Here is a 119,794-nt window from a genome sequence, read left to right as displayed (position 1 = left end):
AAGCAGTGGTATCAACGCAGAGTACTAAATGCAGTGGTTAAACTAATCAGGACAAAGAAAAAAAAATACTATGAAAATATGATAGATCATAACAAGGGAAATCCGACATCTATGTGGAAAACCTTAAAAGAAATAATAAGGGGCGAACCAACGGGTACAAAAAAATAGAGAATATAGATTTTGAAATATTAGATAATACTGAAAGGTGCAATATAGCTGATAAATTTAATTTATATTATATACAGAGTATTGATAACATAGTAAAATCTATAAGTAGAGATAAGTTAGGAAGTCCAGGTAAAAGAATTATTTTTGTTATTGAAAGCGAGGGAATAATGGAAAACTTTGAGATGATTAGAATAGAGCATTTACAAAAAATTGTTATGGAACTACCAAAAAAGAAAGGTACGGAATAGGGATTAACTAGTGATATCCTTAAAGCAGTATTTTATGTAATAAAAGAGGAATTTATTGATATAATAAATAACTCTTTGAGGGAAGGTTGCTGTCCAGATGGTTGGAAAACGTCTACGATAATACCGATTCCAAAAATAGAAAAAGCCAGAAAAGCAAGTGAATTTAGGCCTATTAATATGAAGCAGTGGTATCAACGCAGAGTACTATTAGTAGTTAAAAAGCAAATTGAGGCGTATTTAGAAGATAACTGTATTATAACAGAACATCAGTCAGGTTTTAGAAAACAGTATTCGTGTGAAACAGCGATTCAAACAGTCATTGACGAATGGAAATTGATAGTTAGTGAGGCAAAAATGGTGGGGATAATTTTCATGGATCTCAAGCGAGCATTTGAAACGATAGATAGAGAAAGACTGTTAGAGAAATTATATCGATACGGAATTAGAGGAACAGCTTTAGAATGGTTAAGATCATATTTAAAGAATAGAACACAGCAGGTACGATTTAACAATGAATGGTCTACATTATTGGCCATAGAATATGGAGTACCACAAGAATCTGTATTAGAACCTTTGTTATTTATAATATATATAAACGATATAATTAAAGTCTGTCCGGAGGGATGTAGTATAAAAATGTTTGCAGACGATACGCTAGTGCATGTGACTGAAGGGAGTAGTGCGGAATTAGAAAGAAAAATGAATATGGCATTTGTTACAGTGGAAAGATGGATGAATACAAATAAGTTAAAAATGAACGCAGGGAAAACGAAATATATGATAGTTCGAAGTATAAGAAAAGAACTGAGAGGTAACATTACACTGAAATGTTTGGATGGAACGGAGATAGAGCGTGTGGAAAGAATAAGATATCTAGGCATAATTATTAACGATAGGTTAAGGTTTAAGGACCACTGTGATTATATGCTAAAGAAAATAGGGAAAATAGTGAGTTTTTTAAATAGAATAGGTAACTACATATCGGCATACACTAGATATATTATATATAAGTCAATCATAGCGCCTCACTTTGAGTATTGTGCGACGCTGTTAATTGATATAGGGAGAAACACAACTGAATGAATTGCAAAAAGCGCAAAACCGGGCCATGAGGGTCATATTGCAATGTGATAGATATACCAAAGTGGAGAGTATGCTGCAAGCGCTGCAGTTTATGTCCATAAGACAGAGGCTGAATTATAATGTGTGTATATTTATCTTTAAGATTTTAAAGAATATGTTACCGGATCAATCAAGAAATAAGTTAACAATAGTGGGAAATGAGAATGAAAGACAGACACGGCAAGCCGGGGACATTGTAGTACAGTTTCGTAGAACAATGAGTGCACAGAAGAGTATGTTTTATGAGGGAGTGAAAATGTACAATGCCTTACCAGCTGAAATAAGACGAATCGAAGAACTGGAAGCGTTTAAGCGAGAGTTAAAGGAGTATATTGTGATTAATGTAAATTAGACTTGTATTTTACAAATAGCTAAGAAAGCTAATAAATATCAATCAATCAATCTCTCTCTCTCCCCCCCCCTCACACACACACACGCGCGCGCGCGCCCACACACACACACTCACACAATTCTTAGAATTTTTCTCACTCTCAGCACTGTTCTTCTTCGATGTTTTTATCAAGGTTTTCACCGAGTTAGCTGATTCACTGAGATTCTCAACCATCATAAAGCCAAAGTCAGTATGTCTTCCGAGAGCACATGTCGGACTACAAATACAGTTGTACTACTTGTATAGCTACATACGCTCTCCAATAGTATAATAGTCAGTCAAATAAAACAAATATAAATTACAATTTATTATAATTTACGACGTATATTGCTTCCTTAAACTATTTATTTTCTGTTTTACATTAAAAACCGAAACAATTATATACAGACTGGCCCACCGAAAACGTAACAGACATATTTTTTGGCATTTAACTATTTGGTAAAAAAACGCTCGGACAGATCAACTTTGTTGTCAAGGGGGACATATTAATTGGCTATTTTCGTTCACCTAACTTCAACCCCAAAAAAGAGGTTAATTTCACCCTAAAAATTTCACCCTAAAAATATGTGTTTCGTTTTCGGTGGGCCACTTTATATATATGTATATATATGTATATACAGGGTGTCCCAGAATTCGCGGACACGGAATACACAGCGTGATTTTCCGTGCCAAAAGAAATAACATTTTCCTCTGACAAAATTGCGTCTGAACACTATTTTTTAAATGAGAGCAACTTAAAGCTAACGAATAAGCACTCCTGATTACGCATGAATCAGGAGCGGCGCGCACACGGCATGCGTGACGCGTGAACGTGTATGCTATTTTATTTCACTAAAGCTTTTATAAGAATTATGTATGATATTTAAATGTCGCTATCTTGAATAACTTACTTAATAATAGTTCTTATAAAATTTTTAGTAAAATAGCGTACACGTTCACACATGTCGTGGTGCGCCGCACCTGAATCATGCATAATCTGGAACGCTTATTCGTTAGCTTTAAGTTGCTCTCATTTAAAAAATTGTGTTCAGACACAATTTTGTCAGAGGAAAAAGTTGTTTCTTTTGGCACGGAAAATCACGCTGTGCATTCCGTGTCCGCGAATTCTGGGACACCCTGTATATATATATATATATTTAACGAGTGAAAGTTATTCTTCCAACCAGAGGAAAAGAGCACCCCGCGGCATTTATCGCAAATGAACTTTTCCGAATTGTTTTCTTGCGTGCGTCGCGGCAATTTTCCTGCTCTGTATTAAGTAAGCTAAGACTCATTCCAAAATAGAACATTTTGTAAAAGCATAGTAAAACGAACAAAACCGTGACGTGATGTCCAGTTCTTAAAACGACAGTACTCTAATGATTTAATGATATTATAGAATGAAAAATATACCATATACACATTCAAAATCAATTTTGCTGCCCAATCAAATAAGCCTCGTTACTTTAAATTAAGATAATAATTTCGATGCAAATTAATATGTTTACCTTACTGTATTAGACAGAATTAATTTAATAAACTTTTCTAAGTAAACAACTATGCGTTGAATTGTTTTATTTGGTCGAAATGATGGCTAATAAAGGTTGCAACACGCATTAATTGAATGATTCATTGGAACTGATTTTCATTAAAATTTTTTTCATTCGATTGAACATCAAACGGTTATAAAATGCCGGAGAAAAGGGGAGAAAAGGGACTCAAACGGGAAGTTCTTTGTGGAGAACGAACGTCAACGTCAACGTTTAACAAAAAGCAGCATGTCCGTTCGAGAGTAACGAGAGACCGAGAGAAATTAATTTCCCTTCCCGTTCTCTCGTGTGTTAACTAAATGGTTAAACACATAAAGCCATCATCTCTATGCTATCTTTTCCTGCACTTCTCTTTTTATAGATACAATTCACGATTAACAGTTATTGTCAAAGATGCGACACGTCCGTTAATCAACGTTTTGTCTTTTTCTTAACACACTGTGATCATCACAGGCATAGAATTGTATAGTATATATATATAATATAAAATACATTGATATATCTTTTAACTGAGTCTTTAAACAATCTCTTTAAAGTTCAATACAATGTGGATGCAAAACATTAATTATTTCAATATTTAAAATAATCCAGACTGTCTGGGGTATAAAAACTATCAATTTATCAGAACAAATATAGCCTAGTAAAACACTTCAGCTCTAAAAAACGGGACATTAAACTTGTCTCGATGAAGATTCGCCGTTAAGAACTACTTGCATCAAAAAAGACAATAGAGAAAGACGTGTATCGTTGGATCCACTCAACGATTGATCTCTATAAGAGCTACTTTAACAACGAAAGTGTCGGTGGATTCACATCCCGAACAACAAGAGGTTAAACAAGTCGAGATAATGCGAGCAACTATTTTCTTTTTTTCTTTTTTTTCTGTAATGTACTATTTTACGTTTTGCGAATAGCTTATTAAAATAAAAAACGGCTTGTCTTATCTTATAACACATTGTAATCCGAACGTTCAATAGAAAAATAAAATTCAAGCAAAATTCTCGATTATGTTTTTTTCAAATCATAATGCAAGTGTGTAATAAGAAATTGACTTTGCAGAGTGAGCTCATTAACGACAATTCCTACGAATTGTTATTCTGAACCCCTTAGATCAGGGTCATTCTGGACGTTTCATTGATGCCGAGCGGCGTACATGATAACCAGAGAGTCAACTGCTCTCATCGAGGTCGTGAGAAGATCAGGGAAGTTGACCTAGATAAACTGTGCCCGCGACCTGGTTCATTCCATCTTTGCGAAGCCGGTGAATGGATCCGACATGACGCGCACATCCCCCCCCCTCTCACTTCTCTTCGCTCCCTCTCTTTCTTTCTCTATCTTACACATATACATATGCACTTTCTCTTCTCTCTCAACTTATACCCTTATTTCCTTTACGTAACGACAAGAATCCACGTAAGAGACCTCTCCCAATGTAACTGCCATCGCTATTTCCCAATGTACCATCATCGATTCATGTTCTTGAACAATCACATGTATTTACACTCAATACTGCACTAGTATTAACTGTAACATTGCTGTAACGCAATGATTGACCAATGATTGACCAACGTCCCGTTGGTTTCGCCCATAAATCGACTATGAATCAATGAATAAAATTAGGGGAAAAATTTGTTTAAAAAAAATGACAAAATAATGATTCAAAGCTGATAAAATATATCTTAAACTATAACTTTTATAATATAACCAACTTTTTGCTTTTTAAATACTATAATATTAATTCGCAGTATTGCTAGCTGAATCGCATTCACTTTCTATTGTCGTCAAATTCGATTCTGTTCACTAAACAGCAACTATTTTGCATCATTCAAAGATTGAAACTTGCGGATTAATTATATCTGCCAATTTGTTTTCTGCTTGTCCAATCAATTAGGTTTTTGTTATTGAAAATTTTTAGCACGCATTACTTATCTGATCCTCCAATTCGCAAATCAACATTAAAAATATCAAGATTTCATATTATATGTTAAATATTTAAAGAGCAATAGACTTTCTCTCTCTCCTCTCTTCCCCACCTCTCTCTTTCTCACCTCCTTCCCCCCCCCTCTCTCTCTCTCTCTCTCTCTCTCTCTCTCTCTCTCTCTCTCTCTCGATAGACAATAGAAAGTCTAAGATAAGAAATGTCTTTTTATATTCCCCCACTCTTTAAAAAGACATATAAAATCGATTATTCAAGAGTATCGAAGTTCATTATTATCGCTTTTCCACAATGCTAATTAATTCTTTTGCTGTGCTAATTTCATCAGTAGCTGTCATCGCGAATATATTGACAGTTTGAAGAGAGTTATTTTTGAACATGTAATTTTTTCTTCAATGTGATTTTATTCATTTAATATATTTTTGAGAAAAATAAAAATTGTAATTCACACTTCTCAAGTTTATTCTCAAGAATATATTGAATAATAAGGAATGTATATTTTAATAGCTCGAATGTTCAGGATGCTCAATAATGTTTTTTTCTCAGTATTTTTATTCATTATAGCATACAAATTTTTTATCGGATATCTTTGAAGAATAAAAAAGATCGTAATATATTTGTTTTGAATAATTATACCTTAAACTATAATTCCATTGAATAACATGTGCTATATTCGTGAAAAGCAAAAGTATTTTTGTTTTGAAGTTTGAGATTTTTTCATTGGGATTTATTAAATAATATATAAGGAAGTAAACGACACGCACATATATAATGCGTATTTTATAATATTCTTTACATTTACAAAAAATACAATAAAAAAAAAGAAAAAATGAATTGTATTAAATAGCAGTTGGCGAATTTCATAATTTATATCATGCGGCCGCGTTTTATTTCCGGTAGATCTTATATGTCGAGCCGACTAATTAGCATGTATCAAATTACTGATGGTTCTCACGGTGGAGATCCGCTAATTCTTCTACAAGAACTGGAAGCCGGATGAGTTGATTAAATTACGCGTATGTTCTCTAAAAAAAACAAAAACAAAAAAACAATATGCTAATTTGTGCCAATTTATGCCAAATGGTCACACGCAAAGGGGTTCTTTGAAACAAAATTCTCTCTCTCTCTCTCTCTCTCTCTCTCTCTCTCTCTCTCTCTCTCTCTCTCTCTCTCTCTCTCTCTCTCTCCCCCCCCTCTCTCTCCTCTCTCTCCCCTCTCCCCTTCCCTCTCTCTCACATACATTGTCGAAAATTCCGGAATTGACTAAACAATTCAAAACCTACCGTAGATGAATCTTCAGAATGCATTCTATTTATAGCAGATAGTTCCATCCGCGCGCACAAACCAACACAATCTCATTCTCTTAGTAGAATAACCAGCTAGATCATTCATTAATAACATAGTACAAACGTTACATATCACTGATATATCCGTTGCGGAACGCAAATTTGCTTTTGCTATAAAACATATGCATGAGTATATTTCACGATCTTATATACAGGTACTCTACTATGTATATTACATATACTACATATACTCTGGAAACAAGCTCGATCTTAATGATTGTTTTTAATTCACTTCATGGCCGCGAAAATACGAGTAGGAGAGAGACAGAAATAGATTGTCAATCTTTTTCTAACAGCCTATGTCTTTTTCTAACATCTTGTGTCTTTTTCTAACCAATTGTACTTCCCTAGATTGTTGTGACTTTCGTGGCTATAAAGTAAATTAGAAACAACATCACTGAGAGGACCATCTCTCATCACCATCGTTTCCAGACCTGTACGTAAGACCGTGGTATATTTGTTTCCACGGAAGATCTATTTAAGAGGGCTTATTTTTTTATCGAGAAATGAACATTATCACAAAACAACCAATTAGAATGTAAGGTATTAATAAAAACAGTGAAAACAGTGAAATTTTATTTATAAATTACAAAAAAACGTACACACGCACACACACACCCACACGAAACAATGCGATTGAGAACAAAGAAACGAGAATCAGAATTTTAACACTAAAAAATAAGAACCTTCTACAAGATATATAGTTGCATATTGTTTCTACAAATTTTTTTCGATAAAATTAATAAAACAGATAAATGTTCAAAAAAGAAGATACTTCACCGATTTTGTTAACATTGATATATGTTATAAAGAATGAATTTCTGAGTAACTTTTATTTAACAACTATATGGGGGTCACGTTACATGTAGTTTCCGAGATATACCTATTAATTCAAAGTTTCAGTAAATTATAAATTTTCATAGTATAAAACAGCATAAAATTACATCAGTTTAAAATGTTTTTTGCTTAACTTTTACAAAAGAAAAATACATTTCCTATCTAATCTTGACTTTGACGTTAACAACGAACATCCTATTTTACCCAGACAGCACAGTGACGTTTTAAAAACGTATTAAAAATGTACATATTGGACGTTTTGTACGTATTTATAACATCCATATTAGAGCCTTCGACATCTTTAGGACATTTTAGAAATGTCCAGTGTTACTTTTCTGGACAACCGAAACATGTCCATTTTAAGGATTAAACGAACTAAAATTGGACCTGCTTCGAATATTGAACGTATATTTTATAGTAGATAGGTGTAGGTATATATGTAAATTTATATGTTAGAGTTTACTGAATATACCTATTTCAGTACACATACAGCATCAAAAAATTGCAGAAATCTTGTAAACATCCAAAAGAAACAAGAAAAAAAATTGTTGAAACTGTGCAAGTTCATTTTGTTTATCCGTAATACTTAGATATTCGCGTATTATATAATCTTAATATTCAATATTTGCAAGCTTTATATATAATTCTCATAACAAATCTTAAATACGGGAAAGATAGCGCCTCGTGCGTCACATAGCGGTAAATAAAAGAACTAATGATTAATGAATACTGTTTTTATAATATTTTTGGAATGTTACAGTAATATTTCGTTTAAAATATTACAGTTACATGTTCTTATAATGTCTCTCCAATATTACGTTGCAACTTGTAAGATTATAATATTGCTGCAATGTAAATGAAATGTTCTGTGCTGTACGTAAAATGAATGTTTTTAAAACGTCTAAATATAATATACTTTGAACGTCTAATAATGGATATTCTTAAAACATTCATATTATATCCATGGACATTTGGACTAAATAAAAACCAAAACTGGACGTCCATTGGATATGCTGTGCTGTTTGGGTACCATGACATAGGTTGGATACAGGAACAGGGACTCCGCTTCTCCCCTTGTTAGTATACATATACTAATTTCTACAAAGTAAAAACGGAGCCCCTCTCCTTACACTTCCACCCAAAAAAGTTCTAACCTAACCTAACCTAACCTAACCTAACCCAAACCTATATTTTAAATTGATATATTTCACAAACAATATGCAACTCTCATATAGTTGTTAAGTATTATAAAAGTTACTTCACCCTTTAATTACCCTTTAATTATCTTCAACATATATATCAATTTCAACAAAATCGGTGAGGTACTCCTTTTTCTAAATATTTACCATAAAACAAAAAGCTATTGTAGAAACGTTATTTATTTTATATATTTTTATATAGATTTTATATATACTACAAATTGTCCTAATCTTTTGATTCTTAGCAATTGCAATATTATTGTATTATTAGATTGTATATACAGTCGAATCTCGCTAATTCGAACCTCGCTAATTCGAAAACCTCTACAAATCGAAACAATGTTCGTTTCCCTTGAGAAAACCTCCGTAAGTCGAAAAAAATACGAAGTTAACTCGAAATTTTTGGAGCGGCGTTTGACCTCTGTAATTCGAATTTTTGAAAACGAAACCTCTATAATTTGAATCTTCAGAAACAAAGCCTCTGTAATTCGAATTTTAAAAGACAAAGCCTCTGTAATTTGAAACAAACTGTTAATGTTTTGCATATTAAATGTTTGTTTGAACTTATACACACTGTAAAAAATATTTTTAACTTTAATGTACTTTTAATATACATTTGCGATAATTTTCATAGATTAATTATTGTATGTTGTAGCTAAATAAACGAAATAGCTAAATCTCAATAATTCGAACTTTATTCTTATATATCTCGATAATTCGAAAAACTTTATAAGTCAAAACCTCTACAATTCGAAAAAATTTTCTCTTCCCTTCAATTTCGAATTAGTGAGGTTCGACTGTATATACATCTCTACATGTAAATATTTCAGGATAACAATATTTTAAGGCAATAAAATCTCGGCGTCCCTTCTTTACTTTGAAGATTATAATATTGTTATTGAGTTTTCACAATCACTTTTCTCTTTGACATCGCGTTCAAATTAATTTCGCATTCGTTCCGCAATTCGATCGATAGACCAACGCGAAGGTCTCAATAGCAGTAAATAGGAAGAGACGACAACGACGTAAACAAAGAGGCGAGGAACTTTTTCAGATCACGCCATTAAGCATTACTTGATTCGCCGTATTACTGTAAGATGGCGACAAATGCCAGTCAGGTCTCGCTACCCTTATCATATTGGCCAGATGGCGCGGTTAATGCCTTACTTCTCTTATACTAAATAAAAAAAAAGCTACCCTTATCGACTCCAATGCACCAAGTCATCCTGCGACTGGTCACATCAGCTGTTATTGTGCGCAAGTTGTTTCGGCAGTCTTCACACGTCAAGCAATCGACTAATCATCGTAATTCTCACTTATTGTTAGACTAGTAAACGTACAATGAGAGGTAAAGTTTTTGCAAAAAAATATAATTTCTGCACAGAGCTTCTTTTAAGTACTATTAAATTGACGTTATTTTTTAGAAGAAGCTCCAAAATTACAAAATTCAGAAATTTATATTTAAGTTTTAGAGATCAATTTATATTAATTCTTTTATTTAAGTAACTTACAGATTTTTCTATTAATTCTTTTGCACATATTTTATTTAGTCTAACATAAGTCCGGTGGTGAATAGAGGTAAATACCAAAACGAAATCAAACGTTAACAAAATTGAACGCTGATGTTAGCGATTTCCGGCAAATTTGTCGAGCAAACTTCAAGCGGATATTATCAGGAAGCTGAAGCGTGCCGAGCCACGTAAACATGAATCTGACGAATGCAAATAAGCGAATGTTATTTTTCCAAAACACGTAAAAGGAGAGAGAGAAAAAGAGAGAGAGATAAGAGAAAACGCATTCCGCCTTTCTAGCTGCAATTGAAGCTAAGACAGGGTGTCTAGCGGTCCTTGAAATCCTTGAAGTCCTTGAAATGTTCTGGAATTTTGTTTGTCCTTTAAAAATCCTGGAAATGTACTTGAATTTTTTGTAGATCCTTGATTTTTTTCGTTATTTGTAAATTTATTTAGTTTCTTCAAATTCTCTTCAAGAATGAAACAAAAGTTGTTCGAGCGCTGATCGTTGTTGACCATAGAGATATAAGAATTAAAAGATTCTTAGATTCTTATATCTCTATGTTGTTGACATAAGGCTGTGCTCGGAAAATACAACAGTTGTACAACGTTACTCATATATTATATTGTGCGCGAGGGAATGGAAAACGGCACGGATTCGAATTATTAATTGCACTGTTACGTTACAAAAAAAATGTATATATTTCACACAAGTAACAAAGAAATAATTATATTGAATTTCGTCTGGAATTCGATTCCAATCCGCAAGCTACGAGCAAGCGATACACACGAGACAGACAAGCAATCTGTTGGCGTGAGAAAAAAGGGGCCTTTTTGATTTTAATACTGACAAATCTTTTCACCGTGCGAGATAGTGAGAGCGACGGTCGTTCGAGAGGCGGTTTTAAGCCGTTTGTTTTCGAGAACAATCTAGAGTTTCTTGGAATATTGTTGTTAGCAAAAGGTCGAGATAGCTGCTTAAGTTCCGGTCGTTTTATATTATTGTTTGTCTCTCGAACGGCCGCAGCCCGTATCTCGCTCGATCGAGAATCGCGCTTCGCATGCGCGGCTAGAAACGCGTTCGGGAGGGCGCGGGGCGCAAGGAGGTCCCGCAGCCGCGCGCTTATCACGTCGATTTTTTCCCTTTCGTTATGAGCCAATTATTAAAGGGTAATGGCTATAATGGCTCGTTCTTGAACATATATGATGATATAATATAGATAAATTTAGTAAAGTTGCTCAATTATTGTGTTTTCTGAACACACCCATATATATATATATATATGGGTGTGTTCAGAAAACACAATAGTTGAGCAACGTTACTAAATTATATATATACCGGCGTCGCCGGTTTCATTATATACCGGTATCATTATTAAAAATATATGTATAGATTTTATATAGGCTGGGAATACCTAAAAACATTCAGCTAAAAGAGTCAACTAAAACTATTTATTTTAAAAAAATATTTAAGTCATATGTTACTTCGTATACAATGTACTAGAAGAATATATGTTAGCCTAATATAATCTATACATAAATATAATATCTATAAAAAAAAATTCTTGGTTCTTTGTACGTCTTGATCATACTAGAAAATCGTGTAAATGTTCTTGTAATGTCCTTGAAATGTCCTTAAATTTTATTTTCAAATTTTACTAGACACCCTGTAAGAATTGGACACATAAATCTTTGATAAAATAAATCTCAATTTTATAAGTTTATAATATTAAACAACTATCAAAATTGTAAAAATTAAAACCAATTAATTCATTTTGCTTAGTTTAATCGCAATTTTTACTTGTTCGTTTTTGATCAATCGAAAGATGAGTAATAATCATGTGTTTTTTAATTTTTAAAGTAGCAAAGCATAGAACGAGAAAATATCTATTCTGCTCGTGTTGTATTCAACTAAAAAGGAAATCTCCAAGAGACAGATAATCCTCCGAAAAATATCGCGATAAGAAGAATATGAAGAAGAAAGGAGACACTGGAATCGCAAATAACGCGATTATTTGTTTCATTATTCGTTTCTTATAAATGAGTAGAAGATGAAACTTTGAATGGCCAGGATAATGATTGTCGTTCCTAAATGAAAATACTCACGTCCTATTTTTATAATACTGCATGCGTGAGAATGCACTCGGGGTTAACAATGTACACAGTCATTCGTGACGTGTAGCTGCTGTTATGGTATGAGGAGAGGTGGAAACACACAAGTGAGAAAGAGAAGAAGAAAGAGAGAGAGAGAGAGAGAGAGAGAGAGAGAGAGAGAGAGAGAGAGAGAAAGAGAGAAAGAATAATGGAAAACGCGGAGGTGCACGCAGACGTGGAAAATATGTCGCGAATAATTGAGCCTCGCAACACGGATCGATGAGTACTCCAGTCACATACAAGGAACCCTGTTGTAAATCTTATACATGACCCGTCTCTACAGAACATTCCCAACGAATGTTTGCCGAAAAAGATTAGAAGACATTGTTTATCGCAGTACATATTAACTCCTTAACGCACAGTTTTCTTGCAACAAAATGGCAAAAAAATAATTTTTTTCATGATATAAAATAAAGCGCTGTCCGAGTTAACTAGGGCTTGCGCTATTTTTCCCCAGTACCGCTCGAGTTAACTCCGGCTTACACAGTTCTGCCAGTGCCGCTTGCTCGAGTTAACTCGGACTTGCATAGTTCTACCAGTGGACGGATCCAATAACCTACTATTAATTGGCCAGTTGAACACTAGGACTTACTGATTGATGAATCATGCTGGTTACCCTAGACATCGGTCTATGGCCGGTATTCATAGTCCGATCTTATATTTAAGATCGTCTTAAGTGTGGTCTGAGGTTGACTTAAGATCTCATTCAACCAATTAAATAGCCGCGTAGCATCTCAAGATCGAACTTAAGACGATCTTAAATATAAGATCGGACTATGAATACCGACCTATGTGTGCTAACGAGATGTGCTAATGAGACGCTCCCTTTGCCAGTAGTGCTTGCCCGAGTTAACTCGAACTTGTACAGTTCTGCTTCAATACCTCTTGCCCAAGTTAACTCGAGCTTGCACAGTTTTGCCAGTACCGCTTGGCCGAGTTAACTCAGGCTTGTATAATTTTCCTCCAGTACCGCTTATCTGAGTTAACTCGGGTTTGCACAGTTTTGCCCCAGTAACACTTATCTGATTATGAGTTAACTCAAGCTTGCCCGTTAAGAATTAATGAAATTCTAAGAAGTTAAAAATTCTCGAAATTCGAAAGAATTCATAAAACTTATTATTCGTAAATAAAAATATTTTTTTTTTTTTTTTAAGGTCTAATAAAGATAAAATGTGGTACTTTGTGTGTGTGTCGACTATGCGCTTACAATTTACGTATGTAGACAAATACGTGCAATGTAGAAACACGCACGTGCAGCTTTCTAGATATTCCTTTAAATGCGATGCATCGACCTACGGCGCACGTGTACGCTTACGTTACTCGTATAAATGTATATACGTATAAAGGTTCTTCCGTAAATGGATCGATTTCACGCAGAAAGAAAGCATCACGACAAAGATATTGTGCAAGTATGCATGTATTTACCAATCTACAACTTAAGTTATTCCTTATCTGTATATATTTTCTCTCATTTTTAATAATATTTAATCAAAACATACTAAACAATTAAAAATATAATGTATATAGCGCTTTATAATATGTATATATTGTCATATAAATGATTACAAACTGTTTGCAATAGATGATAGAATAAAAATATAATATAATCAAGGACAAATACGATGTTTTAAAAATACAATTAATCTCTATTATAATTAAACTAAAAATTGAGATACTGTATGTGAATATCCTTGGGCAATAATCCTTGATAAGCAAAGAAAAAACAGGGAATTCCTTTCTTAGAATGTCAAATGGAAGATGATTTAAATGCTGTTGATAAATGAATTAGCTTCTCTGAATTACTCGAGAAAATTAATGATTGAATTATATAAAAAAACTTTTTTATTTTTTCATGATAAATCATAATTTTATAGGAAGTTATAATATCTATTTTGTATTTTAAAAAATTTAATGTATTATTCTACAGTCTCGAAATAATTTTTATTCAAAAATTCTATATTAAACTACCGAAAGATGAAGAGAATTCGTGTCTTTGCTTTAGATATCTCCACAGACTTCTATATAACCTAGACTGCTAACACCTGTACAAAATAACTCGAAAAAGTGATGCAAGGTGCAAATAGTGGTGGGGATGGCAGCCATATTTCGAGTGGGCAAATTATACTGGATATTCAGTTCTCATTAAACAAAATACGTACGTATTGTCAAATGTCAATAGACGTGATAGCCTCAAAATACATTATAGACACCCTATATAATATGCCCACCCGAAATATGGCGTCGCGTGCACACCTGTGCATCATGTCCGCCTATATCTGTTAGCAGTCTAGGTTATATAAAAGTCTGTGGATCTCTAATGGATATTGAACAGTCGATAAAAGAGAAACCACTACTATTTGCTACGTCACTATATCTTGCAGAGATATCATTTTGCTGATGCAGTACAGCGCTCTCTAATCTGCATATCGTTATCGCGCGCGCACGCACGCACGCACGCACGCACGCACGCACGCACGCGCGCGCACACACACACACACACACACACACACACACACACACACACACACACACATATGTTTTATAATGAAATAAAAGAGTGGATGGAAGGAATGGGCTAATAAGAGACGGTGCGTCGGAAATAAGAACGCAAATATTCGTATACTTATTCTTTATTTCTTTAGAACATTTCGGTCCTTTCTAGAGAACCTCAAGGAGAGAGAAGCGACAACTGGTCACGTGACCAGCTATTCGTGATTGGCTGGCATAATATGTACTATTTGGACACTGCGACGCCAATGCAGTATAACCTCACAGTACGTCACACATTTGACATTTTTCGGTGTGCACTGCGTATACTGCATTGGCGTCGCAATGTCCAAATAGTACATATTATGCCAGCCAATCACGAATAGCTGGTCACGTGACCAGTTGTCGCTTCTCTCTTCTTGAGGTTCTCTAGTCCTTTCTGGACCATCTTCAGCTTAACGTGTGATACAAATGTGATACAAAATCATCATTTGTATCACACGTTGAAGATGGTCCAAAGAAAAGACCGAAACGTTCTAAAGAAATAAAGAATAAGTATACGAACATTTGCGTTCTTATTTCCGCACCGGCTCTTATTAGCCCATTCCTTCCATCCCCTTTTTTGAATATAGTAGAGCCTCATCTCCATTATAATTTAAATAAAAGAATGTTAGAGGATACACGCACACAACACGCAATATACGTATGTATTATATAGAAATAGTACTATCTATATATATATTATATGTTGTACAAACCATCTTTTTTTATTGATCTATAAACTGTGATTATCGCATAATGCACTAAGCATAGAGCCTCCCACAACGCATAATTAGTATTATGCGCTATTATATTTCATATTGTGCGATTGTCAGTATACAGACAAAATAATTAATCAATGTTGTGAATTATTAAACTAAAATTACATACTGAAGTGAAGTATAAATCGTTGAAAAATATCGCACGTATATCCCTTTTTTTAATTATTTATATAAAAGAAGAGAGAGAGAGAGAGAGAGAGAGAGAGAGAGATCTACGCAGAATCAAGGAACTATTTCTTAAGCGCGGCATAGGGCGAGTTTTTAATTCATCGATTGATCAATCGCATGATGCGCAAATACAGCAAAGTGCTGCATTTACGCATCATGCGATTGATCAATCCATCGACATATAGTGTGGACTACGCGATCCCACATAAAAACCTGTCGAAAAGTGTCCGGCAGAATTAAACAAAGAGGGAACGAGGTAGAGGTCAATTGCTCTCTCTTTCTAATGCTCCTATTGGTTGCTTTTGTTATCGCCCAGAAGATATTAGGGATGTATTGACAGACGAGAAACCCCGTTTGTTTTATCTGTCAAGACATCGATGAAAGTATTTATCGTGAATAATTTATCGTTCATTAATTCTAAAAAAAGAAAAAAAATGTTTTTGTTCAAAATGATGTTTACGTGTTTCATCTGCAAAAAAAAGATCAGACAAATCATAAGATTTGTCGTTTCATTTCTTTATTTATTCGCCATCCGAAATTGTATAAAACTAAGTCTCTATAAATGCTCCTTAAAGTATATGAATAATGAGAATAAATTTGTCGTTATAATGGAAAAAATAATAACATTTAATCAAATCATAACGTAAGAAATTGTTGACCCCGGGGTGTACAAACGCCTTACTACGCTAAACAGAAAGAGACAGAGCTTAACCTCTACCAGTCGCTATCTCTTTTTTTTTGTCGGTCATGTTTTTCGATAGATCGCGTAGTCCATACTACATATATGTCGATGGATCAATCGATGAATTAAAAAACTCGCCCATAATAGATAGACAGATAAACAAATAAAACAATATATTCCGAAGGTGTGTCAATAATTAATCAATGTGCATCTCATTAAAAAAAAATCTCTCTCAATTCTCAGTTAAAATAAATAATAATCGCCACATTGAAATAGAAATATCGTAACTACGAGGGTTGTCTGAAAAGTTTCCGACCTAACAAAGATACAAGACATTTTTTCTTCAAATTAATTTTTATTTTTCTACATAGTCTCCTTGTAAGTCTATACACTTCTCCTAGCGATGCTCCCATCTCTTCAACCCGTCCAAATAGTACTCGGCGTCTTTCTCTGCAAAATAGTTGTTTACGAAGGTGATGGCCTCCTCATTCGACGAAAATCTCTGTCCTCCGAGCGCAACTTTTAGCTTAGGGAACAAAAAAAGTCGCTTGGGGCTAGATCTGGTGAGTAAGGAGGGTGGTCAAGCAGTTCAAACCGTAATTCGTGGATTTTCGCCATGGCAACCGCTGAGATGTGAGACGGCGCATTGTCTTGGTGAAACAAAATTTTTTTTTTCTGCAAATGTGGCCGTTTTTCCGCAATTTCTGCCTTCAGCTTGTTAAGTACTGATGCGTAGTATGCTCCTGTAATGGTTTTTCCTTTTTGAAGATAATCGATTAAGATAACTCCATGACTATCCCAGAAAACAGTTGCCATCACTTTCCCAGCCGAAGGAACAACCTTTGCTTTTTTTGGAGCCGATTCCCCCTTCGCAGTCCACTGTTTTGACTGTGTTTTTGTTTCTGGAGTATAATGATGTATCCAAGTTTCATCTACAGTAATTAATCGGCGCCAAAACTCTGATTTATTGCGCCTAAACTGCGCCAACAGAGCGTTGGAAATGTTCATTCGAACACGTTTTTGATCCAAAGTGAGCAAACGCGGCACCCAACGCGCGGACAGCTTTCTCATGCCTAAATCTTGATTCAATATGTGACAAACACGTTCTTTGGACATGTTCATAGCCTCTGCTATCTCTCTAACTTTAATTCGACGGTTGTCTAGCACCATTTGGTGAACTTGAGCGATATTATCGTCAGTAGTTGCAGTTTTTGGACGTCCTGAACGTTCATCGTCACCCAAGCTGATACGGCCACGTTTAAATTCAGCAGCCCAAAATTTCACTGTGGTAAATGATGGTGCAGAGTCCCCGTACACAGCGTTCAACTCGTCCTTGATTTGCGTAGGCGTATTGCCTTTCAAAAACAAATATTTAATGACAGCTCGATACTCGATTTTTTCCATTTTCACAAAAACACTCACATCGACTCACTCAAATGATTGTCAAACAACAACTGCGCGTCCAAAATGGCTGAAATTTTGGTGAGTACCTTTCAAAGCATGCGCAAACACATTCCCCAACTTTTGTTTACGAGTGCTGCCATCTTCATGTTGAGGTCGGAAACTTTTCAGACAACCCTCGTATATAGCGGTGAGGCAATTTCTGTTTTTCGGATGACAAATCTCCCCACGACTGCATTTGGCAGCTAGGCTACCTCTATTTTTTAATCGCCCTCGATCGCGCGCACGCGTTTCTTTTTAACCTTCTCTTCCTAACATAACCTTTCCGTCCCATTTTCTTCACCGCTGCGTCGCATCAATTGCATGCGAGAGAAGCGTAATCTTGTGAGATAGGCAATTTCCAAAGTTTTCGGACGGCGTGCCAAACGCCATTGTTAACCGCCGGCTCTTATATACGCCTTATCGCTTCTTCTTTCGAGGTCGAGAAGATGAAGCAAAAAAGAAGATAATCGAATACTTTGTCGATATTGACAAAAAAATTGATGCGATCGAGAATAAATAAAAGATAGAAAGTCGTGAACTTTAATGAGAAAATCCGATTTTTCAGGTATGTATCGCATCGGAAGAGAGGAGATATTTAAAATTAACAAAATAACATTCCGAATAATCATTTGCTAAGAAAATGTCTTTAACAAAATACAGCGTGAATATTTGCGGATTAACGTGCAGCGCCATACAGTTTACGTTACCGCAATAGATACACACTTATGTGTCCGAAGGCCGATCAACTCAATATCGGAAATCGATTATCTAACCGATGAAACACCCGCTGCAATCCCGTTGTGCGTGAAGATATTAACCCGTTATTTTCTTCCCTTTGCCTTTCTTCTTTCTCCTTATAGGAACCCGTTAGATTAAGTTTATGAAGTCTCTGTCATCTCAGATAGCACAGAATGTCCAATGGACGTCCAGTTTTGGTTTTTATTTAGTTCAAACGTCCATGGATATAATATGAACGTTTTAAGAATATCCATTATTAGAAGTATATTATATTTAGACGTTTTAAAAACGTTCATTTTACGTGCCCATACAGCACAGAACATTTCATTTACATTGCAGCAATATTATAATCTTACAAGTTGCAACGTAATATTGGAGAGACATTATAAGAACATGTAACTATAATATTTTATAAGAAATATTACTACAACATTCTAAAAATATTATAAAAAACAGAGTATTCATTAATCATTGGTTCTTTTTTTCACCGCTATGCGACGCGCAATGCGCTATCTTTCTCGTATTTAAGATTTTGTTATGAGAATTATACAGTGTGTCCGGTGGTTCGCGTTTCACCTTTCGTGAGCAGGTAGAGTGGGTTATACTGAGTAGAAAAGTCCTCTATCATTTTGCAAAATTCGCAATAATTTATGAGAAATTAATTAATAAAAATCGACCAATTTGTGCAAGTTTAATTCGTGCGGCAAGAAAGGACAGCCCTCTCTTATGTGGTAACTATGCGAGCGGAGAAAAGAAAGAGTCTAATGTTACATGGTTACTAGGCGCGCGATAAAGCGGGGTGGAGCGCTTTACAAAAGACAAAAGCTGTGCACAAACAACGCATATCGCTGGACCCTCAAGTGGGCTGTCTCTTCTTGCCACGCGTTTGTAATCGCGCGAATTGGCCAATTTAAAAAAATTAATTTCTCATTAATTATTGAGAAAATCGCAAAATGGTAGAGGACTTTTCTACTCGGTTTAACCCACCCTATCTGACCACGAAAGGTGAAACGCGAACCAACGGACACCCTGTATATAAAGCTTGCAAAAAATCGACTCTTAAGATTATAGTAGCCGAATATCCGAGTATTACGGATAAACAAAATGAACTTACACAGTTCCAACGATTGTTTTCTTGTCTCTTTTGAATGTCTGCAATATTTCTGTAATCTTTTGATGCTGTATGAGATACTAAAATAGATATATTCAGTACTACATATATATACATATATATTGAGTCATTCCAGGTCAACCGGGCCACCTCTCTGCCCAGAACAGATTGCAACTAAAAAATTTTTTCAGGGATGCAAAATTTACTTAAAAATATACTCTTTCGAATGCCATGTGCTAAAAATTGTGATACATAATGGCGAAACCAATATGACGAATTCAAGGTGTCCATACGGACGCACATTTATAAGAGATATATTGCACAGAAATATACTTAATATCTTTATAAAAATATATAATTTAATATCTTCTAATTTCTAATAAAAATTGGACGGGTTAAAGGTTGGTTGTTGACTTATTCGGACTTAGCATGTGTGATAAGCGTTAATGATATTTTTGGTTTTATTTAACTTTTTTTCTATAAAATTTCAATATTTTTTATTTTTTCATGCTAATCGTGTAAGAAAAGAACTTCTGTTGCAGAAGAATATCTTTTTATTAGAAGTTTTCCTTCTGATAATGGAATGAAAGAAATCCCTTTATAGCAGATTTTCTGCGGCTAAGCCAGTACCAAAAATTCAACAAAGTCATGCTTTCATTAAGTCTGTTTCCATAAATCAACAACCAACTTTTAATCCGTCCAATTTTTATTAGAAATTACTTAGAAGACATTAAATTATATTTTTATAAAAACATTAAGTATATTTCTGTGTAATATATCTCACTCTTTTAAATGTGCGTCCATACGGACACCTTGAATTCGCCATATTGGTTTCGCCATTATGTATCACAATTTTTAGCACACGGCATTCGAAAGATATATTTTTAAGTAAATTTTGCACCCCTGAAAAAATTTTTTAGTTGCAATTTGTTCTTGGCAGAGAGGTGGCCCGGTTGACGTGGAATGACTCATATATCTACATCTATCTACATTAAAAAATACGTTCAATATTCGAAACAGGTCCAATTTTAGTCCGTTTAGTCCTTAAAATGGACATTTTTTGATTGTCCAGAAAAGTAACACTAGATATCTTTAAAATGTCCTAAAGATGTCTAAGGCTCTAATATAGATGTTATAAATATGTACAAAACGTCCAATATGTATATTTTTAATGCGTTTTTAAAACGTCATTGTGCTGTCTGGGATGGACAGTCACACTACCATAAACATAAATGAGTTTACACTTAAGTTAATGAGAGTTAATTCTTAAACAAGAGCATGCACCACGATTCTGATTAAAAATTATTTCACGCTTACATGACAATTATATTCAAACACATTGTTTCATAAACAATTTTATCTAGCTTCATTGATGATCTCTTCGTTGAAGAGATTAAATTAATCTTATAATTATAAGAATAATTAATCTTATATTTATAAAAATAAGGGACGCACACACATATACATATGCACACTTCCTTTTATCATTTTTACATTGAGGTTAATATAATATAAAATAATGTATGGATCGATAAACACCAAACAACAACAAGCATATATTATCTCCACTTAGTCTCAAAGAATTATCTGTGTAAATGGGGCACCTACTATTTCCGCTACAATTGAGTTTACTATTTGTGTTCTGCGTCGATTTAATTATCGCCAAGAGTAACATCACTCGCTGCAGCGCGATAAATCCTTATTGTCTCTCTTTCCCCTCCCCCCCCTCTCTCTCTCTCTCTCTCTCTCTCTCTCTCTCTCTCTCTCTCTCTCTCTCTCTCTCTCTCTCTCTCTCTCTCTCTCTCTCTTTGGAAACAAGAACATGACCTTTATTATTTGGTCTTTTGGCACGATGTTGCATATAAACTCTGCGTTGTTGGTTACTTCTTATCATGCACAATATACTCAATAATTTCAATTTTCTTATTATCTTGCTCCACGCCTCTTGCGTATAAATATAATAAATATAATAAATTAAATAATATATTAATAAAATAATACTTTTACTTGTGCTAAAAAATTATAAACATTATCTCGTAAAAAAAAATTATGAGAGTTTCAAGAGAATCTACATTTCTAATAATCTATTTTATATATACTTACATGTACTTGTATAACAAATATCTGCATTGATTCTTCGTTATGTATAACTTTTCTTCTACAGTTTTCCAGTGAAGTGTGGAACGCAAGAACTGTATGTGCGAGATATGAGTTTCATATATATTTATAACGACGGCTATATTTGTTGCGGTCTCTTTAAAGTAAGCGTGCAAATGACGTCCGTGCGGTGCAACAACGGCAGAAGTTTTCTTCCCGACGCGAGATGAATTCTTAAACGCGGCACCTGCCGTTATACGTTGACGTAGCGTGAGGCGAGGATGCACCAAAGAGATGCCTATATTTATAAATTCCCATTCGGGTACACCCGTACAAGTTAATCTTTCCAGATCCTAGCTTTTATTTATCAAGAGAGAGAAAAATCTCTCTCTCTCTCTCTCTCACACACACACACACACACACACACACACACACATTTGTTGGAGTGTTACGACGATGTGGACGATTTAAACGTCGCGCCAAACGGCACAGGATACTAAAGCGAGGTAGCGACAAGCCAAAAGGGGGCGCAATCATTTCTTTTGAGCACATGTCGTGCGATGTATACTGTTCCTTTTGTTTTTCTCGGCCTGCGCCCTCTATAAAATATCCCTTTTTTCTGTTCTTCTCTACTCTTCCCTTTTTACTTCGGACTGACTGCGCTACAGATAATTAATTACTTTTGTTCAACTGTAATCCAGCACTATACAAGTACTGAATAAATATTATCTTTTCTGAACAACTTACATGTGGTAACGATACTTACTGATATCACGGTCCTTGGTCGCATCACCGTCGCGTGTATTTAACGTGTATAAGTTCAACATTTATTTTTAAAATTTTAAAGAAAATGTTACCCGAGCAATTAAGAAATAGGTTACAAATAGTAAGAAACGTGAGTGAAAGACAAACATGACAGGCTGAGGACATTGTATAATACAATTTCGTAGAACTACGAGTGCGCAGAAGAGTATGTTTTATGAAAGAGTGAAAATATATAATGCCTTACCAGCTGAGATAAAACGATGCAAAAAAATTGAGTTCTTTAAGAGAATGTTAAAGGAGTATGTTATTATTAATGTAAACTAGACTTGTATACAAATAGCTGAGAAAGTTAATAAAGATCACACACACACACACGCGCGCGCGCGCGCGCACCGGCGTGATTCTAAACGCGTCAAAATTTCTTTGAACCGCCTCAATCAGTTTTATTGTTAGACATCCGTGTCTAGCAAATAAAGAAAGAATAGAGAAGAATTTATTGCAATTTCATATAAAAAATATGCTATCAAATCAATGGAAACTGAATATTAAATTTGTGATCAATAGAGCTATTATTTCTCTTCGCTAAAAACTTTGGTTCTTTTAACAAAATTGTGTATACTTCTATTTTTCATTATTTTTTTTTGTGATCTGTTACGTAACGGTAACATATATACTTTTTTAAGGTCCATTTTCTCCTTTTCACAAAAAAAAACTTATCCTAATTGCGCAATATCCTAATTAGAAATGGGATCAAGTTCAATATCTACTTAAAAATCCGAGTCAAAAATCAAGTTTCATTTCTAGGATTCGAATATTTAATATTCACAAGAAATAATTCTTCATATTGTACTTATTAAGTAATCGAGTCTAGAACAGTTATATTCGAATTTTAGATTGAGTAGCTACAAGATTTGAAATAGTACTTGCAAGTATCTTTCTACCGTAAAAAGAATTGAATATTTTATAAATAGTACTCAAACTCTAAGATAAAAAATATCTATTTATAATATTTGCTACACTGCCCATTCAACTATCCACCTCATTTTTTCCGAAATACTCATAAAAGAGAGATTCGAACATACTTGATCCAGATTCGAATGTACTTGGAAGTACTGTTCTTGTTTTTCGAGGTACTTATACAGAGTCTTATACAGTTCGAACCTATCTCGTCTAGATTCAAATCTACTTTCTGAAAGTACTGTTTTCTTTTTCGAAGTAATCATAGAGAGTTCGAAATCAATGTAAACAAATTCGAACCTATTTGTAAGAAATCCTATCGCTAATCCTAATGGCTTTTTTAAAACTTACATATGGTCACGTTGACGGTCACGATGCTCGGAGTGTCTGACGTGTCGATCCTCTGAAATGCCATAGATACCAGCTACCGCGGCCATACCTCAATCTCCACATGCGCTGGCGATCTATAAAGCCTTATCAAGCTCATAATCCTCCTGCTGGACGCTGTTACAAGCGCCACTCATCCAGCATAATCATCGTGCATCGAATAACCTGATCGTACATCGAACACGTTTTCTATTTCATAAAATCAAGTTTCCAAAATCGAATACTCGTCCGTCTCGCTTTCAATGCGACGAATAATGTGCGCGCTTCCATAAACGGACGAATCCACTTTTTCCCCTCCCCTCTTAATTCTGCCTCTTCAAATTGAAAGATTTGCATTAATTGAGCTTAAGTTAAGAGAGAAAGATTTCAATATGGAAATCCTCAGGTTTTCACCTAATTTAAGAGCATTACAACGAAACGGTCAGTTATTTCTAATTTGCCGTTTTGGAATCCACGAGCAATTTTCTTCTAACTGGATTCCTTCTATCGTCAGAGATTCAGGAAATGTAAAGAGGAATCCATAAAAATATAGACCAAATCGAAATCATGTGTATATGTGTGTATTCGCTAATTTATTCTTTCTTTCTTCCCGAGCATAATAATAGCATGGCGACACGTCAGCGACGCAATTGCAAGATCGATTTACACGCGTCAAACACACTTGAGGTCGCAAAGTTTAATCTTTATTTTAATTGCAACTTTTTATCCAAATTCGGATACCATAAGCAGCAAGGGTAAAAAGAGGTGCGGAACAAGAAAAACGGATATCTCTAGATATTTTTTCGATCATTTATTCGACACAAATGGACATAACATTTTGCGTCGCCACAATAATAATTAGGATAGGAGAGAAGAGAATTGTTGTTTCTCTCTCATTATAAAATAACTATAAAACAACGAAAATCATAATTTCAGCCTTAAAACCCGCTCGATCTACGTGAAATAGTCGAAACACTACTATCATTTTTCTGCAATCCGTTATTCCATTTCCTCGAAAACCAATTGGGAGTATACATACATTGTCAATGAAATCAAATGGATTCAGACACACTACTCGACGCGATTTTACGATGCTGTTCGCTGCTTCTGCCGCGGCGAGCTTTCATCGATCAGCTCCGGTCACGAAAACGCGGCTACACTCGATACAGTATCGCAACACAATTTTACCGTCCCGTCTAAAAGTTCCTTAAATTTTCCAACAACCGAATAAAAAAACGTTTCCACAATCGTCGGACGAAGAACGATTTTTTTCGCGATCATCGATCGTTGCAATGAAGTCGTTTGCACTCGTGTAAAGAGGATTCGCAGTTTATTCGACAATTTGATTTTCAAGCAGAATTCGATGAAATTTATAGGTAAAATAAGAAAAAGAATAGAATAAAATAAAACCGCGAAAATTAATCGTACGAAGTAAACGTTAATTGAGATTGCTTTTTAAAAATACAACGGAAACATTATTATTATTCGTTATTATTCGAGGAAATCGGCGATCGGCCACATTCGCGATTAAAAACTTCGCGAGTTTAATCGCAGGTACAACGGCACGTAAGTTATGCCATTGTGCGTCTGCATAACACGTGGTTCGATTGGCCGTGACACGTTTTCGAGCTGCCGCGCGCTCGTGTACTCGCGGAAATTGTAGAGTCGCGATGCCGACGTCGTGACTGATTGACGGCGAAATTACAATCGGCGACCTTGGAGTCATAAGAAAACCAACTTCCCGGTTAGTTTGTTTCTATATTAGTAAGGAACGCGTGCGATCACTCTATACTCCGTTCAACGAGAGAACGTGCGCATAGACGGGCAAAATAGGAAAAGATGGTGCTTCGGGAGCCTAGTGCCATTCATTGCAGGCATTAACAAGTTAAATAAGTAGTGAAGGAAGAGACCATGGACGAAAACCTGCCCAAAACGGACGAATTTTCGTCCGATCCGATGCACGTTCCCTTGTTGAACGGAGTATAGTACGGGCGCTTCCTCACATCATCTTCAGCGCAGTTTTCTCTCATCTTTTTCTTATCTTCGTTTGAGTATAAATATTTAGGGAGAATATTATTTTTAGGGCTCCTCAATTTAATAGAGGTGTATTTGATAGATTTTTTACCAAGAATGTCGCAAACGATCAATAGTTTTCGAGATATCAATGTTTCAAAATTTTAATGTTTCTTTTTCTTTAATATATTGAGATTTCAAAATTTTTTTGCAAAAGGTCATTTTCATAGATATTTTTCATCAAATTTTTTAATGTAACAAATCTAAATTTAATCAAAAATAGGTTTAAATTAGGTTAGAATTTTTTCGGGATGGGGGTGCAGTAAAGCTCCTCTCTACGCTTTCATTTTACAACCCGCACAGCATTTTATATTTCAGATACATAGCAGATACATAAAATTTGAAATGTTGCTATATAGTAGATATATAGCAATACATATGAATCATGTACCAGATACATGTTTAATACCGATGAATGTCCGCTTTATAGATACGTAATTTACGTTACATATTAGATACATATGATAATATATATTCGATACGTGTTAAATACGTAAATTATGTATTTTATACGTATCTGTAATATTGCAAATACGCGTTTAAAATGTAATGTATAGATAATTTATCCATATACATATATATATATATACACACATAACCACTAGCGGATCCTGGGGGGGGGGGGGGGTTAAACCCCCCCTTGCAAATTAAAAGAAACAGTTTTGCTGAATCCGTTTAAAAAATATAAATAAAGAAAAACAAACGTTAAAGAGCTATCGACGTCGTTGATCCTGCAGTAAAAGCTAAGCATGAAATCAAAAATATTAAATCAAATAATTTTGCAGAACCCCCCCCCCCCATTATCGACGTCAGGATCCGCTAGTGCACATAACTAAATATATTCTTTTCTAAATGTACATATAGTATCATCAATTGTTGTGAAGAAAGAGTTATTGCGACTTTAAAAGAATGATATCTCAAAAACTATGGATCACGCATTGTGATTTGCGGCATTCTTCTTCTGATAAAAAAATCCTATAAAAATGATCTCATCAAATTGAGAAGTCCCGGAAATAACATTCTTGCTAAATACTTTTTATCAATGAAAATATTATTATAATATTGATAATTTGCAAATTGCGAGCGAATAAAAATAGAAAGATCGTCACAAACTTCTATTTAAAGAGAAAAGTCGTCTTGAGCAAAAATTAAATAAGTGGATGCTTTCATCAATGCGCATTGCTTTCATTGGCACCAAATTATAACGCGCACAGAGTGCTTGATCGCGAGATGCAATTAGCTAATTCATGTCACTGAATCGTAAAGTGCACTTTACACGATGGACAGATGGAGATGCGCGTTACCTATAAAACCGGATATCCTTCAAAGAAATCTGAATACCAGAAAAACAAAGGGAGGAAATAAAGATTAAGAAAAAGATATTGCTCGTTTTTATCGAAGAAGCTCTGTATACGTTAAAAAGAAAAATATGCATTTTCTAATTGTGTGGCGAGGTTAAACAAAAAGAGTTGTATTAAAGTGTTACTTTAAATGATTTCTTCTTTTTGATGTTTATTTGACATGATTCAACGATATAATGGAAATAGGAAGATTCATCATCCGAAAACTGCCGATGACTCGAGAAACAAAAGAAAGCGCCACTCTACTCTCCGGATTTATTCTATATAGGAAGAGTGGAAATCCTGCAAATGCGGCAAAGCGAGTATAACCGCATCTCGCGATCGGTTGCCATTGAGTTACGCGACGTTGCTCTAATTCGCGTGACAACAATGAGTCAAACAATGCGCATTACAACTTCTCTCACGCACGTGCAAATTTGCACTAATATGTGAATAATGGCCGCTCTCGTTTTTTCCGTTCCGGCAAACGGAAATTGCGATTACAACGCAATACGTTATAATTTGCGCGTCGATCAATGACGAGCTTTACATCGACCGCGGATTCCGGCCACAGAGAATTAATAATAATAATCGACTGCACGGAAGTATTGTTTCTTGCGATAATCAAATGTAAAAGAAACCGTCCCGTTAAAAAAAAGAATTGTAAACTCGTTTAGACACATACAATAGTATAGTATAATATAATAGATGTAGTATAGTATAGTCGATGTAGTATAACATAATAGACGTATAGTAGATGTAATATAGTATATAGCAGATGTTATACAGTACAGTATAATATATATACTGGAATATAGTAGAATACAGTATAGTATAGTAGATGCAGTACAGTGTAGTACAGTAGATGTAGTGTAGTATAATATAGTATATTACAGTAGATGTAATATAGTAAGTGTAATATAGTATGCTATAGTTGATAGATGCAATAGTAATTTATAGATTAATGAAATTGTGCGGATGCGGCGTAGCAAAATGTTTTGTATCAACATGTAATTATATAAAGCGACAAGCTACTTTGTTTCTATAATAACATATTGAACACGTTGGCTTGTAAGATTGTATTCGATAGGGAAAATGTGAGGAGGCCGCCCAAATTTCAACGCTGCAGAGTCGCGTGACCGCGCGATACGATTTATCAACAGATAAACCTCCCGTAAAATCGCATTCATTCCGCAGGTTGTACTTTGACATTGCTATTTTAATTAACGCGCAAAGTGCTTATTTTAACTGGTCAGTCGGCAACCGTATCAATCATCGCGACGAAAGTCGTCTAAGCGATAATGTCTTCATTTCACGGGTGACAAATGTATCGCAATTTATGATGATATTTTGAATAAAGTGAAGACCTTATATTTCCTCATCTGATTCTCGCAAATTTTCCTAATCTTAAGATATGATATATGATTACATCTATAGCTTTGTATTAAAATTGCTGGTGGATACCTTGGTCCGTTATTGCAACCATTATTTATAGTATATTGATTTATTTTAAACAAACAATTCAAACAGATTCATAATCGCGAGTGCATATCCGTTTTCAATTTTAAGATCAACGTCTCTCAAAAACCGAACAAACCAGAATCTTTACCAAAGATAAACTCACAATCACAATCATCACAAAGTCAACACAACACATTTTGAAACCTTCAAATGATTCACTCACGCGAATGTTTCATTCGATCTATTCGCGAATCGTGTATTATCGAAAAACAATTTTACGAGTTTTCCATTACATGCACATACGACTATAATAATTACTAAACGAGTCCGATGTAGTGCATTTACAAGAAATTTGTTTCATTTTGCGCACGTCAACCCGTTTTCACCCATTCATTTTTTTCAAAATATGCATCGCATTTTACTATAAGCTAATTATGAATAACAGAATCTTTTGAGTTTTTTCTTCTCTGTGAGACTCATGAATGCGTTTTGTTTTCTCTCGTTCGCTTGAGATCACCGCGGCTGCTGCTAATCTCTGACAAGGGCGTCTACTACTGTCAACTATATTCAGAAAGAACGAACATGAGCGACAAGTCCTCCTACAGAGGAATGGGCAGGAAGAAAACGAGTTAATCGCACAGCAAATGAGCTATTCCTTATCGCGAGCGCACCCTCGATGACTATCGCGACGATACTCGCAGAGGGTGGCGAGAAGACGACCGGCCGGCAGTGTGGCTGCCTTAGTTTGTTCAAGGCGCGTGCCACGCCGTCCTTCCAAGTCCACCCTTGTACAACTTCCACCACCACAACACAATTGCCCCCACTAACGATGCCCTCCCGCATTCCGAACGTCACTTCCACCCTTTGGAGGCGACCTATGGGGCGCCCCTTGCGTTGCTAACTCGATATTTCTTCCGCATTCGTGCATCGAAGACGATCAAGTACATCCACCGGTTTCCTGAGGGACTATAGAACAGAAGGCAAGAAGAAGGACGCTTGCGTCGTTAACCGGAAGTAACATCGCGAATCTGGCAAGTAAGTCGATTATATCCGCTGACTTTTTCAAAGTTTAAATTCCTCTGTAATGGTAGCTTTGATTTTTTCGAGAAATTATCGCGTTTAGAGCTCTACTATCGAGGATAAACGTTTTTTCGCTATTTATTATACATTAAAGCTAGGCCGTGAGAAGTTCAACTATTCGCGATCAGCGTTGTAAGTGACGACGGGAAAATTAATACGTCTAAGTCACACAAATGATTAGAGCGTCGCTCCATAAGAAGTCATGGTATCAAATTGCCGTCACGATCTAAGAAGTTACGGGCTTTCGGTTGGTGTTATTGATACAAGTAAATTTAGTCCCGACTGTATTTCCATCATCTATTAATATCGGACGATATCGATGGCGCGGCTATAACTTTAGACCGAGGTCTGGTTATTACATACTTAATGCGTACTATGCGTCAAGCTCGATTCAGACAGATTGATACTATCAACGCATTCTACCCCTTCCCCATTTTTCCCTCTCCCTTATTAATCATTTCATAATATTTTAATATAAAAACATAAAAACAGGAGAAACCATATAGGTATGATATTGAATTATAATTTTATATATAATCATAAAGTGAAAAATTTTGTGTATCCACGATTTGATAAAGTATATCTCCGCGCTACTTTAGCAAAGGTCAGGATCGCCTTCCACAGATTGTAGAAGTTGATGTTTATTATAGGTTTTATAATCTCGAAACTCTCGTCGTTCACCCCATTGAGCACTTACTATTGGTAATAATAGTTTAATATAAAATCCAAGGGCAAATAAAAGTGCACCTATGTATATAACGTGGGCGAGCTACGGTCAAAGGTTAGGTATTCTACTTCCGACGTGACACGGCAAATGTCGATTCTTACGAGATCGCGCTCTTAATTATCTGAAAAACTGCATCAATTTTATGTATATATATTTTTTTTTCTTAATATCGTCGTTTGTAAAACACAAATTACACGTGTGCTCGAGAATATCGAGGAGGGCACATTATGAACTCCGACAATTGATCGTAACCAAGTTGAGTCATAATGTCAGACATTATCGTCTGAGCCGAGAGAGAAAGTTGCTCTAAGAGATGCGACATACATTTCGCACATGACTGTCTTACTAATGAAATCGGGCGAGTGCGTAGGTGCGCGTTAATCACCACTCAGCAAGTCCATTAGCAATAAGTTAATCGTCATTAATTGAACTTCCGTAATAAGGCGATGGCGCACACAAATCTCCACAAGCATTCTTTTTCTCAGATTTCCGCAGAAAATTGTAAAAAAATAGTATACGTCAATTATAACTGCAACTATTGTTTCTGATTAAGTCAAATAATAGCAAGACTCTTCTTCATATATCTTCGAAGAAATACGTTGCCGAATTATTGTAATTTTTAAAAATTAGGGGTTCGTTCAAAAATAAATGCAATGCAAACAAACGTAAATTTGATTTTATGCTTAGACAGTTATATCTGTGCACAGTCAAAGCAATGCTCTCTCTCTCTCTCTCTCTCTCTCTCTCTCTCTCTCTCTCTCTCTCTCTCTCTCTCTCTCTCTCTCTCTCTCTCTCTCTCTCTCTCTCTCTCTCTCTCTCTCTCTCTCTCTCTCTCTCTCTCTCTCTCTCTCTCCCCCCCCCCCTTCTTCCCTCCCTCTCTCGCTCTCTGTTCATGCTCAAAGGATAAACGAAGCAATTGCAAATGTTAAAACAAATTCGTTTTTACGAATAGATGCTATCGCATTCTGGTTAGAAGCTATCACGAATTCGACTGACAAGAATTATAGAGGTAGTATCGAAATATCAAATTTTGAATATATTTTACGCACAGGTATTTTCTTTTTCCAAGTAGGAAAAATCTCATCGCTAGAACTTCGTTTATCCACAAACCTTCGATATTGATAACGCCCATCCGCATTAAATAATTATATTTTCTGCACGAACGAGTCTGCAACCAACAAGTAGGAACCAACATAAATTTAATTTCATGAATAGTTACCTCGGTAAGTAGATACACAGATGCAGACAAACGGAGTGAATGCACATTTATATGAAGATAATCAATATAGATACCTTTGCGGGAAGACAAAGTAACTGTGTCCATTAAAAGACGGACAAAGTAGATGTGTATACAGGGTGTCCCATTTTAATGTCCCACCCCAAATAACTTTTTTATTTTTGATTGTAGAAAAAAATGTTTCAGACAAAAGTTGTATGGTTTCGAGGAGGACATAAGATGGTGCCATTAGTTTGACCTTGAATAGTGGCTTGAAGGACACGTGAAGGTCACCTTCAATTTCTTAAATGAAACTACCTACTTTTCATTACATATTCTTCTAGCTTATATCGAGAGCTTTCCAAAACCCTATAATTAAGTACCTTTTTGTTAAGTACTTTTTAAGTTATGAGGCAAGATCGGGGCACGATCCGTGTTTTTGATCTTGCCTTGACCGGCCGAACCTAACCTAACCTAACTTAACATAACCCTAACCCTAACCTCTTAAATATAGAGAAGCCTTATATATTGTAATGCTTATATAATTAATTAGTAGAATTCTACTTATAGGAAGAATTTAATAACAAAATTCTAAAATATAAATAGCTATTTAGTTTATTTGCACAATATTATATAAAATATATCTATATGTTCGCCCTCGTCTATTTTTTTTTTAATTAGAATACGTCGCGCCATCCAAGCAGAGATCAAGATTTCTTTCGGAAAATTGTCGATAATGCAGTTACCATGCAGCGTGCACGGATCGCTTATCGATTTCGGCACCCAGTGACCTATTTTCAAATCGAGCCCGAGAAAGCTCTCGTAAGGACACGAACGGCGCCGTTTTTGGCGAAGATGCCTGTTTAAATCTTTCCGGAAAAACGACTCGATGACGCCTTTTTGGCATCGTGTACTCTTTAATAAGTCAATACGGACACCACCATCTTAAAATTTGTGCGATTGTTATCTTTTACACGAATTTTATCTTATTATCTGAGTAGTTATTAAAAAAGTTATCGGAGAAGATGACACATGAAATGGCGCATGTCAAAACGAAAAGTTAGTCAGTACATCAAACGGAAAACATTTGAGAAACTTGAAAATACATTTATCTAACAACGTTTTTAAGCTGCTAGACAATATATCTTCACAATATATCTTGTATACAATTTAATAAAAATATTAATATTAGCAAATATTTTATGAATCTGAATATGTACAAAATATATTTGAATATCTAAAGAATTACGAAGAATATTCGAAGTATATAGTTTTGTATATATATCTGAAAAGTAATCAAGATGTATAACGAGACTTTACTCTGTCTCTCTATTGTTTTAATTATTTTAGAAAAGTTCTGAAGCGGTGCACGCGCACGTGTACGACACTGCATCAAAGTGACTGCATGCACGCTTAATAGGTTCGTGTTTCGCCGTTCTCAGCGGTAATGGTCGATCTTCAGGGTCTTTCGGTTCGTCAAGGACTTCGGGACACCAAGAGTACTAGATCGATTATTGCGAGCGATCGACTAAACCGCATTGACCGAGGTTGTTATCCCCTTATAAATACATCGTTTCGACTACTACCTGTATTCTGCTTTTAACAACATAGGCTGTTGAAGTTGTCTCGATACCGATGCACTTTAACACTTTAATCCGCCTGCTTGCATCAACATTGCAACTATAATCGATCGATTAGAAATGAATAGAATTTGACAGGTAGTGTAATTATTAGGTAAATAAACAGTAAATAAAACATTGAACTAGCTTAAAATCAATGAATATTGATTACATACACACATATATCATATACAAGGTGTTGCAGAAGGAATGGTCACTATTCTAGGACATGATTGTACACATCATTTTAAACAAAAGTTTATATAAATATGTATCCTATTCTGGACGATTATAAAGATACAACATGTTCAATCTAAAAACGAGAATTTATTTATTAATTTACAATTAGTAAAACCAAATTCTATGAAACAATTACATTAAATTTTCCTGTTACCATAATTACGAATGTAAACATTAGATCACGTTTGATAAATCGTGTATTTGAAATTTTTGGTTTCTGGTGTAAATAAAATACCTCATTCACTCATACCAAAATTATTATTAATTTAATTAAAATTATTATTATTAATTAATTAAAATTATTAATTATTAATTATTATTAATTATTCAAATTTATTGTAAACTTAAAATTTAATATAATTGTTTCATAGAATTTGGTTCTATTAAATTAATAAATGTATTCGTTCTTAAGACTGAACGCTGTAACTTTAGAAATTTGCCAATAATAAACATTTGTAACATATGTTACAATTTTTCATTATCGGCAAATTTTTTTGTTTATTATTGGCGGCAAAAAGGTTTGAAGATTTAAAGTTTACATTTTAATTTCTTTTTTTTTGAAAAAATTTTTCACCATAATTTGTTTCTCAATTGCAGATTTTACAAAAAAGGTCCATTTTGCAACATTTTCTTCAAAATGGTATAATATTCATAAAAAAAAATCGTAGAATTTTTGAAATATGGATTTCTTAGAAAATTAATGAGCTTAAAAACTCATATTTTTTTGTACTTGGGAGCCGATTTCTCTGAGGTATGCAAAAATTTTTTAAAGTTATTTTTTCCCCATTTTTTAACGTCTATCTTCAACGTTCGCCATTTTGTATAACATTTTTTCTAATTCAATTTTGCTCTTTTGTGTTATTAAGAGAAATGTTCAAGCTTTAATTTAAACTTTGGTCCATCTCAATATAATGACTTTTACTGAGTTATCGCAATTCAAAGATGTCAAAAAATTGTGCTAAAATTTGGTGGCCCATTTCTTGTGTGTGTGTGTGTGTGTGTGTGTGTGTGTGTGTGTGTGTAATAAATTTTTTACTTTTGTATACGTTTGTACACTGAAAGAGAGAGAGAAAAAGATTGAGGAGGGAGGGGGAAGGGAAAGGGAGGGAAGCAGGGAAGGAGGAAAAGAGGGAGAGAAAATATAGGTATATTGATATAATAAAATCTACATACATACACGCGCGAATAAAGATTAATTGATATTTCAAACGTAACACGCGCATGGATGGCAAAACTTGTGAGGTTAATTGATTTAATTGTGGAACATCATTTTGAACTGCGCCAAATTATTTTCGATGAAAAACAATATCTCGAGCCAACGAGTATAATTTAAGCGAACCACGTTTATTTTATAGAAAGTTTAATTAACATGGTATGCAAGTGAAGTTATAATAATCCTCAAAACTTCGGCAGACGATCCGTCATTACGATAATTAGGATGGCCCACTTCAGAAAGTGACACGTGGGTATTTGAAATGAAGGTGGGGGAGGCCCCCTCCCCCTCTCGCAATTAATGCGTTCCTAAGAAATGACGTGTAAATTGAATTTCATTCAGCGTCGTATAAAGCAACAATGTTTTGCATGATAGAATAAATGATAAAATATAATCTTACGTGGATTTCCAAAACTAAAAGCGCTAACTATTAATAAACCAATTACACATCTTCGTTAACAGAAAAATATAGTTATATAATTTAAGTTATGACAAAAATTTATAACACTAGACAACACAAGCGCGCGCACGCCATTATCCGATTTCATGTAATGACTTTATATAATTTTATTTTAAACAACTGTCAAAATATGAACCCTCGCGATGACAGCTCGAAGCTACGAATATAACGCCCAACGCGAATCGAGACATCCAATGAGCATCACGGAAAAGCGACAACAATAAACTTCGATATATGCGAGTATCGACTTTACATGCCTTTTTTAGAAAAGGAAAAAATGTTTTGTTTTTTTTTTCTTAATAAATAAGTAGATTCAATGTTTAAGAAAATTAAAAGTTGAGAACAATGAAGTTTGAAAGCAAAAAGTTTTTATTCATTATAAGGAACAATATGTAAGATTCTCATAAGAATTTCGTATTGATGCACTTCTGCTATAGCGAATAATAATAATAACACTTCTTAATGTTTTTCCATTTGGTCCACTTTCTCTTTCTACTTGACGAATAAAGTAAAACTGAAATAAGTGCCAGCCGAAATAAATGCAATGATGTACAGATACATACATACACGTGGTAAACAGCTGGTCGGTAACTCTGGGTAAATATGTCATTTAAACACACATAAGTGAAGGGAAACACGTGACATTCAAATGCATCTGGTTATCATTATCATAGATATGGCCGAAACAAGGAAGACAAAATAGACAAACAACCGTTAGCATCTTCTTCTCCCTCTCTCATATACTTAAAAACTTACTTAAAAATGTTCAAAACAAATACTGAACATTTTTTAAAATTTGGCTTTAAAAGTATATAATAGAAATAATTAATATTCCTTTTCTCTTAATACACTTATTAAGCAATATATATTTTGTAAATTGTTGTAATATTCTCTTAGAAGCGACGTTTATTTTTTGCCAAATTTCAATTTGTCGCCATGCATTCAGCGCATCGCAATATCGATCCTTAATTGCGCTCTTGTTTAAGATATATTAAGCGTGTGTATTGAATATGCATGATAGACAGATCATCTTGTACGAGCGATTTGGCGAACGTTTAATTCAAATTTATTTAACCAAAAATATCATCATATTGTCTAAGACATAGATAATCATAATTCAGGGTTGGGAAGTAATGCGTTACTTGTAACGCCGTTATCGTTACAGTTACTTTTTTTGTAATGATCGTTACTTTTTTTGTTAGTAACGGTAACGGTAACGCGTTACTTTTTAAAATTAGTAACGAATAATGGTAACGAGTTAGTTTTTAGAAAAAGTAACGGTAATGGTAACACGTTACTTTTTTAGAGTAACGTTCCCAACCCTGTCATAATTCAAAGCAATAGAATTTATGTGCGGATTACTAAATCTGAAATTGAAAACTTATATGACTTAAAATCCAAAATTAAAAAATTAAATTAAAATTATAAAATCCAAGAATGTAAAAAAATCCAAATATCTAATTCAAACATATCACAATTCAAGGATCTAAAATTAGAACACATCAGAATATAAGGATAAAATATTTGTATGAATTAAAACTTAAACTTTTTTTCAAGAAGCTAACAATAAGTATTAAAAAATTGAAGTCTGTTTTTATTTACAAAAAAAATTTTAATTTTTCAACACATAATTATTATCCTTGCATAATCTTGTTCAACTTTCGTCGAACTATTTAAGAACTGATACTCAGTTCTGTGCTTTTAAAGAGAAGAAAAACGGATGAGTTAATTTCATCATAAAATTCGCGTGACGTCGGATGATAACTGCAAAATTGTTTATCACATGTGGGCTTATTATCCTCTCTTTTACACCTTGCATCGTACACAATGCCATAAACAGAATCCCAAGAGTGTTGCCCTACCCATCGACATACGCGAACTTTGTTAAAAACATGTTCCAAACATGTTTTATTAAAAGCAGGAAGTCACAAAATTATTTAAAGAATCATTCATAACAAGAATGCTAGTCAACGAGCTTGCAAGTTCCTTGAGAAGGGACCATGTATCGCCAGAGTAAAAGATTTTCATTAAACTTCGGCAAAAGTTCTTCGACTCCGAAAAACCGCATTTAATATTAAACATGTGCCGAAAATACGGATAAAAAAGGAAAGAAGAAATGGATGTAGAAGAGTGAAATTCTGCGGGAAATGGAAATAGTAATAGAGGAAATTAGGCTACTTACACATGTGAACTATATCGTGTATGTGCGTGTATGTAAGTGTACATATGTAGCTGCGCGATACTATGATGGACTCACCCGCCAGCAACCAGGATCATCTGCATGTTGCATGGAGGCGGCCTCTTTGTCGCTTTTTCGCAGAGGGAGCAGTCCGGAGCGGTGAGTCCTCTAGTTTGGCATGCGGTGACAGAATAGAGCTATAGAATAACTAAAGAGACAAGAAAGAAAGACGAGAAGGTCGCGACCCTGTTCGAAGTTTAAAATCACGGACAGATTCGATAGACTTTTCGACACCGAGATTTCCTCATTTTCATATAATACTATATTAGCTATATTCAGAAATTGACTGCCAGTACTGGAAATCTATACGTTCACGTCACAGATATTACAGATTTTCAGTACTGGCAGTCAATTTCGGAATGCAGCCTGTCCCAAAATTTGCGATCGAAGTACTATAGCAGTTTTTGAAAAATTAAATAAGAAAAGATTTTCATTTCAAGCACTAATTTTTGAAATATAAAAATTTAATAACAAAATATAAAACATAATAAAAATAACAAAATCTAATATAATAAAAAATTGCAAATATTTATTATTAACAATATATTATTAATAATAAATATTTTTTATTTTATATTTATTTTTATTTATTACTAATAATAAATACTTTTATTCTATATTCACACATATACACACATACATGCGTGTATGTGTGTCTAAAATCTTTTTAATCTAAATTTATCTAAATAATTATATATAATAATTTAAATTAAAAAAATCTTGCTAATTTTATTTTAGTGTCGATATTAATTTATAACTATTTCGAACAGAGCCGAAGGGAAAGATGAATAGTGAGAATAGTAAGAAGTTTAAAAATACTCTCTAGAAAATGGACTAGTGGTAATAACAAACAAAGGAAAAAATGTAAAGATTAAATAGTAAGTCAAATAGTAAGAGAAGTAATGAGAGAGAGATAAATAGAGAGAAGTTTTTTTTATACATATATATATATATATATATATATATATGTATAAATAGAATAATTCGGAATTACCATCTAAAATTTTGTATTGTAGAATTAAAAGAAATGACTAATTAAAATAAAGAAAATCAATTTGATTTTTGCTTTACTTAAAGAAATAATAAAATTTCAATTTCTGTTCGCATTTTAATCGATAGTTAATTTATATATATATACAGGGTGTTCCGTAAGTCGAGGTAAATCGCTCGGGAGATGAATGGGGAACCAAAAACAAGAAAGAAAGTTGATACAAACATAGATCCGAAAATGCGTTGTTTTCAAGTTATCGCCATTTTTATGTTAAAATTTGAAATTGCTTTGCTTTCGAATTTTTTTGTCAAAATTAAAACATGAGATGGTTTTTATGAGTTTCAAAACATAACTAAAGTCAAATAAAAGTTGCGGACACACACACACACACACGGCAGAGAGAATTTGGAGTCACTAAATACCACAGGAGTGACGAACTGTGGAGGTCCTGATCTCTGCCAAGGGATGCTAAGCGGGCTGTACCTCCACGTGGTACATCCTGGATAGTGCTAAAGCAGTCCGCTATTTTAATTTACCTCGACTTACGGAACACTGTATATATGTATATATATTTTAAATGTCTAAGGTTAACAAGACAATATTCAAAATTTGGCAAATAAAATTTCATATCAGCAAACATTTGCTTTGCACTTGCTTTGCGATAAGTTCTACTTTGACTCAACTTTGAATTAAAATTCAATTAGGATGTTTAAGAAAGATTTAAGAGAAATTTATAATTTATTATGTATTTAATATGAAAAAGAAAAAGAGAGTTGCAACGTATTTCTAATAAAATTTTTTGCACGAAAAAATTGATTTTATATTTTCTTACGTTTTATTATCATTTTAATATTTTCTAATGTAATTTCCGTTTCTAACATAAAAAAATTTTGCTGGTATCTCCAAATTTTCCTAAATATTGAATGACCTGTAACAGGATTCCAACGTCATAATAGCATAAATTTTTGAACTTATTTTAGCACAAGCTTTTTAGTTAAAACTTTGTACATGTGTAAAATATAGCTACTTTAAAAATTATCAAATCTAATTATTGCATAATTAGTTGTAGATAATTGTAAATAATCCTTATTTTTTCGTATTTCCTTATTATTCATATTTTCGTATGAATCATATATAATTACAAAAATAATAGTATTTTTACATTACTGTAATATTGTCTGATAATTAATTTTTTTATTTATAACTCTTTCTTTCTCTATCTATCTATTCTCATTATGTATTATACAGAGAACATTGAGAGAACATTAAAAGAGGCAAGGGGCTTTTAATAACAGTCTAAGAACAATAAATACATTTCTTAAAGAACTAAGAAGTTACTTTATTTCAAAACAATTTATACTTTAGAACATATATGTTTATAGAGATACCTCGTGGACTAAAATGGAGAACTCTGCGAAAAAATACCATTATCTTTTATATTTTCCTCCTGTTACAGGACATTTGGTATACAGCATGTCTCAGAACTATCGCATTTCCTTTCTACCGCAGATTCTTTGATTAATTTAAAGTTGACTTTTTCCTTGACAAGAACTTGGAAAGAAAGAAGCATAATTATAGCACAAATCTTCCAATTTGAATTTAATTATTAGGTATTATTATATATGTATCACTAATCTATAAAATTTAATATTAATTAAATTTTATTATAATTAGATATCATTTTTATAATGTCGAGTAAACTGGATTTAACTGAGAAAAAATAATCAACTGAAAATCTAAAAAGTGTATAATTGCACACACATACACACACACACACATATGCAGGACAAAACGCATAAAAGAATTCAAAATAAAATTTTGGCAAAGAATAGGTCCAGCTTCAGAACGAATCCGAGAATCTTGAGCTAAATGAAAAGAAATGCAACAGTTTTGGGATATTCTGTATATACATAGAACATATAAGATAGATAGAGAAGGAGAGAAAAGTACAGCGGCTAACTGGCGATGGCCCAGCTGATCGCCGTGGCGGCTCGCGCTATTGTACCTTCCCGCATGTTGCGTCTAACCACCACCGAGGCCCGTGTGCTGCCCACACGCACACGTCGCAGGACTCTTTTTAACACGGCTTTATCCACTTATTTATACAGTACTGTTCACACTGTGTTCACAATATACAGTCGCACATCTGTCAATGACGGTAGCGGAATTGCCGGCGACGTCGCTTCCCGAGTATTCCATTTTTACACCGCTACCGGAAATATTACCGGGACAAATCCACATTTTCAAATCCGCCCGATGGAGAGTGATCAAGCGCAGAAACGAAACACAGATCATTTTTCATCGTGACGATCGCACGAAAATTACTTTGCGCAAGTGTCATTAAAACAATTTGGCATAGTGAATTGATCTTTACTTCTTTCGCGGTGCTCGAGAATGGAAAGTCTAAAGGAAGAGAATGGATCAGAGAGAGAGAGAGAGAGAGAGAGAGAGAGAGAGAGAGAGAGAGAGAGAGAGAGAGAGAGAGAGAGAGAGAGAGAGAGAGAGAGAGAGAGAGAGAGAGAGAGAGAGAGAGAGAGACAGAGGAAGGAAGAGAGAGGAAAAGAGAGAGAAAGCGTTTCTCTTCGATGGTGTCACACGACCGTGACGTAATGCGTAATACCACCCGGAAAATCCTTTTCAGGATGAGTTTAGACGAGTCCACGATGTGTATGAGCTTTTAAGATTATTTGATCCCGTCTGTGAATTTTCTTTAGCTTTTTTAAATGTATTTCAGTTGGTTGATGTCTGAATGATCTTTTAGTTTTATATATATATTGAGTAATAAAAATTATTGTGTCAAGTTGTTGATTCACAAGTCTTCCTTTATCACTGGCAAGTTTGACAGAAAGACGATCCAGAGAATATATATATCTGCACGGCTGCTCAATTAATGATATTGCAAAGCTGTTTGATCTTGTTGCTATAGATGGGTCCATCTTTAATCACATTTCTCCGCCAAATATATTTGATTGATTTATTCATATCAAGATTCATGAATGGGAAAAATAATGAAAGAAGAAAGAGGAAATATTAAATGGAAATACAAGGACTAGAGAATCGTACAAATAAAAATAGAAACTCTCTTATAATTTTCTTGATAGCAAGTAGGTCTATAACATTCGACTTGTTTCCGCTACTTTGAAGAATCTCGGTTTTTAAATACGGAGATTTTTTAATTAACGATTGAAAATCAAATACTTTAAAATGCAAGATAAATTTGGGATTTCTTGTTAGGACCATCGAACAAATTCGCCGCATTTTTTAAATCATTAATTTAATTACGGTTTAATCTATGAAAACAACTTAAATCTTTAAATGTAAATTATTTTGATTGGAAGAATTGAAAAGGATTCATATAAAACATGATCTCCGATAATCATTCAATGTAAAGCGTACACTCAATCATGAGTATCAGAAGCCTCCCAAATAAGCACATACTTAAGTAGGCTCACCGAAGAGACTAATTTCAAGAATATCAAGAATTAAGTCTCGCAATCAATTAGTTTCGACTCGCCGTCCCACATGACAAACTTGGCATCATAGTTAAACATTACCATATTCGAAGAGAAGCGACGAATGACGTAATAACGCAAGTTTGCTCATCGTGTCCATTACGATGAAGGTTTATCCATTCGAATCATCGTTCACGAGTTCATTTAAATTGTGTTTATCACTTTATCTGAATCACAATGAATCAGCAGATTCATAGATTCCCATGGATCAAGATCTGAGAACGGGGTAGGAATTGGAGAAGAAGAGTTCGAAATAAGATTGAATCACTCGACACACCAATAGCAGACACACACTATGTCGTTCGGTTGTTCACGGCCGGGTCCACCTCAACGACCACGTTGCTCTGGCGACTGCCTTGCGTAACCTTGTCAATTACCGGAGTAGAGAGTACGAGCTGCTTGAAAGGGCACCGGAGAGAAGGCGAGTGGGAGTCCGATCCAACACGCGAAGAGAAGGAGGGAGAGTGGGCGATCACTGTCACAGGTCACTACCGGAAACGCGGCGGAGTAGACTGGTCCACGAAGTGAGCACGTTTCGGCAGCGAGCCCAGTGGGTTTCTGAATCGCCGAGTGGTGCGTGTCGGGACACCAGAAGCGACTGGGTAGGGTGGCAACGGGGAAGTAGGAATGGGAGAAATGATGGAAGCGAGGAGGGCGAGAGAGAGAGGGAGGGACGCAGCGACGCGCGTTTAGGCGGCAACTTCGAGAGCTTCAACGAAGACACTCTCGCCTCGGACTCCACGAACGGATCTTGCGTGGTCCGCGTTCACCGACGGTACACGCAGGGTGAGAGATCGGAAACGACCCCCGACGGGACGGTCAGGGTGGCGAAGGTACAGTGGATGGCGCCGGCCGAGGGCCGCCGTCAGGAACCGCCGCGACGTTCTGTGGAGGCGCCACCGTGGCTGCGAACCCCCGTTCCTCCCTAGGGTCGCGCAGTGCACTCCTGTGTGTCTGTGTGTATGCTTTCGCGTACACGCAATGTGCCTCAACTGTGCTTATACATTCGTGTGGATGCGGATATGTGTTGGTACGGAAGAAAGAGAGAGAGAGAAAGAGAGAGAAAGAGAGAGAGAGGATGAATCCACCTTCTACCCCACATCCCACCCCTTCCGACCCATTCGTGCTGCTGCTCGTGCGTGGGCTTTCGCGGCCATCGAAGTCGATATCCACCCTCGCCACGAACAGTAGTTCCTAGTATTATCCTCAAACGTTTCTCGGTCAGTCGTTTTAAAGGATTCCCAGGGGTGTCCCGGTCTTCTATGCCGATTCAATTCTCCTTTGTTGTACTTGACGATCGTCGTCTTCCTTCTCTTCAACTTGCTGGTTATTATCATAGATATATTCCCTCGTTCGTTTTTGAGAATTTTCACGGTTTCGAATGGAAGCAGGAATCCTTATGATATGGAGAGATCCAAAATAGTTCCATGTTAATAGTAATACAGATTCCGCTATTCATATATTATGCCGTTATGAACGAAAATAGTAAGGACTTTTTATTTCAAGAATCAAATTCAATTCTCCTAGAAAAATCTTCTTTAGAATTCAACACTTGATTCAAATAATTTCAATCATTTTAGTCTTATCAAATATAAACATACTTATTTTATATTAATTATTAATATATAGCACTAATACATAACAAATAATAGCCGCATAAAAAATTCTCAGTTTTTGCACTAACTATAATTTTACTTTTAAAATATGGAATTTTAATTTTGAAATTAAAATTTAACTGCCAAACAAATAAACTTTGGCTCAGTCGAAGAGTAACTCAGATTAGAAATAACTCGGATTAAGAGTAAATATAGGATTAGAACACATTATATACAGGGTAATTTATTTTAATCTTAACAGGCAAATATCGAAAAATATGGGAGATACGAAAAAATGTTTCATACAAAAGTTGTAGGATTTCGAGGGGGACATCTGATGGTGACCTTGACTTTGACCTTGAGGTCAAATCCTATAACTTTTGTATGAAACATTTTTTTCGTATTTTTCGAGATATTTGCCTGTTAAGATTAAAATGAATCACCCTGTATAAAGATTTATACTCATGCGAATTGCAAAAATTTATTTAATTTATTTCATATCACAAAGTTTTCTTTAGTTTTCTTTTGTTTTTCATAATTTATAATTTAATTAACAAACAATAATGCTATTGCAAATTCATCAGAAATACAATTCGATAAGGTAAATTTATATTATTAATTTAATTGTAAATATAGATAACAAAATGAAACCAACGCGATCTTCAGCGATGCTTATCAATCCGTAGTTTTTGGATCCAACTTCCGCAATCGATCACCTATCCTTAGATAAAAGATTCTTCGCAAAGAGCTTCCGATTCGTGAAATCTTTTCGAATAAAAGCAAATACCGCATAAAAGCGAAAAGCTGTTTAACCTCTGAGTCCCTTCGCTTTGTAAACGTAGACTTCTGATACATCTTTAATTGAATAAAGTTATACCTTTCATTTATTAATGTAATGTTAAATTTATTAATGTAATGTTTAGAATTAAAGGATCCTTAACTAAAAATTTAATTTTACCAACATTTGCAAGCATCAATTCATTACGACGCAATGTGGTATTTAATAGCTATAATGGCTCAAGTTTCCATAATTTTATAGTATCGATGCCTGCTGAGGATATTCTCGTTGCGGGAATATCTTGACCTAACCTCGCATAACACGAAGTAATTCCCAATGCAACTTAGAAGATAAGTCAATCGACCAAGCCTAAATCGAGTAATGTAGACGCGCAAAATGACAATATTTTCTCGCAAATGCATATTGTGTTACTACTATTAAGCTCTAATATCAATATCCCATTTTAAGATATTTTTTCATTGAATATTTTTCACATTAAAAATTATATTAATGACATTAAATATAAATCTATATGTATTATTTGGTTAGACATAAAAGTATAAATGATTGAATTAAATATTTTGCAAGAAAGAAAGTTTTTAAGTTTTGTTAGAAATATCGAAGAATTTGCAGTCTTCGATATAAGAATTATAAGACTAGAAAACGAAAACATACTACGCCATCCAGTGGAGAGCGTTCAAAACTAAGTTTTACATAGCAATCTGAGCAACTTTAAAGCTTTCAATGGCCTTCCGTATCATCGGAGTTGAAAACTATGTTACCTACTCGACAGCGCAAAGAAATAAAAGAAGTCATCAAGATATGTATTCGTCTCAATCGAGAGTATAATATCCAGGGTTGGGCAGATACTTCAAAACAAAATATTTAAATACAAGATACAAGATACTTATTGATATATATTTAAATACTATTTAAATACTTTGGTTTTGACATATATTTAAATACTATAATAATTGTATTTAAATACATTTATAAATACTTTTAAATGCAATTATTCTTCAAATTTCCTGATTATATATTGAAAGTAGAGAATTGTATGAAAATAGAATCAAAAGTAAAATCAGCACTTTGAAAGAGAGATAAATTCATTTATTTTAACTTTAAACTTCGTAAAATAATAATAATAAAATAAATAATAAACATAATGGCATATATTATATAATTTATATATTATATATAATAGCATATATATTATAGTAATTTAAGTATAGGTTTTTCAATACAGCTTAGTATACATAGAGTATACTCTATTTATTTATCATCACTACAAACTATAACTTTGGTAATTCTTATTGCCTTTTAAAAATACCAATGTTTCAAACATTTTGTCAGATAGAAGGCCACGAGTAGGCGAATGTATAAATCCCGCAAAAAAAAAAAAAAAAAACAGTCTCTACAGGAGCAGAAGAACATAGACTAGTATCAAATTTTATAAACGCCTTTTTCACACGTGGGATAATAATGTAATTACATAAATACATTTAAATACAAGATACATTTAGATTAAATAATTAATTACAAAATTCAAGATACTTGATTATTCGATATTTAAATACTGTATTTAAATAAGATACATATCTAAATACGTATCTCAGATACTTTAAGATACATATCTGCCCAACCCTGATAATATCTAATTCTTATTGTTTAAATATTTAATTTATTATATTAGGTTGGCTAAAAAGTCATTGCGTTTTTTTCTATGTAAATGAGAGGCGAATTTTTCATGGCGAACAAAAACTTTATTAAATAATACATTGTCCATTTTGTTCGCGCGATTATCTTTTACCATTTTTCAGGCAACTTCATGATTGGATTCGATGCCTTAATTTTATCATCATCAACTTCGATTGGCTTTCCTGAACGTGGTCTTTAACATCAAGATCTCCAGACCGAAATTTAGCAAACCAATTTTGACACTACCGTAGTTTTAAGACATCTTCACCATACACATTATATAACTTTTTATGAGCTTGCAGTGTTTTTTCCTTTTCGGAAGTAATACAACGAAATATGACGAAAATGTTCTTTTTGATTTTCCATTTTGAAATTGATGGCAAACAAACAACGTTAACGAAATCGTGCCCTTTCTTTTCCTAAAACAAGCTTCAACTGTCAGTTTGTCAAGTTACATAATGAATTTGAGGTTTAGAATAAAGTTAGCTACATTTCAAGACATGTATATCCATTATTGGAAAAAAAACGCAATGACTTTTTGTAGCCAACCTAATATAATTTATGTTATAGAAAAAGAAAGAGAGAGAGAGAGAGAGAGAGAGAGAGGAGACAGTTTTAAAATCATTTTTGATTTAGTATGAGTTGAAATATTTAGCACTATATACGTAACGCAAAAGATCTGAATAATGAGTAGTAAAAAAATAATGAAGCAGCTAACTTTGAACAGAGTGTTGCTAATATAATTGTTAACAATTGAAACTATCAACATTTGAATTCAACACGCGGTTTTACAGACATCTATATATTATCTAGACTGCTAACTCTCTTATATACCGTACCAAAAATTGACGCCGAAAAAGTATTGTGAGAAGTAAACTTTTGTATGACTTAAGTAGGAAAGAGAGAAATGGTGGGAGAGTGCTGGATATAGTATATTCATATAGCATAGTATATGTAATATCAATTTATACATATGTAATATATGGCCTATGTGTAATAAATGCCAGATATCTGTGATGTGTACAGATGAAATATGACGATAACTTGCTGTATAAGAAATTGTAAAAGTACGTGAAAGACGAATTCTAAAATAAAATTTTATAGGTCTATTAGTGTCTCAGATATACCACATAAAATTCGCCTTATTATTATGATTAGTTTTCGTTATATTAAAGTATAAGACTGCATTCATATTCTAAATTTTATTTGCAAGAGATACTGAAACCAATACGAAAAAGACACCAATTAACAAAACAAATATTGTTTTACAGAGAATAATGTATATATGTATATGTATGTTATTTTGTACTATATTACGTCTTGTTTTAATTTAATATATTTTTATAATATATTATATAACATATTATATAACATATATAATAACATATTATAATTAATTGTTAAACTCTAATGTTCTTTCAAAGTATGTCATTATTTTATTACAACATAAACATTGTTAAAAACAATTATATTCTACATATTTCAGTCTTTACTTATATCATCTATTGTCTTTCGCGTTATTTTTATTTACTACTTCCGACTTCCGAATTAAATATGTATTATAAATTACACATATAGTTTACAATTTATCGCCTCTGCATAGTTTTGAAGAAAATTAATTAGTAAAAATCGTCTATTTTCGAGGCCTCTAAACGATAATCTCCTTAAACGCGTTAAATAAATTGAGTACGTCATATAATATATATATTGCTTGAAATTCAACTAACTTCAACAAATGTTATCCTGCTTATTTCACGCATGCGCGTGAGTTTTTGGGGTCATGTATTTCGAAGAAGTTAGCAGTCTAGTAATATATACAGGGTGTCCGGTAATAGTCGCATCAACCGTCGTGTGCAGATTCCTGGGATCATTTGGAGACGATTTTTCCTCAGCGAAAATGTCGAGGGAGGTCATTATTTTTTGCATGTTTTCAATTTTTGCCATCATGTATCTTTGTAACTAAGCCTTAAATTAAAATTCTATTAAAGTAAACTCTACCTAAAATTAACTGAAGAATGTGAATTTATTATTATTTTATTTCCACAAGGCTTAGTTTGCGAAAAACCCTTTATTTTCAATCGCTTATAACTCGAAAATTATTGGTGTCTCGACATTTTTGCTGAGGAAAAATCGTCTCCAAATGATCCCAGGAATCTGCACACGACGGTTGATGCGACTATTACCGGACACCCTGTAGATGTCTGTGGTACTACAGTCACTTTAAACAAAAATATACTATAACATCTTAAAAGCATTTTTGTTTAACAATTTGAAACCTACTTGTTGCTAATTTAATGAAAAAAGACAAAAATTACGTGTAACATTTTGTTTAAACCATCGTAGAATTTTTTAAAATTGTCGTAGAATAACGAAACAAATTGCTTTAAAAAGCTGAAATTTTCAGCTTTTCAATAATTCTTCGCTTATTTCTCTATGATGATTCGTTCAAAAGTTATGACATTTTTTGTGCGCGCGTGTGGCGTTTCAATTCATGTAACGTCTGTCAGCGCGCTCCATCGCGTTCCGTCATTTCATCGCGCAGCGTACATTGCAAAATTTTTTACGCGAAAAGTATTGCTCGTACGAAAAAAACTTATAGAATATTTTTTATGCAAAATTGTCCATTCTTTAATTTTCCATTCTTGTATTTTTTTTTTGTAAAATCGATATTTAACGAGATATTTGCAAAAAAAAACGGAATTTTAGTCCTAATTGTTTAATTATTTTTCTTAACGGCTACTGTACAATGGTAAACTTTTTCACCTTCAATTTTATGCGAAAACAAAGGTATGCCCACAATTCAGCTTGCCAACATTTTTTTCAAGGTCAAATCCTAAATTAACTGTACTATGAGTTTTACACGTAATTGTAGCACATGTAGTGCGTGATACACCATGACATAAGTCACAAAGTTCAAGTAACGAAGGGATGTAGTGAACGGTGACACGAGTCCGGACACACTCGCAGCAATCATTTATCCGTGGCAAAGGCACTGACATATAAAACATTTGCATATTTTTCAGTCTAACAAATAATCGTTAGAAAATTATATTTGGAAATTAAAAAAATATGTAAAGTGTAAATAAAGTATAAATATAAGAACGAATATTTTTACCCATAAATTATATATATGCGTTAAATTGAAGTTAAGATTATTTAAAGGTCATTTGTTTTTTTTTTTAAATGGGACCATCATATTTTGTTAATGTAAATCGATTCCTTGCAATTTTCGGCATAAGAAGTTAATAAGAGTAAGCTGATCAAGAAAAGAAATTTACGAGATAGACGATCACGAGAAAGATAGTTTACGAGATATAATTTTGAAATCAAAATCATAACATTTACACTGACCTATTTAATTTATTAAATGTTCAAAATGTTCACCATGGACTTGTAAACATGTGTTTATCCGAATTAACAAAAGTATTCGGATTCCTAACATTTAATAGCATTTCAAAAATCACTAAAATGCAAGCGTCGCGTAATCTTTGCTTCATATTTTCTTTCATCATCAGCAGTTCAAACATAACTTCACATATCCCCACAAAAAATGGTGACAGATGACTAAAAAAATCGGCCAATGCGCGCAAATATAAGCAGAATGAGAAGAGATATCTCACTGTCACACGGTTGCTAGGCGCAATACATAATTAAACTTGATTATTAATCCCAAAATTTCGTAACATGCCTGATAACCGCTTAATAATATTGGGCTGTCTTTTTTTCACGAGCTTGTGCTCGAGCGGATTGGTCAATATTTTTTGATTAATTTGTCATTAATTATTGTGAAGATCGCAAAACAGTAGAGAACCTTACTCGATTAAATCCGTTCTATTTGCACACGATAGACGAAGCGATTATTACCAGACACCCTATCATGTATGTCACACATATAACGCGCGCGCGTGTGCGTGTGCGTGCGTGCGTGCGTGCGTGTGTGTGTGTGTGTGCGTGCGTGCGTGCGTGTGTGTGTGTGTGTGTGTGTGTGTGTGTGTGTGTGTGTGTGTGTGTGTGTGTGTGTGTGTGTGTGTGTGTGTGTGTGTGTGTGTGTGTGTGTGTGTGTGTGTGTAACCATGCTTATGTAAAAGCGCACTTCAAAGTACGACAGTTCGGATCACTTCATACATCGAAATTTCGCATCATGAAACATTCATAATGGCAGAAGCCTTTAATGCTTTAGTTTAATTTATATAATGAATCCTTTACTAGAATTATCCCAAAAATAGTCGGTTTTAAATTTATCGAAAAACACATCTTCAGTATTGATTCCTACATTTTACAATCTAATTATAATGTCATTGATAGGAATTGTTACTTGTCAACTATTTGCTGAATATCTCGCTACATATATATGTTTATATGAACTGTATTAATAGCTTTCGTGATTAATTATTTATAACAACGGTGTCATACCAACATTTTGATATTCTGTATTATAACAAGCTCATTTACTGATTATGATATGGATACTGCTATTCGGAATATCATTCAATCGCATAAATCTCATGTTAATAAGCTTCAAATAATTGATGATATTGTCTCAATAATGTAAATGTTGACATATTCGTGAATTATTATAATATCATCTCATAAGAAATAATTTTCTCATAAAATATGTATAATAAGTCACTCATAAAACATTTAACATTACAATTATACATTGCTTTGGGTTTATTTAAATAAATAATCAAATTAATTACACAAATTAACTAATGGAAAACATTAATATAAAAAAACAAATTAGAAACAAAAAATCTAATAATAATAAAACTAGAAATAAAATTAGAAGCGATATAATGTATCGTGAAAAAAAATGCGTAATCACATTTCTCTCGAAATTTAAGTCGCGAAGATATCGCTAATAAGATTTAACTCCCGACGTCACAGATTAAGTGAGGATCATTTCGAAAAGCAGAATAATGTAAAAAAAAAATAAAATAGAATCGATTGCGAGATGCAATTAAAAGGGACGAGAAATAAAATTCGTTCAGTGGAGCAATGCGCCGTGGAGGGACTTGAAAACTTAAACGAATGTTAATTGGAAAATTAATTCGACTTAATAAAGTAAATCGGTATAGATAACATATATGTGAAAAAAGTTAGATCTTTATCCATTTAACTCGAATAAAATAATGCTACTGAAATCTAAATGTTTCGCTGAATATGTAAAAAGTCAAAATATAAAATTCAGGGACATCATTATGTTAGATTCAAACATCAAGTAAAGGATTAGACTTTACTCTCATTCCATTGATCTACCTTTGGAAAAAAACGTCAATAACTTGCGAGTGTAACAGTCTTGGAAAGAACACCTTCATCATTGGGAAAACTCATGAGGCTTCAGAATAACTTTATCGAACATGTATATGATGGCAAACTTATTTGCTCTCATTGTACATAGTTTTCTTATAAAGTGCAGATTTTATTTTCTATTGTAATATTCAATTTTGTTGTCAGTTTTTCTTGCTAATACAACTGTAAAATGAGATGATATATAAATTATTGCTAAATGTAATTTTAATTTAAAAAACAGAACAATAAAATATATACTTTTCTTTGAACTGAAAAATTCGTGTAGTCGTATGTCGAAAGTTGTTTAAAAACTGGCAGAAATAGGTGAAATCTGTTGACAATAATAATGTAACAATCATACTGAAGATAAAAAAAGTAACTTAAACTTAAAAAAGATATTAATTTTCGTGCTTGGCTCTATTGGTCGTTTTAAAAAATCATATTATATTTATTTATTAAATACTGAGAGCCGATAAAAATATTTCTTAAATTTATTTATTTGCGTCTGGGCCTAATTCATGGCGCTATTTACTAACATCCATTATAAGGCAAATGAAAAATATAGGATCGAAAGGGTCTGAATAGCTTAGTGGTAAGAGTAGTCGCCCGGCAAGCGAAAGACGCGGGTTCAATTCCCGCTTCAGCGACTTTTCGGACCTATATTTTTCTCGCCTATTTTCCCGTTGTAAAGTTCGAGGATTATGAATTGATGGAACTTAGTAATCTCAAACCAAGAGATACAGTTCTAAAAATTAGAATTAATTTTTGTGCTTGGCTCTATTGGTCGTTTTAAAAAATCATATTTTATTTATTTATTAAAAAAGATACTTAAACAAAAATGTTAACAAAGAGATACAAATAACACACAATAGAAAAACTAAATATAATTAGGAATATATAAAAATATAATACTATAAAGCATCATATCTCAGAAACTGGAAGAATCTGCAACATGATTTAGGACTATATTTATTATAATATATGTGAGAAAATTAAAGTGATCGATGAAGTGTAACCTTTTTTCGCAAGAATTTATACATATACATATATGTGTATATATTTTTTATATATATTTTTATATATATATCTTATATATACAGAATGTCTATAAAGTCTGTCCCCACCCCTATATTTCGGAAACGGCTCAAAATTATGAAAAATCGCGAAATACGTGTTTGATCATTTCGAGGGAGGATCATTTTTACTCTTTTAAGAGGATTGCAGGGATTGTTACCTCTCAGGTTACCCCAGAGAGACCCCAACTCAAAAATGTCAAACAGAACCTCCTATATTGTACTATATCGTTTGAAAGGACATACAAATTTTTTTTTGGCATAAACCGGAGGTTGATTCGTTGACCCGTTCAGTTATTTAGGGTCAAAGTTCGAAAAAGGTCAATTTCAAAAAATCATTACTGCCATTTAGAAAATCCTAAAAAAACATTTGAAGTGTGAAAGTGTTCGTCTTTTTAAGTCCATTCCATAAAACATTCAGATTTGACCTTAAGTTTTTTTTCGGTTCGAAAAGGAAATCTAAGTAAGAAGTGAATTTAACATAAAAAATATCAAGAAAAATTAATATTTCTCATTGAAATTGAGTAATTGTACACAGGATACATTTAGGAGAGATAGAGGGGTTTATTAAAATAAAAATCTCGACTTGAGATTGATTTAATTACTTATTATCGCACCAAGGAAAATTTGTGCCTTGTGTACAACTAACGAATTAGTTTCCAGAAATTAATTTCCTATAAAACTGATGCAATACCATCCACATTTGGCTCTAACTAGCCCGTTGAAATTTAAATATATATTTCATATTGAGAGCCTTACAAAAGTTTCACTTAATAGTTCATATATTTTTTCGTTTTACAATTGCCGTTTACATTCCGTAAAAAGTGTATATAGTCTGAATAAAGATAATATACATATATATTTATAAAAAAAATAAAATTTGATTTGCAAATTTTTCAAAAAAATATTTTCTAAAACTATGAATAAGATAAAACTCGACAGAATACTCTGTCTAGCAACAATCTTTCATTCATGTTTATCGATCGGTCTGAAGATCTAATTATCCAAGTCTTTAGTTGGTTAAGAATGCTTGATTGATCGTGCACAATCGGGTACTCCTCTTTACACGAGAGTCCTCTTTATTATTCAATGAATAAAAGAATGAATTTTGTGTGTGTGTGTGTGTGTGTGCGCGCGCGCGCGTAATAACTCGTTTTTTTTTACAATTCGTCTATCGTCTTTATATTCGAAGACTGCGTATCCTGAGGCAACATTTGCTTATCAACGCAAGATTTCTTACATATTAAGTCGATATGACTTTCAAATCATGTAATAGAGACGTTAAATATATTTTTGTGTATCAGTCTTTAATATATCAATTATACCTTTAATATTGGTATTAACATCTTATGACAAACGCATCATTAACATCTAACTTGAAACAATCCGCACACTTGCGCAAGTAATAGTAATGAATTACAATATTCGTATCAACATCGGTCTGTTACATCTCACGTGCAAACCTTCGATGGAATCATGCATGCGCATTTCTCGCAGTGCAAACGTATAATGAAACGAATAATGACACCTTTAAATTGATAAAATCACAATAATTGAAGGAGCAAGTCCGTATATAGAGTCGCTTTTACATAAATGATATAAATCTTGCTTCAAACCCCTTAAATAGTCTACAAAAAGACTACAAAAAATTACGATACTTTATAAGGAATATAGTGTGTTGCTCCTTTTTATATATATACTTGGCTCTTCAATTCATAAATTAATGTATTATCAACGTTTCGAAACACGCTGAAAAAAACGAGCCGGAACATCAAACTCACTAAAGGAAGGTAGGATACTTCCGCAAACGAACAAAAAATGGGGAAAAAGGGAAAGAGAATGATGGAAGTCGATGAAAGAAAAGGCACTCATTTTACTTTTTCGTTATTCTCCCTTGTAAATCTTCCAAGCAGAAGCCAATCTCTTTCGGAGTCGAGACACACTGAGCAAAAGCGTTCCGTGGGTCGTTCGCTGCGTACAATGCGCAGCATCTCACCAAACATCGATAACTCGGCAGTGCGTGAAAGCCTTTTTCGCCCAAGGTGCAAGCATCCCCATTCCATTCCATGGCAGCGCATTCCAAGCTCAGATCAGGAAAAACAATTTTTAAATTTTAATCGCCGAATAATTCCATATCGTCTCGGTATTATATGCGAACGGACCACGCCTAACTCATTCTTCCCTTTCTAATCGCATAATATGCAAATGAAAAGGAACAATATATATAAATCATATATATAAATCAGAAACACCCAGCCTTATCTTATAACTCTGTATATAAATTTTTTTTTCATTATTTAATATATCTCTTACATATATGATCTCTATCTTATCTTTTCTTTTCTTGTCTGTCACTTCTATAATATATACATATACACATCGGTTTTTTCTCACTTATTTTATATATTCATACTACATTTTATATACTGGATTGATAAACTATATTATATATCGCTTAATTTGACATTATCATGCATATTACAAGAGGTACTATCAGGAACAGGACGCTTTATATTATTTTCAGGTAAAATAATATATATATATATATATATATATATCTTTTTTATTCTCACAACGATCGTACTTTCGTCGCATTATAGCGGCGGGGGTACAACCAGTAAGCGGTCCAACATCGAACATCGCAAGCTTGTGTGTGTTTTATAATGCCTTGTGCTGGTGGATGTGTCGGGGAATCTCGGGGAGGTCTGTGTCCGGCGCCGAAGGTCACACGATGTGGGACATACAAAGCCTCTGTGAACATTGTGCATTCGGCATCAATGGAAGCTGCGTGACAAGGGCGATGAGTAAATGTCACGAAATGAACGGAGAAGGAGGAGGAAATTCGGAAATAATTTAGAAATTTATCTAATTATTCAGTTAATCATGCTTTATTGCGATCTATCATGTTCTCCTAATCTTCGTGTTTTCCGCCAAAATTTGTAACAATTAATTAAGATTAATTTTGTTAAACGAATTCTCTAAATAAGAGAAAAAAGATCGATATCTCAATGCATTGCATGTAGATATCGATCGATAAAAGATATTGAATCGAAAAAAAGCACGTAACAACAAACGTATTTTTTCTTGTAATGTGATATATCACTATGGAAATTTTGATAAGTACTCGATGGATCGCGCGGAAAAAGGAAAGGATATCGACTCGATCGTTCCACGTCACGTGTACAGTTTCCAGGTCGAATTGGCATTCGTGAAGACTGTTCGCAGATGGAACCTAATCTCTGTCACTTTGTGTTTTAAGTCAACAATTATATAAATTATACATATATCTCTAAACTAAAGATACAGTTTAACAACAATTAATATTCATAAAAAGAATTATATGTTCACACAATTCGATATTAAATAAATAAAAGAAAATGTTGAAGAAAATATAAATTTGTCATACATAGATTTGTGTACTCTAAAGATAACGTTTTTTTTTTCTCGAAAATTGACTTTCATTAATATACATAAATATACATTGTATATAAATATCAAAAGAAAGAAGTGAGAATCCAAGTTGATAAATTCTACCTGCGATCGAGAAGTGATAAGGAAGAGATGAGGAAAATATACATAACGACAAAGAATATGAAAAGGAAATGGATTAGGCATGATATAATCAGCCGATTGTCAATGTCAGCCTTCCAGTGGATCGAGAGAGAAAACAATCGATATCATAGGTGAATGCACTCACCGCTGCTTCGTCTTAACGCGACGATAGCGGTGATATTCCGCTGGGTCGTTGGGGTCGAAGCCCCTGCGATGTTTCGGCGGTGAAGACATGGCGGCCGCCTTCTTAGCTTTGCGATCACTCGGATTTTTGGTGTTGATGGTGTTGTTGTTGGCGCTGATGACGGCGCACACAGTGCCGTTGTTGTCGATATGTAAAGAGGTAAGCGGTGGCGGCGAAGGTGGTAACTGAGCGGAGGAACGGACGGCACTGTCGGATGACACTCGCTCCGGAGGGTGACAGCGGCAGCCTGGTGCTGGTGACTCGCCAAGGGCACGTTCCCCGTGACCGACGTGGCTCTGAGGCACCGCGTTCAGCTCGTGCCTGGTAACCCTACCGGCGCCCGGCCCACCCATTCAAACCCGCGATAATCGCCACCCGCGATGACTCCACTTCTCCGACCTCCGTGGCTGCCCCTGCCGACAATCCCGCGCACCTTTCGCTTGCCTTCAGTTAACGCCGACTGACGGCTTTTCTTTCTCTCGGCGTTACGATCACCGATTCGCGCGCTCTGCGAACGCGACGAAAATGACTGCGACGAAGGGTCCGAGAACTTACCACCGCGTAGCCGGGACGGAACCCGGCACGCCGGCTTGCCCGACCTCATGCACGCGTCACTACTGACCAATTTGTCTATTCCTTTTACCCTGACTCGCACACGCCACTCATCCGATTTCCGGGAGGGGTTGTATCGCGCGCCTGAGGACAAGAATTAGGGAAGAAGAAGCACCAGGGAAACGAGAAACGACAAGGCTTTCAAGAGGGAGACGACGCGCACGACAACGTGCACGACGACAACACTGATGCTGAGATGCTGAGATCCTACTTCTGTCTCGCAATCGTGTCGACTCACTTGACAAGACGCGACGCAACACCCTCCGCGTCCCACTGTTCTAGTGTTACCCTTCTATTGCGCCGCGCGATGGCAGCACCGCGGTACGTGTACAAGGTGCTATGTAACGAGGTACAGAAATTGGGAAAGGGTTGGGTTGGGTGGTGACGACGCGCTTACGACGCATCGAGTGAAAGGAACAGAGACTGACTAGTGTGATAAGCAAATCAAGACTGGCTGAGATGCACGGGGAATATCACCAAAGTTCAAAGGAAAGAAATCCTGTTAACACCAAGCCATGACCACGACTTCACATATTGTGCAAATGAAAACACACTCGATCATTGGGGAATAAGTCTGCCGTTATCATAGACGAATCTGGTGAATAATCGTGAATGACGTAGCTGAGAAATTCATAATAAGAATAAAAATAGCGAGGAAAGACCAGTGAAAAGTCCGGATGCCACGATGCTACGATTGATATAGTTCCTTCGCGTGAATACGCTGCCCTCTCTTCTAACGTGCCACTACCCCCTTCGCGCCCGCGCGCCATGTTCCTAATTTTCGAAGAAAGCTATTGGTGGCAGCACCGCAGACCACGAGACGCTAGTGATGTGTCAGACTGTTGATGGACAGTCAAGGCGAATCGCGGGGATGTAACATTCAGAGTAAACAGGGGCAGTGGGATAACTTCGATTCTATAGAAGGTTGCGCGAACAGACCGACATGCCGTTCTAGATAATTAACCTTTCCTCCAACGCGACGCGTTGTGTGATTCGTAAACAACTTTATCTTTATCTTTTGTTTTCTTTTTTTTCATATATGTTTTTTCTTCACTCAAATAATACTTTGGAACTAACAATAAGTGTAATATAAATAATCATTTAAGCAAAATACATCTTAAAATTTTATATTGGTCATTTTGTTCCAAGTACTAATAATAAGTTAAGCGTTTTATTGCATTAAATTCTAATTAATCTAAATTTCAAATTACTGAGATATCCAATAAAATATATCCAATAAAAAATATTCCTCTTTGAAAAAGAAAAAATTTTAAACAAATTGCAAGATATATTTTCATCATATTTCTTTTTTTCATCATATTTATTTTTTTTTCCAGTTCCAATAAAAAAAGATTGGAATTAAATTATGCAAAAGTTTATTTTTTAAGTCGGAGGAAATAAGTTTGGACGTCTGATCGATATCCTCAAAACCTTGTTAAAACAACAGTTATAGATAATATATAACAAAATTGAAAAATTTCTATCTTTCTTTTTCTCTTATAGAATAAAAAACAAATAGAAGTAAACACATGACTGAAACAAAAGATAATGTATCGAATAATTGTTTATTATAATTGCGTTGATGCCGACTGATAATAGGCAATTATATTATTCGTGCCCCCTATCAACCCCAAAATATTCTAGTTCAAGGGCGAGTCGCTGGGTGGCAGCACAACGCTAGCCAAATACGCACATAAAGACAACAATGAGAATGGAATGCTCAATTGTGAGATTGATTTCCTCTAAGGTGAAAGAAAAAGCTTCTGGCAAAATAAAACAGCCGATGGCTGGCAGAGTTTGCGACGACGTGAAGCACGTGGACTTAGTTTGCTAAACTAGTTGGCAGTCGGCCAATTTAAGTTCGCCCGCAACCATTGCATTCGATTACGCGGAAGATAAACGTGATTAATCTACAGAATCGCACGAGACCTTCGCGTTTGATATTGAGCTTTGAAAAATCATAATATCTTTCAAACTTCCCTTTCGCCACACACGAAAGCCATGTCAGCATTCATACAGAAATATACATCCATTTTTATTCAGCAATGAAAAATGAATGATAAAAATTGTAAAAACAAAAATTATATTTTTTTATCTAAGTTTTTCTGATTTATTGCGAGAAAAAAAGTCGCGCCGGAACGCTTCTATCAACAGTTGCAAGATGGCGGTGTAACGAGGCATGACTACCTGGTCAATACCAGAAAACGAGACTCACTTGGCACGCTAACCCCGATTCAAACGCGACACATTCTACGTAATCATGCTGTATAAAAAAAATGTTTAACAATAAAGCAAAATTACTTTGAAGAAAAACTGTAACGCAATTTTTATTATATACAATTTTTATTTTAAAGTTAAAAAAAACACGTATTATAATAATTCAATAACATGATAATTATAATATTATTAATTAATCTCTCGATCTAAAAAAGCAAGAGAAATAAATTAATGTAAGACTGAAAATATATAAAATCTTGGATTGATTTTAGAAGATGGTTAGCAATTGGCTAGAATTTAACCATATGATGATGAAAAATATGTGTTGTGTCAAATATGATCTACATATAACTGAAATGACAACTTAATTAAAACAAAGCTTAATTAGAATTATAGCCCAAATACATGTAATATTTCTGTAAGATTTTATCTATAATTAAACTGATAGATTAAATTTCGAAAATACATGTGCTATACATAATGCAATATATATATATATATATATATATATATATATAATTTGCAAAGCAAAAATAAACTCTAAACTTTTAAACAAGAATTTTTCTATTATGTTTAAAAAATAAGTATATAAATATAGGTTCTCAGAAATATAAAGTTATTCGCTGACTTTGTAAGTGGAACTCGCTAATCAATCTTCGATCGTTAGTTACAATGTGTGTATATATATATATATATTTTTTTTTTTTTAAGATAATACGTATATATAATATATGTATATATAATATATCATCAATTTTCATACTTTTAGGAAAATTCGATGTCGTTATTTTGCGATTTTATAACACTAATTTTTCCGCGGATTGTTTGTGATTTGAAAATTAAGAACTATTCCTATTTAAGATATAAGCGATTGACGAAAGAAGAAAATACTTTCATCCCAAGTATATTTAAAGCGAGAGAGATGAGCTTCACAAGAATTCTTTGATGTATTCCGACAAGCCTGACTACCTCAAGCTCAAACAAAAGCAAATAATCAATCAGGAGAGTCTCTTAAAAGTTTCGGAGTACTATTAGCTGTTCAATGAAGTGAGAAATAAATTCCCATATAATGAAAATAAATTTCGCCATGTATATCTTATTATTACTCATGTGTTATTTCTTTTTTTTTTTACTATTTAAGAATAACCAAACTTTAATGATAATCCTTTTTCTTTTATTCTTCTAACTATTTTTTTTTCTTTTTACTCTCTTATATATTTTCGCTTTCTTCCCTCTCTTCTACATCATATATTCGCTCATCTGAAGACAATCATCACACACACATCAAGCAATCAAACCGACTATTCATACCAAAGATCTATCTGAGACAGCTTCTTATTCTTATACCGATTATTTTATCTACCCACCCGTCGTCACGTGACGAAAAAAGCTATCCGAAGATAATACGTATGTACTATCCACGGAGCTTTCTCGCAAATTTCCGGCCCTTCGTCTAGGTCAGCTTCTTCGCGCACACGTTATATTTACGCGACGAGCAATCGAATTTGATATTTTTTGAAACGATGTTTTCCGCAGACTCGACCAATCACTGACGCGAATGGTAGCACGGCGTTGGTATAACTGACTTCTCTCTCCTGACCCGTCGTGCATGACCTGCACAACTTATGGCAACCACCCGAAGGCGTATCCGTGGTTGGTCAGCTGGTCGACCGCGTTCACTTCCTTTCTTTCTGACTTGCTGCCGCGGTCTCGCGTGTGTATCCGTGTCGTGTCGTGTCGTAAACGACGCTCGTCAATGCCGGCATAGGTTTAGGAAATGGAACGCGCCGGTACCGTCTATGAGATAATACATTCGCCTTTGATTTATGATTGTTCGATGTGCCACATAGTAAAATTGAGTCAGTTAGGCAAAAAGTCGATAGAAAAATCACTGGAAAAATCTTAAAGAGCTTTTCTTTATTACATTAAATAAAATATGAATATATTTAATGAATAGAATAATCTTACTTGTATTTTTTACGTTGTCTTCAAAAGTTTGATTCAATATTAAAAGCATTTCAAAGAATGCTTAAAAGAAAGAGAGAAAAAAAATTGTTCTTTTTAATATAATTTTATTATTACATTGAATATCATATTGTCTTAGATTTAATTAATTTTCAAGATTTTTAGATCGCTGTATCTTCAAGTATTTTGTGTAATAAGATTTCAAAAAAGGTGACAGTTTCTTGGATCTACGACGATGATTACTATCAAGAGTAATGTTTGAATATCTCGCGTTGAATAACTCGCGAGAGGCAAAAAGAGAGAAGAAAAAGAGGATGCTCGGACTGATTGGCACATTATAAACCCCCAACCGGCGTGTAAGAGAAAACTTCAGAACCTCTTAGAGGGTTGACCGTTTATAGGACAGCGGTATGCCGCGACTCACACACTTCGCGGCCGAGTCGACGACCCTAGATCTGGCCTGTCCTAGTATTCCACTACTAGTTGGATATGCACGATATGCTATGCATCGACAGTGACGCAAGTAACGCGCACGAGATATATGGGTGCCGACATCAGATTTATATGGAATATCACCCGAAAATGTATGTGTGTATGTGTGTGTGTGTGTGTGTCTGTATATAATAATTTTAAAAAAATTAACGTGATATACAACAAAGAATGAATACTGACCATGAATTTTATCACCATCAGCAGCGAAGCTCCTTGTTTTCTAATAATTTCTCATTTTTTTCTATTTCAGTTGTTCTCTATTAATTCGACATAATCGTGGATATAAAAATTATAGATTTTTTTAAAAATAGATGTATATATATAGACTGCAAAAAAAACAATGCAATATAATTAAGTAAACGCTTGTTGAGGGGGAAAGTGGACAAGAGCGGGGAAAAGCATTTCGATTACCTGCAGGTAATCTACAACTTCGGTCAATATTGTTGAATTCAGTTGCCCCCTTTTCTCAAGGTGGCTTTTATTAAGATTTCTGTTCAATATACATGTGATATTATTGATCGATTGCGAACGAGTTAAGGATTAACTTAAAAAAATGTAGAGTACTTACAATCAATAATATAGAATACTGACGCATTCCTAACAAGAAATTGAAATTAAAATCAAAATCTATTGTGCAAAACCTTACTTTTATTTATTTTTATCTCTCCGCTAGTCAATATAATCTCAATAAACTTTCTACTAATTTAAAGAAATTAATTTAGAATTTTTTCCTGATTATTCTTGTGATTGAGCCTATTAATGAAGAAATACCTAAAAACTCGAATTAATGCATTTAATCATCAACTAAAAGTAGCTTGTCAAATTATTAAATTAACTCATCAAAAATTAAATAAACCACGCAATAATCTATCTGAATATATTTTGCTCATCTATTTCCACGCGATGTCTAACGTACACAAATACACCTTCGTCTATGAATAAAGCCCTTCTAATTTGACACGTTTTATTCGTATAGTGTTTAAATAGAATAATGTCAATAAAGAGAGACATCGCCAGCAAAATATATAAATAAATTCCGGGAAATCAGATACATACCTAATATTTTCAAATTGTCGCATAAGAATATCGATGAAACTTTAATAAAACAATAAAATCTTTTTGTATACAACACAGAAACGGAAATATTACAAAAAAACAAAAGCTGTATTGATTTAAAAAGAACTCGACATCTTTAATTCGTTCATAGTATAATATCGTGTATAATATATAAATACATCGGTTCTACTCAGCGCTACTCAAATCTACTATTCTTAAAATGCATCAGCAGTATCGATGCAAAAAAATAACCCCGGTACCGAAAAAAAGTTTCAATATTTTGATATATATTAGTATCTCGAAACACCCCAGAGACAAAGTTTCCGACTGCTTACTCATCAACTTCCACGAGCTTGCGTCAGATGGCACAAGTTTGCCAGAAGCGAGTTTATCGCACATTCATAGCCTAACTTGTACTATCATCTATTTATGTGTATCCAATATTTAATGTATATTAAATTGAAAAAAAAAGTTTAATTGATATTTAATGACAGATTAAATCTTCAATCTTCGCAAAAAAGCTTTATGCGATAACACAAAATGCTGTGCATAACACTTTTCGCGAATTATTCATCAGTTATCAGTAATATGAATTTTTGTTTTTTCTATTCTTGTTTCATTATATAATATTTGCCAGTCGATCTCATAATAACATCATTGTATCTACACTCAATCTACAAAAAATCTTGCGTTTTCAGTTAATTTATATAAAAAAGACACATAAGCACAAAGTCTATGATATATTTATTATCGATTAAAAAATCAAATTATCTCGTATAATGTATATTAAGTTTTAACATTTCGCGAATAGAAATCAGCTAGCAGTATTGATCTTCATCTGTCAACCAAGTTCTCTTTCACAGGATATCTAATTTGTCAATTAAGCAAGTGTTCCACAACCAGAGATAATTAGTATTCGCATCAGACAATCATTACCTTCTCCCATGGTCGGGCGATTTCCGTCTCCGGCGCGGAAACATCCTCATCCCGAGAAACGTGCTCCTGATACCAGCGTGCATAATGTGAATCTCTAATCATCAACTCTTTGGATTTTATGAAAAATATCCGTATGATAAACCACCAATACTTGGTGTGGATTGACACGATCTTTAAGCACACTCCAAATCTTTATCATCACGTCAAATCACATGTATAAATTGAAAAAAAAATTGTTACAATCGGAAGATTTCATACAAGTCGAAGTTGCATCGTATCAATAAATTACATCGATTGATCGAAAATCGAAAAACTTTTCGTTCCGCATACGCCTAGATCAGTGTCGAACTCTCACAAATCATAATGTAAATTTCACAAACTTATTCGCACCTAAACACATTGAGCATTTATTATTGATTAAATCACATCGGTAGATCGATTTCTTTCGCGTAGAATGAATTTTAATCGATCACCTTGTCATGTATGTAGATCGAGCTTTCGCCATCGAGCGACAATACTAAGCGCGATTATGCTCTCCAAAATGTGATCTACCAGAGGAGACACTTTCACAGACGAGAGCATCCCGATGTTAAAAATACACCGCGAGCCTTATGTACGTTTCCGAATCGCCGACTCGCCAGAGTTAAAATTGAATATGTATTGCCTATCGATAGCTGATAATTATTAATAGAACGGGAATTAATTATTCAAAGAGGAAATGATTTTAATTAACATTGTACGAGATTGTTCGACATCCGCTTAAAATGTGCACAGAAAAGTGGTATTTCAATTATTAAAACATAAGTCTAAACAGCCTAAACAGAAAAAAAGATGTAATATCCTTTCCTAAGATCGATTAATTATCTGCAATTCAGACTTATTTAATTTACTTGAAATTTGCCATTGGTCATTCATATATTTTGCTCTCGTTTTCCCCACCCACGTATTTCTATTTCTATCTATATCTTCTGCCCTTAATTTACTTCGAGTGACACTGAACCAGGCCACCAAACGGGATCTTTCAAATTGCAGAAATTGGTCGTAGCACCTTTGCACATCTTAGACCATATGATGAGGTTTAATTAATTTAATTTACAACAGAGGAGGGGGATGGTGATCAATTGCGAGAGACAGGAAACTCGATATTGCAACGAACCGAGACGAGTTGAAATGCTTAGTTATTGATCACTTGAGAAATATTGGTCTTCTTTGTGAAAATATCGCATCGTAATTGCTCTATGATATCGCAACTTTCATTGAATTATATCGATTTTATGAAAGTTATATAAACGTACGATGCCTTGATTTTTGGCTACGTAGAATTAATTGTACGTCCTTTGAGTTTCTCTTTTCTCTCTTCTACTCTCTAGTATTTATACTAATGCACTCTACAAGAAAATCTTTCAATTCAATTGACAAAGTGCCAAAAAATTTAAACATAATCAATTGTACACGTAAAATTAAAATCAATTCGAAAACCTGTCTGATTGGATCATAAGCAAATATTCGTGAGTTAATATAATTCCTTAGAATGCGTCCCACGTTCTGGTGGGCGGTATGACAGTTAGTGTATTTTGAAAACGAAGGTAATGTCTCGTCTGGGAACGGCTAAACACACATCAGGGCTGTTCGCCAGGAATAGCAGCAAGTTAAGAAAGTATTCGCTCAACATCATCATTTCGCTATAAATATCTCAACTTCTTACGATGCCATATCGTAAAATTTACATATCTATACTTGTTGCGGCTTTTACGAACATCTATAAAATATTGCCAAGAGGATGAATGTTTTTCCGCAATATGTCTGCAAAATTTTCATGTCCTATTCATCGGTAATAAAGTACCTATACCGAACATAATTAGCGCGCGTATTATTTTACATCCTGTTTCTTCGTGGCATGAATAATTGGAATCTTAATTGTGCAGATATATGTGGTCTCTTGGAATACGCATTATTTACATGAATTCCAGATTGAAGTAAATAATTGAAGCATAAATATACAGTTCCTTCGAGTCAATTTTCAAACATCTCGATTTAAACAACTTTAATTTATATAATTTTTTCACTCGAGCCTTTATGTATTGTCGAAATCTCTTGTGTAAAATCTTTTGGCCTTGATTTATATTGAGAATATAAGATATAAAGAGAAATGTAAAATTATATCTATATCTCTCTATGTTCAGCAAATGTGATAATTCAAAAATGAAATTTTAGCGACAATTTCTTATTATTGCAACATTGTTCTTTAAAGTTCTAACTACACATGTAAAAATATTGAAATACATGGTATTATTTCTTCTAATCGTTAATTTAGCAAAATTAATCGACTCGCTCAATTTGTATAAAAGCTGAATCGCGGAAAAGATTCATTCCGAAAGATCAATAGAGATGTTGCATCTCGATAATCAGGATCGGTCGTCCACTTTACGCACTGGCGCAATGCAGACTGCAACGGGAGGCATGAACGGTATACGCACGCGTAAGTATGAAATTGCCACTGCAATTTCCATCAGGAGCAGGAAACTCAGAATTTGGTCACGTGTGCACGACAATGACGTTAGCCGGATGCAGTCGGCGCGTGATCGATCGCAATGCAAAAACTTCTACCCCCCTGCGCGTGTCCTGCTGATACTTTCTATCATATTATTTAATCCGTAAAATGCGATCATTCCACACAGATTCCAGATCAAAATTCAAACATTTGATCTTACAAAACTTTAAAAACAACACCTTCATTGTCAAATTACACGTTTTCTATTTATGTGAGAATTATTTAATGATGATGTTCTAGAGATACAATCGAAGACAAAAGTTAGCAACGCTAGTTTACACACACGCTGTACATTTTACATAGAGAAAATCGCTATAGTTTCATTTCGTAGCTCTCAGCTGTTTCTAGCGTTGACATAACCTAATGCTTGATGATAATCAGAGAAAAAGCCAGATTTCAATAAGTTATCAATATTTTCTTCTAAACGGTTTAGTGAATATTAATGTAACTTGCAACATTGTTCTTTAAAGTTCCAATTATACATGTTAAAAAATTTAAATACATAGTATCATATTTTTCGATATTTTTAACATAGTACAATCTATATATACATAGTAACGAATTTTCATAAAATTATGTGTAAAACTAACAAAAATTTAAATTGCAATAACTTTTAAATGAGTTAGTGAATTAAATCCAAATTTTGATAGTATAGCTTTAGTATAAAAGTGGAAACAATCTATATAATTTTTATGAATTTTGTACGATTTTTGAATATTTCCTATACATCTTAAGAATTATGAAAGAAATATATACGACTCACCCTAGTATCTCAACGTACAAATAAAATTTAGTAGCTTCACTTACCTGTAACAAAGAAATAAAAGTACATTAGCTTCAAAAAATTTATATGTCTTATATATTTTACGTATTTATATTTTGTCATATAATTTTTCAAATATATATATATATATATATATATATATATATATATATACATATACATCTTTGTTAGTTGTTAAATAAACAAGGTCAGCATTTTTTCATCAGTACAAAATGATTTGTATCACAATTTAAAGAACCAAACAAAGCTGATGCTAAGACGGTCAGTACATATAATACAACCGCGTGTGCCCATTCATTGCACGATTTTTCAAACGAGTGCAAGAGCGAGTTCAGACACGAGCTAAAAAGCGCGCCTTCAATGTGGATAGGGACGAAAGGGGATGCGAAGCGGGGTAGAGCGATATGTCGCAATGCGTCTTGACGTCACCGACGCCGCTAGTAGGTTTCGGGGGTTGGTAGACGAAGAGTGGGAGTCCACGAGAGGCGTGCGGATGCACGTGCATATTGCCAACGAGCTACTGCAACCAGCCATCTGTCGGCTGTCGCAACAAAGCGTACCGTAAGCATGCATCCAACATTGGTAATTCAACCCTATCGCCGGAAAACACGCAGTCAAATCGAGATAATTGAATAGTTGATAGTTGAATAATGATAAGTAATAATTGAATTTATGACAGACGATATACACATCATATCTACAACATAATTATTTTAAAAATTTATAATTTTTTATTTTGTTTTTCAAACATAGTAGAGAAACAGTTATGGAAATTTCTGCAGAGGAAATAAATAAAAAACGTTTATGTTCAAGGATTTATAAGTTATAAATGTTTAAATATCGAAAAAGACAAAATATATTTTCAGTTTCCTTTTAATTCATATGCATGAAAATTTAATTTCTTTTTTCACTGGTGTCATCACCTTTTATAATGAATTCCTAGAAGGCTGCAACCGAGAATTCTTTCGGGAAATAGATTGATTAATTTGACACATACTTCATTAGTCTCGTCGCTATTTTAATATTCGCCCAAAATCGGCGAATACCTGCCTCGCAAGAAGATCGTGAAAGAAAAAATGGACAGAATGAATTATTACCGCTCTATAGATCGGGGAGCATCCAAAACGATATCCTGTGAAATTACGACCACAAAGTTTGCGAGGATAATAGCATGCAAACCTTGGGAAAGATCGACGATCTTGCTCGTTTGGAAACTTTTGTGAATGCCGATGCTTAACGAGAATTCAAAAGAGAGAAGGTTAAGAGTCGTAAGACGACTGTAAAGGACGATGCTATTTTGGTCTCGTCTTCTTTGTTCACCACAAACGACAACTTGGTTTTCGACTGAACCGACGATGTACAATAATGCACGAAAACAATGCATGATTAATTACTAGTTCTGTTGCCATTGCATGCATTTCACGAATGTCATCGTTGCGATGAGTCTTGCAATTGACTTCCAAATTCCAGCATATATATTCGACTATCTCTTTTCACCTAACGATATTCGGAACAAAATTCCATTTCATGAATCTTAGAAAGTATATAAGCTCTAAATTGACACTCTCTTTATTTATGTGTAACATATATTTATATGTAATACTTGTTAACACAATAATATATTATTAATAAATATGTCATTGTACATATAGATATAAGAACGTTATATATATATAATTGGCAAAAAATAAATATACTTTACCAAATATAAAGAGCTGTTTCGCGCAGAAACGAGTAGATGGCTCCACTCATGTTTTGCAGCAAGGGTGCAACACGTGCACTTTTATGATCAATGGTTCTATTAAAATACAGAAAATTTCAATATTTGTCCAACACAGCGAAAGTTTTTTAATTTAACGGTCGATGCAATCAATAACGGTAAAAAATTTTTGATGAAATTTAATTTTACTTTTAATCGATATGTTTCTATTCTCCATATGTGCAAATAATTAATAAATTTAAGCTGTTTCTCTCGTTTCTTATACCGCAAAATAATTCTTATCGATTTGTATATGTATATAATCGATCATCTCATATATTCTTCGAAAACTTCAAAGGAACATCTATCGATACTTCGAGGAATTTATATTGGAAACAACGACGTCGAAAGGCGATCGACCCTGTATCCATACAGCGGCTCAAGACCAATAACCTTTACACCCTTCCGTGGTGCACCACTGCACGCATATGCGTGTTGGCTTTACACTGTGTAAGTGAGCGCGCGCGCGCGCTGAACCTTGTCTAGCACATCTTTATTGATTCATCACGAAAATCATGAATGAACGTAATCTCTTCGATGTCAAATACTTGTCAAGTTTTCTTATGCGTAAAGGAGTAAAATGTTCCATCATCAATGTATCATCACACAAATAATAAACGACAACGAATATTATTAATTAATTAATTAATCGTGGATGGTTAAACATTTATCTGGCAGTCGGCGCGAAATATGAATATGAGATGTAAAATATGAGAAGTGTGAAATATGAGATTCATTTACTTACTAAAAAGACTTATCTCGATTTTCACGATAATCGATAAATATCGTTTTCCGTTAAAGATAAAAATGTTCTCTTGATAACAGAGAAAGAGAGAGAAAGAAAGATTGCTACATGTTAGCTGTCATTAAGTCGTTCAACAGATCGACATCTATCTAGTTTGCTGCGACTAACATTGATTATTATTATTCCTTAAAATCCTAATTGATTATTATTATTCCTTAAAATGCTATTGTTGTTGCTTCCGAAAAAGTGTACCTGATTCATCTGCATTCGGATTGTTTGAAAATTGCGGGTAGATTTTAGGCTATAGCTATTCATTAGCAGGCTCGGCGCAGTTGTATATCGCATGCTGCGTTCACGACAAAATCGAGTTAACAGGAGGAAACTTCCCTCGGGGACTACTTGCAACGATAGCGAAAACGACGTCGACGATGATGGAGACAATGAGATGATAATACCCAAGTGGTGCTACAAAGTTCAATAACAATCAAAGCGCGATTTACTAACTCTTCTAATGACTAATGAGTTATCTCTACAATTTATCCTTACGAATTTATTTCTACAATAAAGATGATTGTAAATTCAAAAATCTTTTAAGTTTTCAATAAATCTATTTTAATATACATTAGATTAGGTTATTAATATTAGTTATTGTTTCTAACTGTAATAATTGATTCTTATTACTTTGAAAAAAAATAACTTAATATTATTTTTACATCTTATAAAAAATATGTAATGTAATGGAGAAATAAGTTTTAAAGGATCGAAGTTATTATCACATCATGTCGTGTATCATGCAAATCATCATGACGTTGATTGCGAGCGTGCTATGTCGATCATTCGAGCTCGATCTCCGTCGGAAATTTTGTACACGCGATCACGTATCGACTAGTCTGCGGAAACCTCGCAAACTTTCCGCTTAAAAAAAAACTTCAAAATTTCGAGGAATCTGCATTATAATCACATTCGCATCAAATAACGTTACATTAAATAATGTCTCTCTCATTTTAAATATAATACATTCATCATTATACATACACGTAAATATATGTATATATATTATTATATTTCTTTGAGAGAGTCTTCTAATTATAATATCCAAAAAATAAAATATTTTTAAAAAATATATATTATTTCTTTTATTTCATTTATTACCTCAATCTGCATTAAGCTAATGTTATCTTCATTAATCGGGATTTTCGTAATTTCAATAATTGTAATCAATTCACTGAAAGAAAATTTCAAATGGCGACGTCTAATAGAGAAATAAATAATAGCACTTTATACCGTTCGAATCTGTTGCTCTGATTCGACGATTCATTAAATACAATAAATTATCGATGGATACGATATCCATCACAGCAAACGCGACGACTAAAAAAATGGGTTAATTATATAATAACAATCTAGTATAATTAAGAGATCTTATCACTCGATCAGATAAATTCTCCTTACATGCTTCACTCGCTGCTATTTTATATTAATCCTTTCATAAACTATTAGTTCATTATATATTATGTGTCATAATATATTGTTATAATATATATATAGTTATAAAATATTCTATACATGGAAACAATACTATAGTAAAAATTACAATATAATTACAATATAATTTTTGTAATCGTGGAATATACTAGCATAAGAGAAATCACAATATTTTTACTTAATAATATTATTATATACATTTTATATTTTACAATGAACTGTTATAATTATTTAATTATTATAATATAATATCATATATTATAATTATTCAATTATTTTATGCACAAAATAAATGTACAATCGTTAAATTTACAATTTTTAGTAATAAATATTCTAATATCGTTATATTCCAATTTTATAATAAATGCTGTAAAAGAAAATGTTTTCATGTAATTTGTACTATAAAATTTTCTTTGTGTATTTTGTATATTACACACGTGCATATATTGCACACGTACATATGCATCTATATATATTTAGCTCCTCGCAAGTGACATTAAATTTTATATATTTACACTTCTTTAATTTATTTATATATTAAGAATTTTAGTAAAGCTCTCGATGTGAAATACAAATTTAAATTTCATTGGGCACAAATTTTTCTTGGTCCGATAACCAAGTGTAATTAAATTAAATTTCACACACACATACAATTCAAAATTTTTATTTTAATAAATCCGCCTGATTCTCCTAAAGAAGCGTAGGCAAAAAAAATATCGGGGCCAAGTTGTTGAATCGAGATCGAACCTGAACCTTTCACTTGTCAAGCGACTTGCTCTCACTAAGCTATTCATATTCCACTTCTTATTTTGCCTAGAAATATATGTATGTTTATAATAATAATGCCATCTTTCAACTGGTGTGAACAATTAAGAATTTCTGTAAGGCTCTCAATGTGAAATATAAATTTAAATTTTAATGGGCTAAAAAGATCACGATATCGAACCAAAAAAAATGTATGCCCTGTGCATAACTGAAAAATTAATTTTCCTTGAAACTGATGCATTACCATCTACGTCTGACTCTTTCTAGCCCGTTAAAATTTAAATTTATTTATATGATTAAACGATTTATTTATATGACAAAAGTAGAGCTTACAAAAGTGTCAACATTAATCAAATAAATCGCGTGTTTAACCATAAGCACAATTGAGAAATGATGAGAAATAATTATATTGAAACGGTGCCAATTTCAACTGGTAAGAAAAATGGCCAAATTCGATCGATCTAAAATGGCAAATATAGACGACTAAGGGTGAAAACCCATGCAGCGGAATAGCAGAACGCGGAACCAGCGGATCGCCAATCACCGAGTTATTCCGATAGAACCCTTCGTCGAGCTCTATGGGAATAATTCCGTGATTGGCGATCCGCTGGTTCCGCGTTCTGCTATTCCGCTGCATGGGTTTTCACCCTAAGACCGCAAGACAACTTTTTCATCGCTCTCTAACTTCGTTTTCTCGCGTCACATCGTCCGCTCTTTCCCTAACTTTTCATGAACTTTCTATTCATTCATCGAGTGGCGAAACTTTTCCACAGCAGCAAATTGTGTCCGCTATATGTGAAAAAATCCCGTATCCAGTCTAACAGAAATAAGATACAGCTATCTTTCTCTTTCTTCCTCTCTTCTCCAATCCCCCCCCCCTTTCTCTTTTTCATTTTTTCTCTTTCTTTCTCTTCACATTACACACATATTGATAAGCTTCATTACATATACAATAAAATGAGTGAAAAACATAAGTATATAATAATATTTTTTATACAAGGTGTTAAAAAAGTGTCGCATACGCTCAACGCTATTCGATAAAGAATAAAAATTTAAGAAAAAATGTCTAATATTATTTTTTGATGCGATGAATAGTTTCGCTCCAATTAATTATTGAAATCAGTCAATCAGCACGGAGCTACAAGAGAAAGCAAACGGTGGAGCGCGCGAAGTAAGAAAGAATTTTCCGAAAAAATTATTTAAAGGGAAGCAGTTTGCTCAAATGCGAATTTGGCCTCATGAAATTTATACTTTAGGTCTTATTTTTTAAATTCAGACAAGGAAAAATTATTCATCGTATCGAAAAATAATATTAGGCATTTTTTCTTAGATTTTCATTCTCTATCAAATGGCGTTGAACGTATGCGACACTTTTTTAACACCCTGTACTTAAATGTGCAAATATGTAGAGAGTGTTATTAGATATATTCTATTCTCTTATAATTAAATCTATCTATTAAACTATATCTTTTTACGTGCTTTATATGTATATCTTATACGTTAAAAACATATATTTCGCGGCTATTTTCTAATTTTCACTAAAAGTAAATAATATATTATTGTTTCTGTACATAGTATATACTGTATATATCCACGAGTATGTGTCTGTGCGTGTGTGTGTGTGTGTGTAATTGTTTACATATTTAATATCTTATATTAATTTTTTTATGTGAGTTTACTTTAATACTTTTGTATATAAAAAATAATGAAATGAATTAATATAAAAAATATATAATTGTCTGTAAAAAAGATACGCAGCAATTATCTTGCACTTTGTAAATGCAATGTTACACTTATAAAGATAGGATCATCAATCCAATTTCATTTATTAGTAAAAAATGTAAAAAATATTTCAGTAAAAAAGTGAGTACTTCACATGATATTTCACATTTAATGTCGCAATATGTCAAAATAACATATGAGATATTTTACAAATTATCTTTTTATGATTCTATCTTAATTCTTTTATATATTAGGTCTGTGGATAAGTTCCTAGGATTAAATTTAAATTACGCTAAAATTTAAATGCGTAATTTTTTTTATTAGTTCTATTTTTACGTTAATATTGTTGGTTGATCTGCATTCGATCTTGCATGTAAGTACAGATCGTAATTGAGTTAAACACATTTTTAACTTAATTAAAAATGGACATCATAAAAGTGCACCGACACTGTATGCTGCATTATTTTTAACGCGGAAAAAAGTACTGATGAAATAAACAGAATTACTTATAACACCTATGGTAAGCATACTCTGTTTTTGAAACCACAATTCTAGTTCAAACGATTTCAATGTGGAAATTTCGATGTTAATCACAAACCACACTGTGGACGGTCTCAGGAGATGAAAGACAAGGATTTGGAAACTCTACTCGCTGAGAATGCAGCCCAATCGTCTATGACGAAACAATTTAAACAACACTTGCCACTTAATTACACTTACATGCATTAGGAAAAAGAAATCCAGAAAGAAGAAAAGTTAATGTGAGTCTTACATTAACTATCTATGTGCTATTGGCAACCGACTCAAAATCTGCATCTCATTGCTTGCTCGACAGAAATAAGAAGAGTTTTTTTATAGAAAATAGTAATTAGATTAGAGAAACGGATTTATTACGATGATCCAAGTGCAAAAAAGAATGATTAAATCCAAGACAATCTTCCACTTCAATATCAGTACGTAATATTTACAAACATAAGATTCTTTTTTACATTTGGTACAACCAGAAAGGCGTGCTCTATGAGCTCAAACCGAACGAAACTATTGCGAAATTATTGCAGAGCACTATACAATCGTCAATTGTATCGTTTGAGTAAAGACATTTAAAAAAAAGGAATTGAAAAAAAAATTGAAAAAAAATCAAAAAGTCATCTTCCGCAACTAAAAACATCTTACTGGAGCTTGAGGGAGAAGCCCTATCACATCCAACATATAGTCCAGATCTTGTCCCTTTCGATTTTCACCTATTTCGGTTAATGCAGAATCTTTCCGCTGTGCGATTTAGAAATAAGGCCGAGGTACGAAAATGGGTTTTTACCGTATTTATCGAAAAATCATTCTTCAATCGAGAAATTCATTTGTCTGAAAAATGGTCTAAAATTATAACAAGCAAGGAAAAATATTTGAATCAAAAAGGATTTATATTATTTGATTAATATTCATAATCAAAATTGTTAAAAATCCAGAAATGTATCACCATCATCGCAGTCTAACGTCAGAGTCGACGTGTAGTGACAAACCAGGAATGCATAGACTTAATAAATAACTACAAAAATTTATATATACAGACAGTGTTTGCTATTATCTAAATAAAATTATATAGATGATCATCTAGAATCTAGATCAAATTTTGGCGTCATCTTATATTTATATAGATAATAAAAATATGTATTATCTATATCTGTATCTTAGATGAAAAAAAAGTGTTTCTAAATCTTTACTAAATTATCTAGAATAATGTTCAGATAATTTGGTTTAGAGTCATAGAACATAAAAATACTTAAGTAGTAGAACTTAAACAGTAAGCGATAAAAACTTATAAATAAAAGTATGAATATATTTTTATATCCTTTTTATAATGTACATTTTTTTTATAACTGTGTTTACATAAGCGGTCTTGAAAATAATATTATCTGGAAGCTACCTAGATAAATCGCCATATAATTTTATCTTTTATCTACATATATTTAAAACAAAATTATCTTCATCTTATCTAACAATTAGCAAAAATTTGATGAGCGGGATCATCTTGTTTCATATTTCAATTATATTGGAGAATTATATGTTAATGAGAATTATTTTATCATGTTGATATTAATAATATAAATAAATTCTATATACGTAAAAAAAAAAAAAATATTTTCGCTACATATTTTAGCCATTAAAATGCTCACTTTGGTTACATTAATATTTATTATAATGCACATTTTATTATTAAATAAAGGAAAGAAATGGTTAATGAGGAATGTAATAGAACTTATTAAAGACAATGTGCGGAAGCACGAAAATGTTTTATTAGTTCCTCTGCTTGTTTCAAAACGGCAATTGTCACCGGGTTTGTGCGTTTTATTATACGGGCGCTCATTAATCTCTTCCGCCAGATAACCGTTGGAATGACTGAAAACATCGGTTTATATCCGTTGAAATTTTTTACTTTTGTTCAACTAGAGCTGAGCTTCTCACACACATTCTGGAAAGTGTTCAAAATTGAAACATTGCAGTAATATTTCAAAACTGATCAATATGTAGGAAATTGTTGAAAAGTATATGTGTATGCATATATTATATATATATATATATATATATATGAGGCATTCCACGCCAAATCAATAACTTTTTTCCCCGACCATTTTTTATTTGCTTCATTTTTTAAAATGTTTTCGTATCCATTGAAAGTAGCTTCCATGAATCTTTTTAGATTTTTATCTTTATCGATTTCCGAGTTACACATTAAAAAAAAATTGATTTTAACACAATTTTCGAAAATTTCAAATATTTATAACTTGAAGAAAAATTAAAATATTGTCATTGATAAGGTGGTCATTTTTTTGTCTTTGAATGTATTTTTCGAAAAAAAATAATGATAAAATTAAAAAATTTTTTTTAATAGTGTTTTAATTTTAATTGAAATAATTTTTTTTTCCTCAATGAGACCCCTTCGATTTTTTTCAAAAAATTGTATCATTCTAAACTTAAAAACAAAATTTTTGATTTCTATAAGATGATTTTAAAATTAGCTAGATAAAGATGAGATGAAAATATGTAAATTCATCTTACAAAGAGAGATCTATTATAAATGAATAAAAAATCTGTAAAAGATATTTCTCACATAAAAGATCTTGTAGATAGAAAAACGGTAATTAATTCTTCAAGAAACGATTAATACGTTCGCATCTCGATGTTTCTTTTCTCTTTTCTCCAGGTATTCAGGTTTTTCTTTTAGTAATATCCTTAATTGCATCGAAAATTTTGTAACAACAACCTACACTGAGAGAGAAAGAGAGAGAGAGAGAGAGAGAGAGAGAGAGAGAGAGAGTGTGTGTGTGTTAAATCACCAAGAATTTATTACAATATATTCACTCTGGCATTTCAACTTCTAACTTTAATTACAGATGCAAGGTGATGGATGAAGACTGCAAGATTGCTGTTGTAGCCATTCTTTTCAATACAAGAGATATCGTATTGTTCCCTCTTGAAAAATGAAACATATACTTACAGACACTAAACATATTATTTCAAATATTACAAATTGTCGTTTCTATTTTATCTTCCAGCGGAAAGCTAATGATTTCATATCTAACGATCCAGTTCTACGCAGTCGCCACTCGGTATTAATTAAGCGATTCACGCAGCGGATATCACGCGGCGATTCATTGACGCTACGCAGCTTTCATTTTTCTTAATTATGGTACATAATCGCGCCCCGGAAAATCCGTAATAACGTTACACGCGAGTGTAATGCAACACGTGGCACGTTATAACACTCGTGTCTCTTTAGAGTCGACCGATTTGGCTACTTCCTGATGCCCGCGGGGGTGGAAAACCGAAGAATGGGCGAGAGAGGTAATTGGATTATAACCTCGCCTAGTTCTTTCCCGACCTCTCAAGTCTCTGACTGAGGAACTTAAATGACCGCATTCGGAAATGTCAGCGGAGATTTCTGTTCCAGGGCCTGTGGAGCAGATTAATCAAAAATCTTAGCTTCTTTTGCCACAGGGAGTTCGTAGCTAACTCTTTCGAGCACTTTCAAGATTCAAGAGAGGACAAAAATGATGTGCGTTCTAAAGAATATCTAATGTTTCTAATGAAACTAGCACGATTCCGGATCATCATAATTTTCATAATTATTTGCGACTTTGTTAATCAATTTTACATTAAAAGATTTTTTTCTTAGATGGTAATATACTTTGCACCAGATATATATATATATATATATATATTATAAATGTTATTAGCATTTATTATTCATATTATAATTATTTTGGGATGTTCTTCCAAATGGGGCACACCTCCGATGGGGTCCAATTTTTTCAGGTGACTTTAGGAGATCATATTAAAGTCAGCTATCAAGATCTAAACCGTGCCTTTTCAATAATTCAAAAGTTATAAACAAAAATATCACTAAAAATTATTAAAATCGATATAAGAAAATTAAACCTCAATAATCTTGACCTTGACATATGTTGTCAAGATTACTATGTTCTGACTAACATTCAAAAAGTTTTAGACGTTGCTCATTGTTTACGAAAGAGTTACGAACAAAAATGATTCATAAAAAACTGTAATTCTTAATCTTTGAAAGAAAATTCGGATAAACTTCCGAAAAGGGCATACCTCCGAATTTTTTGAAACTACGTATACTTACGTATTTTGACGTACTGATTACGAATATGATAGTGAAAATTGGCGCAACTTTCATTTTCATGGTGAAAACCATAAAAAATCGTCAAAAATTGACGTTTTTTGAATTTATTTTATCAAATACTGGAAAATTCAAAAGTATGTACAAACACAGATACGTAGTCCCGCTATACGTAGAAAACTACAAAGGCTGACAGTACTGCGTAGAAATCCCAATATATGGCCTCGCTTTGCGTGGAAAGTTGCAACCCCATGTGGAATCGTATATGGATACGACAATAAGGAGCCAGGGGCTCCGCCGGGCGGGGGAGGGGCTCCGCCTCCCCCTGCACCCCCGCCCCACTCAAAAACAAACCCAACCCAACCCATGTCCGCAGTACTGCATAGAAGTTCCAATATATGGTCTCGCTTTGCATGGAAAGTTGCAAACCCATGTGGAACCTCGCTTCGCGTGGAAAAGTGTATGCGTGGACACAGTGGGTTCCGCCCCCCTGTGGGGGGCTCCACTATAAAAAAACTAGATACATAGGTTCGGGTTGAACCTCGCTTCGCGTGGAAAGTTGCAAACCCATGTGGAACCTCGCTTCGCGTGGAAAGTGTATGCGTGGACACAGTGGGTTCCGCCCCCCTGCGGAGGGCTCCACTACCAAAAAACTAGACACATTGGTTTGGGTTGAATCTCGCTTTGCGTGGAAAGTTGTAAACCCATGTGAAACCTTGCTTCGCGTCTAAAGTTGCAAACCCATGTGGAACCTCGCTTCGCGTGGAAAAGTGTATGCTCGGACACAGTGGGTTCCGCCCCCCTGCGGGGAACATGTGAAACCTTGCTTCGCGTCCAAAGTTGCAAACACATGTTCGATTTACTAAACATAAATAAATTAATAAATAAATGGATAAATTAATTGTAATCTTGGCAATATACATATATGTCAAAGTCAAGATCATTGATTTTCTTAAATCTATTAACGATTTTAACAATTTTTAGTGATATTTTTGTTTATAACTTTTGAATTATTTAAAAGCCACGGTTTAGACCTTGATAGCTGACTTTAATATGATCTCCTGAAGTCACCTGAAAAAATTGGACCCCATCGGAGGTGTGCCCCATTTGGAAGAACAACCTTATTTTGTCATACTAATCATTATCATCGATTATTTATTAAACAATTTTTTCAAAGAATGTTGTACGTTCGCTACTCTCCACCTTCTTCATCGCTACTATTAACGGGGAAACAATAGCTTCGATTATGTATGCGCTGAGATTTTCAGGCCGCTGAAACCAAGGTAGATTATGTTATACGATCCGTGACGATGCGTCAATATTAGTTTGCCACGACATCGCTTTGTGCACAGCCACTTCCCGCGGGAAAAAGAATATAAAGGCTATTGAGTGTCCACTGTATACGCTAGACTTTACTACGTCATACACAACGTTATATCCGTATTTATCATGCGATTTTATGTGTACGTACGCTCGAATAATGCGTGTGTGTATATCGTTTGTTGTTTTGCGTGTAGTTGCATCACGCAATACACCGTTCGGTACGGATTAGGCTGTTTTAAATGTCATTGCACAATGACAACAAGCAACAGAAACAAGGAACAGAAATAAGGAATAAGAAATTATTACCCCCGATGCACAATGACGCGATGGCAACAAGAACCAACCAATGAAATGGTTGCCGCGTTCAGCAGAAGACAACTGCTGAGTTGTTGTCTTATCAACACTCTACGTTGATTTGTTGGTTTTAAAAGTAAGAGTCAATCACGTTCGACTGCTACTAAGCGGTTTGTTCTGCTGAACGCGGCCAATCAGAACTTTCAAATTTTGTCGGCTGCTTTCTAATGTATGTAGTACATGCCTGATTTAAGCAAACAAACTCAAAAATGCCAAAGTAATATATATATATTTCTGAATTCTTTTGTATTTTGGATTCTTGTTGCGAATTAAATATTAATGTGTTTTAAGGCTTTTGTTGAATAGAGTAAGTGAAGTATGCATATATATAGATTATTTTATGCAGTTGTTTTACATATGTCTCGATTGAGTAGAACATTATTATTAAATAACGTAGTATTCAAGTATCGAGGATTTATATTTTGACGAGTTGAAAAAATTTATCTGTTTTTATGAAAGTAATGAGTTTTTTAATTAAACAATATTTTTATTTATTTATCCATTTATATATATCGATAATGGTTAAATGTAGTACAAGAATATTTATCTCGTTCACACAATATCAATGCAAACAATTAAAGTAGATATACTATATAATACTCAATTTTATATATAATTCTGTATTGTATATTCTTCTTTTTCTTCTCTTCTTCCTCGAGACGACTCCGAATCAAATCAAGATAATTGAACATATTTGCAAGGTGCAAATAAAGCGTCTAGTTGCAAAACGTACATGTATGTACATACACACGTCAGACGTTTATAAATATAATTTTAAAAATCCAAACGCTGTGATTGCTTGGCAACAGGCGGCAATAGGCACAGAATTTGCAACGTGATGGAAATTCTGTGTCTATTGCCTATACGACAGTCCATTCTGTATCGATACACGGTTTCTGATATGTTGGAATTTCTTGTGTGTTCCTATTCCCTGTATTTATTTCCTCTTCCTATTGCCTGTTGCCTGGCATTGTGCAAGGACCTTAATGCATTCAACGCAAAACAGACAAGCGAACGATGCATTACGGAATGTTTGCGAAAAATATCAATATCACAGAAAAATTATAAATCCAACGAGAGATTTTAGATATAAATATTGAACTGCAGTTTTTAAATATTTTTACTTCCAAACAAACTAATCGGAAAAGTCGCTCTTTAACTTGATAATTCACGCCGAGAATTGTTCTACGATTTTTAGAAAAAAGATTTTATAAATATCAGTTTTGAGAGCAATTGATGGGATGTTTCATAACTCTTTAGAAACTTTTCCAAGTGTTTTAAGTGTCATAATTCGACAATTCTGCCAAAAAGGCCGTTGAAAAGGACGCTTATTGATCCTAGAAACATATCTCCAACTCTCCTCTTTATATTACGACAGGAAAAGATAGATATCCGTACCGCCGTACCGCCTATATATGTATGTACGCTCGCAAACTGTAGAATAGAAGATAGTTGTTCTATTTATAAAACATTTATTTTTAGTGAAAATTTAACGGATAATACATTGAATACATTCTCGAAATGATATTTCTTTTTATATATGTTTTTCTTATATATATTATATATTTTTTCCACACATTTTTTAAAAATTAAAATATGTAGACAAAATTAGGGCAAAATTTAGCTTTCCCTAAAATATCATTAAAATATGAACAACTATTCGAATATATACTACCGAATAATATATATGTATACACTTTAATTGTGTGCATTAATAATAAACGATAAATATTCTTATATTACATTTAACCATTATTAATATATAAATTGGAAATAAATAAAAATATTTTTTAATAAAAAACGCATTACTTCAAAAAAAGAGAAATTTCTTCAGCTTCGAAATATTAAATCTTCGATATCTATATGAATACTGCATTATTTAACAATAATATTCTGTTCAGTCGATATAAAATAACTATACAAAATAACCTAATCAATCATAATCTAAAAAATTGTCTTTTTTCAGACAACTGATTTCATTAATAGGAAATATTATTTCGAGAAAGAAATTAATATATATCATCATATTATTGCCATGATTTTTTATATTTTTCAAATTAAAATAAATTATTTTATTTGTCAAACAATATAAACCACCATATACAAGCGGACTATATAAACATGTGGAACGTAAAAATCCACAAAACTTTAAATTAGGAACGAATGCGAGAAGAACACGAAAAGAACAGTCCAGGAATTTGTCCAAGCATTCCTGACCTATGTCGAGAAGGCTTATAAAACTTAATATTTAAAACGTGCACGTATTTTCTGCGCGGGCAAAGAAGACGGAGAGAACATAGTAGATAATTAAAAATAGCAGAAAAATGTCTCGAATACTTGAAGGTTTCAAATAGTTTACGATATTTTTTCACAAAAAAAAACTACAATCGTATAGAAGATTTTTAGTAATAAACTCACATTGTATGTATACATATATTTATAATAAACTTAATCTATTTCAAATAGGATAGTTTGTGATTATTTTACAAAAAAACTACAATATGTATATATACAGGGTGGCTCATTATAATCTTTTCAATTTATCTCCCGAATTATTGTTATTCGAAAAAATGTTTGAAATAGAACTTAATCTATTTCAAATAGGATAGTTCGTCATTATTTTACAAAAAAAACTACAATTGTGTGAAAAACTTTTAGTAATAAATTCACATTGTATATATACATATATCTAATATATATATGAAAAACATATAGACCTATTACGTGGATCTACTCATGTTTAGCGAATAACTTAGCGGAATACAATATGACAGCTTGTTCCGTGCTTGTGATAAGATATACTATTTTATATCATACGTAGACAGGATCGATAGAGTTATAGCCTCTCGCGAAATATCCTATGTGAATAAATCTACGTTTCGGACAGTCGATTGAGCAGAAAAACACTCGCGCAAATATCGATGACATTGTTACAACTCGAGCGAGAAAAAGAAGGAAAAAGAACGTGACAGGTAAAAAATAGATTCCTATACACGTGATCGCGCATATGTCACAATAAATGCAATAAACGCAACGATAGCGTTGGAGCAGTCTTTTGCGTTTTACCAAAAGCGCAGTTAAAAGATGATTGAGACATTGAAATATGGCAAAAAAATTTAACGGTACAACTAACAACATAAATAATAATAAGAGAGAAAAAGAGATGTATTATGTATTATGTATTATTATATACTATATATATTTCAATCTGTCTCGCGTAGCAAATCTATTATTTTAGTGTCTAATCAAATAAATCTCTAGAATTAAATAAATGCTATTGAAAGAAATAAAATCTTAAAATAAATAAATCGTTGAAATCGTTGAAATCGTTGAAATAAATAATATTGTTAATAAGTATCTAATTAAAATTGCGTAAAAGTATTGCACGAATAAAAACAAATAAATTGAATAACTGATCCGATAATTCGGTCTGAGAAACATTTAGTACAATGCTTCAATTCAAAAATTGTTAACACTCTACAAATGGAAAGATTGAATGGCCTCCATAGATTTATGAAGTAAAAAACACTTAGCGTAATAAAAGAATTTCTTTAAAAAATTAAGAAATATCTTAATTATTTTTAAAATTTAAAGAGGTCTTTGTGATTTCAAGAATTTTATATTCTGTAATTATCTCGAGATTCGAGAGAATACAGAACGAAATAGAGATTCCGCTTGGATTTTCTGTTTTAATCCTGACGAGAGTATTTCATCATAATTTTTTCATGCAATTTTTTCTCGGTAATTTTTCCAATAAAAATCGATGTTTCATCGTTGAAAAAATATCGCGCGCTACATTTACTCTGATTGAGTCAATAACAAAATGTTGTAAATATAATGTATAAAATCCGATACATTCTGACAACTATACTAAACTACACTTTTTTCTCACCTTGCTGCACCCAGAGTTTACGGAAAACACGCAGCAACCGCCGCCTATGCAGTCTATTAAACATAGATAGGAATACCGCATTGCCGTGAATCGGCGCAAGGTAGTGTTAGAGGTTTGCTGCGCTCCATGCCCGGTCTCTCCCTGCACCAGGGGTTCTCCAGCAATTCAACCCCCAAACATTTCTCCACCTAATTCTCATTGTTGCATACACCGCGCTGAACTTTCAATTGAGGAAGAAAACCAATCAACTAATGACACATACGTCTCACGTGAGCCTTGTATTTAATTATTTTATTTTATTTAATCATTTAACGTTAAAATTTGCATTTTAAACAAAAAACTAACAAATTGATTTAAAAATAGGCCCATAAAATGTAGACCCACTTTTTTTCTCTAAAATTGTTTTTACAATTAATCCTCATTTTTTTCTATAGTTATATCTATAGTCTCCGTTCAATGAGAGAACGTACATCGGTCTGCGTATAGATGGGCAAAATAGGGAGAGATATCGACGGTCGAATGCTTCGGAGGGCCTGGTGCCATTTATTGCAGGCACTGATAAATTAAATAAGCAGTGAAAGGGGAGACCATGAGCGAAAACTTGCCCGAAACGGACGAATTTTCGTCCAATCCGATGCACGTTCTCTCGTTTGAACGGGGTATAGAAATGTTTTGAGATTGAGCAAACACACAAAACATACTATACTATTTCTTGAGAACCACTGAAGCACAAACGACCGTGCAGAAAGAAAGAGAGAGAGGGGGGGGGAGAGAAAGAGAAAGATTCTACGTACAGACACTATATCGGACACACTGTATAGGTATGCTGCATAATGATAATAACAAAGCTTTGCTGCGAGTCGGTGTCGAGTCGCAGCCTCGCTCTTGCCCTCGGCCTCGTTCGTTATTCTTAACGTCATCAGAACGGCCGCAGTCAAATTTATGCGTGCCCACCGTGTCTATGCACCTCGTGTCTCCTTCAGTATTTTACCCTTTACGTTACCAATTCAACTTCATTCAATTGAATTAATCTGCTATCTATTTCTCATGCTTTTCTTTTTTTCGAAAACTTTATAAGCGCGTTTTTATTTATGAATTTATATCATAAAATCTAAATTATTACGATAAATATATTATTCTAATAGAAAAGAAACAAGAAATTTTATAGTGAATTTTCATAGTAAATTTCTTGAGTTTTTTTTTAAATGTGTTTTTGCCTTTGATCAATGGACACAGCATTTTCTTTAGACCAAAAGCAAACGCTAATTGGAAAATCGCGATTATAATTAAATGATGACGCTCGTCAGCATTGTTTTTTTTTTTTTTTTTTTCATCGTGTTGATTATCGAAGTATTATGGAATGTGATTTAAATTTCCTGTCACAACTCGTGTGCATTTCGCACCTATTAGAAATTCTTACACGCACTCGCTATTATACCGGTAAATGTATGCGCGAGGACACATCATTTAAATACACCGAGCGTATCACATTCAATTCGCATTGAAGTTTATCACATTAAATCCAGAGAAGTAAATTACAATTATCGACGCTTATTTTCGCTCAAATTTTGTATCGAATGTCTCGTACATTTTCTAATGTGAGTATCACGTGAACGTATTATAAATTAGTACACAAAGCAAGAGTTGCACATCCATATAGTTAGTCTTAAATATGTATAAGGATATATATGCGCTAAAACATACCTATGCATCCAGAGATGGAGAGGTTAAGACAGAACGGTGTCAGAAAATGCAATCCCGCTCTCTTAAGCACAAGTCGCAACAGGTGCTTAGATATTGTTACACAAGATACCAGTGGTGTGAGGTCAGATTCAGAAAAGCTTCATATCGTCTCCCCCGGTCATAACCCTTTCACCTGCGATGATGGACGTAACGAGAATTTGTGACAGCCATCTTCTTACGTCAGTAAGCGGATCAGTATTCGCTTTTGAGCTGCGTTTTCCTAGCACATTTCCTTAGCACCATTGGAAAAAATTGTATTCTTATTTTAAAATTTCCCATTTATTTTTAGAATACCCTGTTTTAAAATAGGCGCCAGAAGGATCTTTTTACCTTTAGATAGGAATCATCTAAAATCTAAAGATTAGTATCAGATGATATTTGAGGCTTTCGCGGTGTACACAATATTAGAATTGGTTTTCGGGTTTGAAATCGCGTAGACTTTTTGTTTGATTCCAACGTTTCGTGAACATTTCAGCTCACTTCATCAGGCAGGAACAGCTTGATACCTGTATCTAATATTAATAATTAGTATCAGATATTCCTAATTTATAAAAATGTAGACGAAATTTTTACATTAACAAAAAAGTACATTATTTTATAGCACACAGACAAATAACAACCCTAAAGAAAATATAAAACATAGTACATATAGGTAGAACATGAGGCACGAGATCTGAGTCTTGAACTTGATTAAATCAGATTATGTTACACATTACTTATTCGTGTACATTTCTTTTCAGTCGCTTAAGTCTTCTTTTTCAAGCCGTTTATTAACTTCATCCATACTAATAAATTAAAAGCATTCAGTGCATATTATTCACAAGCACTGCATTGTAAATTGCACTATCCAATAATATATTTATTGCTACAACAACATGATCATATAACGCCAAATGAACGGTCCGCATAAAAAAAACATACTACCTTTTGTTATTAACAAAGAATGTATTCTTAGTATTATTAATGCATTTGACATTATACGAAATCGTCGGGGAACCTTTGAAATGGTTCGACAATCCTTACTCCACCATGTCAATGATTAGCTTCAATCAAATGCGATTTGGAACATTTCTTATGAATTAAGTGCTTACTTATGATTATTTAATAATAACGTTAACATAAACTTTGTTTTATTATACTTCACAACTACTTATTTTTTACTATGGATATATACAGATTTTTTTTCTTTATTTTAACGTGAGAAGCACTCCCTAGAAGTTTGTCCAAATATTTCGTAAACATCCTATATAACCATATTCATTGCTGCAACAACACGACCATATAATGCCAAATGAACGGAGCATAAAAAACATATGACCTTATTTTGTTATTAACAAAGAATATATTTTCAATTTTAGAGAATGTTTGAAAAACACTTAGGAATATCTGTCAAGAGGGTTTTTTATAATATACAGTCCTCTTACTTCGAGAGACAATTTTTCGATGCATACATCGGGCTGAGTTATATCTCAACACGCTAGAGAAAATTGCACTGTACAGTCATGTCATCTCTGAATAAGAACGGATGACAGAAGCCACTGCCGCGAAACGCTGCGCGATAAGCTTTTGCAAACACGTAAATAGGCTAAGAGATACAGTTGTTGACATCGTTGTCACAATTACGAGTGGTCGCTCGAAAAATGTGCTTTCATAATAATCACATCTGGATGAGGAGAAAAGTTTGCGCGACAGATAAAAAACATAGCCATGATAAAAATATGATACTTTATCTGATTAATAATAATAGTATTATGCGATAACAGGTATAATTTTTTTACACCGCTGATAATATAAGTAAAGACCGAAAGGTGTTTAAGATATCGGTATAACTATGCACCTTATCCTGCAGACCGATCTGTACGAGTTTGCGCTTACAGAGTTGATTATGTCCACATACGTAATAAGGCGCGCGAATAAACAGATATAAGGTATCGCAAAGTAACGCAGAGAGTAAATGAGCTTTCTCGAATATCAAGATTATATGCAAAATTAACGGTCCATAAAAATAAATTAATATCATGTACTTTTACACAGTCGTTTGCGTTTACTTATTCTTGGTATAACCTACCTATATCATCAAACATATTGATTCAATAAAGAATGTAAACTTATTATGCACAATGAACTAATAAGAATAAACATGCATGCAAAAATATATCTTGCAACAACAGAGATAATGTTTCTCGAATAAATCTACACTGTCATCATTTAGATTTTCCTCGATAAAAAAAAATAAGAACCAATAATTTTATTGCCAATAATTTTACGTTATACATTCACCGATCGTTGCCTTTAGTATTGAACCTGTCGTAACCAATGTAAATTTTCCATACACTAAAAAAATGCATGTATTATGTAAATTAAACGTTTCCACAGTTCGTAAATGTTGCCTTCATCGGAAAATAATATTGAATGAAAAAATAAATTATTATTTTGAAATTAACATTGAGCTCTCAATTCGACAAAATTCAACTCGATTGGTACTAAATCTGTACCATTTACTTCTCGGTAGAGATTGACATGAGAGGATGTACGAATGAAATTTATGGCGATGAAGAATACAGAGTACGCTGTTCTGATTAATGCCACATTCACGTGTAATTTGACGCAATTTGACGAATTTTGAGCCACAATTGCAAGAACATAGGTTTCATTTTCTTCAGTTTCATTAGTTGCTTTCGACTCGCTTTTGATCACTTTTATAAACAGCCGAACTTTCGGTTTTTCTCAACTTATTGCACACATTTTAAAGTGTTTGAAGATGCGAAGAGAATGGTAAAAATATCGTTTAGGATACAAATCTTCAGCTCTCACTGAATTTCATTAACATCCTCCATAAATGAGAATCATATCAACTTTAAATGAATACATGATGTACGATCGATCGATTCATTCATACTAATCTTATCGTGTTTACCTTGTTATGTAAGCTTGTAAGCTTGTCTTTGAAACAATGTTTACTATTCATCACGATATCTGTATGTATGATATTCAATAACAAACATTATTGTATTTCAATAATAATCGGTGTATAGTTGGTAAAGTTACAATATTGTAGCTTTTGACAAATAAAGTACAATAGTTACAGTATTGCATTAATATTCACAATTATCTTATATAAATAAAAATTTATAAATTTTTAAGTTCTCGAACACCTATAATTTTGAAAATATTAAAGATGCTAATTCTTATTGGTATATCCTATATGTATGTATGTACATACATATAGAGCACTATAAAATAAAGCGCGTATCAATTATCTTATCTCAATTTTCGATAATTTTGTAAAAGAGACACAAAAGATATCCTTCCACCCCTCTCTCTCTCTCTCTCTCTCTCTCTCTCTCTCTCTCTCTCTCTCTCTCTCTCTCTTTCTTATTTCTCACGTGTTTAAATTATCTCAATTTCGTTATACATCTATGATAATCATAGCGTCAATCTATGACATCATTTTTATTATATCTTCTCGTAATGTGTGTATCAATCGCAATAATAGAGCGATTAATAGTAACAAAACGCGGTCGTACAAATAACTCGTTCATTCCTTGCTATTATTAATCAATTGAGCGTCCCACTTATGGTTTTATTCCGACCGCGTATATATCGGGTGCTTCGAGCGAGCGAATCTCGTCAATTTCCAAAAGCATATGACAGGAACAAACATTAACATACAAACGCGCTCTTATTTAAAAATTCACGATGATCCTCCTTTTGATCACCCGGTATATGAAGCGATTCACTTTAACAAAAAAACGCTTGAGAAAATCCGCACGAATAATGTCAAGAGCACACGGAGGGAAGACAAATTCCTTCATAAGGGACTTTTGTACGAGCGACGAGTTTTAAAAAACGTCGCAGCAAAGGGAGAGAGATATTCTTCGCAATAAAATCGAGCAAAATTTATTTATTAGAAAAAATTGTAGTAAATAATCGGAGACGAACTTTCATGGATTCTAGAATCGATCATGTTCGAGCATGAAAAATCTAAAATTCTAACTTTTAAATCAGATTTGAATCCACCGAAATCTACAGTCTTGGCTTCAGCAAATCTCTGATCAATATGTGCGAGACTTATTTAACTCTGGATATATATTTGATGTTTATTTTCTCGATATATATATACAGGGTGTTTCATTTTAATTGACGCATTGAAATAAGTGGAGAAAGACACGTGGGATTGAAAAACGTTTGAGACAAAAGTTGTATGGTTCGGAGGGGGAAATAAGATGGCTATACCAGATTTTGTATTCAAAGTCATTCGAAGGTCACAGGAATGTCACCAAGAATTTTTATAATGGAAATTACTATTTTTTATCACATATTCTTCTAGCTGAGATCAGGGCGTTTTCAAAACACTGGTCATCAACCTTGCTAAGTTGAGAACATCCCAAGATATGACACTTCGAAATAATGCTCACGAATCGTCAATTGCGCGGCTCCCCTCGCCTCTCACGTGTTTTCGGCGGATAGCCATCTTATTTCCCCCTCCGAACCATACAACTTTTGTCTCAAACGTTTTTCAATCCCACGTGTCTTTTTCCACTTATTTCAATGCGTCAATTAAAATGAAACACCCTGTATATATATTTGATATCAAATATAGAATTGCGTGTGATTATAGATTAGGCGATTTTAATAGGAGATACGCTACCAATACGCGAAGCAACCCTTTCACAAGTCTGATATTTTAACATACTCTTGATTCTATCCAATACATTCGTTTTCCATTACTATCACGAATATCGTTATCGATCGCGTATGAATGAATGGACGTTAGAGCGAGAAGCAAACTTTACAACGCGCGCAACTGTTTGTGGGAAAATAATAGACAGCGGCGAAACCACACGAGGAGATGGACAGACGCATAGATTTTCACCAAGCTCAAATGAGAGACAAATGCATGACGGAAGGTTGCACCGTTCCATTTTCGTTGGTGAATGGGTAAATGCGATTTTCCCAGTCCCTGTCTCAATTTCCGGCCGCGAAACAGGATAAATTCATCGACCGCCAAACATTTTCGACGAATCTATCATTAGCACCTATCATATACACTAATCTGTAACAACTAATGATCATTCTACAATTTTTACGCCATATATATACAGGGTGTTCCATTTTAACTTTGCCATCGAAATATCTCGTAAAGTCTAAAAGATACGAAAAAATGTTTCAAACAAAAGTTGTGTGGCTTCAAGGGGGACATAAGATAGTGGAAAAGATTTGACCTTGCATAGTCATTTGAAGGTCACGTGAAGGTCACCGTCAATTGCTTAAATGAAACCTACTACTTTTCTTTGCATATTCTTGTAGCTTATCTCGAGAGCTTTCCAAAATCCTATATATGAGTTGAATTTCGTTCAGAATTTCCTGAGTTTTAAGGCTTGAAAGTTACAATACCCATTACTCAAGATGTACCACGCGGAGATTGCCTAGTCGGATTTACACCACTCTTGACTGTTTACTGTAAGCATATTTAGTGATTAAGAAAAACTATTATTCTTAGTAAGGATTTTATAATATTTCATTATGAATAAACTGTCAATTCTGACAGCCTTTACTGGCTGGATCAACCACCCATTTTGCCTTCACTGGCTGGATCATTCTCCAATCTTTCTCTGAACACAAGAGAGGTGTAAATCCGACTAGGCAACCTCAGCGTGGTACATCGTGAGTAATGGGTATTGTAACTTTCAAGCCTTATAACTCAGGAAATTCTGAACGAAATTCAACTCATATATAGGGTTTTGGAAAGCTCTCGAGATAAGCTACAAGAATATGCAAAGAAAAGTAGTAGGTTTCATTTAAGCAATTGACGGTGACCTTCACGTGACCTTCAAATGACTATGCAAGGTCAAATCTTTTCCACTATCTTATGTCCCCCTTGAAGCCACACAACTTTTGTTTGAAACATTTTTTCGTATCTTTTAGACTTTACGAGATATTTCGATGGCAAAGTTAAAATGGAATATCCTGTATATCTCTTTCTCTCTTGATTTTTGAAAAAATGTCAAAATATTTTCATATATAATATAATTCCATTGGTAAAATCAGATCGGAAAGACTCATATATGAGGAAGTTCATAAAAGTGAGAGATTACAAAACGTTGTTTTTCGCGTAAAACGATAGAAAAGGAAGCATACATCCCCCTTTTGCGATCATTTTTGCTCTTTTTGCGGTACCGAGAGTCCACTCACCCACGCACCCACGCAAACGTTTGAATCATCAAAGACGCGAGAAAACGAAGCTTACATAACGTATCATCAGCTGATCGCTACATCGCAATTAAAATAAAATAAAATCAATTTCAGTTCATATATTTAGATTAAGTTACTCTTAGAAAAATTATTTCCAAAAAAATCTTTTGGCTAATTAAATTTTACGTACAATATAATTCGAAAAAAAATCATCTCTGATTTTTATAAACCATACCTAATCTGTTGAATCCGTGCTCTTTCGGAACATGTTGTGTCTTCAAGACAGCACAACAACATACGTTTAAAAACGTATTAAAAATATACATATTGGATGTTTAGTACGTATTTAAAACATCCATATTGGACATCTCTAGGACATTTTAAAGATGTCCAGTGTTACTTTTCTGGACAATCGAAAAATGTTCATTTTAAAGACTATAAATTGTTTCGAATGAACATTAAACGTATTTTTTAAAGTAGGTAGGTGTAGGTAAGGTATTGTATATACCTATAAACATTTCTCATAAAATATTACAGTTACATGTTCTTATAATGTCTCTCCATAATATTATTACGTCTCAACTTGTAAGATTATTCTAACATTGCTGCAATATAATTGAAATATTCTGTGTTGTATGGGTACGTCAAATGAACATTTTTAAAATGTCTAAATATGAATATAATTTAAACGTCCAATAATGATAAATATTCGTTAAAATGTTCATATTATATCAATGGACGTTTGGACTAAATAAAAATCAAAACTGGATCAAATGTCCATTAGACATTCTGTGCTGTCTGGAATCTGCTAATCGATACAAAAGTGATAAAAATATATTACATCATCATCATCATCGGCACGAACATTTAACAATCGAATAATCATCTAATATCTTTCGACAGCATACGAAAGTGTGCACGCGGTATCCCAAACTGATTTTATTCACCATATTGTCTTCCCAGTTTGCAGTCAAACTGCTTGAAACACGACTGTGTACATTCTCGAGAATCTTATTCAGGCATAAGAACATTTACTCAATGTTCTCTTGCGTCATCATTGAAATTCCACGCAGAAGAAAATCGCTCACGAGAATTGCTCATCGAAGAACCTAACCTAACCTAACCTAACCTAACCTAACCTAACCTAATTTGTCAACATCGAAAGCGACTTTTTAGATGAAGAAACGATCCTTATTGTTTCTTTATCATTTATTTAGTTTGAAATTAAACAATAAACTTGTTGTCATTCTCTTCGCGATTTAAACTGTGTGTGAAGGTAGAAATAATAAAGATTTCAGAAATATACATAAATATGAGTATATAAATATATAGCGTTCACAAATTGAAGAATTCATGAAGCGAAAATTAAATGTATGTATGCAATAAAGAATTTTTAAATTACATAGAAATTTTACATAGAATCAAAGATATGGATAAACCTTAAAATTATGTTATTTATTCTTATTATTTTTATTATTATTAACTAATATTATTAACTCATATTATTAATTAATTAATGCTACTAATATTATTATTTTAAATAGCATTTTATGAAGTAAATTGATAATAATTATTTTATTATTAATATAAAAAAATTAATAATTTTTATTAATAGTAATCAACTATGTATTGTATTCTAAGCGTAGATCAGAAATCTAATTAAACACGTAAGAAAATATATGTATAATAAAAGACGCTCTTAACGACCAACGACCATGTCTATCTGAACCGTACAATTTGAAGTTGCCGTGATTTCGAGAAGCGAAATCGACCGACGTGCTTAGACTAACGAGTCTACTTGAAGAAGAGGCAGGGAAAGCTAAGTGAGAACCTAAGCGAAACTCGCGAATCGCGAAAATAGACGGGAAATGTGAGGTGAACAACAGACAGAGTTGTCTAGAACAACTAAAGCGACAATGAAAGAACAACGGAAACAACAATGGAATGGGGACTGTTTCTCTTGTCGACATCATAGCTGTTTGTTTCATCCTACCGACGTCATCATGCAAAGTTCGTACTGATTATACTTCGGTGAAAGATAAGCAATAATAAATAATACATAATTTTTGTAACTCTCTCATAATAATTTAACGTATTACATAAATATACAATTATAACAATAATTATATGACAATCTATTAGAGAATTTATGGAATTATCAAACATACAGAAAAGATTAGAAGATTTAAAAGTCTGGTGCGTATAAAACAAAGTAGATATACACTGAGGAAAAAGTTTATTTAACGAAATAAATATAATTAAGAATTTTAGAAAAACAATTAAGAAAAATAAATATATTTTCCTGAATCTTTATTTTTAATGGAAATAATTGTTTATTCTTTATGTAACAAAAATATTAAATTTTAAATAAATATGTATATTATAATAAATATGTATATTTATATTATACTGACAAGGGACATGTCACAACTGTCCGGAACCGATTTGATTCTTCTTCAAATATGTTGTTAAATACACAAATCTAAAAGACACGTATTTTTTTATATGTGTGGATATTGAGTTTTAAAGGGTGAAACACCCCTTTAAAGAAAAACGGTATTTTTCTTTAGGATCGAATATCTGGTAAACTATAAGAGGTAGAAAAAAAAGACGTACAACAAATTTTAATGACTTGAAGAGTACTTTAAAGTTATATGAACAAAATTTTTTTATTTTTATTTTTTTTTAAATACCCCCATCACTTAATTTTTTTTTTTCAAAATAAAAAAATTTTGTTTGTATAACTTTAAAGTACTCTTCAAGCCATTAAAATTTGTTGTACGTCTTTTTTTTCTACCTCTTATAGTTTACCAGATATTCGATCCTAAAGAAAAATACCGTTTTTCTTTAAAGGGGTGTTTCACCTCTTAAAACTCAATATCCGCACATATAAAAAAATACGTGTCTTTTAGATTTGTGTATTTAACAACATATTTGAAGAAGAATCAAATCGGTTCCGGACAGTTGTGACATGTCCCTTGTGAGTATATATATTTTATACTTTTATACTTTTTACATTAAAATAATACTTCTATGAAATATATAATACTATGTATTAAATAAAGTAAATTGTTTTTTAAAGATGAAAAATTTAGTTTTATTAATATAAAAAAAATATTATATAATAATATTTCAATAAATATTTTGTAAAACTAAAATAAAAAATATTTGATTAAAAATTACATGTTTGCTAAATATTTTCTAAATTAGTGAATATACATGCTTCAAGAAAAAAATGTTTTTTTTTATTTAATACGATTTTTTAAGAAAAATTAATATTCAAAATATAATTTTAAAATAAATTACATGTACAGGATATTAGTTAATTCACGTCCATTAATTACATAACGATATTTCTTGATGAAAAATAAGTCGAAAAGTTTGAACCATTTTTTCTACGATGCTTAATGAAAAAGGAATTATTAAATAAGTTTATATTAGGCTAAAATTAATAAAATCGTTTCAGAAATAAAAAAAAATTTTTTATATATAAAAATTACTATATTTGATTATATATGCTATCATCAAGTTATATAAGTTCTTTCAGTTACCGCTATACAATATCTTTCTCATATTCCACGGCTTTACTACAAATGAATATAAAACTTATAAAGCGCGACTACTAAGATTAAAAAAGTATAGTATCAATTTAATTTCCAATGCAATTCCAACAGGAAATTTGTAACATTAAAGTAATTTGTTGAAAACAATTTGATAAATCTAAATTGTTCTTTGACTGCCTATTTGAGAAGCAAATTACAACATTAATATAACTATGATACAACCATATCTAATTATAAAATTATATTGCGCTAAATTTGATCTGATCATATATATGATTAGTTATATATGATTTTATCTAAATAAAATAAAAGCATTTTTTCTCGAGTATTATTTTTTCAATTAAAAAAATATTAAAATAATTGTGTTTTTTTTAAATTGTTTTACTGTTTCTAATCTTATATATATATTTTTTTTTTGCTTTTTTTCTTCATATTTTTTCCTTTAGAAAATATTTATATATTGTTCAAATATTGTTTTAAATACAAAGAATATATTTCTTTCCTCAGAATTATCTTTGTTTTACAGCACATCAACATTTTTTAATGTATTTGAATAGTTTAAGTAGTTTAATTAAGACATTTTAAAAGTTCTTAATATAAATAAATAAACTCTTAAAACTCATCAAATAAATGATATTTTTATTAAAATAAAATTTCTTTTGTTTAAAAAAAAATTTGTTTCTCATTATAAAAAGATACTTCGAGAAATACTTTGCAATGCATAGCAAATATCAATATCTAACATCGAACAACTGACTCGTCAAATTAAAAAATTCCTTCGTTCTCCGAAATTCCAAAACACTTGTGAAAAATTTGCGCGGTAATCAAGTCGATCGAGAATGACAGGAAATGGGTAAAAGAGAGCGATGTCTACAACTGCACGAGACTACTCCTGCCTTTCTTTCCGTCTGGTGACACGCCGTGTTTGCTCTCGTCAGCCCTTCAACGGGCAAATCGAACCCATCGAATTTCAATCATCTTGCGTTCGCTTTGTTACTCCGAGTATCATCGATAACCTTCAGCGAACAAACCATTCCAATATTTTTCGCGGTTAATTTTGGAAAAAAACGCGATAACATTTTATTCACATTTAATTGAAAAAATTCGAGCTATTTTTTTTAATTGCGAGCTATTTATAGTAATTTATATATTAGAATTGATTTTCGGGTTTTAACTGCGTAGACTTTTTGTTTTATTCCAACGTTTCGTGGACATTTCAGCTCACTTCATTAGAGAAAAACAGATACTGATACTGATATATATAGCGTGTTATTAATTTATATATACTATAGAATAAAATGTTGAAAAACTGTGTATATATAACAAGTATACCGAAGGAAATTCTATTGGAATAAAATAAAAAACTTACTGATTGAGCGTTCGATCGTTGCCGCCGGTGGTCGCTGAACCCTGCACCCCGGAAGCGGCAGCGGCGGCGGTGGACCCCGAGTCGTGGTGCCTCCGTTCCTTGTGGACAATGCCCATCAGCTTCATCCATGGATTGTTGGCCGCATGGGTGCCCATGCCGCCGCTCTGCCACATTGCGCTCGCCAGCCTCGCTCCTTACGCGGGAGCCCGATTTGGGCTCCGACCTGTCTTCGAATCTAGCCGCGAGCTGCCCCTCTTGCGAAGGACTGACGTCCTTCTCCGCTTTCTTCTGTCTTCCCGTCGGATTGACTTCCTCCGACGGAAGTTCCTTGCTCTTCGTCGCGCTTTGTGTGACCCGCGCGACAAGCTTGGAACGTCCTTGACTCCTCTTAGGACGCTGTGTCGCGAGGACACAGGCAAGCGTCTTGAACGGTACGCGCGACTCGGTACCGCGATCCTTCGAGTCCGCCTCGAGCTGAGGCCTGTTCACCCCTGAGGCAACCTCTATGTCCCCGCGGGGGCCCACACAGCGCACCTGCAGCTCCGCTGGCCCTGGGTAGGTGCGAGGTGCCCTGCGCGTAGGCCCCGTAGGCTCCCTAGCCCGGCCTCCGAGCACCTCCACCATCTAATCCTTCGTTTCGTCACAAGGCTTTGCCGGCCCCGCACCCCCTTGCCCCCGCCCGGATACCACTGTAGCGTGTGTGTGCACTTGCACTCGCGTTCCCTAACGCCCGATCTCGCAGCGACGTCGCCCGATGATGTTGTTTTCGGAGCTTTCCGTCGCTTTTTTCCCCGACGTCTTGCTTTGCGGCGAAAGTCAAACCATTGACTGAACGAAAGAGATCGGCGAAGTTAGTGAGACAGGGATAGATCGAGGTTTGTCGAATTTTGCTAGGAAAGAGATCTTTGGCGCACTGATGAAATGTTGGATTGATTCTCTCTCGGAGAGGGCATCTGATTGGTCGAATGCTACAGAATAATGCATCTTGTGTGGCTCTGCTATTTTATAATAAAATTACTTATGAATACCTCGTTCGAAAAATTTTATCTCAAATTTTGCTTATTTTTAGACAGATTTCTAGATAGTAATAATTATACGTCGCTATACATAGTGGTATTTTACTATCAAAACTCATTGTATTGCTAATAAGATTAATCAAGCTATGACCAACTATAGTTTCAATTATAGTAACTGTAAAAAATTATCGATTACATTTACAAACGTGCGCGCGCGCAAAAGTACTATGTCTTCCCTCTTGATACTAACTTTTTACTCGATAATAATTCAATCTATAGATCTATAGTACTATAGCGATTTATTTTTATACTTGATCTCTAAAAATTTAATTAGAACATATAAAATAGCGAGACAATCTCGAAAAAAAATATTCAAATAAAAATCTAATTATTTCATTTCTCGCGGAATCCTTGTTTCACCATTCGAATGTGTGTGTGTGTGTGTGTGTGTGTGTGTGTGTGTGTGTGTGTGTGTGTGTGTGTGTGTGTGTGTGTGTGTGTGTGTGTGTGTGTGTGTGTGTGTAAAAGAAGATTGCAATATTACTTCTCAAATAAGAGCTTACAATGTTGTATACATTTCTTAAAAAATATTTTGCTGCACTGTGTTCTAAGACAAATCAATCTAATTAATACATGTTTTCACGGCGCTCTAATTAAATAGTTTTTTCTTCTTCGATTTAGATAATCAAAGAAATCATTTTAGGGGCTGTAATAGAGGGTTTCAATTTAGGGATTATATAATTTAGCAAATACATATTATATGCAGATATTCAGGAGCCACAATTTAGAATATTTAATCAGAGATATCATCGCACACACACACACACACACACACACATTTTTAACGAAAAGATCTTATCGCATGAAGATATATATCTGCAAGCCAATTTTTTCAAAATAATTTAACCTAACCTAACGATCTTATTAACCGCTTGCTAAAAGGGCGCAGGAGAAGTATAAAAAATAAATATTTACTCTGCAAGGGAGGAAGGGAGACTTAATTCCTGTTACGACGTGCTATTAATAAAGGTACTATCACGGAAGAACGAAGCTAAGCCGGAACAAAAAAAAACGGTCGCAATGAGGGGAAAAATGAAATTACTTCCACCTCTCGAGAAACGTCACACGCCAGCCGTCCCATGCAAAGAAGATTCACAGAACGATCTCCGAGGCTACTTTACAAATTGCTTGTATACACAATTGCATTATTCGAGATATGATTACGTTACCTCGTAATAGCGACGAAATATCAATGTTTCATCGATAAAAAATATCTAAAGCTAATTATGCAAGTAGTATCATTAGAGCGAGCATTGAGTAAATCCAGTGCCGTAACTAGGCAGGGGCAACAGGGGCACAGGCCCAGGGCCCAGAACAAAGAGAGGGCCTTGAAATGAAACTGAACAAAAAAATTGTTCAAATATAATATTTTCAAATTTTTAATTTTAAATTGGAGAAGAACGATTATCCAATTTTTCCATAATTTCGATTGAATATAATATTATTAAAGATATTAATTATGATGATTTAATTTGCTGCAATGAAAGCCAGAAAAGTGCAATTAAAATAATTATTTTTATTTATAAATATGAAATAAATATGAATGATCTTATATATATCTTATCTTATTTCTTGTGTACACAAAAATTATTTATAAACAATTGTTACATCGTTTTCGTTTTATTATTATTTTTCCCCTAAAATAATTAAGGGATTGAAAAATAAAACCTTGCCCAGGGCACATAAAAAGCTAGTTACGGCACTGAGTAAATCTCTTAACAGAGGCGTGAAAAATTAACCCAGAATAAAAAAAATTAATATTCATTTCTACAAAAAAAGTACACCCAAATAATTTTGAAAAAATTCACATTCTAAACACATAAGGAGGAATTTATGGCTAATAAACTTGTTGAAAGTTCACATATACACGCAACGCACACTGGCGCGATCACTAATGCATGATAGTGCCGGTATTTTTCATAGGCTCTAAGGAGTTAAAGAGGCGTGCTTCAAAGGGTCGAACGCTTCAAAGAGAGCAAAAGGATTTTAAAAAATGCCCGTGGCGCTTGCATGCTCTGGTCGATGCGCGCGTGAGCCAGATGCATAAGAACCGCAAACAGTCGACTATCGATCCCCTTAAAAATATCTGGAAATTGACGTGGTAATGGCCGAGGGTCTCTCTCGTCAGAGATAAGTCGTGCGCCTATGTATAAACGTCTTTTGTTGGACATATTTCTCGCGCCAATCGACGACGCGACTGTGGCAAACTTTCGCGTTTGAAGTGGTGAGATTCTTTTTACAAAGAAAAGACGAAGCTAACTACATACATACACACAAAACAAAAAGAGAGAGAAAGAGGTGGGAGAAAATATGAGAGAATATATTAAATTAACATGAGGATTATCGATTATCATATATTGATATTAAGATATTATTAAGAAATAAAATGTGTTCGATTATTGAAAGGAAGAGTTTAGAAGAGTTTATCATCATCTTACTTGTTGCAAAGATCCTCGAATAAATGGCAATTAAAGTAAATTATATTTTGAAATTACAATCGGCGCGATTTCAACCAATCATAATCATTTTCCTTTTAATTTATATATATACTAAAAAAGTTATTAACTTTTTATAGCTATTTAAGCAAGTTAAATTAAATGCGTTTAATTGATTATTGTTTTTTAATTTAAATATTTAAGTATTTAAATCAAATTTCGTAACGAATATTTGACTTAAATATATTTGATATAAATACTTAAGTCAAAGTATCAATATTTAAGTAAATATTTAAGTCAAATATTAAAGTCTTGAAGTATTGATTTAAGCATTTTGCTTAAATATTTGAGTCAAAATATCAATATTTAAGTAAATACTTAAATCAAATACTAAAATATTTAGGTATTAACTTAATTGTTTGACTTCAGTATTTGAATCAAATATGTTACAAAGTATTTAACTGAAATACTTAAGTATTTCAACTAAAGATATTCTAACAAACTAGACACATTTTAGTCAAATTAACAACCTTTTTTCTGTATTTTAGAAATTGTAAATATTCCTGTCACGAACCGCATTTGTTAAAATCGCGATATTTCCATTAATCGCGAACGCTATATTATCTATACTATCATCACTATACTATCACAAAGACGAATGAAATAATAAAACAGGTAATCTTAAACGAGAGAACTAATCCTAAATCCTAAATCGGATGATAAATTTGATACAATGCGCATTTCACGCGATTGTCCTGCGCAAATTCCAGAATACCGTCGCGACACGATCGCTCTCCTTCTCCTTCGCCTCCCCTTTTCTCACCTCACCGCCGGATCAATGCACTCCTGCAGGTAAAGCCGACGTTCGCGAATCGAAAAATATCACAAACATTGCACTTTCCCTCATTTCCATAAAACCAATCGCCTTTGTTTACATTAACCCCCGCATCGGTTGAGGGATCTCTTTCAACCAGCGTGATGATGATGTGACAATGTCGCGTCGTTAAGTCGCATTTTGCTACGCACACAGTCATAAAAAGAATCACGTCACACGATATTATTTATTATGGATCCGCGCTCTCTCATTGATGGGACACACCATTCCCTCTCTCCGATCTATCTGTCTTTCACCTGCTTTTCTCAATTTCGTACATTTATTGGCCCAAAGCCAGACGCAGCACGAGACCGGCATGACTTTGAAATATAGTATCAATCTCGAAAGGAAAATGGCCTTGTATATATATGTATAGTTCATAAATAGATTGGTTTAGGACTAATATATAATGGCATTTATACAATGCTTTTTGTGCAATTGTAATATTTTTTTTGCAACAATTGTCTAAGTAATTTCAAGATTCATTAAATTTGTGTTAATATTTATAAGCTTAAAGAGATCTATGTTATAAATATACGATAATTAATTATTTATAGATCTCGCGATCAATTTGTCACCGTCAGTGCATCCAAAGATTTCATAACGGATATTGAGAGAGCTTCTCAAGTTCTTAGATTTTCAGAATTTCTACTCTCACGACGACACACACACTTTCCAGATCTCTATTCAAATCTTCAAAAATTTTGATTCCTTTCTTTTTTCCACGGTTCTTAATCTGTCTCTCTCTCTCTCTCTCTCTCTATATATATATATATATATATACACAGGGTGTTTAAAAAAAGGGTAAAATATTTTAAGGGGATTTAGTATGCCTCAAAATAAATTAAAAAGTCTTAATAAACATGGGTCCGCAAGTAAGTCATTTTTGAGATATTGCGAAGATGCAGGGTCTGCATAGACGTGGAAGGAGGTCATTTTGAGCATCTTCTTTAAGATAAAGTAAAATACCAACTTATTTTTCTACATAAATTATAATAAAAATAAAAATTTTAAACAAAAAATAAAAATTATAAAAAAATATTTTAAAAAATTAAATTAAAAATATCTCAAAAACGGTTTATTTGCGGACTCATGTTTATTAAGACTTTTCGATTTGTTTTTAGGCATACTAAATCCTCTTAAAATTTTTACCCTTTTTTTGTATATATATATATATATAAATTCTTGAATCCCCGCGAAGGTTTTCTTATTTCGCTATAAATATCAAACTACACGCACTATTCGCGCATTTGCACGTGAAATAAAAAATACAAACCACACGCGAATCTCGAATCTCAACAAGCCGTCAACACCATCAACACACGAGCCCGCGATAATTCGAAAAGACCGAATAGTCACTCAGGCTTATCCCCGATATAAGTGTGTGGGAGATATTCTACGCTTCCTCTCCTTGCGCGATCATCTGCCTGCCCAAACTGGTTGAACGCTCCTCGCAGGGAAAAGCGAGAAATCCACACGCGCACTCCGCGGTCGGGCACAAGCGTCGAACCTGGACGTACCCATCGCCGACACCACGGCGCGGGAGCAGCCAATGGAATCGCACGATCTCAGCCGCATTGGCGGTGCGTGAGAGAGCTCGCGGACAGGGGAAACACACGCGGCATCCCCGCTTTCGCATCGAGCCACGTTATCCCATGAGGTGCCACGGCGAATTTGACCTGTCGTGATCGATTGATCTCCTCGTTGAGACGCGTTAACCTAGACGCGATTAGATGAATTGGAACCGAATTGGTACACGATCGCAATTAATCGGTTTACCGTAAAATCAAATGCAAATTTCACGAATTTCAATGAAATGAAATACGAGCTGTATCACGACAAATACTTGTAACATTCTTCTTAACTTAGACTTAAATAAGCCTGATCAGTTTAAAATTTTCCAATGAAATTCGCAGGAAAAAATTTCTAATATCAGCAACAATGTTGGAGCAATTAGATTAAACCAATTTAAAAATATTAACTTATTAGATTTGACGAATTGTTTGTCATAGATCGATTAATCTCTGATATATGTATATCATGATCTCTGATTACAACTAAAACCAGAAATGATAATTGGATGATTAAGTTTCTTAATAAATTTTACAATTTATTACATTTTTATTCTATAGAAAAACAAGGCAACGTAATTGAATTTTATATCAAAGTGGAACGTAATATCTACGTAATCAAATTTAAACACCCGATATGATGAGAAGGAATTAGGTCATTTTAATTTTGCGTAAAAGTAAAAAGATGATTTCATCTATAAATAAATTTTTGAAGCTGAATATAGTTGAGTAATTAAGACTAAATAAATCGTCAACGTCAAAGGTCATCAGAATCAGTCACGCGTACGCGAACAGCCGCAATCGAAGTCCTCGTGAACTTTCGACCTCGAAGGCTCTAGGCTCTCCTCTCGTGGAGAGCAAGTCTCTCCTCAAGAAGTTCTTCAAACATGTGATATTAAATATCTTTACGCTAGCGATAAAAATTTTTAATTATTCGTCTCTCACATATGCGAGATTTTCATATAGACTGCTAAAAAATTCATTAAAATATGTCTTATTCATTCCTGCCAGCTAGCAACAGCCCATCCGATGAATTTCAGAAAAATATTTAACTATGATTAATAACACGATCTCTCCTTTTCAATTTTCGATCCACAAGTCATATATTCTATGTAAGTTTCAATAGATTAATAGATTTTTTTTCGAAAACGCGATGTCTCGATGCCAAACAATCTTAAACAACAATAATTGTGATATGACAACCGACGAAATTAAAGCTCTAAGCACTTGTCACACAAAAATATGAAAAATTTTATCACGCGAAATTGCACATCTTTGTTGCTCACAAATCAAACGATATCCGAATATTTCAAATGAAGAGGGTCATTCGTGCGATCATTCATGACCTCGGCATCGTTCGATGCCCGCGATCAGAGCGTTGAAATCTTCCGGCCGGTTTCGCAGCATCCGCGGCGATCCAACGTGCGCCGCGTCTTCGTGGGACCCACTCTTTCTCTACCCAAAACTACTTAAAAGATCTGCCTACCGACAATCATATGCGTGCGTACCGGAGAGCGCTATTTCACAAAACAACCGTAAAAGTGCGTGAGATTCGCTGCGTGCACACAAGAAAAATCCCGCAGAACCGATGAGCCGACGAAGGGACTGGGTGAGGGGGATAACGAAGGAGGGAGGGAGTGACGCGGTGGTGTAGATTATGGTTCGTGGGAAAAAGGCACCCCGACTCTCTCGAGAGAAACGGCGGGCGGCCACGAAACTCCCGCGCGGAGCCCAACGTTTCGCCTCACTGCCGGGCTCACTGCAGGCTCTGACGCACCAGTAGAGCCTGCCACCTCCTGTGCGGCCCCCCCACCCCTCCACCACCCTTAACCAACCCCACCTTACTTTCTCCGACCTAGCGCGCGCCAGCCGCCCACATTTTGCCCTCTACCCTCCGGTTACCTGCCGGTCTGTCGGCTCCCTCCCTCTTACCCTCCCTACCTACCTTCTCGTCATCCCTTCCCAACCAAACTGCTTCCTTCTAACCTCCGACACAACTCAGCCGCGTTGGTCGCTGTACACCTTCGCGATTCTCCGTCACATAAAAGGAATGAAAAAACCTATACCGGATAAGTGTGTGCAAAATTGAAGTACAAGGCATGGAGAGAGGAGTTCCGAAAGAGAGAGAAAGAAAGAGTCGAGTGGATTACTAGACGAAAAATTTGAAATTATTTATCGCTCACTTCCTTCGAACTAAAACGACAAACTTAATCCTCTGTTTTTTCTCGTGCGCAATACTGTCGAAAGGATGCATTATACATATAACCACTTTTCCGGAAAATTTTTGTCACTTTCACCCTCACATTGATTTTAAAAAATGGTTGGCACTTTTATCAAAATTTGTTTTTAAACTATCTTCAATCGATATCTTATACTCGTAAACGCGAAACATAATTTGAATTGAATTTGTCATTATTTCAAAAGAGAAGCATTTTAAAAGCGTTTTGAAAGAGCATCAAAAAATATTCTTATGTTATTCGTTCTTTGTGCACTCGTGTCATTATGAATGGACAATTAATCAAGCTGATATAACTATTAAATTTACTCACCAACTGTCGTCACCGCTGTTGCCATCCCCAGCATTTTATCCAACTTCCCCGTTTTTCACGCACGCACGGACTACAAATCAATCAGGAAAACACGATCAATTACACGATTACACGCGCTAATTAACGTTACGACACGAACATCGCTTACCACATTCCCGACTCTTATCGCGCACGCACAACGCATTTTAGGTTTTAATAAATAACATAATACGTTTCTCAATTCCCGCTATTCCACAAACTGAAAAATTCTTGTATTCTTATTTTAAGAATTTTCTATTTATTTTTAGAATATCCTATTTTAAAATAGGCGCCAAAAGAATCCATTTACCTTAGGAATCAGGACCTAAAAATTAGTACAGGGGATATTCCTAATTATAAAAGGTAGACAAAATGGGATTTATTTTTACATTAACAAGAAAATACATTATTTTATAGCACGCAAAGAAAAGCAAAGAAAGACTATAAAAAAGCATAGACATAGTGTATATAGACCAAACATGAGGCACGAAACCTGAGCCTTGAACGATTAAATTATGTTACACGTTACTTATGCGTTGACACATCTTTCAAGTTCTTCTTCTTTTTCGAGCCACTTATTAACTTCATTCAGTCTTCTGATAAACTAAAACCATTCAGTGACACACACTGCACTATAAATTACAATATTATACATACTATACGATAACTATATTCATTACTGCAACAGCATGATCACATATATTGCTAAACGAACACGAACGGTCTGCATAAAAAACACGACTTTTTATTATTAACAAAGAATATATTTTAATTTTAGAGAATGTTCTAGAAACATTTAAGAATATATCTGTTAAGAGAAATTTTATAGTATACAGTCCTCTTAAGAATACATTTTTTTTCAATGCAGAAAGGTGTTTTAATATACATAAGAGCGATTCAAAATATGCAGCACTATTTACATATGCAAGATATATCAATCGTCGAATATCTCTTAAGAGTCGAGAAATGATCAATCACTATAACGAGTATCTTAATTATCAGTAAGTCTGCTGTAAATTTTCGATAGCGCGCGCTATTTGAGCAAGTAAATAATGATGCTAAATGATTCTAATGAATCAAAAAACGCGATAGTATCTCATGTACAATCGCGTGCAGCAACCAATAAGACGGACAGTATATTTATACACAAACTTTGTTGAGAATATCTTACAATATCATCAGATCTTAGAAACGGCTGAACCGGGCTCTTAATGGGATTAATCGATAATTAATGTTCGTTTTAAAAATAAAATTGTCTTTATTTTTGTTCTGCAGATTCTATAAATAAAGATATTACGATCCAAAATCTGAACTAATATATCAATATCATAATAAAGAAATAAAAGAAGTAAAAAAATATAACTCAAGAAATGAAATGAAATCAATCAACAATCGTACGCACTAGCGGATCCGGGAGGGGGGGGATTGGAGTTAAACCCCCCCCCTTGGAAATTAAAAAAAACAGTTTTGCTGAATTTGTTTAAAAAATATAAGTAAAGAAAAACAAACATCTATCGACGTCGTTAATCCTGGAATAAAAGCTAATCATGAAACCAAAAATATTAAATAAAATAATTTTGCAAACCCCCCCCCCCCCCCCCCATATCGACGTCAGGATCCGTTAGTGATCGTACGTATCATAATCCAATTTTATAACAAACATGTGCAATTTACAATTTGAAATTATTATCGGATTTATATCGATTAATAGATTTCAAGGGGAAACTACGATTTCCGTGGCGCGCAGATTTGACTATGAATTCTTGATAAATGGATCATTTGGAACAAAAGTTTATAAGTGGTAATAGTTGCTATCGCTTGTAGTTTCGGAGATATCTTCTTTTATCGCAATATTTAAAAAGCGAAATAACTTGCATAAGTAAATTTTTGGAAGAACCATATTACTATACGATTTTGAAGGTCGAAACAGAAAAACCCAAACAAACACAAACTCAAAAAAACCTAAACAAAACTTACTGATGCGAGAGTTATTTCGTTTTTTAAATGTTGTGATGAAATAAGATTGATATTGCTCAAACTACGAAATCGATTCATTCTCGTTCATATATTTAATCTTGTTCCATTACTAATATCTCCTTTTATATACTTTCATAATTTAAAATCAGAAATAGATTTGGCTTAAGTTATAGGGACGGATGTTCTATATGAGAAGATCCCAACTTTAATTTTTCATAACATGGCAAAAAAGTAAGATATCGAAATAAAATAAATGCATTTTATAAGGGATGAACAATACATTCGTGACATCTGATCATAATTTCCAGATAACGTTAATCTTTTTTACAAAAAATCTCAAATATCGCAAAAAAAGCCATTTTATGCATATTAAACCTGAATTATTTCGGAAACCTGACGTGCTGGTGAAAATTGACTTGCGGCATCGTTCTCAGCATCCAAAAATCTATAAGAAATACCGTGTTTAAAATAATGTCTAAATATGGGTTTAAAATAATAAAAAAAATATTTTTAAAAGTTTTTTAAAATTAGTGTTATTAATTACATATATGCAATGCACCATTTTCTTCACCTTTAAAAATTGTTTCTTCTAATAAATAGTCTAATAAATAATTCTAATAAATAATAAAATAAGTTCATTTCAAATAAGTACTCACAATGGAACTTTTTCACAGATATACACACATTTTACACATGTATCTCACTCACGTATCTTATCCTGTGATTGCATTATTCAAAAAACAGCCTAAGAATGAATGTCATTTCATCATTCAAATACAAACAAGTGAAGAATAAATATGTCTAAATAATATTGCCGTTATTAAACAGTGTAGCAAAAACGGAAGCAATGATAAAGCGATCATGAACCGAACCCCAAACTGCGTCAGGCGCAAAAATACATTCGATTGTAAGAACTTCGAATTTTTGTTCGAACAAAAAATTGACGCACATTGCGCGCTATACATGACAGTTGTTTGTCAACAACAAACCGGATTTATAGAATGCACGGTCTTACATACAGATTTTGAAACTCAGGTCGATTTTGGTGATAGAGATAATTTCCAAAAGTATCAATCAAATTATAGTGGTACTGTCCCTATACGTCGCTATTATCATAAAAAGTACCGCAAAAACATAATATAATTTATCATATGTAAAGACCAAAAATTGATCATTTATTGATATATAATTGACATTTACGATTTACTTTGTTATGAAAGGTGCTGTGGAAAAAAGCAGAGAGCGCAAAATCTTTTAAGTTCGAGTCCAGTATCATGCTAATACGTAACCTAAGGGATCACAATTCAGTTCGGATTGCTGCACAATTCGTTTATGCTTATTGTACTGACTTGGAATGACATTCACGATTTTAGATTGCAGTGTCAGTGTTGTATGAAAACACTAATAAACTTTGATGGTTAGATTAGGACTAAGTTGCATCTATTTACTATTTCCCCGTCCTTGTCCCACACAATAAACACTGATCAACTGCAGCGACTTATAAAGCAAACTATATTTTTATTAAAGAAGAGAATTTTCCCCACCACTAGAGTTTCAGGACCTATATTTAAAACCATGATAAAGTGCCTTCCAACTTCCAACATACACAGTGTTGTATCTCGATTTGATGTAATTGGGATAGACTTCAATAACAGGACGTAATTGCGTATTGAACTTTTTATTCTATACATTAACCTCGATACTCTACTGCCGCGCTTGGCATGCTTCTTCCCTGTAGGTAAACGACAACGCGCCGCGCACGATACGAAAACCGTACTACAATAGTTCTCCCATGCTTATTTTAATATTGCAATGAGCTTGTCATTCACGTTCTGATATAGTCCTGTAATCGCGATGGTGGTCGACGCGGTCTGTTTGACCGTCGTACAGGTTCGGGTGGAGTCTCAATCTGTACTGCTTCCGGGTCCGGTGCTTCTACGTCGGCCTGTTGATTGTTTCGTTCTGGCTGATTTATTGGAATTTGTACCAAGTCTTCGATAGCTGATCTCTGTATTCCTGAACTGGATTCGGGTTCATCGTTTGTTTCTGGTGCAAACGATACCGATTTCCTCGGCTGTATCTCAGTCCGTCGCAACTGATGTGGCGTTTAAATGTGTAACCATCATCTAGTTCGACTAGATAGTGGAGTTGACCGAATTCTTTTTTAATTGTTCCCAACTTCCATTGTTTCTTGTTGTTTGCATAATAACGTGCTTGTACGCGTTCTCCCACGCTTAATTGTCGAGCTGATTGGGCTGGAACAATGGACTTCTGGAACTTGGTAGGCTTGAGTGCATCTAATTGGATACGAATTTGTCGTTGTAAGTATTGTTCAGCTGGTGTTTTTTCATTAATCAGGAGTGTCGCTCGATATCGAAAAAGTATTTCTCAAATTTTCTGACGCATTGATAATGGTTCGTTGACCATGGTTCTGACAAGTAACACTACTCAAGTGCCATTCGCCGATATTCTTGAAACTTTGCACACACGTAGTACATCGAAAAACATTAAACACGTGTTTTTTTATTTTGGCTAACAAGGCGTTTTAAGGACGGGTATTGTACCACTATCTTGCCTTCACTGGTCGGGTATAGTACCACTATCTTGCCTTCACTGGCTAGACTGGGTAGACCTTCCCATTGTCTGCGTGTTACTTGTGAGTCTGTTCTTGAGAGTCTGGATGTTTCTTTAAGCTAATCCGTTCGTGGCAGGATGACCTGGTGCAATGTACTTCTGGAATATTCCTGCTCCTTTACAGAATTCTTTGAATTCCTCACTGGTAAAATTTGTTGCATTGTCTGATACCATAACATCTGGGAATCCATGTCGTGCGAAGATGTCTTTGAGTATTTCAATGGTTGATGCTGAAGTTGGTGCCGTTGAACATGGTTCGATTTCCGCCCATTTTGATTTGGCGTCGATAATTACGAGGAAGTGGTAACCTTGGAAGGGTCCTGCATAATCGATGTGTATGCGCTGCCAGTTATTCTCTGGTTCCTCCCACGGGTGTAATGGCGCTTTGGCAGGACTGCTTGCCATATTAGCACATGCCAAGCATGCGCGAACTACTCGCTCGATGTCTTTGTCAATTGATTTCCAGTAAACGTAGCGGCGAGCAAGCTGTTTCATTTTCAAAATCCCGATGTGGGTACGATGGAGTTTTTGTAAGATAGCAGCTTGTAATGTCATTGGAATAACAACGCGTTGTCCTCTGAATATAATGTCATTGTCAATTGTGAACTCGGACTCCGTTGTACTCTCTTCGCGTAATTCCTGTAAAATTTTTGAAAGATGTTGATCCTTACGTGTTTCTTCGCGAATTGATTTGAATGATAAGTTTTGCGTTGAGATCCGGAGTATCGACTCTTCACAAAGTAAATGGACCTCTTCGTTTATTACTCTGTCTGTGTGTGGTTTTTGTTTGATCGGGGTTCTCGACAAACAGTCAGCGTTTGTATTTTCAGAACCTTTCTTGAATTCGACTTTATAATTAAATCCTGATAAAAAAGTTGCGTATCGCTGCAACCGAGCTGATGTCATTCCTAGAAGTTTTGCATTTTGATGAAATATTCGCACCAAGGGTCGATTATCCGTGATAAGTTTAAATGGCCGTGCGAACAAGTATTGAAAAAAATGGTCAACTGCGAATACAATAGCTAATGCTTCTCTGTCGAGTTGAGAGTAATTTTGTTCTGCCTGCGTCAATGACCTAGATGCAAACGCAATTGGTCTTTCTTGATTGTGCGATAGAATACCAGCAATGCCGGTTGGACTTGCGTCGCATGCGAGTTGAATAGGCAGCTCCGGATTAAAAGGCATGAGAACTCGGTCACTTGCAATTTCTTGTTTTAACCGCGTAAAAGTTGTTTCACATTGTGCCGTCCATTTGAATATTGCATTCTTCTTTAGTAGTTGACGTAAGGGCGTTGTGATAGTCGAAATGTTCGGGATAAATCGCGCATAATACGTAACCATTCCCAGGAACCTTCTTACGTCGTCGTTCGATGTTGGCCTTGGCATCTTAACAATAGCTGTGACTTTTTCTTGTGCCTTAGAAATTTTGTTACATTCGATTATATGTCCCAAAATTTCGATACGTTCTTGAAACAATGAGCACTTCCGTCGGTTGAGGTGTAAGTCAAAATCTCGTAGTCGGTTGAGGCACTTGATTAAATTTGCTTTGCATTCCTCTTCCGTCTCTCCGTGTACAATAATGTCATCAAAATATGACTCCGTTTTGGGAACTTCTCGCAGAATTTGATCTATAATCCGATTAAATTCTGCTGGCGCCGTCTTGATGCCGAATGATAATCGATTCATTCGATAAATGCCTCGATGTGTTGATATAGTTCGAATTACGCTTGATTGTTCGTCGACTGTAATGTGTAAATACGCCTTGAATATATCTAACCGGCAGAAATAGCGGGAGTTCTGTAGACTGTTAAAGATATCGTCGATCTTCCTGATTGGGTAGTGTGCATCAGTGAGCCGTTCGTTTACTCCTGTTTTGAAATCGACGCACAACCGCACCCCTCCGTCTATTTTTGGAATGACCACTAATGGTGATCCCCAGTCACTGGTTTCTGATTTTGATATTATTCCTGCTGCTTCGAGCAAATCAAGCTCTTTTTCCACCCGGCTGCAGAATGCGTGTGGAATATCGCGTGCACGATGGAAAACTGGTGTTACGTTATTGCGCAGTTTCAATGTTACTTTGAATTTTGGCACACATCCAATCTTCTCTTCGAACACATCTGGGTACTCAGCAATAATTTCATTGGTTTGATCACTGTTTTTGATTGAGTATGTTGATGTTCCAGTTGAGTATTGCTGATCGATTTCGTTTAGATTTATTCCTAGCCGTCGAATCCAAACTCGGCCCACTAGAACTGTGTATTCTTCCGGTACAATATAAATTTCGTCTCGTATCGACTTACCATTATGATTGACATTTACTTTAACTTTCCCATCGGGTACAAACACGTTCTGTGTATATGAACGAAATCCTATCGTCACGGTTTGTAATGGAGCGTTAATCTTTAGCTTTGTAAATTGGTCTCTCGGTAAGAATGTATATCCTGAGCCAGAGTCGACTTCGAATTTAATTGGTTTCCCTTCGATATTGATGTACGTGTGGTAACGCTCAGTGTCCATTGCCATGGGTTGATGATTCTGATAAATGTCGATTATGTGTTGTATACCATACTGATTGTATGCTGCTTCGTCTAGAACTTGATTTGTTGATTTTTGATTTGATTTAGACTTCTTGTCAAGCAATGAACGAATACAAACCTTGACAATGTGCCCGCTTTTGCTACAGCCTGAGCATTTGAGGTTAATTTTCTCTGTTCTACACTCTTTCGTTATGTGGTTGTCTCTTCCGCATCTGAGACATAATCCATCGATGCCTAATTCATCGTAGTCGATCCTTGATTTGTACTGCTTTTCTGTTTTGACCTTTTCTTTGGGACGCTGCTGAGATCGGCTGCGGTTCTTTTGCTTAAATTTTTGATTGATTTTATTAATGTCCGTTACAGATGGAGTTGATATTTTCTGACTTAGCTCCTTTGAGTCGATTTTTGAAGCTTCCAGAGCGATGGCCTTGGATACAATGTCATTGAAATTTGATGTTTTAGACTGCAACAGTTGTTCTCTGATGCTATTATCCTGGATTCCACGAATAAATTGCGCTCGGAGTAATATATCTGCAATTGATTCCCTACAATTTTACATGGAGAAATAAATTCGCAATCTCCGATGTCACTCCTTAATGTCGCGATGTATTCGACAATTGATTGTTGCTGTGTCTGATATTTTGATAAAAATTGATGTTGAGCTACCAGGACATTTTTCTTTGGTGCTAAATGTTTTTCCAATAGGTTCATCAGTTCTTCATATTTTAGCTCGCCTGGTATCTTCGGGGCTGCAAGTGCTGCAATCATATTGAAATTCTTTGCGCCAATTGAGTTGAGTAGTAATTTAGTGCAGTAGTCTTTATTGTTAATAATATTTTTTATTTCAAGATAATTTTCGAACCGCTGTTTGTAATTCCTGAATGATTCTTTTTTTTAATCGAAACTTTCAAAACTGGGTAGCAACACAGTACTGACATTAGTTCCCGCAGTATCTTCTCGCGGTGATTGCCTTGATTGTCTCTATTGCTGCTGATGAATTATTTGTTCAAGCATTGTCTTTTGAAATTGCATAAATTGATCAAATTGTTCAAGATTTGTGTCATCTGTGTAGAGACACAATCATGCATTGATTTGAGGTTATTACTGGCCTTATTGTTTTTTGATGTTATGGATGTTACAGATGGACGTAATTCCAATACAATATACTGTTCACCTCGTCGCCAATTTGTTGTATCTCGATTTGATGTAATTGGGATAGACTTCAATAACAGGACGTAATTGCGTATTGAACTTTTTATTCTATACAACTATACATTAACCTCGACCCGATACTCTACTGCCGCGCTTGGCATGCTTCTTCCCTGTAGGTAAACGACAACGCGCCGCGCACGGTACGAAAACCGTACTACAATACACAGTGTACGATTAAATGCTTTCCAACTACGACACATGTTGACACAATCATATGCAGCTAAAATGTGTCCGACTGTGTCGTTGTTTTGTATTACTCCATAGATACAAACATTTTTATATTTGGTATCATTTTTCCTTTCTATGGAATGATATTCCGCAATAGGGTAGTCCAACAATGAACCATTGATACACTATGAACCATTGCGATATTTCGTAAATGTGACTTTGCCAGATTGTGCTGTTGTCATGCAACGACTCGCATTTGAACCCCTTCTCGACTCCCCAAACGATTGGCAAATCGCGTGAAAAACGGCCATGTGAGGCCATGTTTTATGAATTTTGGGTAACAAACTAAATTTTTTTTGTAAGCTTTGTACGCATTTTTCATGTTTTTGTTGTAATATCTATAATTTTTTTCATTATTCTATAGTTTTGCATATTTGGCTTTATAATTTTGTAAGCAATTTTTTTCTATTCCATTATTTTATCGTATTATTTTAGAGATCATCGTAAAAAAGGTTATATATAGTCTACAATAAACCATTTTGATGTGGTAAACAATGAACCATGGTTTTTATTGTTAACAACAGTTTATTTATTTTTTTTGTAACTGACTAGTTGCTACAATAAATAATAATCTAAAAAATCTGAGAAAAAGTCTGATTAAAAATAATAAGAATATTAAAAATTTGATTGTAAACTTCAAATAATAAAAACAACATATGTATATGATATCACACACATTTATATTGTATTTATGTGACATCAAATAATATTATATTTTTTTATAGATTTGAAAAACGTAAAGTAATATTGTGGAGTAAATTCTTTTTTATGTTGATTGGGTGAATATTCTGTATTCCTTGGGGTCCCAATAACCTTCCCTTTTAGATTTTAGACGTAAGTGTATACTTCAAACTATATTTATGTCTGATACATTTTCATTTGTGCACATTATACTACTATACAATAATATATTATAGTATAGTATAATATACTATACTATAATATTATAGTATAGTATAATATACTATAATATATGTATATTATAGTATAATATACATAATAAATTAAGTTAGCTTTAAATTCATACTATCCTAATCTTATTTATTATGTCTTATAATAATTACCTCTTCCCTAAATAAACATTTTAAAACATAATAAAACTAAAATAACTCTATTCACAGTATAACATATGTGGTTCATTGTTTACACACACCCTTGTATATGTACACAATGAACCATTTCACATGTTTTAAAATAAATTGAAATTGCGGTTAAACTTAAAAAATAACTTATGAGTTATCTTTTACATAAGGCTGGGTCTACAATAGGTGATTTAAGCCTTAAGCTTTAATAAATTGACAAATCACGGTCAAGTACGATGAGAATACTCGACCGTGATTGGTCAATTTCTTAAAGCTTAGGGCTTAAATCACCTATTGTAGACCCAGCCTTATGTAGCCAACTATAAATTCATAAACTGTATGCAAAAACACAGATTTCCAACTCAATAAATGAGAAAGATTTAAGCCTTTGAAATTTGCATGGTTCATTGTTGGACTACCTAACCCTAAACCTGAACTTAAACTTAAAAAAAACTTTAAAAACTTTTTAAAAAACTATGTAAAGTGATTGCACTTTGGCGATAAAAAGTAAAAAGGCTGCGTTCCAACTGCATCGACACTGTGTAAGATTGTGTTACGCAGTGTACGTATGACAGTGGGTGCTTTCCAGCAACGACACAGTGCGACACAGAGTATCATTCTATCTTCTTTCAATACGAGTGAACAACAAAGATAGAATGATACTCTGTGTCGCACTATGTCGTTGCTGGAAAGCACCCAGAGTTTCGTTGCTATAAAGTACCCATGCGTATTCCATCCAATGCAAATGCCATTCTTTGATTTTCGAAATAGACTTATGCATTACAATATTGTATTACACCAATTATATAGTGCTTAGATCAATAAATGTAAATATTCATGAAAATGTGTTTCGCGTAATAAGATAATGCTGCATATATTGATACGAAATTGCGCTATCATATATATTTTTTATTTTCCGTGCACAAATGTAATACGGCCTGCACTTTTTATTTTGACTTTATTGGCGCGAATATATATTCGAAATAATAAAGTCGACGAATAAATTTTAATTTCTTTTATTCGTGACGATCTCTCGTATTATATTGTATTACATATTTCTATATTCTATATATATCATTTTAAATATATGTATATACATATTAAAATAAAATAATCCAAGAAATTGTCAGATAGGTTGACACATACAAACACGCACGCACTCATAAACATTATCATATATGTATACATATAGAAATATAGACAAATATTTCACTTGTTTAATGTTGATTTTTATTTTACTTTGCATTACAAAAATTTTTTAAAAATAGAGATCATATAATAAAAAATGCAGACTGTTATAAACATTCTCTAAGTATATATGTAATATCTGCTATTTTGATGAATTCTGTCAGAAGATATCATTGCACTTTCGCCATTGAAATACTAAATATCAATTTGTTTTGTTTATTGGATTCCCAGAGATCATCAGAACTATCCTGTGTGAGCCACTGAAAGTCAATGTTCCAATATTCATCGACATACAAGTGCAGACATTACGCAAAAAAAATTAGTCCCTGCCGTAAAAATATTCATAAAATTTTGTCCGCCTTAAAAGCACTTCTAAAAAATGCGTTGAAAGCAAGTACTTATATTTCTTTAAGATGCATCGTTGAATCTATTTTTTTATCTTTGATATACAAATTTATTTAAATTTATTCCATTCCATTGTATTGTATTGTATTGTATTGTACTCCTCGATGACAATTTATCAGAAAGATTTTCCTTCTGATATAAACATCTAATATATATAAATAATAATCCAATAATTTGTATAGAAAAAGATTTGCTGAGTGTATCCACGTGATGAGAATCCTGACAAAGATAATCAAAAGGATCAAAAGAAAGTTTCAATTGCAAGATCGACGTACAAGAGCAATTCACTGTCACTAATCTTAAAAAGTGTGAACGATTGATATGAGTGCAGTTTCGACAGATGCACGGAGAGACATGGAAGGGAAAGAGCGGAGAGAAATTGCAATTTCCGGGAGAAGATCGTTAATACGTATATCGAGCAGTTAGCGACAACATCGTGCGAGCGCGATGAAAAGCTTGCAACAAGAATTAGTTGGTGGAAAATGACGTCATATGATTTTCCAATTAGCAATGAAAGGTAGTTGCTCGCAATTGCTATAGACGTATCGTAATACAGAATATTTAGATTTAGAGTGTATTAATATATATTTCAATATCGAAAAACAAAATATGATTTGAAAAAGTGTAATAAATAATTGAAATTGAAAACTCTCTATTTTGTTCCGCAAATTAAATTTTAAATATACAGAGTGAAGAATATACACCCATAAGAAGTTGCTGAAACTAAACGATTAGTTCTTCCTTCTACGACTTCAGAAAGGGTCCGTAAAATTTGTACGACAGCGCCACATTTGGCAAAACTATAAACTATAAAGCGTGAAAATGACAAATTATTCTTGCGATTTACAGCGTCATTTATCATTTTAGTGGTGTTCCTATTTTTAAAATAATTGTTATAGTGTTAAAATATACCGAAGACTCTCATTTTGTTATAATTTAATATATAAAAGCAAATATTTATTTCATTTCGATACCTGTCAAACAGGGTTTTCGTCCTTGATTAGGCTCAATTCAATTCGACATATACAATGTTATTTATTGCTTATCCAAACAAAAGGAGAGTTTTCGGTATATTTTACAGTCATGAAGAAGTCGGTTCTATATCGCGGTCACAAACCCTATTTTATTGAAAAACATTTTTATTTTAGCGTAAGTCGCAAGAATTTTCATGGTATATTTTCTCGCTTCTGACGACAATTCAAGATGGCTGCAGTGAGTATGCAGGAGCCTTAAAAGTCAAATATACGTTTTGTTAGATTTAATATGTTATATTTAATTTAAATACATATTTGTATATGTTCAATTAACAAAATAATATTTAGTTGAAAGGTTTAGTCAAATCAACAAATTTTTTTTTCAGTGTACTTACAAGAGCCAACTTTATTTAAAAATATGAAATCAATACTAGTTACTAGAAGATAATTTCTGTTATATGTGAGAACATATAAGAGAAACAAAAGGAGAGGATACATAACAAATTAATGATATATTTTATTTTATTTGAACATATATAAATATACATAGAGCAGTCATGAAGAAGTTAAATTTTTATATGTAGTTATATATACACATGTAGGCGGCCGACGCTTAAAATGTAACAATTTAACAATATTGAATCAATTAAGCAATTGTACTTTTTATATCGCGAAACTTCGCATGATCTATAATACAATTTTTTATTAGTTGTTCGTTACTCTATTAACATAAATGTCAAAATGTTTCTTTCATTGCGAATGTGTAATCTTATTAATGATACAAATAGATAGGCGAAGAGAGAACGACAGAAAATACTTCGAATTGATATAAATGACTGCATATATAATTTTCACGAATTCCTCGTGGAGATTGAAACAGAGTTATTAACTCTTTTAAAAGTGATTTGTACAACATTTACTATTTTACGTGATACAGTATATAGCAATATGACTAATATTTTTCAACGAGTTTTTATGTCAAAATTTCACTTTAGTAAGTAATTTATTTCTTATTTTTTATTGTAATAAATTATTTAATTTATTTAATATATTTCGGAAATTCTGTGGAATCTTTGTATAATTCTTTGCGACGTTATACTTCCTCTTATATTCAACTTCCATTTGCTCTTGAAAGAGCTAATTTGCCATTATGCTAGTAATAAAAATAACACGACAATAATGCGGCGTTGGCAGCTTACTGTGAAAAAGAGACACGACGAAAACATGTATTGTTTGAGATCAATAATCTTGTACGGAATCATAATTGTTGTACGGAGGTGGGTCGGGTCGACCCTCCGGAATACGATATTTCTCCTCTACCTCCTGATCGTTATCATCTTCATACTTGACGGCGGTGAAGTATGAGCCCGATGTCGCAAACGTGTTGCTGTAATCTGGATAATCTAAAAAGTAATTTAATATTATTAATTTAATTTAATATTAACATGTTTTCATCTTCTTATGTACATATTAATTGCTTTCTTTAAACATGTTTGTCTTTTTATTAAAGATACTTACCGTCCAAAGGTTCTTCCTTAATTCGGATCTCTTTCGTGTCCTCATCCTGACGATCGCCACGATCCTTTCTGTCCCTACGATCGCGATCCCTGTCTCGCTTGTCCCGCTTACGTTCCCTATCGCGATCGCGATCGTTGCTTCGCGAGCGTCGTCTTTTGCGATCCCGATCGCGATCGCGATCGCGGTCTCTCCTATCTCTCCCATCGCGCGGTCGTTCGATCTCCTCAATATCAGGATCCGGCAATCGGTCGCGACTTCGCCTACGCTTATTACGATCACGCGATCTACTTCTGGTTCTTCGTTTGCGATCACGTGATCTGCGACGTTCCCTATCCACACGATCACGATCTCTATAAAGCGATTAAATATCATAATTTGTATAATCTCTCTTTTTAGGTTCGTCACTTCCTGTCTTTTGTTATCTCTTTTCTCCGTCCTTACCTGTCTCTGTCGAGGCCGCGTCCTGAAGTCTCCCTCTCACGTTCCAAGCGATATCGTTCTCTTTCCCTCTCATTATCCTCTCGTCCCGAATGCTTGATGTTGACATCGGGGCCACCCCTACGAGTGCCACCTAGGCCGCCGCCGAGTTTTCGGGGCAACCAACCTTTTACCGTTCTCGCACGCTCGACATCGACCAATACTCTGCGACCATCTATTTTCTTACCATCCGCATGCTTATACGCAGCTAAAAGGTACCGATCAGAAATTACTGTTCGCCGGTGGATTTATGCGCCTGAATATTTTATGTCTACAGCAAGACCATCTACGTCCCGACGAAAGGGCAAAAATCTGGAAAACCTAATCGAATAAGATTTCTGGATCCTACGGATCTCTTGAAATTGGTTGATCTCAAAATCCCGAATTGTCTAAAGTCAAACTCATTATTGGATTCAAGAATCGTAGTACTCTGCGTTGATACCACTGCTT

General features: G+C 33.9%; 4 protein-coding genes and 1 long non-coding RNA gene across 19 annotated transcripts in view; all 5 read right to left on the bottom strand.

The window, feature by feature from the left end:
* Positions 1-16,382: 16,382 nt before the first annotated feature.
* Positions 16,383-19,408, bottom strand: LOC145934326 (histone-lysine N-methyltransferase SETMAR-like). The gene is made up of 3 exons (XM_083034688.1): positions 19,357-19,408; positions 17,195-17,954; positions 16,383-16,386 (listed from the first exon to the last, which is right to left on the bottom strand). The coding sequence occupies exons 1-3, from the start codon at positions 19,406-19,408 to the stop codon at positions 16,383-16,385; spliced, it is 816 nt and encodes a 271-aa protein (XP_082890814.1).
* Positions 19,409-20,847: 1,439 nt separating this feature from the next.
* LOC145933932 (uncharacterized) lies at positions 20,848-43,271 on the bottom strand. Of its 3 annotated transcripts, XR_014424950.1 has the most exons (5): positions 42,290-43,271; positions 40,686-41,138; positions 37,763-37,852; positions 29,114-29,916; positions 20,848-24,411 (listed from the first exon to the last, which is right to left on the bottom strand). It is a non-coding gene; the product is annotated as an uncharacterized LOC145933932 (long non-coding RNA). The 3 variants fall into 3 exon arrangements; XR_014424949.1 differs by lacking the exon at positions 20,848-24,411 and having other exon boundaries at positions 27,939-29,916; XR_014424951.1 differs by lacking the exon at positions 20,848-24,411 and having other exon boundaries at positions 27,939-29,916; positions 40,741-41,138.
* A 9,214-nt stretch (positions 43,272-52,485) lies between these two features.
* LOC145933931 (uncharacterized) lies at positions 52,486-59,460 on the bottom strand. The gene is made up of 2 exons (XM_083034002.1): positions 56,381-59,460; positions 52,486-55,434 (listed from the first exon to the last, which is right to left on the bottom strand). Exons 1-2 carry the CDS (start codon positions 56,770-56,772, stop codon positions 55,278-55,280), a joined length of 549 nt encoding a protein of 182 aa, XP_082890128.1. The 5' UTR covers positions 56,773-59,460; the 3' UTR covers positions 52,486-55,277.
* A 395-nt stretch (positions 59,461-59,855) lies between these two features.
* On the bottom strand, positions 59,856-104,291 carry LOC145933929 (uncharacterized). Of its 13 annotated transcripts, XM_083033989.1 has the most exons (5): positions 103,829-104,291; positions 102,248-102,690; positions 100,628-101,654; positions 96,587-97,581; positions 59,856-67,055 (listed from the first exon to the last, which is right to left on the bottom strand). In XM_083033989.1, the coding sequence occupies exons 4-5, from the start codon at positions 97,208-97,210 to the stop codon at positions 67,008-67,010; spliced, it is 672 nt and encodes a 223-aa protein (XP_082890115.1). In that variant the 5' UTR covers positions 97,211-97,581; positions 100,628-101,654; positions 102,248-102,690; positions 103,829-104,291; the 3' UTR covers positions 59,856-67,007. The 13 variants fall into 13 exon arrangements, with proteins under 13 accessions (XP_082890115.1, XP_082890114.1, XP_082890116.1 ...); XM_083033988.1 differs by lacking the exon at positions 100,628-101,654 and having other exon boundaries at positions 96,587-97,584; XM_083033990.1 differs by lacking the exon at positions 100,628-101,654.
* A 13,555-nt stretch (positions 104,292-117,846) lies between these two features.
* Snrnp-u1-70k (small ribonucleoprotein particle U1 subunit 70K) overlaps positions 117,847-119,794 on the bottom strand; it is a 7,470-nt gene continuing 5,522 nt past the window's right edge. Inside the window, 3 exon segments of the mRNA XM_083033124.1 lie at positions 117,847-118,752; positions 118,868-119,217; positions 119,309-119,552. Of these exon segments, the coding sequence (XP_082889250.1) occupies positions 118,589-118,752; positions 118,868-119,217; positions 119,309-119,552 (758 nt within the window). The 3' untranslated portion in view covers positions 117,847-118,588.

The sequence above is a fragment of the Prenolepis imparis genome, unplaced genomic scaffold (genome assembly GCF_030444845.1).
Source record: "Prenolepis imparis isolate NDT839.2.m4 unplaced genomic scaffold, iyPreImpa1.0 SCAF_3, whole genome shotgun sequence".
Classification (NCBI taxonomy): Eukaryota; Metazoa; Arthropoda; class Insecta; order Hymenoptera; family Formicidae; genus Prenolepis; species Prenolepis imparis.
This window is presented reverse-complemented; position numbering and strand designations above follow the sequence as displayed.

Excerpts from the sequence above, each read along its gene's own strand:
- LOC145934326 (XM_083034688.1), bottom strand. The coding sequence starts at position 19,408 with ATGATAGAGGACTTTTCTACTCAGTATAACCCACTCTACCTGCTCACG. Across the intron at positions 17,955-19,356 it reads ACTCTACCTGCTCACGAAAG|GCAATACGCCTACGCAAATC; the intron begins GTGAAACGCGAA and ends TGTTTTTGAAAG.
- LOC145933931 (XM_083034002.1), bottom strand. The coding sequence starts at position 56,772 with ATGGGTGGGCCGGGCGCCGGTAGGGTTACCAGGCACGAGCTGAACGCG. Across the intron at positions 55,435-56,380 it reads CGCGTTAAGACGAAGCAGCG|AGGCTTTGTATGTCCCACAT; the intron begins GTGAGTGCATTC and ends CAATGTTCACAG.
- LOC145933929 (XM_083033989.1), bottom strand. The coding sequence starts at position 97,210 with ATGGTGGAGGTGCTCGGAGGCCGGGCTAGGGAGCCTACGGGGCCTACG. Across the intron at positions 67,056-96,586 it reads AACGATCGAACGCTCAATCA|GTAAGTGAAGCTACTAAATT; the intron begins GTAAGTTTTTTA and ends TCTTTGTTACAG.